The following is a 144,179-nucleotide window of genomic DNA, read 5'->3' as shown; positions in this document are numbered from 1 at the left end:
AAGTGCACATCGTAATTCAAGGCCCAGCACCGGTCTGAGGGAGGTTGAAGGGTCACGCTAATAGTCGCCGGGTCGCACTTGAGGCGACTGTGGGCTCTCTGAATGAAGACGTAGAGTCGAATCACAGCAGCCAGCTTTGAGCACCTCGGCCTTTCTTTAACAGAAGCAGGAACAGCCAATCTGCTCTGTCAGCACTAGGGATGGGTATCGTTTAGGTTTTATCCGATACCAGTACCAAACCGGTACTTTTGAAACGGTGCCGGTGCTTAAACGGTGCCCTAACTGGTGCTTAAAGAATGGAGAACACAAAATTGGTCCAAAAACCTCTCATGTTTAACTGTTTTTTTGTAAAAAGATAACAATGTTAGCCTTTTCTGCAGCTATGGGGCATATATGGTATCACTCTTGGCTGGAAGCAGTGCTTAAACAATGGAAAAAACACAAACTTTGTCCAAAAACCTCTCATGTTTAACTGTTTTCCACTTTTTCTTTGGTCATTTTAGCCTTTTTGGCCAGGGTGAAGGGAGTATCTGCCATCAAACAAGAAGACAGCTGCATGTAGCTATGATGATGTTTGCTAGTTCACCTTACCTGCATTAATGTAATAACGTGGTTAGCCTACTCAACGTAAATTACACACGAACAACATTAAGCTACTCACGCAGAGAAGAACGGCTGCTGCTGCATCATCATCCTCATCATTTCTGCTACACTGGCAGGGCTAGGGGCCAGGACTCTCCTCTTCGGGTTCTTGGGGATGTTGCTAACTCCGGTCCGATAACAGGCACCACACCCGCAGTAGACGTGCTCGGTGTGAGGTCTCGCAGCAAGCTATCAAATACGGCGCATTTTCCGCTATGTGTCGCCAGGTGTTTCATCAGATTCGAGGTGTTACCTCCTTTGACAGTATCACAGTATCAGCTTAAAGCACTTGTTGCTGCTGAGTTTGCATCTTTTGCTGTGAAGTACAGCCAGACTTTGACCGCTTCGCCTTGGGCGTTTTTAATCTGTAGCTCTGCTCTAAAAGAACCTACGTACCTGGGCCCGCCTACTATCCTCCGAAACGTAAAATGATTGGCTAGAATCTAAAGTGTATCACAGCTCAGGAAAAAAAAGCACCGAAATAAAGCACTGATACCCAGTACCCATCCCTAGTCAGCAACATCCACCGCTACCAGAGGAATGTATTAAGATAATCTCCATCACGCTTTAAACAATGTGCCTGTTCCACTGGGATTCATCCAAGCACGCTACCGAAATAATTCATTATGAAGCAGTCTGAAAATAAGCCTTAAATGCATGTATATTGAGGTGTGTGCGTTACAGAGAAGTCTTTCTGCAAGTGCTCATACCTGTAGGTTAGTGGACTTTGCATCACATCAGACACTTAACAGGTGTGTAGTAAACACGCATCAGTGCTGGCTCAGGCTTTATACCCTGCCTCATTAAGGATAAGGGAGAGGCTGTATGGGTAAGGCTAAAATTGGACCCAAGGTTGCCATAAAGGGAATCCTAAAGAGCTGGTTTCTCCACAGGATACAGAGCTGTGATCCACATTAACTACAAACACAAAGGCCACGTCTAAAGAAGCCAGACCACTAAACACTCTTTGGAAAACCTAATGGACAGAAGATCAGCCGGGGTCAGTATCAGAAAAAGAAAAAGCACGAAGGAGACTTGGAATGACTCTCAGCATTAGTACATAACATCCATATAAGCATAGCGGAGATGAATGAGTGTGCACAGCTTCCATTGTGTCAGTAGTGTTTACTGGTAATGTGAAAAAAGGCACGAGGAGGTGGATAAAGTCTGACGTTTATGAAGTTTATATTTTCTGCTCAGATTTAGCCGAGCCAGCAACCAGCGGCCTGACATTGTTGCAAAGGAAGATGAGAGTTTTGAATTAATACGACTTTTCCAGCTGCACTAATCGCTCCAAACGATTCTGCAAAGTATTATATTTCAGACTTCAGTGCATGGCATAAGCCTGGTATCTTTGTGTTTTTTTTTTTTTCATCATTGTTTTTATTGCAGATTTTCCTTTAACACGACAGTGTCTCGACAGTAGACACAGAACAACAAAACAGTACAAACACAAAACGTACACAACAGCTCTTAAATAAGGCATAATACAAGATACAAAATACAAAATATAACATACAAGAGGTGGTGAGTCAGTCTTACAGCGCCCGGGTGGTGATCACGTGTGTAGTAGTCCTTTGAATAAGATAGCGGAAAGGTCCGGTCCAATATAGTCCAAAAAGGGGTGCCACATCCCATAGAACTGACCCACACTGTGGTGTATAACGTGTGTGAGGTATTCCAGAGGAATCAGTTCAAAAACTATTTTGCGCCAGCCACAGACAGTGGGAGTCCTATCGTTGATCCATTGTAAGAGGATATTTTTCCTGGCTGCAAATGTTAGAGTGTTATACAATCTTTTGTTGGCCGCCGCTTTTAGGCGGTCACTTGGAAGACCTAGAATCAGGGACAAAGGGTCCATCTCTATATCAACGTGGAAGATTTTCCCCAGTTCACCTGTAATGTCAGCCCAGTATTCTTGAAGCTTATAACAGGACCAAAAACAGTGAGTTAAAGTCCCTACATCAGTTTTGCACTTAAGACACACAGGGGAAAGAGAGCGGCTGAAGAGGTGTCTGCGGTGAGGGGATACGTGTAATCTGTGTAAAATCTTAAATTGGATTGCTCTTGTCCGAGTACAAATTGAAATCCTTTTTGCGAGAGACCAAACGGTATCCCACTTATCTTCATCTATGGTTACCGACAGTTCCCTCTCCCACACACCTCTAATCCCCTGCGCATCAGTGGTAGTCAAAGCATTAAGCACATGGTAAAATGAACTCAGAGACACCGTCAGCTGTTGCCCAAACAAAACCCTCTCAACATCAGATACTTCAGGGTGCTCAGCAAGGGTTGTATTGTGAGTGATATAGTGTCGTATTTGCAAAAAACGAAAGAAATCCTGTCTAGGCAAGCCGTAACTGTTGGTAAGCTGTTCAAACGACATGAGTTCACCACCCGAGAAAAGGTCACCAAGAGACTTAATATTCTTATCAGACCATCGTTGAAAGCCGGGGTCCAAAGAACCCGGAGGGAAAGCAGGGTTATTCATTATAGGGGTAAAGGTTGATGTTATTCTCGATCTTCCCTCAAGACGGCGGACAATTCGCCACGCTTTTAGGGTGTTGATTGTTACAGGATTTGTACAAAGGGCCTTAATTCCGTTAAAATCATTACAAAATAATAGATCGCTCAGTTTGCATTGTGACAGAGCTGTCTCAATATCCGACCAGATTAAGGTTTTACCCCTAACCCAGTCGCTCACAAATCTTAAATGGGCAGAAAGCTGATACAATCTAATATTAGGTAGATCCAAGCCGCCCCTGGAGCTTGGCAGATGCAACACTGCCATCTTGAGTCTGGGTCTGCGCTTGTTCCAGATGAAAGAGGTGAGCCAACCATTTATGTCCTTCAGTACTCTCTTAGAGAACAAGACGGGGATCATTTGGATAGGATACAATAGCCTGGGCAGCACATTCATTTTGATCAGGGCAATGCGTCCTAGCCAGGAGACAGGAAGTGACGCCCACCGCTCTAGGTCCATCTTTGTGTTTTAAGTGCAATGCTATCTCTTTATTCATCGGTGCAATGAAAAGCAAAATGCTGATTTTAGTTAGATTTCATTTTATACCATTTGACGAGTTTCCTGGTTCTTCCTGCATCACTTCTCTGTCCCTTCCCGTTATCTAGCATCAGTGTTTTATCATATTAATTTGGTTATTCAGGGGGGACAAAAAGCAGACGTGCAGCGCCATCAGTGTCATGATTTTTCACATCTTGTTAAAAATCATTTTAGTTCCTCTATGTAAAAGGTAACTGAGGGAAATAAATGTATCACAAAGTGGCTTCAACAAGGTGCACAGAAAGAAAGTGAAGCCTGGTTGATCATTCAGTTCAAATATTAACACCCAGGAAGCAGCTCGGCAGGAGAAACCCCCCCTCTCTGCCTCTCCTGCAGCTCTTGATGTGATAATTCAGTTTGTTTTTTGTCCTGGTCACTTATTGGTCGTCCCATTTTGTGATTTTCTCTGTAATATTTGGCATTCTGTCTTTGTGTGGAGAGTACATGTAGACTCACAGAGCTGACACGCTGCTGGTCGTCAGCAGGTAACTTCACTAAATAAGCCGCTCGTCCTGCTGAGTTTTCTGATCTCTCCAAATAAACTGAGCTGCAATCAGTTTGTCTCACTCTGAACCGTTAGCAGTCACCTGCTCCACAGGTGAAGGTTATAGCAACTTACATCTGACTAAAGTCTAAAGTCACTACTTAGAATTATCCCAACTTAAATAAGAGTGATGCAGTGTTGACGCGGACTATGCGGAGTCTGAATAGTGGATCCAAATGCAGATGAAACAAAGCGTGCAAACAGACTTAATATTAACTGAAAGCAGGTAGTAAACAGCACAAAAACAAAAGAAAAGGCAAAACTAACAATAACCTGAACTGGGTGAGCTAAATATAAAAAGAACAAGAACCTAGAGACCCAAAGACCTGACAAGAATCCATAAACCTGGAAACAAAGCAGGCGATCGAGCGAGGAACGAGTGTAAACACACAGACTCAACACCCACAGGAGGTGATGAAGGGAAACAGCTGATTAGAATAAACATAATGACGCTACAGGGGAGTGAAACTAAACACAACGAACATGGGACACCAGACCTCTTCAAAATAAAACAGGAAACATAACGAGATACAGACATGACAACACGTGAAGGGCAAAGGAGACTTAAACACAGGGGGTGCAGACACAAGGGGGGTCTAAGAAACAATGACCTATAATGCTGGGCTCACACTGTGCGGTTTTTGACCCATTTTGAGCCGATTTTTGAGTCGTGCGACCGTTTTGGCGATCGGCCCGATTTTGGCCTTCATCGTGCGTCGTGCATCGTGTAGTATACGTGGGGTAACAAGACGCGATTAACACCTCACGACGAACTCCCGATCATCAATCGCTTGGTCGTGAGGATTTCAAACCTGTTTGAAATCCTCGCGACCGTCATGAGGGTGTCACCGCAGTTTGTCACACTGCGCACACGCAAACACAAATGTCAGCGAAAAAGACGGCGCAGCACGGCAGTGCAGCGTGTGATCTGGACACAAGCGATGGAGGTACAACTTGTAGAACTTTGGAAAGCTCATCCGAGCCGTTTCGATGTGGCCTCACAAAATTATCACGACCACAACAACCGTGAAAATAGTTGGATCTACACTGCTGCTCAATCACAGCTGCCTGATAAATGTTTTTCATTAGCATCGTGACCTATGAACTTCTAACCCCTGCGAGTCAATCGTGCAGTTTAAGCAGGAGCTGAATAACGTGACTGAAAAAAAATCGCACAGTGTGAGCCCAGCATAACAGTAACATAATAGAAATGAACTTAGAAAACCTAATGAATTTAAACATAAACCATAAACATCAAAATACAGTGGGGCAAAAAAAGTATTTAGTCAGCCACCGATTGTGCAAGTTCCCCCACCTAAAATGATGACAGAGGTCAGTAATTTGCACCAGAGGTACACTTCAACTGTGAGAGACAGAATGTGAAAAAAAAATCCATGAATCCACATGGTAGGATTTGTAAAGAATTTATTCGTAAATCAGGGTGGAAAATAAGTATTTGGTCACCTCAAACAAGGAAAATCTCTGGCTCTCACAGACCTGTAACGTCTTCTGTAAGAAGCTTTTCTGTCCCCCACTCGTTACCTGTATGAATGGCACCTGTTTGAACTCATCATCTGTATAAAAGACACCTGTCCACAGCCTCAAACAGTCAGACTCCAAACTCCGCCATGGCCAAGACCAAAGAGCTTTCGAAGGACACCAGGAAAAGTATTGTAGACCTGCACCAGACTGGGAAGAGTGAATCTACAATAGGCAAGCAGCTTGGTGTGAAAAAATCAACTGTGGGAGCAATCATCAGAAAATGGAAGACATACAAGACCACTGATAATCTCCCTCGATCTGGGGCTCCACGCAAGATCTCATCCCGTGGGGTCAAAATGATCATGAGAACGGTGAGCAAAGATCCCAGAACCACACGGGGGGACCTGGTGAATGACCTGCAGAGAGCTGGGACCAAAGTAACAAAGGTCACCATCAGTAACACACTACAACGGCAGGGAATCAAATCCCGCAGTGCCAGACGTGTTCCGCTGCTGAAGCCAGTGCATGTCCAGGCCCGTCTGAAGTTTGCCAGAGAGCACATGGATGATACAGCAGAGGATTGGGAGAATGTCATGTGGTCAGATGAAACCAAAGTAGAACTTTTTGCTATAAACTCAACTCGTCGTGTTTGGAGGAAGAAGAATACTGAGTTGCATCCCAAGAACACCATACCTACTGTGAAGCATGGGGGTGGAAACATCATGCTATGGGGCTGTTTTTCTGCCAAGGGGACAGGACGACTGATCCGTGTTAAGGACAGAATGAATGGGGCCATGTATCGTGAGATTTTGAGCCAAAACCTCCTTCCATCAGTGAGAACTTTGAAGATGAAACGAGGCTGGGTCTTCCAACATGACAATGATCCAAAACACACCGCCCGGGCAACAAAGGAGTGGCTCCGTAAGAAGCATTTGAAAGTCCTGGAGTGGCCTAGCCAGTCTCCAGACCTCAACCCCATAGAAAATCTGTGGCGGGAGTTGAAAGTCCGTGTTGCTCGGCGACAGCCCCAAAACATCACTGCTCTCGAGAAGATCTGCATGGAGGAATGGGCCAAAATACCAGCTACTGTGTGTGCAAACCTGGTAAAGACCTATAGTAAACGTTTGACCTCTGTTATTGCCAACAAAGGTTATGTTACAAAGTATTGAGTTGTATTTTTGTTATTGACCAAATACTTATTTTCCACCCTGATTTATGAATAAATTCTTTACAAATCCTACCATGTGGATTCATGGATTTTTTTTCCACATTCTGTCTCTCACAGTTGAAGTGTACCTCTGGTGCAAATTACTGACCTCTGTCATCATTTTAGGTGGGGGAACTTGCACAATCGGTGGCTGACTAAATACTTTTTTGCCCCACTGTATATAAAAACTCAAAACGCTGAGTCGGAGCCGCGGACCTGTTTTATATACGCGAGGAATAGTTTCTATACGAGATCGCTGCAAAAAGTGCAGCCTTACCTAATGTCCACCTACTGTTACTCATTTATATTAAGATTTAAACATCCAGTTGGTGTTGGTGTGGAGAGTAACCTTCAGTAATAGTAATAAATCACAGCAATAGGACATTCATGTAGTTGTAAACAGCATGATAATATATTAAGTAATCCAAAGTATTCAGAATAGTTACTCTCATTGAGTAACATAATGGAATACGTTACAAAATACATTTTAGGGCATGTAATCTGTAGTGGAATACAGTAACCTTCCCAACACTGCACATACGTTGTGATTTGCAAACATTAAACACATAACACAATATAGATTTAGCATCAGTGAGCAAAAATATTGGAATGGCTGCCTTCCCACTGTCACCAAGTGATGGTCACAGGGGGTCGTCTGATAGTTGGGGCTTTCTCTGTATTACCTTCTGGTCTTTACCTTACAATATGAAGTTCTATATAAATAAAATTTAATTGAATTCTTTAGTTTTCAGTATTCAGTCAGTTCATAACTCTTTTTTAATGAAGTTTTTCGTTCAGCTGCCTGGTGGGACACCAAGCTGGGTGTAAGAGTCTTCATCCAACATTAAAATTAAAAATGTTAAAATCATTTTTTTGTGCTCTGATGCTGAATCTCTGCAAAATAAAAAAAACGTGAAGTCCTTACTTCAGCTGGGGTTTATCTCTGTCCTGCACACGTCTCCAACTCAGCCGTCCTACACGTAACCAGAAGAAGAGAGGAGAGTGATAACACAACCGTTAGTAAAATGATGCCAAAGGCTGCTGCTGTAGCATGAACACGCAACGTGGTCTAGACAAAGTCTGTTGCAGTGCAGCTGTAGAGATCGGTCTTATTAATCTATCTTAGAGTTGTGCTGAATGATCCGTGTACAGGAATGAACAGAGACAAGCAGGCAGAACGTGATTTATTACACGTTATTGAAAATGCTTTACTGTCACATTTCGAGGTATGGAGAACTGACTTTTGGAGAATTTCATAAATAAAAATCATGCAGGAATCTGTTAAACAGGCAATCATATAATAAACGAACGAGGACTTACAGAAGAAAGTTATACGAATAATTCATAATGTTAAATATAGAGAACATACAAACAAATTATTTATAGAATCAAAATTATTAAAATTAGGAGATTTAGTGAAATTACGGACATTATTAATTATGTTTAAGGCTAAAAATAATATTTTGCCTTTTAAGTTACAAAGAGTATTTTTGATGTGTTCAAGGGGAGAAGAGAATAGAAGGAAATTTTATTTTAAACATCAGTTAGCCAGGACTACACAAAGATTAATGAGCACAACGGTTAGGGGTATAAGACTGTGGAATTCACTTCATTATAATTTAAAGAATTGTATAAATCTACAATGTTTTAAAAAGTGTTATATGTTTAAAACGATAACTCAGTATGAAGAATGCGAATGAATGTGATGTTGGTTTGGGATTCGACCGGAGAGAAATGTCAATATTAGTTTGTTCCTGATTTTTGGTGCCCATCGGTGATATAAGTTCGATGGTAGATAGGGGGCAGGGTTTAATAAGAATATTTTCTTCTTCCTGCTCCTTTTCACACATGGTTGTTGTGTTTTGTTGATAGAAGATGTGGTTGTTTTGTTTGATTTGTAGTACCAAGTGTGAAATAAATAAAAATGAAATGAAATGAAATGAAAGGACTGAATCTTTAAATGTTTGTTGTTGATTCTAATCTGTCACACAAATGATTTCTCTGCTCCACCTGCTACACAGTCCTGCAAATAATCAAGAAAGCAGAAGAGCCCTGCCTGAAAGGCTTCGTGTTCTCCTGCTCAAGGATGGCATGAATTTTTCCGTAATCGTGAATATGCAGTTGGGTACATGGCCAACCATCTCCCACCTGAGGAAGCACAAGATCCAAGCCTGCGATCTGAAAGGTCAGTAAGACGTCGAGCCTGACAGGAGGACTCCACACACTGCATCAGCTCCACTTAGCTACTTAAGAGAGGTGGACTTAAACAAATGAGCGTTATTGTTTACCGAACCCTTTATTTTTTCCCAAACTCAGACCGTCGTTGACATGCCCAGTCGCCCAATTTTTAAAAAAAAGCATGAAAGCGTTTGTTTGCCTCTCTTTGCACAAATCCACGAGAAGCTATAGAACCCAAAGCTAACAATAACTATATTTCATATAATATTAGTCGTTCTTTATTCTTTGTTTCCGCTTCCTTTTGCATCTGTTCCAGACTAGCAAACATCTTTGGCCACCCAAAAACAAAAAGCACCTGAAATTATATTTTCCAGTGTTACAGTGCTGCTCTCCATGCTGACCACTGTTTCCAGCTACTTTCTGTCTTTACCTGCAGTCATGCAGCGTTCACCACATTAAAGGGAATCTCTGAGGCGCTCCACAAAATTAATTAGCACATAAGAAATTAGAACTGAGTTTATTACTATCATCATATTCACACTGATAATAACTTTTTACTGTAAGGAAGTGGTTTCTCTTTCCTTTGATCGTTATATTGCTGGATGTTTATTTGGCAACAGGGAATTCTTTTAGAAGTGCAAAGCCCATCATCAAACTATTGATTCTCACCTAGGATTGTTTTCTATGTGTAGAAGCAGGTTTCTGCCTAATTAGGGCAGACTAATTACCTCCAAACTTATTTAAGTGTTGCTGCTGAACGTATCGTCTTCTGCACAGGCTTCATTAAAAGCTGTTTGTGTATGAAGAGACATGACAGCAGACTGTACTCCACATGAAATCTGTCAACAGTTTAACTTTCTAAAACTTTTGTCACGTTTGAGTTCAGAAAAGGTGAAACATTTTCTTTTTTCTGGTATATAAATCATCTGAGCTACATCTCAGCTGTTACTCTGCAGTTGTGCTCAGACGTTCATGTATATCCACTTAAATCAGGCAGCAATAATCAAGAGAACCTCCCACCAGCACTATTTGTATAATAGCAAATAATATAATAAGATATAAAATTATACTGTTCTTCTTATTATAATAAAGTAATAAGAGGGCATCACTATGTGTTAACAGACCTCTCTGCATTGAATCATACTTGTTATTAATCTCTGGCTCTCTTCCACAGCATATCTTTATCCTGTCTTCCTTCTCTCACCCCAACCAATCACAGCAGATGGCCCCGCCCCTCCCTGAGCCTGGTCCTGCTGGAGGTTTCTTCCTGTTAAAAGGGAGTTTTTCCTTCCCACTGTCGCCAAAGTGCTTGCTACTTTCCAAGATGGCGGCGCGTGAACAACGCGAGGCTCAGTGTCTCTCCAGAATCTGCTATTTAGCGATTTTTTATCTACTTTTAACCGGATTATTCGTCCAGAATTGCTGTGCGTTGCTGACCTACAGCAGACAAGAGCTTTTGGACATCTGGACTCACAACTCCAACAGTTTTATCGCCGATCTCCGACTCATCCCAGAGATCTCCAGAACACCGGAGGCTGCCCACTCTCCCCGGCCGGGCGGAAGTGCACGCAGACGGCGCCGAGATCGTAAACAAAGGCGAGGTAGGCGCGGAGGGCTACGGGCTAAGCTAAAGCTAACACCACACCGGCTGCCTTTACCCAGTATTTTCCTCGCCAATGTCCGTTCTCTGGCAAACAAAATGGATGAGATACGGCTCTCCATCTCTAACAACAGACGGATTATGGACTCAAATGTCATGTTTTTCACCGAAACATGGTTGAACAACAGCTGCCCGGACAATGCTATCGAGTTAGCAGGACGCCACACACACCGAGCCGACAGGCTAGCAGATGACTCCGGCAAGACCAGAGGTGGAGGTTTGTGCATTTATATTAACAATGCTTGGTGCATGAACTCCACTACTACTGAGAGTCACTGCTCACCTAATGCGGAGTTTCTAATGGTCAAATGCAGACCTTATTATCTCCCCAGAGAACTCACTTCAATCATACTCACTGCCGTGTATATCCCCCCCGACGCTAATGCTAGGTTAGCCATGAAAGAACTTTCTGCAGCCATTAACAAACACCAGAATAAACACCCCGAGGCTGCTTTTATTGTTGCTGGCGACTTCAACCACACCAACTTAAAGACAGTCCTCCCCAGATTCCACCAACATGTCTCCTGCCACACCAGAGGAGACAAGACTTTAGACCATGTGTATTCCAACCTGGCTGGAGCCTACAAAGCCACACCCCTCCCCCACATTGGACAATCGGACCATCTCTCCCTGTTCCTCACACCTAGGTATTCACCACTCATCCAACGTGTGAAACCTGCTGTGAGGACAATTAAAGTGTGGCCAGAGGGGACAGACGCAGTGCTCCAGGACAGATTTAAAAACACAGACTGGAATATGTTCACCCACACAGACCTGGACCAGTACGCCTCATCTGTACTGGATTACATCTCCGAAACCACAGACAGTGTCACCACCCAGAAACGGATCACCATGTACCCCAACCAGAAGCCTTGGATGAACCGGGATGTTCGTCTCCTCCTGAAGGCCCGCAACACCGCCTTTAGGTCAGGAGATGCACACGCCTACAGCACAGCCAGGGCTAATCTAAAGAAGGGCATCAAAAAAGCAAAACACCATTACAAAAAGAAGGTAGAAGAACACTTCTCCAACTCCAACCCCTGACGCATGTGGCAAGGACTCCAGACCATTACAGACTACAGGACCACCAAACCCTCCCCCGCATCCTCTGATGTCTCCTTCCTCAACGAGCTCAACAACTTTTATGCTCGTTTTGAGCGAGGGAACCCCACAACCACAACCAAAGCAGACATGACGCCAGACCACCAACCTCTGACTCTCTCCCCCACCGATGTAGGAGCGGTGCTGAGCAGGATCAATGTCCACAAGGCTGCAGGTCCTGATGGCATCCCCGGGCGTGTTCTCAGAGCGTGTTCTGGGGAGCTTGCAGGAGTGCTCACAGACATATTCAATCTGTCCTTGGCCCATGCTGTGGTACCGGCCTGCTTCAAATCCACCTCCATCGTCCCGATACCCAAAAACTCCAACCCATCTTGCCTCAATGACTACCGCCCAGTAGCACTCACCCCCATCATCACTAAGTGCTTAGAGCAGCTGGTCCTAGCACACTTCAAATCCTGTCTCCCCCCCACCCTGGACCCCCACCAATTCGCATACCGCCAGAACAGGAGCACAGAGGATGCAGTCTCCATCGCACTGCACTCTGTCCTCTCACACCTGGACAACAACAACACCTACGCCAGAATGCTGTTTATAGACTTCAGTTCAGCATTCAACACAATCCACCCCTCACAACTCATCAGGAAACTGACAGACCTGGGCATCAGCTCCCTCATCTGCAAATGGTTACTGGACTTCCTGACCAACCGCCCCCAACATGTCCGGCTGGATAACCACTGCTCATCTACCATCACAATGAACACCGGTGTACCACAAGGCTGTGTGATGAGCCCTTTCCTCTACTCCCTCTTCACCCACGACTGCAGACCTGCTGATGGTTCCAACACCATCATTAAGTTTGCAGATGACACCACGGTGATTGGCCTCATCAGTGACAACGATGAGGCCGCCTACAGGGAGGAGGTGGATCGTCTGGCTGTGGTGCGACACAAACAACCTGCTGCTTAACACCGAGAAGACCAAGGAGCTCATCGTGGACTACAGGAGGAATGCTGACCCGCATCCACCCATCCACATTAAGGGGACGGCTGTGGAGCGTGTGAGCAGCTTCAAGTTCCTGGGAGTCCACATCTCCGAGGATCTCACCTGGACGACCAACTGCTCCAAGCTGGTCAAGAAGGCTCACCAGCGCCTCTTCTTCTTGAGGACCCTGAGGAAGAACCACCTGTCCTCAGACATCCTGGTGAACTTCTATCGTTGCACCATCGAGAGCATCCTGACCAACTGTATAACAGTCTGGTACGGGAACTGCTCTGCCTCGGACCGGAAGGCGTTGCAGAGGGTCGTGAAAACTGCCCAGCGCATCGCCGGAGCACCACTTCCTGCCATAAAAGACATCTACAGGAAGCGGTGTCTGAAAAGGGCTGGGAAAATCATCAAAGACCCCAGTAACCCATCACATGGACTCTTCACCCTCCTGCCCTCTGGGAGGCGCCACAGGAGCCTCCGGACTAAGACCACCAGGTACCGGAACAGCTTCTTCCCCACAGCTGTCAGACTCCTGAACTCTGCCTCCTGACATCTGACCCACGTTAAACTCATGGACTGAACATACACACACCCACAATGGACAACTGTACCCTCAAACACAATAATAACATGGACTGAACCACCACTCACAACCACTAGCACTTTATATAGCCTCTGTAGAAACTATCTACACCCTCACTTATCTTAACTGCACTACTGTATAGCTCTGTGTAAATAATCATTCTGTACATTCAATAATCTTTAATCCTACAACTGTTTACAACTTGCATAGTTCCCATTTCTGTATAGCTGTATATCTCAGATTCTGTAAAGTTATTTATTTCATATTCTGTATAGTTTTTCATATTTATATCCTGTTCATAGCCTGTACATAGCTTGTACTCACTACAGCCTGTACATACTTAGTTATAGAATATTCACAACATACTTCATACCGTGTACATTATAACATACCATAATAGACCCATTTCTGTAGTATACTTACATATCTATACTATTGCTAATATATATTGTAATATATCTATATCACTAAAGCACTTCTGGATGGATGCAAACTGCATTTCGTTGCCCTGTACCTGTGCATGTGCAATGACAATAAAGTTGAATTCTATTCTATTCTAATAGGGGGTCATATGATTGTTGGGTTTTCTCTGTATGTGTTATTGTAGGGTCTACCTTACAATATAAAGCGTCTTGAGGTGACTGTTGTTGTGATTTGATGCTGTATAAATAACATTGAATTGAGTTCAATTGAATTTTGGTAAACCACCAATCATCTGCCTGGTTCTTAGCTAGGATGCCGTCACTGTTCATCGCCTGCCGACGACAGACGAATGTTTGGCAATAGACGGTGAACTTATGAACACAGGCTGCAAGTTTTGGGTTTTTTGTGTTTATATTTTTTTTTTGAGAATGAGACTTTTTTTCTGCTAAAGTGCTTTCTGTCTAACATTCACACACGTTCATACGTTCATACAGCGTTGAACACTTCTGTGAACCAATGAAATGTCTTTTTGGGGGGTTTTCAGGTGAGATCAAAAGTTATATTTAACATCACTGCAAAGATAGTTGCAGATGTTTTAAAGAATGCAGTCATTAATAATTATTTAAGAAGCAGATTCATCTTTCCAGATATTCAGCAGTAGATCATGCAATTTGGGCTGTACTGACATAAATTTTGGGATGCCTGATGAAATACCTGTTTCTCCCTGTTTTCCAAGAAGTACAAATTTTTAGTATTTTATTTATTCCCAGCCTTCAGCGCTCACAGCTGCGCAGCTTTGTTGACTCTGTGAATAACCGTGTAGGGCTTTCTTAGCATGGCTGCAGTTTTTTCTGTGTTTACCTTCTCACTTATTTATTATCTCATTTTAGCAGCGGTAATTATTCAGCAACACTGTTAATTTATTAAAGGTTTACCAGGTAAGTGCTTAATAATTAGGGGAGTGAACAATAAAGCTTTGTCTGTTATCATTCCATGAATAACAATTTGGCAAATATAATGAATATCTTGCAGGGAAGATGGGTCCTTCATGCACACGCTGGGTATTTGTCATTGGCAAAAAGTATTTAAAAAATAAACTTGATATTGTTCAAAGAAGAAGAAGAGCAACCTTGAGGGGAGAGTCAGTCTTGTTAAGCCCCAAGGCTTGTGTGTTTTCTACTTTATTTTCAGTTTGTAATATTTTTACTGACATTTTCAGTCTCCTGTTTTTTGGTGCCTCTGAAAGACACGCTGTTCATGATGTACAGCCAGAGATGGAAAAGCCAGGCGCATTAACAACCCCAATACCCCTGAAGGTTTGAACCTGAAGATTTTATTTTTATTTATTTGTCAAATCAACACAGACTTCATCTGTTGCCATGTTCACAAACATTTCTTCTTATAGTGCTTGTTTTTATTTTGTAGGAGGAAACGGTTTTGGGAAGAATCACTCATTCATTTATTTACATTCCCAGTATGTGGAACATCTGTAGTAACTATTACGGGAGTAAAGCTTTAAAACACAGCACGTAGCCACTTCCTGTGTGAGCCAAAGAGACAGACGCAGCACAGGACATAAACACAGCAATTCCAGGTTACACTGGATAAGGATAAGACAGATCAGTTATGCAGATAATATGAAATACACAGTGAATACTAGTATTTGTCAACACTCTGTAGTTGGTGAAACAGCCGGACAACAAGGAAAAGTAGACCCACAGGCTCTATTTTGCTCCGTCTAATGATGATGAGATGGAAGAGTGCTTCAAAGCGCCCACATGCAAATTGATGGATGAGCTCCAAACCCCAGAGAGATGATCCAGTCTTCCACAATAATTCCCCAGTCAAACAATTAATTGATTGTTTTGTTTTGTTTTTTTGCTTGTTTTTAATTAATGGTTGTCACCAAGTGTGTTTTTTTCTAACCATGCAACACAACAAGAACAACAAAATGTAGCTCTGTCAAAATCACATCTATAAAACCGCTGTGATGAGATAAACTGTCCTAATGGCAGATGGTGTTTTTCTTTACTCATGTGGTTCTATCATAGAAATACATTTTTTATTTATTTTTTATTATTCCAGTTTCTGATTAGTGAAGCTGTTTGGTTAGAATAAAAAAGCAACTAAAGGTTTGACTTAAAACACACACAGATCAGAAATGTTGAACTTTTGACATGACACATGGAGTTATAAGAATATGGCCTTTAGATGGGTAAGATGCCTGTGTAAACATCATTTAACCCCGCCCCTCAAGCTCAGAGTGTGACACACGGCACAGTAGGATTTGACAGGGGCTCATAAAGGATCCTGCATTTCCAGGCAGGAGAATGACTAATCCTACACAGAGCACAAAGCAGTAATTATGATGGCAGATTGTACTTTTCGACCAGTCACAATTTTACTGTTCAAACAATAGTAACATTCAAAATGCAAAAAGAAGCATGACAACTTTGACACATCATCCATTATGCAGTTGACTCAGCCCATTGTCACAGAGGAAGCTCACTGTATGCATTACCTGGTGCAGTGTGCATGAACACAATCATATTGATGGCTGCAAACGCTGGCTGTGAATAGAGATCGTGCACTCTCTTCTGTATCCAGAGACTCTACCCTCAACCCATTATTTTTTCCTGCTTTTTCCAAAAAAATATCTTTGTTTGGGTTTTTGTGTTTGTTTCATTTTTTCTGAGTGTCATCTGCTGGCAGCTCTTAACTGGCTGAAATCCTTTTACATAAAATAATGGACAGGAGAGGACAGTAATATACTAAATCAAAATGAGCAGCTTTATTTGTGACACAAGCGCTCACCTGTGTGATGCAAAATGATTTCTGTAAAGCTACTTTAATTAAGTCTGGAAGGAACTGGAAGGATGGATAATCCTGTGTTACTGTAATTCAAGTTCATCCAAGGATTAAAACAACAACATGATCACATACATTAGAAACAAAAACAACAAAACAAAACTCTGGTGAAAATTACTCTTTACTGTACCCTATTATCCAGTCTTTAAGCGATGACATATGAGCCCTGCTTCTGAGTCCAAACTACTCTGTGTTTTTAACATGTTTTGTATTTTGTTCTATTTGATCTTAACAAGCCCCTAAAAACAGTCAGTGATCACTGTCGGCCTCTCTCGGTTTTTACCACCACTGTTCATTTTAAAGCTCAGTGTTTAAACCCTTACAATGTAGCTACAGCCCATGCAGCAGTATATGAATGACTAACCTCGTATTGTGGATGGATTATCTCAGTTGTTCTCCTGACTGAAGTTTGGTCCTTTTACAGCATCCTGCCATGCGATTGTATTTGTCCCTAACCATCGGGAACCCTCATGTTAACTTTTATAGAGTGGAAAAACGTTAGCGTTCATCCTCCAGCTTCACTGTGTTTATGCTATGCTAACATAGCTGTGTCGCTAGTGATCACGTAGCACATCATTATATACCAGCTAGCCTAGGGTGACCATATTTTGATTTCCAAAAAAGAGGACATTTGGCCCAGTCATGAAGAACTTTAATGATACTGTTTGCTTAACCCTTTAAAACCGGTCAGAGTGGGCACGCTCTGTTTTGCGCAACTACTTTTAAATCCTTGTAGAACTGCAACCACGTAAGCTAGCGCAATAATATTTTTTGCATATGAAACTGGAGGAGTTGTACTTACATCTTATGCCATCAGCTTGTCCTCGGTCACGGTTTCCTTCCACATAAAGCTTTGCAAAAACGGCATAAAAAGCGCTTGCAGCAACAAAAACATAATATTCCAGAAACAGCTTTGCCAATCCGATCAGCTGTTCATAAGACTTCCTACGTTGGAATAGACGTCAGCGTGAGCTATCGCATGTCCGCCATTACCTGCCCGAAACCGGAAGTGACGTCATTTTCGCAGAAATGTAGTTTTTTGCCATCAGGGCCTCATGAGCCTATACTGGTGTTTTTAAAAGTTATGTTTGACTTTATGACTTCCTGTGTCGTTTCTGGGATGCTGAGGACTCATATTGCACTGCTGGAAATAGTTTATTTTGATGCACATGCTGCTTTTTTATAATATTTATTTTCGTTTTTCCTGCAGTGTATAAAAATTGGTGTATTTCAAAAATAAAACTATGAAGACACTCAAAATAAATTTCCTGTGGTAGGAAACTATTTTGTGAAACTTTTTTGTATTTACAGTTTTGAGGGATAAGCCTCTTAAATTTCTCTAACTAGAAATATATGTTAAAAAAACAAAAACTATTTTCAATTTTTTTGTAGTTTATTGCACTTTCTTGCAATTTATATAATTTCTAGGCACTTAATGCAGACATATTATTAAAATCTGGGCTATAATGGTTGTATTGATGTATAGCAACTTGAAATGCTCCCAAAAATGGCACTACAGCATGTAAAAATATAATATAAGCTCTGGTGGACTTGGTTCTATGGTAGGTCTTAAAGGGTTAAAGAAGATTTTAACATATTTAATTCTTCTCTGTGCGGTTAATGAATGGTGAAACAAAAATATCATATAGGCTTTTACAAGTCAACAAGGGCAAAAAAAATAACTTAAAAACCTCTGGAATTAAATAATGGCACAGAAATAAGGCCTCATCTGTATAAGAAAAATTACCAGCACGGGGATGGTACGAGGGAAATTTCTTTTGCAGTTCGTCTGAAAAGCTGCAGTTGCGCTTTAGCATCTTTAAACATCACCAGGCGTGCTGCTGTGCGCTGTCTGTCCCGTCTATGAGTGCAGAACAACCACTCACAAAGCCACAGCTCGGGGATGACGTCACACATATGGGTCCTGTTTAGGAAAACCCGGACATTTTTATCGATCTCGAAAATCCCCCCCGGACAGAATGTGAAAAGTGTACATGTCCGGGGAAAAGAGGACGGTTGGTCACCCTAAGCTAACCCAACTTCAGTTACCCTACAAACATCACTGCTGTTTAGGTTTCTGTTTTTGTTTATGTTGGAAGTGACAGCAGAGCTGTACGTTTGAATTTTTCAATCTCTCAGTCAGAACATGCTATATCATGTTTAGGTGGAAACTAGCAAGCTAACTTCCTGCTAACTTCTAACTCTGTTAAACATAATAAATCCTGTTTTCATGGATGTTAAACTTAATTGTTACACCTGGTAAAGCAGCAACGCTGATCATTTTATTAAAGGCGAAAGAATTTAGACAGTTTGTAACTCTCAGTGATGCTTCAGTGTTCGTTTGACTTTGGGACCTGAAGCGGAGTTTGGACCTGGAAACGGCTAATGACGTCAGACTTAAAGACCAGATACCATAAATGACTGTGTTCTTATGTCTTGATGCTTGCTCAGTCATCCAGGTAAGTAAACCCCAGAATCAGCCTTTCGAGCTGTGTTCTTCATTCATTTTCAGACAGGAAGTTGTTAAAAAAAACTGTCATTCTTTACATACCACATACATATTATATGCAGTTCTCTTTCATAGCATTCGTTTCGTGTCTCACTATGGGAACGCGTCCTGCGTGACCTCATCAGAAGCTCAAATACCATTACGCCAGCCCTTACAGGCTGGCTAAGTGACGCCCATGTCAGGAGGGGCTAGTGCCTCCCTATATAATAGGCTGACAGAGCGTCAGATGTCATTCAAAAACCTCTTCTCGCTTCTCACAGAAGCCTGTAGCCTGTAGTTTTATATGTAAATATTAATCAGTCTTTTTAAAAGAAGATCCTTTTGACAATAAGGTCAGTGTTGTAATGAGGTTCCAAACCATTATAGCTTCAACAAAGCTTTGCTAAGAATTTGAAAACCATCTGAACTGTGTGGAGCAGGGAAATTATTTTACTGCTATTGTTAAAGAATTATCATCATCACCATTGCATTAATAATATAATCTGTAGTTTATATTGCATTCAGAGGTTGAACAGTGTGTGTCTTTCAGAAAGACTAAGTTGCAGGCTGACAGGAAGTTGCAGAGAGTTTGCAGAAGTGAAAGCAGAAAGTTATTTTGAGCAGCAGGCTAAGACGATCATTGCTTTAACAATGTAACAGATAGCTTTAAGATGGCCTTAAGATGTTTATGCATACAAGTTATCAGATTAATCTTGTATTCCAGGTGCAGTTATAACTATTTTATACACAATGCATATCTGTGCTTATTTGAGTTGATGTTCAGGTTCATTAATGGTCTAAAGCTTCACTAGTGAGAGTGTCTAGATGATCCATGCTGAGGGAAAACTAGAACATAGAAGGGATTGCAATACATGCTTACAAAACACTTATATTAGGTTATTTTATATTAAGGTTTCATTAGAGGTTTTTGATTAGAACATTTATTTAGTAGAAGACATACACATAGTCTCAGTGAGCCTCTGGTCTGGTAAAAAGGTCAGAAGTGCGAGAGGTGACATAGAGGCTGAGTGAGGTCAACACACACACTTTTAGTTAGATTTATTTAGAGGAGAGGTTAGTCATGTCTGGTGCTAACTGCGAAAGTGTCTCGGTAAAAGAGGAACCGTTTCTTGTTGTCTCGGCATGAAAGAGGAACAAGACAAGAACTGAAAGGTAGACAGGAAGGGCCAGCCATGAAAATAGAAGATGATGTTCTGTGTTAAAAGTCGTTGTGGTTTTGATTTGACGTGTGTATATATCCTGTCTGTGACGCATGAAGGGGCGTCAGTAAATCAAACCCTGATGCTATAAAAATCTGTGTATGCTTTAATTAAGTTGAAGATCAATTGCTGTCTGCGTACAGAGTGTTCTTCCCACGCGTGTATTAAAATCATCGTTTGACTTCACCCGGCCGGATCAGTGTGGTTATTCTTTGATCACCTCTTGTATCCTTCCTCAATTTTTGAACCTTAACAACTGCCTGTGCGTTCTCTTTCTCTAAGCCACCCTAGACTGAATTAATTGCCGTATTTAGTCTTGCTTCCGTTTTGCGTCATTTCACTTACATTCCTCACTCTGGCAACTGCATTGTCTTTATGAAGCCTAAAGGAATTCTACATGTAAAGTCAGACGGTTGTCTTGTTTTAACCAGGAATTAAAGTGTGTTCTTGTCTCCACTGAGGAGTACTTTATACGTCTGTAAGTGAGCAGTTCTTTGCTTCACCACAGTCTGAAAAAGCATCCAGGTATGACAGTGTCTCACTCTAATGTGCATGACCTCTGAAGCACAGTCCTTCCCTTTTCTTTTTGTCTTTTGCATAATAAAAGTGTCCACAAAAGAGTATCATTTATTTCAGTAGCTGCTCAGGTGTGTTATTATCTAACAATTTATAAAGCTGAGGAATGATTCCAAAAATAGAGTCAATTAAATGTAAAGTACTTGGAAAAGCAGCCCATGCTTTCACCTTCTCTTGATTGGACAGCTACAATTGATTTCACTGAATTAGTCAAGAAGAACTATATTCATGTTATCCAAAGCCCGCTGCTCTGAGCACACGAGGGCATTGCTATTCTTCACAGCACTAGTCTTAGAATTAACTGCAATTTCGTAACTTTTCAGTCTGTTCATGCCTGATTTCCCTGCTGATCGCTTTGTTTTTGACACATATATGATGACTGATGACAAATGCAAGAGTAGTCAACATTATTTACATCAATGTTTTATATATTTCCCGATATAATACAAATTAAGCAGACTGATACCACAATGAGTCCACTTTCTTTTCTTCTTTTGTCCCTAGCTGGCGGTCAGCAGGGGAGGTCGTTCAAAAAGCCAGTACGTCGCTGTGGCTGCCGTAGGGTTTCCATCTTGGTCAACGATACACTTCCAGGCTTTGCGACCTCTGGCCTTAACCTTTGCTTGCTCGAGGGTTAGACATCGTTGTTTCAGATGGTCTTCAATTTGCTTGATCCAAGTCTTGGGTGCGTCACGCTGCAGTAGAAGGCGATATGGCAGGCGATGGTTGCTCATGCGGCAGACTTGGCCAAACCACTGCAGTCGTCGCTTCTGGATCAGCTCTTCCATCGAGGGCTGCTGGTGTCATTGACTACGTATGCTGAGACAGGGGACACTCGGAGAATCTGACGCAAACAGCACATTTGGAAGAGCTGGAGCTTGTTGAGGTCGTGCTCGAGGATGACCCGGGTCTCTGATCTATAGAGAAGAATGGGCAACAGCAGTGTGCAGTACAGGCAGATTTTGGTGATGAGGGTGACGTTTGTCTTCTTCCAGACGCACAATCAGAGGGAGGTGAAAGCCGCAGCCGCTTGACCGATTCTTGAGTGTATTTCTGCTGTTGATGCCACTTTCTTTTCTTGCACCAGAGGTATTTGAATTCCTGCACTTGTTTGATTTGCACACCTTCGAGATGCACGGTCGGTGGTGCTCATCAGTACTGAGGACTTTGGTCTTCTTGGCACTGATCTTGAGTCCACAGATTCAGGATCACTTGAAGAAAAAGCAACAGAGATACAGTCGTTTAGAGCATCATGTAATTATTCCTCATGTTATTTTTGTCACTTTGTCATTTAAATGTCCTGGCAGTCAGTCGCTTCTCTGCTGCATGTGTAAGATGTGAAAGTGCCTCTGCTAACTTCAGCAGCACACGCAAAGAGTAATAAGAAATAGAAATGACATGAGAGATTCATGTAGCAGTGGCACAAAAAAAGTGAGATGAATTCAGGTCTTTATTGTCTAACAAAGACAGATATGGTTTAAAATATATTATTATTAAGAATTATCTTTCCAGTGAAGAGCTGATATTGTAATACTACAGCACCAAACTGAAGTGAACCTGCTTTCCACCGATGATCATTAACACACTGGGATCTTCTTTTGTTTCCACATCCATGTGTAGACGTATCGTCCTGCAGTCAGCATCACATATCAGACACTGTAAATGTGACGAAATATGTAAATATGAAGGTAGAACTAAGATAATTTCTAATAAGCTTTTACTTTCTCACCACTGCCGTTACTTTCTGCTTCCCATGTTGACACAGTGAGTCATAAATGCATTCAAATTTAAATTGGCCAGTAGCAGTTGTGCGCTACATTGCATTCCTGATGACCATTTAAAACTGTGAGGAATTGTGTGATGTTTATTCTAATCACATTCTTTTAAAAGACAACAGGATGTCTCAGTGTGCCCGTGGCTGTAAAATTAAGGTAGTGAGCAAGCACAGTAAGACTGCAGCATACATTGTGAGTGTTATTCTGATGAATAAGCTAAAACTGGGAGTAGTTCTGTGAGGGCAGTGCTATCTCCCCCCGGGCTGGTTGGCCCCACATTTGGTGCACCGCGCTCCCTCCTGCTCGGGAAAGTGACACATCGTGGCAGTATTGAGTTCACACCGCAGATTCCCTGAGCTACAAGCAAAGAACACATCAGACTAAACCTTTTTCAAGAAGGTCATTGTCTTTGTCGTTTCCGTTTTAATGACAAAGGTCTGTCTTCTTCTTTGTCTCTGGGTATCGCTCTTTAGAGCCTCCATCTCACCCCGTTCCTCTCTTCATGAAGCTTCTGCACGTCCTCCTTCACTACAGCCACGAATCTTCCCCCTGCCGAGCAGCTTCATATTCAACATCCTTTTTGCAATATTTTCTCCACCCGTCCTCCGCACATGTCCAAACCAGCTCAGCCTCACCTCTCTAACTTTGTCTCCAAGCTGCTCGACCTGAGCCGTCTCTCTGATGTGCTCATTTCTAATCTTGTCCATTCTGGTCCATCCTCCACGCAGACACAGTTCATTACCTTCTGACCTTCTCTATACTCTTCCATCAACAATCTGAAAATCTTTAGAGCTCTTTCTCAGCATGAAGCCACACCGCTGCTCACCGATCATCATCTCTCTTCTTAACGTAGCTTCAATAACTCTTTCTTGTATCGTCGGGGTGAGGCTCATCAGCTTTATCCCTCTGTATTTACTGCAGCTCTGCACATCAGCCCTATTCTTGAAAATCAGTACGAGTACACTTCTCCTCAGGCATCCTGACTGTCCAAGAGTGTGTTAAGCAGTCTGGCCTAAAAGTCCACTCCTCTCTCTCCTACAAATCTCCATAACTTATGTGGACCTGCTGCCTTTCCACTCGTCATCCTTCTCCTAGCTGCCCTCATTTCCTCTTCACTATATTCCTCTAATTGTTCTCCTCTCTCATTTTCTTAATAACAAAGACTTGTTTTAATATATATTTCAGACTTTGAGTGTTTCTTCTAGTCACCTTCACTCATCATGTGTTTATCCACCTCTCTGCATTAGTTATTATTAATCTCTGGCTCTCTCGAGTCTTCATCCTCTCTTCCTGTTTAATCCCAATAAGTCGCAGCAGATGGCCCCGCCCCTCCCTGAGCCTGGTTGTGAGGTTTCTTCCAGGGAGGTTTCTTCCTGTTAAAAGGGAGTTTTTCCTTCCACTGTCACCAAAGTGCTGCTCATAGGGGGTCATATGACTGTTGGGTTTGTCTCTGTATGTGTTATTGTAGGGTCTACCTTACAATATAAATCACCTTGAGGTGACTGTTGTTGTGATTTGGAACTGTATAAATAAATTGAATTGACTTTCAAGCAATTCAATTCAAGCTTCTCTATACAAGTAAAACTAGAACGAACCGTATACCTGTCGTGGTTTTTAGTTTTGTGGCTTCACGGTTTGTGTTCGGGCTTTATAGTCTGCTGTTAGTGGTTGGATCTTGTTTCCTTCAGTCTTGTCTCTGTGTTTGTCTTTTGTCTCTATGTCAAGTTTGCGTGTGTGAGTCTGTCAGCAGTTACTTCCTGTTTTACTTTTATGGTCTTTTCTCTTTTGTGCTTTGTGTCTAATTTCACTTCCCTTGTCTCGTTTTTCCTGATTTGTTCCTGCTGTTTTCCCGCCTGTTTCCTGTCCCCTTGTTACCTGGTGTGTGTTTACCTGAGCCTCCTCTTGTCCGTGTTGTGTCTTCCCTCAGTGCTTTGTGCTCCCTTGTCCTGTGTGTTTCTCTAGATAGATAGCTTTCCTGGCTCCAGCCCTACTTGTATTTTGAAAGGAGTTTATTAGAACATATCAACATGGAAATAGTGTACAACAGTCAAAAACTGTTTATTTTTTAATTCTGAAAAGCTTGAAAGTCACTGATGGCTATGACTTCCTTTATCTCCAACCCAGCCTGAACTCTCTCAGGAAACTTTCTTTTACTTTCTTCATGAATCGTTCTGCGAGCTTCTTGAAGGACATTCAAAACTCTTTGTTGGATCTTTCTTCCTTTTGTTCTGTTCTTCATCAAGATGATTTAACACTGCTTCAGTAATGTTGAGGTCCAGGCTCAATCCATGACTGATAGTCTTTCATTGTGTGTTTCTGCCCAGGTGTGCTTTCACTGCACTGGCAGTGTGTTTAGATCACTGTCATGCTGAAAAATTAAGCCATTGCCAATCAGAAGTTTTCTGGATGGATCAAAACCTGACAGCACTTTTCTACATTCATAATTTCATCACTTTTGACAAGATTCCCAGCACCGCTGGCTGAAATATAGCCCCAAACCACGACAGAGCCCCCATTGTGTTTCACAGATGGCTGTAGACACCCATTGTTTTACCTTTCTCCTGACCTCCTCCACACTTACTGACTTGTTAGTGCAGAAATATGATTTTCTGCCTGTCAAACTGCATTGTCCTCGGCATTTCTCGCAGATTCAAGTAAAAAATGTATCACACATATTACACATATTATGTGTTTTGCAGCAGGCTGACAGTAAAAAAAGCCTAAAAATACAAGACAAAATTGGTTCTCTTTGCTAAGTTTTCTGTAAACACAACACTGACTCAGGTGCCTTTTTATCAGACTTGATTTACAGGTCAGTGTTAAGTAGCTCAACAAGCAAACAAAAGAAATCTTCAGAAAATGGCCATGTACAAGGACTAGCGTGAAAATGAGAGGAAAAAATAACAGCCAGCATCCAAAGAAAAACTTTAAAGACCTTCAAAATGTTGAAGAATTATCTCTTATGACCATTTAAAAAACTTTAACTCCTTGGAAGCAAAATATAAAGAAATCATGGTTGGCTGTAGACTTTTGCACAATGTGTTTGTATATTTTATAACAACTTTTGAAATGAATGAATGCCTGAAATATAATGGCTCTCAACTTTAGCTCTCACATGCACCCAAGCCTGCACAGCCTGCTATAAAAATAGCACATCACCAACGGCTTGCTCCAAACAGCATTTTGCCACCTTTCAAATCCCAATGCACAACCACAGCAGTTATGCATATAAGTGAAAAGAAAATAGAGCATTAAAAACCTGTTTTGGCTTAAGACTTTTTATTCTGTTTCAGCAAGTTGCTAGTTTGAAAGAACAGAAGATGAACAACAGAGGTTTTAAAGTTTCACAAACTGCCATAAGGTTTGAAATGAGATGCATACGCTTCACACAGACACATCCCACACACCATAAAGATCCCTCTCCATGTTGCCTTGTAGGTAGAGACTTTTAAACAAGTATCCATCCATCCATGCATTTTCTTCCGCTTATCCGGGGCCGGGTCGCGGGGGCAGCAGCCCAAGCAGAGAAGAAGAGGCGCCCAGGGGGGGCATCCTTGTCAGATGCCCACACCACCCCAACTGGCTCCTTTCAATGTGGAGGAGCAGCGGCTCTCCTCTGAGCCCCTCCCAAATGGCCGAACTCCTCACCCTAAGGAAGAGGCCAGCCACCCTTCGGAGGAAGCCCATTTCCGAAGCCCATTTTAAACATCTAGTAGTAGAAAAAACAAATATCTTTACGTTGATATTGGGTCAGGTTTAAAAACTTTCGATTTCGGCAAACACTGGCTTTGAAGAATCCTAGTAAGAGTTCAGGATCTGAGCTCTCACAGGAGTGAGACTTGAGCGATGCAGACCTCACATCAGCACTGAGGCATGCAATGTGGCAGTTGACAAATGGTTTACATGCACTGAGTGGTAGCCCCCCTCTGGCCACATAGTGCTGAGGACACCAGAGAGTCTGCACTGGTGTCCTCAGAGCGCAGATTAAAATCTTTTGAATAGAAGGTTTACATCATTAAGTCCCCCACTGACCGACTCCTCTACCAAAACTTGCTCACATCCTTTCATAGCCCGAGATCCTTTTATCAGAGAACAGTAGTCATATTAGAGCGCAGCTCGAGAGTGAGCTGCATGCTAAATTAGAGAGCACAGTGACTCAGTGTTCCAGGTAGCTCCTTCTGTGTTGTGCTCATCCTTTTCATTTGCATTCACAGTGGAGCACATTCTTTGCCAAGCAGCTCACACCACGAGGCCAAGGTCAGGTATTGTCTTCCTCATACACAACAGACTTCCCAGGTCTATCCCCTCACGCCTGACTGCCACCGCAGCTAAATGCCTTTGAACGCAGCTGGTGCATCGGCCGTGACCGATCAACAAGTCTCGGCCGGGGCACAAAGACATTATCAGCGCGAGCGAACTCATTATGCACATGTGGGAACGTATGAATTTCGATAAATTGTCCACAGTCTGATTAAAGCACAATCAATCTGCAATTCCAACAAATACCTGCAAAGTGGAAAAGAAGTAGCCTGCATAAACAACAATAGAACCAGCCTGTTTAGCGTCCTGGCAGCAGGAGATAAGCACTTTGAAAAAACAAATAAAGCCATCATTTGGAAGTGTATTGCAATTCATCTTCCTCATTTTTTGGTCTTTTGTTCGAGTGCCTGATCAAATAGCATGATTCCTGACAAATAAATGAAACAAACGTCTTTTTCTAATGTCGAGCCTCATCACTGTAACCAAGTAATACTTCTAAAAGTTTCTAAAATTGTCAGAGAAACTTCCGATTGACCTTTGCACAAAGCTTTACAAGGCACATATTGTCAGGTAAGCTTCCCGTGGCATATAAATCGCACATTTAGAATGAATTAACGTCCTGAGCTGTTTTTAATGTCACATTTGCTTCGCTGTGACCTTGCATGAAACATTTCCTTCTCATCTCACTTCGATGATAGACTGCTGCATTTTGGTTTATGAGGATTTCATGCCCATCTCTTCCCTCATATGTTATAGCAGGTAGCAATCTGACAACTCAATGATTTTATCCCCATTTTTCAGTCCGCGATCGATTCGGCTTTCAGTTAATACTTGCAAACATCTTTTCCCGTCCTCCATAAAACTGTGATTGTTTTACCTTCCATTTTTCAGACCTTGAAAAATAACTGACCGATATGTACAGTCCTCAGGCTCATGATGTAGGAGACTGCACGGATGTGTCACTGTATAAATATGCTGCAGTGGTACTTTGCATATTTTAAGGGTTTTTTTTGGTTCTTGCATATGGCACATACTTTAGATGAAGAGAGAAAGTGATACAGACAAATTACAAAGTAAAACTGGAACATAGGCACTGTCGGAGAATGGGATGCATATATTTCTGGATGCAAAATGCCTCTTAGTTCCTTCGTACGCCATCTGGAATTGTTTTGGACAATGTGGCAAATCTCATTTTCTCAGCAGTAGGTGAAAATGAGAGGTTTTTTTGTACTTGTGTTGTGAGGAGCTCGTTTAAATGAATACTGCACAGCAACCAGAGCACTTCTGCATTCATGATCATTTACTGTTTTGGCAAACGGGTGCTGCTTCTTGATTATGTACATTTTTGTCATCCTAATTACATATACAAGTACAATCTGCACTTTTCTTGTTTGCACTGCCTATTATCAAAAATAGCAAATGGGTACGTGTATACTGGAAACTGAATACCAGAAGGCCGGTCATTCAATTCCAGCTTTTGTTCAACATTATATGAAAAGGCAGTATAAATGAATGACATATGCAACGTTGTGTAAGGAGGTTAGACGTGGCTTGTGAATATACCGGCCCTCTACACAACGCTGCACTAGGCACACACACTGGACAGTTACACACAGACAAGCAAGCAATTAATTCATTAAAAGCTCTCACAAATGCTTTGTGATCAGAGACCTTATCAGATAGTTTTTCAATCAATCATCGTGTCAGGGTTTGACCCACTGTTTTCAGTTTGTTCATGTTTGCTGTTTTATTATGTTAGCCTCGGTGTGTGTGCATTTTGTCCTTTTCCAATTCCTGTGTGTGCATAATTAGGTTAAGTTCACCTGTGTACTCACCGGGCTCCTATCATCATCATTACTCAATACTTGAAATGTGCAATTCACTTGTATTTTTATTTTTTATTCCTATTTATTCTATTTATATTGTCTCTGTATTTATTTATATATATATATATATATATATATACACATATATATATGTATGTATGTATGTATGTATGTATGTATGTATGTATGTATGTATATATATATATACACACACACACACACACACACATATATATATATATATATATATATATGTATGTGTGTGTGTGTGTGTGTGTGTGTGTGTGTGTGTGTGTGTGTGTGTGTGTGTGTGTGTGTGTGTGTGTGTGTATATATTTTTAGGAATATCATATTTTTATGAATATCATATTTTTATTACTTAATTACTTCCTACTTCCGGAGCTCATGAATAATTTAATTACTTCCGGAGCTCCGGAAGTAATTACTTCCGGAGCTCATGAATAATTAATGACCTGTCAGTTTGACGAGAGGGGTATAATATCACTCTCTCCTGGTATTTGAGCCCACACTTAACGCGCACGTTTTGAGTGCTTCCTTTACATGTGTGTGTTCCTTCTTTTTTCCTTCAGGCTTAGAGGGAACATGTTCTGCCCGGTGGTGTAGGCAGAACATGTTCCCACTTAACGCCCACTCACATCCTGGGCCATCTGACCTCAGGAATTCGCATGATAAGGTGGGGCCAGGTTTCACAATGAACACACCCGAAACTCTGGCTGATTGGGACCCACACCCAGTTTCACACCTTGGCTCAGGCGATTAGAGGATCATCAGGGGTCCTTTTGTCCCTCTGTGGGGGGGAAACTCCCACTAGGTTTACATCTGGGACTCTCCACCATTTGACTTTAGAACTGAAGAAGCTTCTCGGATGAGAGGTGAAACGTCTTCAAGCAACTTAAAGAAGTCCAGACGCTTTTCTTTGCAAGCTCCTTTGACTATGCATATTTATACATAAACATACATGTCTGATATACATACATGAAAAACTGAAAGGTTTGTGGTTTCTACAGAGAAGAGCAGGTGAGTCACATCGTCATTTTGCATTAGCAAAATTTTAATTTTTAAGTGGGCCAAGTTGTTACTCAGTATTAACATGCCGTTCAATATATAATGAATAAACCTGTAATAAAGAATTAAAGAACAACTGTCATTTATTAATGAACAAACTCCAAACACCAAGCTTTCGCCCACTATCAAGTCTGGAAACTTCGCTGTACTGAATTTCAGTTGTTTTCTGTTGATGATTTTTGTTTTGCGTTTGCATTTTCTAATTTTTCTCCCAAACTATCACACAGTTGAATTTGTTCACGCTTGGCGTTTGTTTAGAACTCGTTGACAGCTTAAACGTTTTCACGTGAAGTGACGTGACCTCCCCCCGGCTCCATACACGCTGTTCTCAGTCATTTTCCAAACATTATAAGCATATTTATTTTGTAATAATTATGTTTTCATTTCTAAATTGGGTTGTCATGAACAACATTGTCAAATTAAGAAAAAACCAACCTACAAATATCACGAGTGAAATTTTCCGATACCTGTGGTCTTTGTGTCAAAGTGTCCTTGATCAGGATACTGAAGCAGAAAAACTGCATCGCTGCTGTGTGATGGAGAAAGTGCAGCATGTATAAGATAATAGTCCTGTGTGGATGGGTGAATGCTGCTTGTGGTCTAAAGTGCTTTGAGTGGTTGAAAAGACCAGAAAAGTGCTATATAAAAATGCAGTCCATTTAATACAACAATATAAACACTGACAGGCAATTCCATCTAAATCGTATCTTTTTGTATATCAACCTGGAGCTGTTTTTATTGTCGGGCTGTAGTTTTGATTGAGGAAAATGTCAGTCCTGTACAGGTGTAGACAGATAATATTCCTGCCTGCAGTCTAAATCTTCTTCAAGTTATCCTAATGAAACACTAATCTGACACTAGTCTGGACTATAACCTGGAGTAAATCAGTCAGTGCATCATGGACTGCTGTTACTAGGCAAAGTTGGGTCTCCTGATTGGGATGATTTTAGAGGCCTGGTGGACAGAAGACAACAAACTAAGGTTTTAATATCCTGTAGGTTACAAGTTGAAGCTGCCAGAGAAATATCTGCAAACTACTGTCATTAAATACACATCACTCAAAGTATACTGTATCATTCCAGGAGTTTTACAAAGCACTTCATAATGTGTTTCTAGGCCCATTAGCTCACCAATAGCTGCAGTCTTGCCCAAGGACACATGGAGAGGCCAGAGATCAAACCACCGATTAGTTGACACACTTGTCCACTATCTGATTGGTTCCTGGCTTGTCCCACGGCCGACAGATGTTGAATGATAACCAGCACAGAGAGTAATCTACAAGCTTTGCTGTGTCAGATATCTTTGGAGTCCTTCGCATGGCCATTACAATTTGGTTCATTTTTAAATTGTTTCTCTAAAATCCAGCAATTTGAGAGCCAACCAGCATCCTGCATGTGATAGCCCGACCCTGTGCAGCAAGGCTTTGTCAAATAATCAACCTTTCCTCTGTGAACGACCGTAATAATTTGAGTTATTGTTGCTGAAATGCTCAATTTCATCTTTGCCGTCCACAACTGGAGGCAAGCCTATCCAATTTTGCCAGTTTCACAATGAAAATGTCAAAAGTTCAGCTAATGATTTGGATTGTTACCAGCCCGAGCAGAGGTCGAGTACTTTTCTCACCCTTGCATCTAATAAGTATTTATACTGTAGGAATACTGTATACTGTATAAGATTAATCAGATGTACCTGTAGCTTTGACCTTATTAAAAAACTGCAAAACAACAAACAGATAAATAAAACTGCCACCTTTACACAAGTTTGATTTCTATGGTTAATATAAATGTGACAAAGACGTGTTTTCATGATTAAAAGATAAAGAGACGAAGCATGTTTGACTGGTTTAAGATAATCTGGTCAATACTGTAAACTACAGTAAGTATCAGTAATTATGAATCACTGCCTGGAAAAATGTGATTTTAAAAGAGTTACATTTGCTCGGTTGCCATGACCACCATTGTGCATACGGAGAATCAGTGGTCATGTTTTCTTTGTCTTATTCAGATTGTTTGCACTGCACTCCTGCTGACTTACCTTTATACCTTTGTGCAACCGATGTGGTACTTTATGCAGTCTGTGGACAGCTGGTGTTTTCATTATAGCCACTGTGTGAAATTCTTCAACCTCCGGTTAAATTTACACATAACAGAGTTGGAATCCTACATGCCTGCACAGTTTGAAGTAACTCTAGTTTCATAATGGCACGGCTTGCAGTATTTTTCACTGCATGTATAATGCATTCACAATTACATTTGTACCTGAGTAATCTGCTTGCCCTATTATTCAGTTATCTGCAGATTCTTTGTAGTTGCACCAACAGGAGGAATGATGTTAGTCACTGTAACCATTAGACGGCAGAGCTACTGTAGAGAGACGCAAACAAATCTCATCATATGCTTGGCAGCTCTAACTAGTGGATTGTGTCCAAGTTAACAACTTAATTACACAGCAGAGCTCCTTACAACTTCAGACCACATTATGTGGCATTACGTTAAATGGTTTAAATGCTTGAACGTGAAAAGATTTGCACTTATAGGCCAGCGAGCGGATCCATCAGAAAGTAATTTTTTCCCTCGAGTCCCAAAGCTGAAAGCATAACGGTGACACAGGAAGTCGTACACAGCAGAGAAGAGTAATCAATGGTTATTATCGGTTATTTCTTTAACAGTGTCACGTCAAAGATATTGCTTGGTGGTTCTTTTTCCAGTGTGACCCTGTTTTGAATCAAAGCATCTTCGTTTGAGATTATCAACAAGAGCTTCAACGGTACCTGCAAATAATTAATTTTACCGCCACGGGCACCGGACAGTGTAATGTGTGGCCGGCTTTAATTAAGAACTAATTCCCATCGTTCTCAAGGGCTTTCACATTCTTCCCTTTAAGAGCACAAGAAAAAAAATGGCTGCACAATGAAAGGTCAGCACGTCTGGCGGTTTTAAATTTTGTTCATGTGTAGCTCAGAGCCTTTATTAAAATGAGCGTCATGCAGCCTTCTGTGGGGCTCACTGCAATCAGCGCTTTGAAATTCAGCAGAATTCTCAATCATTTATTTCTTCGCATCCTCCGAAAAAGGCAAAAAACCACTAATTATCAGACAGGATGAGGTGCCTGAACAGGATAGAATAGACATTTATTGTCATTGTCCATGTGCAACAAAACTGTAGGTGCTCCACACCAACTGTGCTGGAATAAAACATAAATAGTAGACAGCAGAATAAATAACAGGACGAATACATTGAAACCAGAGGAAGGCAGACAACAAGCTCACCCGTACGATTAAACACAGAGAGTGCAGCGACGCGTTCAGTCGTCAGGCTGAGAAACAGTGCGCCTGCTTTTTAATAACTGCTGAATTATGTGTTTGGGGGAAATGGCCTCAGCATTGCTACAATTTATTTTAAGTAAACCTAAAAAAAAAATCAAACGATTCACTCTAACAATCATCAATCTGAAATCACATTGCATTTAATGGTTCTTGCTACAAACATCACCGCGTATTCAAACATCGCATCAAACTGGAGAAGATTTAACTTGAGCATGAAGTCAAAGTTTCCCAGCAGAACTGAGCCACCTTAAGATGCTGTCAGCAGTGCAGGTGTCAGCATACACCACTTTCATCTCCATTTACTGCCACCAAATGAAACCGAACAATAGATAACAGCCATCCCGGCAGATCAAACGCCAAGCTGAGCTCTTGGAAGTTTCCTGTATATTTCCCTCAAGTATCTCACCTTTGCTGTGCTGTCTCACACTGCAGCCAGAAGGGAAAGTCGTTACTAATTAACATGTGAGAGCAAGCTGCTGCCAAAGTGGCTCCGAGACACTGATTGACTCGTGGCTTCGGGCTCCTGGCATGAACAATTCAAATTGCATTCCAACATGTCTTCAGGCAGAGGCAACAACGCCACACAAAGGCTCATCTGCTAATTATACTTCTTAAGCTATCTGTGTGCGTGTTATTGGCCACAATAGCTGAATGAATGAGAGAGGCTGGGGTGCTGATTCCACTGGAAATGTGGCAAATCCTCCACCTGCAGACGTGTTTGCAGGGCTAATCTTCAGGTGATTCTGGAAAACATGCATAATCTCCACACAATCTCTTGCTATAGTAAGGACACTTTGGTAACAAGCAGGTGGCACACGGCTTTAGGACGATGCTTAGAGACAGTACATATTGAATTTCTTAGCCAAGTATAAAATAACAAAAGTCCATTTTCTAATGCATTTTCTAAGGCCCGTCGTCATTACTTTATAAGGTATGTGTTAGTGTCTCAGTACCTTCTGCAACATAAAGCTAAACCATATTACTGAGAAAATGATCTCATCTGTTATATTTAAGTAATTAGTGATCAATACTGTACATAAATTCAGCATTATTGTGGAGTAACCCGGCAACAGTGGACGTTACAGCAGGCAGAAATCAATAAAATGGAAATCAATTCATGCCTATATTAAACTGGACACTTTCTACGTGCAACAGCAAAAAAAGCTAAAACTGATGAAGTGACCATCTCTGCAAGCACCACACTGTGCACTGTTCACTGTCAGTATTTATACCAATATGCATTCAGTATTTTTGTGCAGGCTTATTTAGGCTACATATGCTCCAACTATGCAGATGTGTTATATGTCATTTGATTTGCATACATAATGGATTTTGCTCTGTGACACAGTTTGTCACGATCTCCAGGTTAGAAATGTAGATCCTAGAAACTGTAACGCACTGCAGCATATTAATGAGAGAGCTTTAAATGTTGATTCAAGTATGTGTAACTTCAATCATTTGCCTCTAGTCATATATAATTGAAAACATTGTTCATTTAGCTTGACTTGTTTTTCCATCACCTAATTCTATGTTTTGACCCGTCTGTAACTGACTCGCTTGGCTAACAAATTCAGCAAGGGGCATGTAAAAGAAAAAGAAAAGCTGAGGCATCCAATACTATGATTTAACTCAGTGATGTACTGTCAAGTATTGATTTTTTTCTTTTTTTCTGCAAGGAAAGTTTTGCGATTTTATGTCAGGACCTCTTCAGATGCAGCAGGACTAATTGCATGTGTTCTGGCAAAGATTCTTTTCTCCTTCTTCTTTTTCATCTTCTCGTTTTCAACACATCTTATTCAATCTGATGTAAATCCAACAGAGCCAGCAGGGATGGTGAAGGTCATTGGGAGCAGCTGCGCCCATGTTAATGAGCCACAGTCATCGCTAATGGAGCTACAGTAATAAATATTGACACTATTGAATCATTGCGATGAATCCCGAGTCTCACGGCAGCCCTGCACTTGGTCAAGTTCATTTTTCCTCATCTGTTACTTTTCATCTTCTGTGCTTTCACAGTCCATTACAGCATGTCTGCGTCGAGCACACCGTGTCCTCGCTATTGTTCCTCATCCTTCACACACTGTAATCAATCAACCTTAATAGCATTAATAGCTGCTTACCATCAGAAGCAGGATATCGGTAAAATATAGAAGATATCTCAAAAAGCATCGTTCGAATTCAAAAGGCAACATTTGTTACACTGCTGGCCCTGGAAGTTTGGTCTGTGTACATGTCCAACGTTTCCTGCTCCAGTTGCATGACACATGTAGACACTGCTGTTATTGTGCTACTTAGCAGCAACAACGAGAAACTCCTGAATCTGTGCAGCCGTACGTGTTTCCATTGTTACCGGAGAACAGCTGCAGAGTTAAAGCACTTTGAGATCAGATGATTCGTTTTGATACGCCCAACAAAATGTTGTACTGTGATACTAAGAACACATGCTGTTTTCAACCTGTTGTCTTTATGCTTAACCTCGGAGCATGCATAAGAGCTGTAAACATAGTAATAATTAATACCATGTTGGCAATTAATTGACAAATGCTGTATTTCACGACTAGTCTCTGTGTGGCTGACCCATATACTCTGGTAACATTTATAGCTCATAACATCAGTGAGGGGATTTCTTTGATTAAGACGGGGTAATGGACAAGACAGAAATGCATTGTAAAGCACTATCGTGCTGGCTCCTAATTGCCTGATGACTTTAATTAAACTTCAGGCTTTTATTCGTGACTAATCACACAGCATCACCGTTCCCAGCCCTCCTTTAAATGGTACTTGCGTGACTTTTTGCAGATGTCAGCGTTCCATTAATAGCGAGTTGCTTCAAAACGTGGCTTTTAGCAGGACTGGTGCACTGTACACAGACGAGTAGTCAAGTGAGACAGTTTGTCATTTCTACCATTGCAATTTGTCACCAAGCTGTTACCATGAAGTATAAATCAATAAGCTCTTAAACAGCCACCAGATTACATATCATCTCTCATATCAATTATCAATTTATTGCACATTACCGTCACTCCATTATATCTCCCATAATATGTGCAGAAGCAGTAAAAGCCCTCTGTGCTGCTCAACCTATGTTTTAGCACATCTACTAGTAAGACTATGAATGCACGCTCCATATTTTACTTTTATGATTCAAATAAATAGTTCTCCCTGCAGTAGGAGAGAAGGCACTCTGAGAAGAAGCTTTTATTTCAAGGGGTTCAGAAGTTAATGCCTTACTTATATATTTTCTAACCTTTAAAATGATGCCAGCTTTGTCACAATTCTGCACAGAAATGCCTCTGCTCCGCCCGTAACCTTTAGAAAATTGCAGACTATGGGCTGAAATAATAAAATTACTCATCAAGAACAGAGCGAATGTTATAATAAGTTAGTACTAAAATACACAAGGTTCAGCAGGCCGAAGGATTATATAGTGTAACAGCATGTGGACATTGTGCTGTATGGTCATTTGTACTATCATTTCTAGTTTCTGTGGTGTTGGTGCACATGCTGTACCCTTAGCAAACAAGAAGTGGGAGAAAATAAACCGCACTTTTGTCATCTTGTACAGTTTCATAATAATGAAAATGAATTTACCGGACAAATATAATAACTGTAGTACATTATAATCTGTCTGCACCCGACACCTCCATCACATGGTCTGAGCATCTAAACAGGATCTGTAAAATGTGGTTTTAAAGAAGGAGAAACAATGAAGTTTGCAGGTCAGTGCGTTTTGTTAGGAGGGAGGTAAATATGCTTTTTATCTGTAATTTTATAAGTAATTGGAGTTCATAAAGCTCGACTGTGCATTTCTGTAAATCTGAGTAAAATAGCATCATTGTGCAGAGGTGAGCTCCGACACCAGTTACCATATTTAATTGCTCAAATCTATGTGATGTGCTCATTTGCTGTGCATTCAGCTGCAGAGAGGGTATTCTGGCTCTCGCAGCTCAGATAAAGAGGTGAAGGAAAATTCGTAGGACTCGCTCTTTCAGCTGGGAGTTCGGTGAAGATCTGCATGGCGATAGGAGAAGTGCAGGTTTATGCAAGACAGCTATGACATTTAAAGATCAATATCCACCAGCTGATTGGTTCATTGAACTCGGGAGGTTAACCGAGCGTCTGGAGTGTTGACAGCGTGGGAAAGCAGAAATGTCAGAGATGCCACATTTTTGAACTAAAAACTCGAAAGAGCAGAAAGTCAAATACAGAAGCTTATTTATTGAATTTTTACAAAAGCAACATGATAAGTCAAATTATTCTGATTTTCACAGAAACAGCAGAAGCTGTCTGTGACGCAGACGTCTCTGGCAGATGTGAGAACATAAATGTCTGACTTCACTTCAGCCTGACATTAAATGGTCTGTACCCTTTCTACCATGGTAACCGAGACATCTGATATCACGAGCACGGGGCATCGTGATGCCTTATCTCTTCAGTAAGAGGTGGACTCTTGCTGGAGAGAGGAACGAATTGGATGATTTATTTTAGGGCACGACTGACTGCTTTGTCTCTGTGGCAGAGCTTCAGGTCTAACAAAAGCGTGCACCTCTGCAGAAGCCATGGCTGATATCTTACTTAAAGTGCATGAATCGTTTGTGCCGCAGCAACCCAGTACAGTGTTATACTACTGCTGTGTTCAAAGGAAAAAGGGGAACGCAGGGAAATCAGGCTTTAAAATGCAAACTTGAACAACAACACTGAAGAGCATCTGTGGTTGTCTCACTGCTGCCTAACCCTTGATTTCATGATCAACTGACTCAGACTGTTTCCAATCAAAACTGACTTAATTTTACAAAATGCATTTTAATTTGCAGAATCCAAAATGCAGTATTTTCAAAAATACTGACACGGTGTGAGAAAAACCAAGACAAAAAAAGAAAATATAAAAATATAAAATATAATGCAAGCTCAAATCCAAAGCAGAGCAACGACCTCCTGTATTCCCTTCAAACTGGGTCGTTCCTTCAACTCTTCTGTGGACGTTTCTTTAACCTCCTAGGACCTGCCGTCCACATACGTGGACGTCACATTTTGGGTTATTTAGACCAAAATACTCAATTCTGCTCTACAAGGGCCTGATATCCACTTACGAGGACGTTATACTGCTACTGTTCTATCAACATTTTAAATGAATATCCTCATGTGGCTGTTTTTAAATATTCATTGGGCCCCAATACGACCAAAAATAAAAACGAAATTAAAAGTGCTGCCGTGGAAGAGTTCGGATTTTAGGAGGTTAATCTGGCATCAGGTGAGATGTGTTTCACAGGTATAAAAACCTCCTGTATTCTCTTCCTGTGCTAATGTCTCACTGATGCAGAAGGGTTTGGTTCACATCAGAAGCTTCTAGAGTGCTCTTTGGGGGCTGCAACCGAGAAATATTATTAATGAACTACAGGAGAAGTTAGAGAGTCGTGTTCAAATTGATGCAAAGAGAAAACCTTTCAACCTGCCTCAGCAGAAGGCTCTGTGATTTCATCGAGCCGGTGGGCCCCTGGAGGCTCATAGCGGCAGAAGAATGTGGAAGGAGGGGAAAAAAGGCATTTTCCAAACCTGAGTGATTATTCTCAGCGACTCAGTCATTACTCGGAAGGCTAAAGAAGAACGATGCATATTTATTATTTATGAAACGGCACACCTTTCAGCGTCTAGGAGCGACATATCACATGCAGAATATATACCCTGCAGCACTGGGCACACATTCAGTGAGTGAAGTCATCTGTCCTGTTGAATCTGACACAAGGTTCAGGTTATTGATTTTCAGAGGCTAGGCTTGGTGGGAGGTATCTACAGGTGCCATCAGAGAAGCTCCCACTGCTCAACATTTATAGCTTCACTAACTTACTGAAACTTTTTTTGGACAGTTTGAAAAATCAATGAGGAGACTTCAGTTATTACCGAACGGCTTCGAAGCCACAAACCTAACGAGCTGTTTGCTAAATTCTAATTGGTGCTTCTCACTGTGCAACAAGGAGTTTAATATGAAAAAAATCCAATATTGCTGTAAATCCTCTGCAGCAGCAGGCAAAGGTTATAATACAGGGATAAAACATAATCATTCAAGTAATGAGGAGAGCTTAACAATAACACAAGCAACACAGTTTATTCACTCAGACTGAAGAAAAAACTTTATTATGTTCTGATTAACGTCTTTGCTGTTATCTGACTGCCACACATCAAATATGATATTCATTACATTTAATGTTTGGATTTTCCTCTCCTGCCTCCGGCTGCTTCAGTCCATCCAAATCAGAACTATAAATAAGTGTGAGATCATGACTCTGCTGTCACGGTCCATAAGCTTGATGCCTGGTCTATTTTCCTGTCGAACTCAGGGGGGACTTTGCAGGTGGGAACGTCAGAGTGCCTTTAAGCTGTGTGCGCGTACGCAGTAGACACAGTGTATCAGCCCTTCTTTATATTTTCCTTTCCCCGACCCTCGAGTCACAAACCTGTTAATAATACAATATCACCTGTTGCATTTTTTAAAAGCCCTCTTTAAAAAAAAAAAAAAAACGTACTTTGATATTAAAATCAGTAGGGAATAATTTCCCGCTCCCCACGGTAAACAGCTACAACATAAATCAGTTAAGCTTTCTTTTTACGGGAACGCCACAGGATTCGCTGGACAAATTAGAGCACCATTAAAATGATGAAAATAGAACCTGACAAGCGAAGGGCTACCTCAAAATGTTTAATGAGCCTGCACACTGTCAATAATGGGTGTTGTTGACATTGTGTGTAACACACACACACACACACACACACACACACACGTCTCAAGACTGTTGCTGGTAATTATTTGACAAGGCAGCCATTCTCATCTGTTGTTGTATAAACAGTGAGCTTTAGCATAATAAGTCCACAAGCCTGCTATCAATGAAGGCAGAGGGATTACAGTGGACTTAGTTTAAGCTTTGATTTCCATATACGGGACTTGAATGTACAGAAGCTCCCGTCTGCGGCGCTCTTTCTTTACCACATGTGAAAGAGGGATGAGCTCCCAGAGGACATTAGGATTTAGGTAAAGCAGTGCTTTCAGTTTGTTAACTTTAACAGTGATTCTGCAGCTAAAATGCTTATTAAAAGATTATTATTATTAGTAGCAGCAACGTCTTAAGTCTTGCAGAACTCCTTTTGTCGAGGTATTTAAAGATGTCGTGCAGATATAACTTAGGAGCTGCAGTCATCAGTGATAGTTTAAGATACATTTAGCTTTTTCATGGCATTCATGCTTTTTGCAGCCACTCTAGAAGTTGATGTTGACGATGGTCAGCGTTTGTTATGTCTGCCTGCTGCTACAAACAATGACATGTTCGGCTGCACGGCGCGCTGTGGCGTCTTGGCTCGAGTGCCTGAATGTGTTCTGAAAGCACTGACAGAGTGATAGTTGGAAAACATGAATAGGACTTTAGAAGGCAGAGCATTTATCTGCATGGTGCCGGGAGATGCCCTGCCACTTACACTATTGGTAGTCACGCACTAAGAGGTTTAAAAATATAATTGAACTGAACCATTAGGCTGTCGGCTGAAGTGGACGAAATAAAACAAACATCTGAAAAGGCTTTTTGCTTCACTCGTGCTTGTTAGTTTCAGCATGTGACCCCTGCTGCGTCCACTGTCACGCTGTCAGAGCCATTTAATAAACAGAAGGTGTTGGCAAACGTCCACAAGCTGTCTCAGTGTATATTAAATAAATACGTATTTTCCGCACTATAAGGCGCATTATAGTAATTTGGACAGAACCAGGTTAGGAAAGAAATGTTCTCTACTGGTAAAATACTTCATTTAGTACTTTTTAGACTAAACTGGAGGTCGATCAATAACCACTGAAACAGACGAGGAAATCATCAGGTATCCAAATTGGTCACTTAAATTGAAGATTCTCGTTCTCTTAGCTCAAGTGCTAGATCAGGTTGAGGATGCACTCAAAGCCAGCCCCCTTTCTTTGCATCACAGCATCACTCCAGACTGTCTTTCAGCTTCATGAATTCATTGTTTCATCACAGAGAAAGAAAGTTTCACCTCTCCTCTCTAATGGAAAAGTACAAAGAAATCTGAATCATACAAAGGGTAGTATAGATATATATATTTATTTAAACTGGCTGCCAAATCTCATGTATGCATTGCTGCTGGTCCACGTACACACTTTGGAAAGAGAATATATTGAAAGCAATGGGAGTTTCACCTCTGTAGTCGTAGAAGCTCGCTGATGAGGCCAAACACTACATGTTTTATGTTTTCATCATCTTTCATTCGATATTTCCTTTTCTATTCATACCACCCAGGTACTAGGCTCTAGGGAAAAACGCTGCTTTTCTTTGGAGCCACTGTCGACATTACCAGATATTGTGTATTGTATGTTTTTATAGCAGCCACAAAATTTGCTTGCTCTACTTTCCCAGGAAACAGTCTCAGTGTTGGAAAACAGAATTCGCTTTGGAGTTCATTATACGGTCAATGAGAGTAGATGTTTGAAGAGGCATTTCCGTCCAGCATATGAAAAAGCATAGAAACTAAGATGCACTGCCTCTGTTTTGTTTTAAAGCAAAATAAGCACTTAAATTTTAGCATCCAAACAAGACAGAAATATTATTAAGCAGAGGAGTTTTCAAAGTGTGGCTGCACACTTTGGGTATAATTCATTCAAAGTGTAGATTTAACATTTTTCCAAGATAAACAGTCCACTGTTGTGCCGATTCTGAAAATAAATGTCTTTGCTGTACTACGTTTGATTGTGTGTGTGCGCATGCGTTACACACAGTTCAGCAATTTTATGCAGTGGCTGCTTTAATACACACAATCTGCATGACTTGGACCCACTCGCTCCTATCAGCAAGAGAAGATAAAGCTGAAGTTGTTGGTGCTCGCTGAGGCGCCAACTCTGCCACTTACTCTGATTCTCAGTACATTCACCCAGCTCACAACCTGCACCAATTATTCTAACTCAACACGCTTCATTCTGTGGATGAGCAGAAGTGGGAAATATTTAGATTTCTGTGTTTTGTCTTTGTGGTGAAATATACAGGGTGGGCCATTTATATGGATACAGCGTAATAACATGGGGATGGTTGCTGATACTAAAGTCCTGTTTGTGGCACATTAGTATATGTGAGGGGGCAAACTCCTCAAGATGGGCGGTGACCATGGTGGCCAATTAAAGTCGGCCATCTTGGATAGAACTTTTGTTTTTTCCAATAGGAAGAGGGTCATGTGACACATCAAACTTATTGGTAATGTCACAAGAAAAATAATGGTGTGCTTGGTTTCAATTTTTAGTTGCTTTTTCCTCTCCTACGTCTCCCTGCCTTATGGCTGTGACTCTTTTGCATCACTGTGGAGGATTTTTGGACACTTTTCTTTGCAAAATTGGTTTAATTCAGCCACACTGGTTTTGGTTTTCAGTCCAAACACCCTTTTTAAGGTCGTGCCAAGGCAGTTTATCTGATTTGAGTCCAGACTTCAACTAGGTCACTCCAAAGCCTTTGAGGTCTTCGAGGTGGCCCTGCTGGTCTGTTTTCAACCATTGTCAAGCAGCAACGCAGCCCCAGACTGTTACACTACCACCACCATGCATGACTGTTGGAGAGGAATTTTCACTTACATCAGATATGCTCCAGTGCAGTCTCCCAAGATCCTGAATGGTGATTGGTTGACAAGTGGGAAACGATTAAACAGAATGCAGCATGAAAGCAGAGACAGTGGCTGCAGTGACACTTGCTTGGTTTTCTGAAGTGCTGTTAGTTTCACACCAAATGTAATGACTGTAATGTTTCAGACAGAGCTGGTGGACTCATGATGATCAGTTTTAAAAGTATTTTACAGGAACTGCAACAGTACGGGATGACTCTGAGGAGGCTCTGGGAAACCTGTCCGATCATGGAAGGAGATACTGTAGAACAGCGGTCCCCAACCCCCGGGCCTCGGACCGGTCCGTGAGTCGTTTGGTACCGGGCCGCGAGAGTTGAGGCTCAGGTGTGAAATGTATGGTTTTCAGGGTTTTCAGCGTTATTTTGTTATCGTTTTTATCGTTTACTCGTTTTCCTGGGTCTTTTCACGTGTGTTATGAATAAATCTTCTTTTTTTCGGTACCGGTACTAGTTTTATTTTGTTGTATTTATCCGCGACACCTTAAAGGCCGGTCCGTGAAAATATTGTCGGGCATAAACCGGACCGTGGCAGAAAAAAAGGTTGGGGACCGCTGGCTGTAGAAGACAGGAGACGGGGATTATTCCAAACACAGACACTCCGTGAGGAAAGTCCAGCTGGTGAGTGTGAATGTGAATATCGTTGCTCACTTGGAGCGCAGAGAGTTGCTTTCTGAGTGAGAGGTTTGTTTTTCCACAGGAGAGGAGATCGGAGGGCGAGCAGGCTGGTGAGTAAGCGAGGTGAGTGTACCAGGGAGAGCCTCCAGGCGAGGTGGACCAGCTTGACAGAGACAGGAGAGTGATTTGAGTGGGTATTCCACACCTCGGTCACAGGAGTTCACACACACTGTGGAGACAGACCGTCTGGCAGAGACTGGCAGCTGGAGCTGGTCCTTAAATTCAGGTTGGTCATGAGGCTGATGAAAACAAGGCGTGGGAAGTCTGTGCTCCACAAGAGCCTCTGCTCAGCTCCTCCTGGACTCAGGGACTGTTACAGACTCCAAAACAAACTGAGCAGAAGTGGGTTTGTTTCAAAGAAAGAAGAAATATACAATATAAATCATACCAAATTTTATTGTAAAAGTGAGATGTAAATGGGACTAGATATAAAGATATAAAGATTTCCACAGTCAAATTTCCATCTATTCCATTTTCCAAAGAAGAAAGAATTTGTGTGTTTAAACCATGAACATTTGCAGGTCCAGCCTGCGACCCTGGTGACCTCTGGGATTTCAAGCTTGAATTAGAGGCTTGAATAGGTCCGCTCAGCCTTTCAGTCTGTCTCCAGCCAACACTGTCAATTTAGGCCACGTCCACACTGTTGCATTTTCGACTAATGCGTCATCGTTTTCTCTCCGGTTTGGCCTCCCGTCCACGCTGAGACGGCGTTTTCAAAACGCTCTCGAAAACGCACACATTTGGAAATGGTGCGTTTGTGTCGCAGTGTGGACAGCAAAAACAGAGACTTTCTAAAACGATGACACATGTTAGTCATGTGATGCAGTCATGTGACTAATTAAACAAAGACAGCGGAGGGCGTTACACAGCAGCTGTTTTGTTTGACAGCCCTATTAAAGATGAATATCAGCCTGCACGCGCTCCTGAGAGCTTTTCTTCAAATTCTTTAATTCTCACTCGCTTTTGCAACTTTGTACTTTTGTGTTACTCGCAGCAACAACTCCACCTCATTGTGAGTCCATTTAAAAAACTCGCTGCTTTTCCTCCACATTTTGCTGCAACGTTTCAAAGAGCCGGAAAGTAAATAAGCGGCAGACGGAAATGAGGCAGGTCGAATCTTCTTGCGCTTCACGCATGCGCAGGACTGGAACGTAATGTTTTCAGCAGTTTCAAAGTGGACGCACAACTGTGTGAAAAAGACCGAAAACACTAGTGTGGACGCGGCGCGCTTTCGGAAGGAAACGCCGTTTTCAAATCTGTCCGGGCCGGTGTGGACGTAGCCTTAGCATGCGACTTTTTTCATTTTTCTTATGAAAATACAGTATTTCAAATTTCCTTTTGTTTTCTAAGCACACAATAATGTTAATGATGTAGCGTGACTACATTTACCGTTAGCCCTATGATGCCCTGTCCTGTCCGGGGTGTAACCCCTCCCCCTGTTTCCTCCTTTTGAGTGACGATTCCAAACTGTCCATTTATCCCAAACTGAGTCATTCATTGAAAACATCGGCTAATAAATTGGTGTGTTTCAGTGATACTTTGAGCTACAATAAATGTACAAAGTGTCCACTTAAAGTGGCTCTCAGGTGTTATGGTGGACAGAGAGTCAGCTCAAGCTGAGATGCTCTTGCGAGCTCTGAGGTAACGTTATGACAGAGCAGTGAGGAGAGACACTCTTTAGAAAACACTTTACAATTCTAGGGGTGTCTGTGGGTGCTATCTATGCAACAACTGTCTTTTCTTGGATTCAGTGCAGCAACAGATGATGTGTGAACAGAGGCTGATCATTCCTCTGCAGCATCATCATGCTAAGTTTACCATTAACACAATACACGTCGTGCAACAGTGCACACATTGTTAAAGCTTAGGCTGTGTTTATATTAGAGATGGCACGATACCACTTTTTTATGTCCGATACCGATACCGATATCATAAATTTGGATATCTGCCGATACCGATATGAATCCGATATAGTGTTTTTTAATCAACACAACTGTTTTTTAAATATCTTGCTGCATTTTGTATAAGTTCATACTCAAGTTTAAAACAACAACTACACTAAAGCTATTCTGTTATACCTGTATGCAAAAAAAATATTTCATAGTTCAGCAATACTGATCAATCTAATAAACTTAAACCTGCACCATCCTCCCTATTCTGGTATTTTAAAGAGTACTTAGCAGAAATATTAAGCAACCTAACTAATAGGGTTCCAACTCCCAGCAACAACAAAAATAAATAAATAAAAAAATAGGGAACCACCCCCCACGCTCCACCTCATGATGCTTAATCAACATAATCAACCTTAATTTGATGCAGTGCGAAAAAAAATGCACAGAAATCAATTATTTTTCAAGAAATATTAAATAGATTCAACATCTTTCTTCAACAAAATTGCAGACTGCACAGATGGTACCTTCCCAAAGGAAAAAGTACTATAGCTTACTAGGGTATATATATTAGACTTAATAGTCACTATATACAGTAATGGACTTCTATTCATTTTACATCAAATTAAAACTTTGGGTGTCAGATAATTATTTATTAAAAGCTCGACATTTTAAATGAGAATAAGAAAGAAAAGTATGTCTTTGTGCCCACTTTTCCCTGTTCATGCCCTATCGGCCCCCCTGGCTAAACTTTGCTAGATCCGCCCCTGCACAGTTACCAGCGTCAGCTACGTAGAAAAAGATCCTCGAGTAGAAAGTAATAATAAATAAATTCTAACAACAGCTGATCAAGCTTAAACGTGCTGCTGTTGTTCAGCCGCTGGTTTCCTCTTTCTGGTGCAAAGTGGGCCAAAAACAAACAAGAGACACGGACTCGCGACAGAAAAGCCGATCAGCTGATCGTTAAGCAGTTTCATGATTGAAGTAGCAGCAAGAAGAGGCAGTCGCTCCATATATCGTTTGTTAAGCTTAACGCAGGAATGCTTTACAAACATTCAGAGATGGACTTACACACTTGCTTTACTTCTCTCGGGGATAACTTTGTCGGAGATGAAATGCCGGGTTGCTAGCGAAGCTCCACATGCTATCCAGACCACCGACAGGTCCCGCATGCCACAGCCGCTCTATCACGTGATGCATACTGCTCCGACGTGCTAACGTTCTGAGGTGAGTTACGGCGTGTTGCAAGTTTTGTGAGGTGCTTTCGTGATATTTAATGGATCGGATTACATTTTTTATTTTTCTCCGATATCCGATCCAGTAATTTAGGTCAGTATCGGACCGATACCGATACGTAATATCGGATCGGTCCATCTCTAGTTTATATCACATTCATAACCTCGTACTCTCTGTATAACTGCAGAAACCACAGCAGTAACCAACAAGGTGTCACGGCTGCGGGGCCGACGTGTGAGGAGTTTGAGACAGGATCCTGAAGCAGGCTCTGGCTTGGAAGTGAGCGAGCGTTTATTTACACAGGTGGTACAAACAGAAACACGGCGAGCAAAGCAAAACCTGAAGGTGACCTAAACTGGGGATGACTAACCAAACGAACCTGAAGGGAAGACTCCGGGAGAGAACGCAGGGAAGAAACACAGACGGACAAGCAACTAACACGAGTGAACACGCACTATAAATACACAGAAGGGAACGAGGAAACTACACACAGGAGGGAGGCAGGGGAAACGCAACCTGAACACACTGGCATAACCACAGACTTTCACAATAAAGCAGGAAACTCCAAACACACGCGAAGACACAGACTCGGAGACGCGGGCTTTACACAGAGACCTGACTACACTAGTCGGGATGATACAGAACAGAGGGAGCACAGAATTAACTCTGGGAGGTCAAATAACAAAACCTAAAAATCAGAACTCAGGATGTACCACGAAACTAGGGAGCTAGAAACACTAGGACAGAAAACCCAAACAGTCACAAACCATTATGAAATCAAAGGTAAAAGCACAAAAACCAAAACCACTGGGTCACTGCCCCAGGACCGTAACACAGGGGTTTTTAGGGTAAGTTAATGTTGTGGTGGTAATATATGACTCCATGGCCTGTTTTGTCTAACACACAGTCAGATCTCACTTTCAGTTTAAATGAGGTTGAAATAAGTCATAGCTGGACCCTCGACTACTGACATGACTCGTCTTTCCCATGTTGAACCTGTTAGAGGTGCACATCTCTGTGAGAGAGTGCGATAGCCAACGAGAGCCCTCGTTCCATATTGTAATATAGTTTCACTAAAATATGTCGGGAATCCTTCTACTCTAAACAGTTTGCAAAAATCAAGGAGATGACTTAGAATCCAGATTTTAAAATTCTGAACTTGAACTTAATACATGTCTTGTTTTTGAGTCATAATAATAATGTAATTGTTCACATCAGGAAGGCTGACGTATCTGTGGTGCGCTAGGCTGAAGAGCAGCTTTCAGTGAGGAAGCCTTGAAAAATTAAAAACACTCTTTTCACCTCATCAGGTTTCTTTTGTCTAACCGAATAATGTTTCTAAGTACTGCTCTGATATTTGAGGGCTTATTTGAACATACACTGTGCCAGCACAGCACAGCCCTACACTAGCAGGGGTTAAGGAGCAATCAGAGCGCGAATCCTGCACACATCAACTTTGACTCGGATGACGCTGGGATGAGAACAAAGCTAAAATGCATCACAATGTCAAGACCTGCAATTTGAAGCTGTCTTTTCTTCAGCGGCTCTGTGGAATTGGAAGCAGCAATAAAAGATAACTGACATTGTTCTCATTTCACTGCTGTATTCCCCCTGATTAATTATCATCAAAGCATGTCTAATCAGACATAACAAACATGCTTAATTGGAACAGTTCTGACCTGTTTGCCCAGTGGTGTGCAGAGTATACTGTGGGAAACGGCCTGTGCAAACGTGCTACAGTACCATTATTTTTAATTGAGTTGTGGCGCAAACGCCTCACACGAGCTTGCAGACATCAAACAGCAGCACAGCATATGCAAACACGATCTCTATAGACAGACTCTACACATGAATATGGATCATTTGTAAGCAAGGGGTAATATTTCTATACCCTCTGCTTTCTGATCTCTGTTTGTAGTCCCAAGTGCTATTGACCAATCACATACGAGCAGATTAAATGTAGCCAAACAGTCAGTAAAACAGACCAACAAAGAGTAAAAGAGCCGAAAAGCTGAAACGCGTCTGTCAGCTATTGCCTGACAATTATGTCACTTTTCGTCAGACTTTTTTTAAAGTGCATCTGAATTTGTAATCAGTGACTGGCAGATGGAAATCCTGGCCTGCTGGCTGACAAACTGGACGTGTCACTGAGAGGCTAATTTATGGACTGACTGAGTGACTGAATTACCAGACTGGTGCAGTCATGACACTATTGTGAAATCAAAACTGGGACATGTTCATATTTGTATTCAGAAAATAAAACTATTGGCCTCAAATAGTGTGCACGGTGCTAATTTGATAAAATACAATATTGTAGACACACGCGCGCGCGCGCGCACACACACACACACACACACACACACACACACACACACACACACACACACACACACACACACACACACACACACACACACACACACCTTTATTGTGGTGGACCTTTGTTGTGTGGGGAATTTTGTCCCTGGTAGATTCTCCCAAGGCAAACTGGTAGCCCACACTGGGGGAGAGACTCATTTGAGACCGCCTATCGGCCGAGCCTTAACCCATGAGGTTCAACCAGGTTCAGGTTGAACAACGACGTGGGTCTTTCCTCCTGTGGGGACAGCCCCTGCATAAGGAAACATAACGGCCTGGTGCTTAATGTATTGGACAGCACTTGAAGGTGGAGACCTTGGTGCCCAATTTCTGGCTTTGGACATGGAGTGCCACCTCTTTAATGGGAAAGGAGCCCAAACCTGTGCAGGAGGCTAAGACGATACAGTTGAGCTAACCTTGCCACACATATTTATATCCTGTATGTTAGAGGTTATGTGAATCAGGATACAGGTGCTGAGTAATGTTAGGACTTGGTGGACCTTTGGTCTGCATTCCAACCATCGAATTCAGGCTCAAGCTGTGGGTAGTGGACAAGTTATAAGCTCAGTAAGCTTGGTTATGTGCTAGAACCTTACTCACCAAACCCAAACGTCTTGGACATGTACCAAAGCCAAATGTCCACTCCAGTCACTTAAATTAGCAAAGGGAAGTTAAGGCCAACCAGACAGTGATTTGCTATTCCTCGTCCTGTTGACACAGCCGTCACACCACTGACTTTAAGTCTGGCTAGGACTCAAAGGTATGTCAGAACGAAGTTACTCACCTCTGAAGTCAACCTCAAGTGTCCATTAGAGCAGGGGTGGGCAACTCCAGGCCCCGAGGGCCGGTGTCCTGCAGGTTTTAGATCTCACCTTGGGTCAACACACCTGAATCACATGATTAGTTCGTTACCAGGCCTCTGGAGAACTGCAGGAGCTAATTTAGCCATTTAAATCAGCTGTGATGGATCAAGGACACATCTAAAACCTGCAGGGACACCGGCCCTCGAGGCCTGGAGTTGCCCACCCCTGCATTAGAGGAAAGTTGCCGTTTGTCTAAGGCAGGGGTCCCCAATCCCAGTCCACGAGGGCCGGTGTCCCTGCAGGTTTCAGATGTGTCCTTGATCCATCACAGCTGATTTAAATGGATAAATTACCTTCTCAACATGTCTTGAAGTTCTCCAGAGGCCTGAACTAATCATGTGATTCAGGTGTGTTGACCCAAGGTGAGATCTAAAACCTGCAGGGACACTGGCGCTCGTGGACTGGGATTGCCCACCCCTGGTCTATCCCCTCATTTATCTCATCAGCGACACACAAAATGTTCCGTGCAGCATAACACTGAGGAAAGTGGTAATGCCTTGTTTTTAGCAGAGGGATAAAAAAGATATATTTAGTGTTCAGGATGTTTGTGACTTGGTTCATAAATCCATTTTGTGCAGCACTCTGCCTCCAAGCAGTTTTGCTGCTGTGGCTTGGACATGTGTTTTGGTCCAATGCCTTTATTTAAACAGGGTTACTACTGAAATTACTATATGAGTATTATCAGAGTATGTTTTATTTAATTATTATGAATGAATACAAACAAAATTATGGCACCAAATCTGTTTTTGACACTGAGTAGAAATGGAGGCTGAGAATTTGTGCAGAATAATCTTTTTTTATAGAAGCGAGATGTTCTTCCAGTTTCATTATAATCGCCTTTCTCTCTGCTGCTCAGCTTCCTGTTGTTTCTGATTGTCACCACAGCTTGAAAGAGCAAGGCAGACAACCGATTCACTTCCTTCCATCTTCCAATCCTCAGTGATTTCTCCAAAACACTGAAATACTGCTAAACAGTTCATCATCACTGTGTTTCATTTGGATGCGCCTGCTATTTATGCTGTTTATGGTCTGGAGGTAATAAAAGCTCTGCTCGGTTCAAAATAAACTAAATCCACCTACCAGCACCCAGAGATGGTCAGTAATCTGATTACTTTTTTCAGGTAACGAGTAAAGTAAGGGATTACTATTGCAAAAACGGTAATTAGATTACCGTTACTTTCCCGTAGGAACGCTGCGTTACTGAAACCGTGATTTTTTTTTTTTGCAAGAATGTCTCACGACAGTGACGTAAGCGAGTGCGCCGTTCGTGACAACAGCTGTGTGCAGATCAACAATGGATCATATATCGAGTGCAGAGAGAGTATGAGCGTGCAGCGTTTAAAGCGTGGAAGTACTGACCTTACTTTGAGTTTGATTCCATAAAAAGTGACAAAAACATTAGTGTCCGCTGTGCGTGGGAAGAAAACTTCTTTTTACAGCGAAAAAAAACCCTAAACTTCCAACAAGCACCGAGTAGCTACGACGTAATGGGAAATTCACAGAGAAACTGGATTCTTCCACTGACCGCGGCACACCTGCACCAGGGTAAACATCCGCCTACCCCACTCCTGCTTTACAGGTGAAAATAGAGCAACAGGACCGCTGAGTCTTTGACTTTATTTATTTTCTGCTGTGTTTTACTTGCATCTATTTGAAAGACTGAGTGTAAACACAAAAAATATTTTATTTTATGTGCTGGAATGTGCAGAAAATAGGTTTAAATGTTAAACTAATTTCTTCCAGTCAGAGAATGTTGCAGATAATTAAATTTTTGCTTGATGCATAAAGTTAAAAGATTAAAACTAATAAAACAAGTTTTAAAAAGAGACTTTTCCATTTGATTACATTTTGTATGATGGATTATGCAGAAAAAGTAGAATTGGGCTGAAAGATCTATCGCTTTATCACCTCTTCAGGTTGTAAATCGTGTTTTTAAAAAGTAACTAAGTAACTAAGTAATTAATTACTTTTGAAAATAAGTAAACAGTAAAGTAACGGGATTACTTTTTTGGGGAGGTAATTGGTAATTAGTTACTGATTACTTTTTTCAAGTAACTTGACCAACACTGCCAGCACTACATGCTTTTAAAATATTGTTAAAAAATAGACTAATTAAAAAAACAGAAATAAAAAGTACTTCCTGCCTTACTGGTTTCTTAGTTGTTCTTTTTGTCACTCTTACACGTTTCAGATGATCAAATAAATTTTAGTATTTGAGAAAGTTAACCTGAGTAATAAATATAAAATGAGTCAGTACTGACTATTTACCTGCTTCCTGTCTCTGTCCAATTTTAATATTTGGCAAAGATAACCGGGGGAATTTAAAATGAAGTCTATAAATGAAGATTTCATTTATTAAGGGGAAAAACAAGCTTACCTGACCCTGTGTGGAAAAGTAATTGCCCCTTCTTGTTAAATTGCTCACTAACTGTGATTAACTGGACTTTTTAGAATAAATGACGCTGAGCTGAATAAAGAAATGACTTAAATAGAAGCTGTCTGACAAAATGAAGCAGGCTGAAAGATGTCAGAAAGCAGCACATCCAGCCACAGTGCTGAACTGTTGCCAAACACAGACTCGTCCACTTCTCTGGAGTCCGCTGGCAGCGTGCTGTACGCCACTGCATCCAAAGCTTTGCATTGTCCTGGTGAGGAAAGGCTTAGATGATAAAGATGTTCTTCAGCTAATCTGAAGGCCACGTGAAGGTTGGAGGTCTGTAGCGACCGCCTCTGCTCTATGAGCCTGACCCTGCTCTGATTTTACCGGCCACCACGTCACGGCTCGGGTGCTGTCATTGCCCATCGCTTCCACGTTGGTAGAAAACCTCTAACAGCTAAATGTGCAATATTTAGTAGTGAGGAAATTTCAGGACTGGACTTGCACAGGTTTCATCCTATCACGGTACCACGCCGACACTCCTCGTGTCGTTCTTTCGTTTGTAGAAGCAGTCTGCAGCAGGTGCTTGATTTTCACACCTGAATTCAGTGACTTGGAGAGGTGACTGAATACTTTTTGGCTGCTATCTGGGAACGTTAGCCAGCTAATGATAGGATCTATAGTTTGTAGTAATCGACGTCTTAGCTGGGAAGCACAGAAAAAGGACAGGCACCCTAAAAGTATCAAAACACCAAGTTTATGTTAGGATACGTTAGCTAACCGAATGTATCCTTGATGACTGATCTTACATCAAGACAGAAGCAATGTAGCATCATTTACTAAACTTAGCTTTTCTTCTGCATCCACAGGAAAAACTGTAACGTGAGAGCTGAGCTATTTTATTTGGAATCACTTAAAACAATGAGGATCGCAGCAGTGCAGAAGCAGCCTGAAACCAGAACACTGTTCACTCCTGTCCCAAGCTTAAAGATATATTTACATATTCATATGCAGATACCTGTTTTAGGATCATGTTTAATATTTTGGACAGTCTGTGTTTAGGTCAGCTTTGGTCTTCTTTGATTTCCTGCATTGACGACACCATTTGGAGGCAGAATTCGTTACAGTTAGCACCGTGTTTAGCCATTTTAAGAAAACTAGAGCTGGAAAAAGATTTTCTGTTGCTTTAGTCATCACAGATAATCAGCTACCTCTCTCTGTCGTACGTTATCCAATGTTAGGGTGCGATTTAATCATTTAGTTGAAGCATTTCTTTGTTTCGAGCGCTCTGCCTTTCATAACTCTGTACAATCTTTTTCTTTTCACAAGTCACTTAAATCACTTAATCAAGTCACTTAAATCATTGACTTTGTTACTTTTGCATTTTTTCTGTTTCAAATTGTTTAAGGACATAAACTATAGTGAAAGTATAAAGTAAGGAAAATATGCAAAATGTGCCTCGAAACATAAACTTACTTCACACTTCAAGGACAAAAGACACAGACCCTTAAAAATGCTCTTGATTAAAATCTGTTTTTGTATCTCATCAGTTAGAAAATGTCAGCATTCTTTATGTTTGTGTGAGTTTATCGATTTATATTTTCTATGTAACTTTTTACGAGTGATTTAACATTAAGTGGATTCCTCCTCCCGGCTCTGCCGTTCCTCACAGTTTTGTAGTTTTTTATGCCTTTCTGCAGACAGTCTGAGTCCCTTGAGCTACTGGTGCATAAACGGGCAAAAGAAAGCAAAAAGCTGCATGCAGACCGAACACATGCACTCTCTCTGCTTTCTGGAGTCACAGTCATTACGCGACACTCCAGGGAGACTCGTTAAAAACATTCTGGAGACGCAAACTTTCATTCCATTTGCAAGTTATCTGTGTGGTTTGTCAGAGCCAAAGTGTTGTGATGTAGCTTTGGTGTTCCCACGGGAATTCTGTCAAAGCACCGGCCCCTTCCCTCTTAAGGGAACCTCAGCTCAGTCACTCCAACGTTGTCAGCTGACGACCCTGAAATCATTTGCTTTTTCACCAGCAGGTATCACAAAGGGCCACAGTAGGCCACAGCCAGGCTCCACCATCAGCCAGCAGGCCACAGCCAGGCTCCACCATCAGCCAGCAGGCCTAGCCAGGCGCCATCATCAGAAATTCCGCTTCCGGGTCCCTCGTGGTGGCCACCTCATGCTCTCGCTTCAGTATGCCACCCAAGAAAGGCCCAACACCAGAGGAGGTTGAGGACATTAAAACCTCCCTCGGAGCGCTGTGCGGAGACGTGGCCGCAGTCAGGGCGCAGCAGGAGCTGCTTCTGGGGCTTCTGGAGGAAGTAAAACAGCTACGCCTCCAAAATGCCGAGAAGGACAGACGGATCATGGATCTCGAGCGGCGGGTGGATGAGCTGGAGCAGTACACCCGTACGAACGACGTGGTCATCAGCGGTATTAAAATCAAGCCGCGCTCGTACGCGCGCGCGGTGGCCGGGAACGTCGGGGAGCCCAGCGACGAGGAGACCCGCTCGGTAGAGCAACAGGTGGCGTCCTTCCTCCAAAGCAAGGGGATAGAGATGGACCTGGAGCACATAGAAGCATGTCACTCACTGCCCAGGAGGAGTGACAGACCGCCGGCCGTCGTTATGAGATTTGTCAATCGGAAGAACAAGGTCGCACTGCTGAAACAAGGACGCAAACTGAAAGGCACGGACGTTTTCATTAATGAGCATCTGACACGAAAAAACGCAGACATCGCGAGGAAGGCAAGGCAACTGAAGAAGAACGGTAAAATACAACATACATGGGTAACAAACTGTAAGATTTTCATTAAGCTAAACGGGACACCAGAAGAGGCAAAAGTACTGATAGTGAGGAACATGGAGGATCTGGACAAGTATAACTGACACCAATGTATCAATTACACCAGGAAATGACATGGACACGTTGAAATTAGTTCTTCAACAGAAAGTAATTGATCTAGATTGTGAATATAAGGAGCATAATATAATAGATCCAGAAATAGATTCTGAAAGTAACTTTCTCTCTTCTTTTGTTAAAAATTGTAATTATTTCACTCAGGAACAATATGAAAAAGAAATTAACCTAGACGGGAAGCTCTCATTAATTCACTTTAACAGCAGAAGTATGTACTCTAATTTTGATTTCATTAAGGACTATTTGCAACAATTTTCTCGCCCCTTTAGTGTTATAGCCATCACTGAAACTTGGTTCAATGTCGATAAAGGAATAGATTTTTGTTTGAATGGATATGATTTAAAATACATGAATAGATTAAATAAGGCGGGCGGCGGGGTTGCTATATATGTTCATAACTCTATAAAATATAATGTTGTAACAACTATGTCTATGGCTATTGATGGAATTTTGGAATGTTTGACTATTGAGATTATGAATGAAAAAAAGAGAAATGTTATAATAAGTTGTATATATCGGACACCCAGTTCAAGTATTGACACTTTTAATGAATGGATAGAAAAAACGTTTGCTTCGGTGAACCAAAAATTACTATTTATCTGTGGTGATTTTAACATTGATTTGCTAAATCCAACAAGGTTAAAAGCCATTGATGACTTTACTGACACAATGTACAGCTTATCACTATATCCAACAATAACAAAGCCAAGCAGAATAACTTCACATAGCACCACTATTATTGACAACATTTTTACTAATGTCATGGATTTCCAAATTAATAGTGGTCTGCTTGTCTGTGATATAACTGACCACTTACCAGTTTTTACTTTGTGTGACTGTGATTTAAAAAAAATAGATACCAAGATCATGATAGCAAAGCGAACAATAAATGAAGAAGCAATTCATGCCTTCAATTTCGATTTAGCACAACAAGATTGGAGTTCGGTGTATGAAGAGTCAGATGTGGACAAGGCTTATGATAATTTTCTAGATATTTTTACTATGTGGTACAATAAACATTGTCCTGTAAACGAACACATGACAAAGAAAAAAAAGATAAAAAGTCCTTGGCTCACAAAAGGAATTATTAATGCTTGCAAAAAGAAAAACAATCTGTATAAACAGTTCATCAAAGTAAAAACAAAAGAAGTGGAACAAAGATATAAAGCATATAGAAATAAATTGACTGATATTATAAGAACGAGCAAACAACTTTATTATAGAAGAAGATTATATGAAAATAAAAACAATATAAAAGGAACTTGGGATGTGTTAAACAACTTAATTAAACAAGGATCTTCTGGAACATCATATCCTGAATATTTTACTGATGCAAATGGTGAAAATCACAACATGAGTAATATTGTCGATGGGTTCAATAAATTCTTCATAAATGTTGGCCCTGAACTAGCAGCGGACATCCCGTGTCATAAAAATGAAAATATCAGTAATATAAAATCAAATCCCTTTTCACTGTTCCTCTCAGCTACAAATGAGCAAGAAGTAATAAATATCACATTAAAATGTAAAAGTAAGTCTTCAATGGATTATCATGACATAAATATGTCTGTAGTTAAACAGGTTATTCTGAATATTGCTAGTCCCTTAACATATATCTGTAATTTATCATTTCAGTCCGGTTGTTTTCCAAAAAAAATGAAAATTGCGAAAGTAATACCACTATATAAAAGTAATGACAAACACAGTTTTACCAATTATAGGCCTATTTCTCTACTGCCTCAATTCTCAAAAATTCTAGAAAAACTTTTTAATTCAAGATTAGAAAAATTCCTTGAAAAACATCAAATAATAAATGTTGGTCAGTATGGTTTCAGAACGCAAAGAACCACTTCAATGGCGATAATTGAGGCAGTAGAAGAAATTACTGATACACTGGATAAAAATAAATATGCAGTTGGTATTTTTGTTGATCTCAAAAAGGCCTTCGACACAATCAATCACTCAATTTTACTGGATAAATTGGAAAGATATGGTATTCGAGGGAAAGCTGGTAACTGGTTAAAAAGTTACCTAACAGGTCGGGAACAATATGTTAGCATAGGGCATTACCATTCAGAGAAACTTGGTATTACATGTGGTGTTCCCCAAGGGTCAGTGTTGGGACCAAAACTTTTCAATGTATACATAAATGATATTTTTGATGTTTCTCAAGTACTTAAACTCATACTGTTCGCAGATGACACCAACATATTTTTCAGTAGCGATGATTATACTGATCTTGTAATGACTGTAAACAGGGAGCTAAAATTAATAAAAAAAATGGATGGACATAAATAAATTATCATTAAATATAAATAAAACTAAAGCAATGTTTTTTGGTAATTTAAAATATAATATAGAATTACCAATTATCATTGAAGGTGTATCAATTGATAATGTGAGTGAAAACAAATTTTTGGGAGTTATAATTGATAACAAAATTTCATGGAAACCCCACGTCAGACACATAAAAACCAAAATTTCCAGAAGCCTCGCAGTTTTGAACAAAGTGAAACAATTCCTTGATAAAGATGCACTTCGTACTCTGTACTGTACCCTGGTTCTTCCATATCTTACATATTGTGTGGAAGTGTGGGGAAATACATATAAAAATACAACTAATCCATGAGTCACAGTACAGAAACGAGCACTGCGTATTATTCACAAGGCTGGTTATCTAGATCATACTCACAAACTCTTTCTTCAGGCAAAGTTACTTAAATTCCAGGATCTGGTTAATTACAATACATCCATAATTTTGTATAAAGCTTTTACTAAACTTTTACCGGCAAATTTACAAACTAGATTTGAAATTCGAGAAAAGGTTTATAATGTGAGAGGCTTTGGAGAATTCAAATTACCCAGAACTCGAACAACCCGTAAAGGTTTTTGTGTGTCTGTATGTGGTGTGAAAATCTGGAACAGTCTGAGTTTACAATTGAAACAATGCAAAAATATTCATAGATTTAAATTTCTCTACAAACAGTTGGTCTGGTCACAGTATACTCAATGATGGGTTTTAGTGTGCTCTGTAATGTCTGTCCTCTTACCACTGCTGGTATGGATTCCAAAATAAAAAATAAAAAATAAAGTGTGCGTATGTATGTACATATATGTACTTGTGTGTGTAGATATATATGTATGTATATGTATGTGTGTCTGTTACTTGTAGTTATTACTGCCTGTTACCTGTGGTAATGCAATTTATAATTTATATATTCTGTATTCAGTTATGAAGGCTCTAATTGTTGGTTGCGAGCTGCCGCTTAGATGCTTGTATGTGCCCGGAGCTGTTGATGGGTCTGTATGCAATGATGGGCGTAGCTGCGGGAAGTTTATTGTTTTTTTTTGTTGATGAGTGAGTATAGGGGTGGGATTTAATAAGTTTTCTTCGTCCCACTCCTTTTTCAGGCAAGTTTTGTTTTTTGTTTTGTGTATTTTATGTTCAATATAGGTATTTGTTGTGCCTGAAAATGAATAAATAAATGAAATGAAAATGAATGAAATGAATGAAATGAAGTTTGTGCAAAGCTCCAACTAAAATCAGTTACTGCAGCTGCAGAAGTGTCCTGATTAACCGTGACAATGGTTATATGTTGGACTATTTGGTGCAAACGCCTGTGTGAGCCACATCAGCTCTACAAGATGCCACAAGCTTTATTCTGTGGATACAGAGCCACAGACCAGCACTTACCCAGTAAATGGCAATCCTCGAGTCGATCATTCTTTATCAAACCAGGCCATCCCTCCCTTTGCTTCTAGTCGTTTGTACACAGCTATCAGACCGGGGCCAGCGAAGAGGGAAAAGGACAAGCCAGGAGAAAGTAATGATGTTTGTGATGAGCCTCAGAGTTGACTTAAGTCTAGCTGCTAAATCCCCGGACTCTCACAGCCAGGCCATTACGCACACTCCATGTTTCCCTCACAAGCTGTGTGAGGGGCTTTTGGGGAATGAAGATGCTCTCATTTGAGGCTGTGGTGAACACTACATCACTCAACCCTGCGTGCACCACGGGCACGTTTCACCGTTGCCATTATGACTCCTTTCTCTCGGCGATGTAGCTCCGTCCAGATCGCACGCTGCGTTTAGCCGTCTCATTTTTGATTTTATAGAAGGACCACCTAAGCCTTTTTTTTTTTTACTGCGTACCCTTTATACTAAATGCTTCTTGGTTGATTGTGAGCTGTCTGAGTGTTCATTGTTTGTGCACAAAAGACCTCCCACTCAGAGATCATGACTGAGGATTGAATGTTGCCATAGAGTCTGAGGTGCATTTTATACCGTGGAGTGAAGAGGTGACCATATAATATGGTAATATAATAAATCTGTGAAAAAAGGAAATGGCAAAGCATAAAAAGGTACTGAAAGAAGGTGAGCACAAAAAATATCCAAAGGCAGATTAATGATTAAAGGATGCAGATTTATCTGGTATGAGAAGAATCAAATATGCAAAGTGAAGAAAAAATCTCTGACTGTGATTCTATGAAATTCTAAGCTGTAGCTGTATCACTGCTTTTTCCCTTTTGCCAGCAGGAAACGGACACATTTCATTGCTCTGATATGACTTTGGTTGTTAATACAGAAAAGTGAAATGCGAACGGAAAACGAGAGCTACAGTCAGGCGTTAATAAAAAGTCTTTATAGTTTATGATGGCACACCTCCCCGCTTCCTTTACCCACAGCGCATCAGCTGTGAATGAGTTATGTTCATCCTCTGTGACATAAAGAACTATCTAATCTAATAACTTTAATCTCAGCCAAACCGATTTACTCACGAACAAACAAAACACTGAAAAAAGCCCAACAATAACATTTTTAGGTTGTCTAAGTGACTTATATATTACGTTTAACCCGAGTAGCGAAAGTCCGCGGTGATCTGAAAATGATGTGCCGGGAGTTGTGCCGTTCTCGGCCGCATCAGTGACCCTCGAGCTCCCGGCTAGCTATCGAGCTGGTGGGTAGCAGATGTCTCCGAAAACGTGGAAGCACTTTTGCAAATATGCGATATCTTGATAAACCGAGCAGATATTTGATGTTTGCACAACTACTTTCTCGCCTGAAAATATGTTAAAAGTTTCTTTTGTGACCCAGAAAGATTAATAAGAGTAATTTTAAAACTTAGTAGCGGCCCACATTGTTGGAAACTGGAGTCTGGCTCGGCCGCGCTATGCATTCTGGGATATGGTGGGCCATGAAGGACACACCCGACCCATCCTTCAAATTCGGGGAAAAGGAGGACGCGTTTGTCGGCTGCATTCGGAGGAGTCTACGAATTTGGACAGCCTTCGGCGCGTCGCTGTGACGTAATCGGTCTACAAATGCGGCCTCAGGAGGATGCAGCCCAAACAAAAAAAAAAAAGAAAAAGGATGCAGCCCATGAATTTGGACACGACCATTGACTGTGCAGCGTTCTCAGTTAAACAGCAACGGTGGCCTGAAAGGTTCAAACCGACGTCGCTGTCTTCTGTAATTAGCTGCCTCTACAATGGGATCGTTATACATGATGAATAACCTTGAGAATAAAAGTGTCAGGCCCAGACATTAAAAAGGCAGCTATGTGTGCCTCAGTGAGACAAAGCACCGTTACATGCGGGTAACGGGACCAACAGCGCCACGATGACAAAAGCACGCCTGTAACCCAAAAACTCTTCAGCTGTCTTGGTTTCCCGACACAGACGCTCGCTCGTCTATGAATAAGAGCAGGCAGGATGGCCGCGTGCTTTAAAAGAGCAGAAAGCTGATGGGAGGACAAACAGTCAACATGTTGATCCTGGTTTCCATATTTCACCTGGTGACTTCCATAAAACGCAAAAAGCAACCAAACACAGGGTCATGTGACACAGCGCGGCCTCTTCAGGAGAGCGAGATGTAGTTTGTGACGAAAACTGAGTAATTATCTCAAGTCTGTCTCTTCTCATTCAAAATAACGGTTACTCTGTCTCCCCGTCTCTGTTGATTCAGATGAGTTCTGCACCGCGGTCCGAGTCATGTTTACCGACCAAAGCCAGTGTGAAATCCGGAATAACTGCTCTCCAGAACTCCCCTGGCCTTCCCTGGCACATTGTTGCTCTGTTCACTTCAAGCAGGAAGTCCAACTGAGGCCGGTCTATTTTTCTCTCACTTATTTTTTTATGTGGCAGCAGAATCTTTTCTGTGTGTAACTGCTTCATGTACAAAGTCATGGAGGGAACGCAAACACGCCCAGCCTCGCTGTCACTGAGAGCCAGGATTTAAGCCCGTCTCAGCCAGTACGTTTAGCACCAGTCTTTGCACCCTGACATGCTGTGAGACACACCTGTGAAAAAAGAGCACGTGAGTACCTACTGTATATCCAGCAGCATATGTAATTGCTGAAAATGGCAGAGAAGCAAAACAAACAGATGTGTCAGGGTGTGCACAGCTCATTATGCTGCAGCATCCCTCAGTGTGCAGCAGTGCACATACTCAACGACACGCGGGGAGGAGCCCAGTGTGTGAGGCGTGAATAAATAAGATGATTACTATATATATATATATATATATATATATATATATATATATATATATATATATATATATATATAACACCCAGCACGCCCCTGCGGGCGGTTTATCCTTCAAGCTCGGGTCCTCTACCAGAGGCCTGGGAGCTTGAGGGTCCTGCGCAGTATCTTAGCTGTTCCCAGGACTGCGCTCTTCTGGACAGAGATCTCCGATGTTATTCCCGGGATCTGCTGGAGCCACTCGCCTAGCTTGGGAGTCACCGCACCTAGTGCTCCGATTACCACGGGGACCACCGTTACCTTCACCCTCCACATCCTCTCGAGCTCTTCTCTGAGCCCTTGGTATTTCTCCAGCTTCTCGTGTTCCTTCTTCCTGATATTGCTGTCATTCGGAACCGCTACATCGATCACTACGGCCGTCTTCTTCTGTTTGTCTACCACCACTATGTCCGGTTGGTTAGCCACCACCATTTTGTCCGTCTGTATCTGGAAGTCCCACAGGATCTTAGCTCGGTCATTCTCCACCACCCTTGGGGGCATCTCCCATTTTGACCTCGGGACTTCTAGGTTATACTCGGCACAGATGTTCCTGTACACTATGCCGGCCACTTGGTTATGGCGTTCCATGTATGCCTTGCCTGCTAGCATCTTGCACCCTGCTGTTATGTGCTGGATTGTCTCTGGGGCATCTTTACACAGCCTGCACCTGGGGTCTTGCCTGGTGTGATAGACCCCAGCCTCTATGGATCTTGTACTCAGAGCTTGTTCTTGTGCTGCCATGATTAGTGCCTCTGTGCTGTCTTTCAGTCCAGCTTTGTCCAGCCACTGGTAGGATTTCTGGATATCAGCCACCTCCTCTATCTGCCGGTGGTACATACCGTGCAGGGGCCTGTCCTTCCATGATGGTTCCTCGTCTCCCTCCTCTTTCTTGGGTTTCTGCTGCCTGAGGTATTCACTGAGCACTCGGTCAGTTGGGGCCATCTTCCCAATGTATTCTTGGATGTTCCTTGTCTCATCCTGGACTGTGGTGCTGACACTCACCAGTCCCCGGCCCCCTTCCTTCCGCGTAGCGTACAGCCTCAGGGTGCTGGACTTGGGGTGAAACCCTCCATGCATGGTCAGGAGCTTTCTTGTCTTTATGTCAGTGGCTTCTATCTCCTCCTTTGGCCAGCCTATTACCCCAGCAGGGTACCTGATCACGGGCAGGGTGTACGTGTTGATGGCCCGGATCTTGTTCTTACCATTCAGCTGACTCCTCAGGACTTGCCTGACCCTCTGCAGGTACTTGGTGGTTGCAGCTTTTCTAGCGGCCTCTTCATGGTTCCCATTTGCCTGCGGGATCCCCAGGTACTTGTAACTGTCCTCTATGTCTGCAATGTTGCCTTCTGGTAGTTCAATCCCCTCAGTTCTGACTACCTTCCCTCTCTTTGTTACCATCCGACTACACTTCTCCAGTCCGAACAACATTCCAATGTCATTGCTGTATAGCCTGGTAGTGTGGATCAGTGAATCGATGTCTCGTTCACTCTTGGCATACAGCTTGATGTCATCCATGTACAGGAGGTGGCTGACAACTGCTCCGTTCCGTAGTCGGTATCCGTAGCCAGTCTTGTTAATGATCTCACTGAGGGGGTTCAGGCCTATGCAGAACAGCAGTGGGGACAGAGCATCTCCTTGGTAGATCCCGCACTTGATGGTAACTTGTGCTATGGGCTTGGAGTTGGCCTCTAGTGTTGTACGCCACATCCCCATTGAGTTCCTGATGAAGGCTCTTAGGGTCCCATTGATCTTGTACAATTCTAGGCATTCCAGTATCCAGCTGTGGGGCATTGAGTCATAGGCCTTCTTGTAATCAATCCAGGCAGTGCACAGGTTGGTCAGTCTGGTCTTGCAGTCTCGGCTGATTGTTCTGTCTACCAGTAGCTGGTGTTTTGCACCTCTGGTATTCTTGCCAATTCCTTTCTGTGTCCCGCTCATGTATTGACCCATGTGCCTGTTCATCTTAGCCGATATGATGCCTGACAGGAGCTTCCATGTAGTACTGAGGCAGGTTATTGGTCGGTAGTTGGAGGGGACCGGTCCCTTCTTGGGGTCCTTGGGGATCAGGACCGTCCGGCCTTCAGTTAGCCATTCCGGGTGTCTCTCGTTAACTAGCAGCTGGTTCATTTGTGTGTGTGTGTGTATATATATATATATATATATATATATATATATATATATATATATATATATGCAGCACTGGTAGCGAGCAGATAACAGTACTGCACAGTTAGAGGTGGAGTTGGGAGGCATCATTGTCATTTAGTGCTGCACACGTGCAGATGTGCAAATCTGAAAAGCAGTCGCGTCTCCCCCCCGCAGCACGTCACTCTCCCAAACTGTCTCATGTTCTTTACAGTGACTAAATAAAACTAAAAGGCAAACAAATCCTCCTGGGACACGCAGGCAGAGAAAATACTTTGGAGTGGAGCTGTGTCTAATACTTTCTAGTCTGGTTTCTTCAAAATGGCATTTCTATTTGAGCTTCACTCCAAAACTCTGGGAGGCTTAAACAGGGGCAATAATGTCTCTTAAGGATTTACTGCCATCTGTTGGCACAGAGGGAAACTGATTATTGGTCGATTGTACACAGGCTGCTCTGCTGTACTTACAGTATGTACTGTAATTCTCTGTACTACACGCATTTGAATAAAACAGCGAACATTACTAGTTCATCCTATGCAGCTTTTTTGTAACTCAGCTGTGAGAGCCAGAGTGCTTGTTTGTGATGTGATGACACGATCACTCTGCTTCCAACAAATCCACATGTATAGAGCTAAAATAACTAACGATCGAACACAAAGAGCTGGACACAAACGCATCCTGACCTCTCCTCGTCTTGTGCTAACATTACAATAAGCGGTCTGCTTTCTAGACTTTGTGAGATGACTCTTATAATGAATGTGGACCATTTTCATAACATCTTGAATCACCATCTCACTTTCATTCCTACATGCTTGACTGAACCATAATTACCATTTAAAGTGGGACAGGAGTGAAGAGAGATCTTTGTTTGCAGCTCGGGTCACGCATGGCAGCCAGCCGTTCTTGATTGCATGATTAGATAAGGCCAGCCGAGATCAGTGAAAACTTTAGTGCGATCTCAAACACAAGAGCTCAGTTTCTACTTTTCCATGTTTATCTGTGTACGTACACATCTTCTAATTGCTCCTTTAATTCACCTTCAACTCCACATGAACGGATACGGCAGTAATGAAAACCATTTATTTGAAAATGTGCGATAAAGGGGAAAAACCCTACAAAGCTAGCGTGGTTGTTACACATGATGTATGGAAAAATCAAAGTTCTGTTTATGATGACGCGGCTCCATTAACAATAATGGATAAAGAATCTTAAAAACTGGCAACAAATTCAAAGTTGTCACATATCTGAGACGCAAATCAACAGTTTTCACTTCAGAGGACCGAATAAGAGCGATCAAACACAAAGACTGAAACACGCCTTCACATGGTCGAATTTTAAAGGGTCTCATGTTTAAAAAAACCAAAACGCTCTGCTTTGTCACATGACAGAGGTTTCAGTCTATCAGCTAAATGTGGCACTCTGATTGGCTCCTGAAGGAGTTTGAAGATGAATACGAGCATAAAAAAAAAACAAAAAACAACCCCATTAAAGCCCTTACATTGCAGTCGAACTAGATATGAAGAGGTAGAGAATAGAGAAAGAAAAGAACTAGAGAACAGACGTCTGTTATAAATTCTTGTACTGCATCTGATTAAAAATACAAATTTCGATGGTTTTATAGGCAGAGGTCTTCAGTCTGCATCCTCCTCCTCCGACTCGGACTCTGAAGGAAAGGAAACATCCGTCACCAGACGCGTAAACTCGACGTGCATTTAGTTACTAACATTTGGAGACCATAAACACGAGGCGCGTTTTGGGGCGTCTCCCATCAGTGGCAGACAGAAACGAGGTGCTTACCTTCCTCTGCGTTCTTGAGCCATTCAACAAACTTTTTCATCTGCTCAAGGAAAACGCTTTTTCCTTTAGCTTGGTGGGCTTCATTGTACCACTTCAGAATCGCCTCCTCGCTCAAGACATCGGCTGGGAGAAAAACACACAAAGATAAAAACGAGAACATAAAACAGAAAAAGAAATCATTTCAACTCGACGCCAACAGCACAGATGCGTCCGCAGGTGCCGGGAAAACAAATGTCACCAGGCAGGTTGATGACATCAATCAAGGCAAAGTTTTGGCTATAATCTCTGGCCATCTGGCATCAGTCGCACAAGCCTGCGTCGCTTCCTGCCGCAAAGTAAACGTCTTTACTGGTGGGAACAGGAGCCTTATGGGCATAATTAACTCACCTTTGTAGAGCAGTACGACGATCTTCTGAAAGGCCTTCATGAAGTGGATGTTGTCATAGCAGTACTCCTGGATCTTCAGCAGCAGCGTGAGCTCTGAGAGGCCCTGGGAGGTGAAAGCCTTCAACAGCGGGCTGTATTGCTGAGGATGGAAACCAGGGAAAAGCTGGAGTAAGAGTTTTACCACTGTGAAAGTTTCACACACAGAGTGGGAGGGGGAGATGCTTCTGATTTCTCCCATTACTTCCACTTTGCCTTACTAAATCAATTATCTTCTCTGCAGAGTTCAAAGCCTACAGCAGCGCGGATTTTCTAACATCTCCGAGGCACGATTTAAGAGCGACACCCGTACGTTTCTTTAGATCTCTCGGATCGTGTCATAACTGCCGTGGGAGAGAAGAAGAACAGGAAGAGCAGAGCGACGCAGGTGTCACCTTTAAGTGTTTGATGGCTTGTTCCGTCACGAGCTCCTCCTTCTTGTTCCACTCCACCGAGCTCATCACGCTGGACCAAATTAGTCCGATCATCGTCTGCTCAGAGATGTTGTTCTTCTTGATTTCCTCTCGGACGTAAGCAATGATCTATAAGATCCAAGCCGAGAGACGGAACAAACGTTACTATCAACGCAGACCAACCACGGCAGACATTACCTACAAGCACCCTGGCAGGGTACAGAGGTTGGCAGGAGCAGATAATATGTTCAGGCTGAGTGGATTTCAGGAATTTGCCATTGATCCACTGCATCCGTTTCCTCACCATTCCTCAAGACAAAAGGGTGACAGGTCAAGCAGAAAGCAATCTTAAGTGCTACTACACAGCGGTGTGCTGCGAGGAGCGAGTCTGTGTAAAAGAAGATGGAAAACCACGAACACTTACGTCTTTGAGGGGCTCTCCACATGACATCAGATCCTCAAGCTCTTTCTGCAGCTCTTTGCGAGCACCTATGGACTGCTGGTTCCTGGCAAAGTCGGAAATCTCCTTGAGCCCGGCGTCTGTGAAGTACTTTGAGAAGTGCTCGCAACTCCGCTTGTTGGCCGGGAAAAGTTCCTGCAAATTTACATAATCAAACATTGAAGCAGACTGAACAAGCCTTCATCAGCAATTAGGAGGCCTTTGGTGCAGTAGCTGCTGTGACTGCCACAATAGTTTGAAACTATTCAATTTATGCAGAGCCGTAATTAAGCAGTCATATTTAGAATACGCAGACAGGCCGCTGAGCGGCATGGGGAAACGCCGCTTCGCCTAAGCCTCGTAGAGATGTTGTAGCGAAGATGTCGTTCTCACCATAAGCCTGTTGTCCATGCCAACCTTTCGAAGACTGGCAGCAACCGAGTTGATGTCCTTTTCAGAAAGCCAGGATTTGAAGAGTTTTACAGCAAAGCAAGGCGAAACACCTGAACAAATGCACAAAAATGTGAGTCAGCTGTTACTGACAGACCTGCCAGGATAAAGAAAGTCAAAGTAATCCGCCGGTAAACACAACACCGAGGCTCTTAACTGGAAAAATGCCACAAACAAGAAAACATTCAAGTGTGGACCAACGGGTAAATCAAATAAACATCTGCATCTACAAGCTAAATAAAAGTGTATGATGATGATCAAAAAGGTAAAACCATCAGCATCCGTCGGGTCCTTTCAAAGAGCGCAGCAGTGGATGCTGATGGATTAACTCATCACATCTATTAGCTGTTGTGTTTGTGGTTAATCTCTTCTTCTGGTACAACACAGACAACCGGCTGACAACGCCCACTCAAAGCAAAACTTCACAGCATCATCTGCACCTTTTACTGCATCACACATTAATAATACTAGCATGTAACAAGAGCACTTATTTGCACAGAAATTAGCATTACTCCATTACTCTGAAGCTTTTTTTAAAATTGCCTTTTCATTAGGGGGGCTGCGAATGGAAAATATTAAGCATTCCCTTCATGCACGTGTAAAATGTAGTAACGTAACGCAGGCGCATCTTTCTAGACTTTCACAGACTCGTGCAGTACTGTAAGACCTCAGGTTCTCTGTAGCCTGGCCATGCAGCTGCTATCAGCATGCACAAATATGCAAACTCTGTGTCAGAGGGACAGACGTTAGGCATCTCTGTGTGTAGCAGAGCAAGTCCACTGTGTGACCAATTACATTGACTTTGGTTACTCAGGGGTGGACAGCTTTTTTAGAATATATTTTATAATTTAACTATATTTGTAAACAAAGAGTGGAGCAGACAGTCCTGAAGCAGACGTTTGACACCAGCTGCTTTAATGGAGATTCCCCAAATGTTTTCTTTGTGCGTTCAGTTATTTTAAAGACTCGTCTTTGGAATCATAAAGGATACGACTTCCCATCGCTGACTTTCTTTCAGGGAAAAAAAGGGAGAAAATGGATTCAAATGTGACTGATGACAAGTAAATGACGAGAGAAAGAACAACTTCCACAACTCAAATGGGAGGATAACATTGCAGTGACAATGTTTAATATTGAAAGTTTAATAATTTAGTTCCACTCATTGAGTTTCGGCCCTGCTGAATGAGCAAAACGTGAGATTTCTGCAGCATTTTTTCCCCTGATTAATCCCAGCAGCTGAAAACAGACACGTCTGCAGGCATCAAAGGCTTTTCCATAGTCTCTGACTAAAATGAAAGCCTACATACTGTCAACACTCGTTTGCATGACTGCCCGTCCCTCTGCTACTTCTACATTAATACCTGCAAAGCATTCAGGCTGTCCAGATAAAGCAAACAGTGCGCTGTGTGTGTACAGGTCCTTAAAATGTCTGATAAATGGTGGCTCGGGAAGAGAAACCGTGAACATAATTCTGCACACAGACCGAGTATTAAAGCAGAGTACCTTCTTTGACCAAATTCTCATTGAAGAGGCTGCTGAGAATGGATGCAGAGATGTTCCCGTTGGCCAGCAGAATCCCTGTTAGCATGGCCAGCTTGTTGCGCTCAGACTCTGTGAAACCCTTGAGAAACAGCAGCAGCTGTAAAACAGTAAACATACAGGCTGAACCACAGCAGAGGCAAAGCTGTACTCTTTATATTTTAAACTGAAACAAACTGCTCAAGACCATGACCCGGTCAGGCAGGTCAGGCTACCTACGTGACCCGGCTATGCAGAGAAACAAACCTTTTTGATCTCCTCTTCAAATCCCTTCTCCAAGTATTTGTAGCGCCTAATGAGCTTGTTAAAGACCTAAAGGGGAAAAATTGCTTTATTATCCATAAAAACAAATGGATATTAAAACGTGAACTGAACACAGTGGTATTCACCTGTGCATATGCCTGCATGGTCTCCATGTCCTCTTGTGCTTTGAAGAGACAGAACTCTGTACAGGTCATGTCATCTGACAGCGTACCCCCGGGGGCTGAAATTAAACACATATTCATGTCTTAGGCGCATCACATGTTTCACCTCTGCTGATCACTGTATCGACATCAATTCAAAAACAGGGGGGACACTTGTGCACGCCAGTATTAACCTGAAGACCCAGAGAGCGCTCGACTGGGGGACACATTTTATTACCATGGTATAATGCAAAGTTTAAAAGAAATGCCTGCAACTCACCCAGCATTCCACCAGCCACCAGGATGTCGAACAAAGTTTCGGCATAGCGTCGGTAGTCAAGCTTTGCACCAGAGGCATCAAGGAACTTTGCGACAGCTTCCAAATCAGTGCCAGTTTGGTTCAGACCCTGCACAATGCTCTCCTGAAACTGGGAAGGGTCAAACCTCTCCTTTTCATCTGTGCAAAAAGAACAAAAAGACAAATTAGTTCAGTTCATTTTTTATTTCAAATGTATACATTCAGCATCATTTCGTGATATCATTCCATTATTTTGTTTGAAAGGGAGTAGGCAGAAGTATACACTTGTTTGGCTCTACCCCCACAAATTTTACATCTCATTCATTTAGTTTTCTTTTAGTCTTAAACAAACAAACAATGAAACAAAAGCAAAACAAAACAAAAATCATCACAATATAGTTACTTTCATATAATAAAAGACAGAATATGTAAATTAGCAGATTCACAAATACTGAAACAAATAAACCAAAACATCCCAATTACCGTCCTGGGTTGACCCCATTTTCTTCATTCTTAAATTTGTTTTTTATATTTTATTTTAAACTGGTATATGTTGTTGCTTTCTTTTATTTCTTATGTTAGACCAGGGGTGTCCAACTCAAATACACAGTGGGCCAAAATTCAAAACTGGAACAAGGTCGCGGGCTGACGTTAATATTTATTGAGAAAAAAAAAAAAAATCCCTCCAGATTTAAGAATGAATCTTTTCTTATGGACTCAAACAAGTTTTGCTGAAAAACTGAATATGGAACAAGCAAAGCTTAATACTAAACAATATATATGTTAGCTGTATAATACCAGTAGGCCAGCTCTAATAATAATTTGGTATGGCTTCGTGGGCCAGAGTTTGACACCTATGTGTTAGACTGTTCCATAATTTAACTCCCACTATGGAGATAACTTACTTTAAAAAGTAAGTTAACTTTAATCCACCAGAAATTTGGAGTCAATAAATAACAGACAGACATTTAAAAAAAAAATATTTCTCTCTCTCTAGCTGGAGGCTGTAAAAAAAAACTTTTTTCGAGTCATTTGGACTTGTTGGTGCGTTTTCAATCATTGTCCTGGTGTATAACACAAATGTGCTTGAGGGCATGAAGTAGTGGCTGAATGTAATCGTTCAGGACTTTCTGGTAGAGAGCAGAAGTCGTGGTTCCATCAGTTGAGCAGGTCCTGAAGTAGCAAAGCAGCCCCATGCCATCACACTCCCACCACCATGCCTGACTGTTGGCATGACGTTGTTTTCATGAAATGCTGTGTTAGGCCGGTTTTATGTCTCCACCCGCGTACATGATTCTGAGAGGACAGAGGGGGAGAGGGGTTTTCACCCACCCCAGATGTGCGTCTGTGCGGTCACCCAAGATCCTGGAGGACTGGATGACGTAAGCAACTAAGTGACGTAAGTGTGATGGAACAGAGCAAGGAGCAAAACCAGAGTTCACCCAAAACGGGAGGGCCATGAAAAAACTTCAAAGGCCAAAAAATAAAGCATGAAAAGCAGAGATGGTGGCTGCAGTGACCTTTTCATTGTTTTTAACGCTGTTTCACTTCAACTCTTTGTTTGTTAGAACTTCGCTCTTATCTGCAGCTGCCTGATGGATCAACAACAGCACACAGACTGGTTTTACCACGTACTTTGTAAACTACCTCAGTCTCACAAGAGAGCTCTCTGCAGGCATCTGGGCAGTCCTCAGATCAGAGCAGACAGCGAACGCACCGTCTGCTCAGCCATAAAAACAGCTTCAGTTTTACATCAGATGTAACTGAGCCAAGTGAGGCCTGCAGTTCTTTAGATGTTGCTCTGGGTTTGTCTGTGACCTCCTGGATAAATCGCTCATGTGCTCTTGGAGCCGTTTTGGTAGGCCGGTTGCTCCTGTGAAGGTTCACCACGGTTCCAGGTTTTCTTCACGTCGCTGACGGCTCTCACTGTGATTCACTTGAGTCCCAGAGCCTTACAAACGTCTCTGTAACCTTTTCCAGCCTGATAGATGTTTTGTTTTTCAGCTGTTTCTTTAGCTCATGGCATGATGTGCTGTTCTTTTATTTAAACCTGCTTCACTTACCAGACAGCTTCTATTTAAATGAGTGGTGGGCGATCGTGGCTCAAGAGTTGGGAGTTTGTCTTGTAATCGGAAGGTTGCCGGTTCGAGCCCCGGCTCGGACAGTCTCGGTCCTTGGGCAAGACACTTCACCTACCGCCTACTGGTGACGGCCAGAGGGACTGATTGCCCAGGGCAGCTGTGGCTACAACTGTAGCTGCCTCCACCAGTGTGTGAATGTGAGAGTGAATGAATAGTGGCATTGTAAAGCGCTTTGAGGGTCTCGAAATGAAAAGTTATTTAAAACTATATAAATGCAATCCATGAAATGATTTCTTGGTTCAGCAGAACTCATTTCATGGATTGAAATGATGTGTGGGTGTGGCTAGTGAAGCTGAACTTAGATTTCGTTTAAAAAAAAGAAAAAAGGGGGACTCAGATAGTTCAGATTTTTGGCATGATGAAGAGCCAAAAGTCTTTTAAATACTACATATATTTTTTTCATATTAAGTATTTGTTCCCAGTTACAAAACGTTGGCAGAGAATGTAAAAGATTAAAAACAGGCAAATTTTGGTACTGCCGGCCTGCATTATTGTAGGGTCTTTGACAATAGTTGTAAGTCAAAGACTAAGTGGTTGAGATTTGGTGCTATATAAATAAAATAGAATAGAATTGAATCAGAACTGAAAATTGGCATTGGTTATCTGCAAGATTTTTTTGTTTTAATTATGGCATCAAGGTTGGAGTCAATCCAGGATTTCACAATCTGTGCTTTTCCATTGCTGGTAGCATGAAAAGCTACAGGGAGGACAGGCGGGCGTGATCTGTATATCCTGATGAAACCACCTGTGTTTAATGTGACCAAAACAAAGTGATGCTCGGCGGTTTCTCACCTCTTTTCCGAGTTTTGAAACGCTGGCCTGTTAGCGTAGGCTTCTGCTGCCTTTGATTACTCATAAAAACACTCTGCAAGAAAAACATAAATGAGCTCAGGGTGAGGAAACAACAATGGGATCCGTCCGCACAGTTCCACCCATGCATAATCAAATCTGCATGAATCATACAAATGTTGTGTGCATGTGGGAGCGCAACGTGAAACAAGCCAGATGTTAGCCACCCCCATTATTTGTTTGGGAGGGAAGGGCAGAAGCTGGTATGAGCCTTCACCCCTGGGGATGTATACACACACATATACTCATACAGGTATAAACAACAATGCTATTTACCATAAATGTTAGCGGTAACCACAGTTATTAGCATCGTCCACGTCACCACGCGTGCTAAATGTACGAGCAGCAGTGCATGCACAGCACCATACGAGGACATTTGTCTACCTTCGTTCATTGTCATGATACGAATCTATAAAAACAGCACTTTACTCTGTACATATTATAAATATCACACCAAAAAAGGCCAGCTGTGACAGTCTATATTTATCAAAGCCGAGCGAGCCAACTCTGGATATCTGACTTCAGATAACACAATAACACTGGGGCAGTGCTAGCTTGCTGCTAACTATAATCCATTTTCCTGGAATTTCCATCCGCAGTGTCGCAGTAAACTGAACTAGTGCGAGCAGCGCTCGGCTCCACAAAGAGAAAAAATTAGTCAGAAACTCACCGAAATCCTCTTTAAGAACAAAAACAGTCCGTGACAAAGAAACTAGTATAACTGGACTCCAGTACAACCAGTTCTAGGGAAGAGGAAGCTGTAGACGTAACCGCGCGTGCGCACTAACGCAGTCTATTTGGGTCACCACACTTGACTGAAGAGCGAAATTTAAGCGGTTAAAACCAAATAAATAACATGCAGTGATACTGCAGGTCTTCTCTGGATGCAACGCAGGAGTGAGTGATATTTAAAAGAAAATCTGGTTTAAACCCCAAATACCGTAAAGTCCGAATCTGTAAATCAGTACAAGAAGAGACAAACACCCCCCAACAAAATCACAAATATGAGTTTCCTGTGCACAGAGAGCGACTTTAACTATTAAACTTGGCCCAGAGTTTCATTAAAAGCTCGTCAAATCGTCGTTGCTATGTAGTATTAAGACACAGGAGGGGGGTATTGTGCTGTCGGGTGGATGGAGTGTCTGTCTATATATAACGATGAAGGAAAACTTTAATGTTGCTTCACACTCACCTCGTAAATCTTGGTTTTATTCCCTAAAGTCGTGTGGGAACTTCTTCAAACAAGTTTGGCCAACTATAACCTAACCAGTTCGCCTTTTTACAGTTACTTATGTGAGAATAATTTAACAGATCATAATACCGCATAATGAAAGTTCACTTTTAAACAATCAAAGTCCAGTTTACTTTTTTAAAATTCTTCCAAGGCTCAATGTCTCTGCAGCAAACCGCCTCTTTCCTCCGCACAGGAGCCATGGAGCAGTTAAAACAGCTCACGTTGCCTGAATGTTTAGTTAGTAAATATGAGGAGGAAGCAGCTCGCTGTTTGCTTTCTGACTTGGATGTTTCGTTAAACTATTATGTGTGGGGACAAAAGATGAAGTGGCATTGTTTCCGACGACACCTGAAGGCACCACCTCCCCAGCGCTGGAGGTGATTAGGGGACTCACTGGACGAGCTGACTAGCCCAGAGCCGCCTCTCCAGCCACTCCCTACGCCCGGCAGTTTCTGCGCTCTCAAGTCCATCAGAGCTCCATTCAAAGTGCTGAGATTCGGATGAGAGCCTCTTCCAGCCTCATCCAACACAGGCAGACACTAGTTAACCCAAAGACAGCAGGAAGGGCTTCAGGAGCCTCTCCTGACTTGGAGAATCATCCCGGGATCTTTTTTTTTCTTGTCCGTGGAGTGGATTTAGGACAAGAGGGAGCAACTTCCACAGAGCTAAAGCGGTAAGTTGTTCTGGAAGTGTAAAGCTTTTTTCTTCTCCGTTGGCTCTGGTTTATCGCTGTTACATTTTCGGAAACTCTTCAAAAGTTAACTTTCCATTTCTTTAGATCGCCTGCTTCCCAACTCATTCATTCCTCCCCTCTCCGTACAGGAGGGGGGTTGGGGGATAAATATATACGTTTTTATTTTTTGTGTCTGTTTCTCTCTTTCTCTCTGTGTGTTTCTTACTTTTCTATGACTTGGGGAGAAAGCGCAGGAGGGATTTCGTTTAATGTCTCTTTCTTGCTGCAAACCGCGGCTCATTCAGCAGTTTTCCTGAAAACCGTTGTCGCTAATTGCCTACATCTGCGGGCAAGAACCGTCTTTGTGGCTGAGCGGAGCCAGAAACCCACTGCAGACCCTGAACCAGAGGACAGCAAGCGCCAAACGAGCGTTTTCAGGTGCTGCTGTCACCAAACGCTCAGCTCTGTGTGTGAAATGGCAGATTTAATGACCCATGCAGAGGACGATGAAACTCTGGAATCATTTAAAGTTTTTTTCCATTAAAATATCCTTGCATTGCCCCACTCTATGATCTGTGGAAATACCTGGATTAAAGGTATACAGAGACGGATCAATGCGAGATTAAATCCTGGATAAAGTGGGTGAAGGTGGGCTTAGCCCTCAGTGCGCCCCCGGTTTCAAGAGATCATAATGTTGCTGACTGGAAAACATTTCTGCTCAGCATGGATAAAAGTCGTCTCTGAGGAACATCCCAAAGTTCCTCCTGGACAAAGTGTTTGTTTTGTGCCGGAGTCTGCTGTGGGTTGGGAACCAGCCTGGAACTTGTAGAAGAAGCGAAATACCTCATAGGAAGGAAAAAACAGTTGCTTTAGGGGGAAAGCTGCTTGGGGTGCTGCTTCCCTTAGCACATCTGTAAATATAGTGTTCAGTGCCGCAGAAGCTGGAAATGAGTGTTAATGGAACAGTCAAGTCCAAACAATGAGCAACTGTTGCTTCACTGCCTTTGATGCAAAGTTGTTTTTAATTCCCGTCTTTTCTTTTTTTTCCCAACTCCTAATTCCACTGGTGAACTTGGTGTCCCAAGAGGATCAGATAAGACCTTTTAAAAGAAGAAGGAGGAAAAAAAAGTTGGTATCTTTCCCTTTGTGGGTTGCCACAAATATGTCCCACCTCTTTTGGCCAGATTCTCAGTTGGGAAACCAGATGGGAACTTTATTACCCGCACTGATCAAACAAACAGTGATGTAAGCTGAGTGTGAGAGGTAGTGTGTGGTAAGCCTTCAGATCTGCAAGAAAGACTCCTGGAAAGAAAAGTAACAACCATTTAGCTCAGCTGGAAGAGGGCTGCGTGTCGGCCATTGGAGTAGCTCTGCTCAGCGTGAGCTTGTTGGGCAGCTTGCATCAAGTTGCCACAGTTTTGTAACATGTGCCAAAAGCCTCTTCATGAACACTGTGGGGCGGGATGCTGTGGCCTAATGCAGAATGGATGGCAGTTCAAAGTCCCCCAGCCAGCGCCATGGTAATGAATGGTGTTTACACTTCCCTGCCTGTGTAACCCGGTGTAGTGTGGCGTGTGCTTGTGTTAACCATGCATCAGCTGTGATAGAGGGAGGCCTGCATGCTCCGCTGCCTTCAGCAGCCTCTCGTGCAGGGTGGGGATCTGAACGCTTGAAGCATTAAAAGTTCCACATCCACGTCACGGCCTCATCAGCATGGTGACAAATTGGAAGCCCATTATTGTGATTTTTCTCCCAGTTTTGCTTTAGGTGGGGAGGTTTTTTCTTTCACACTTCATCTTGAGTTTACTGTCCTAACAAAGAACTATTCTCAGTGCCGTGCAACTCTGAGAACTTTCCACCCATTTGACTTCGCAGCTCAAACTTCACTTCCTCAGTTTCCCAGAGGAGCCAGAGTAATAATGCCATACGTTTTTATTTCTCACCGCTTCATCAAGTCCGCTGCAGCTGCTTTCCCCATTCTCTTATTATAAAGGGAGGCAGACAACACTAAAGCAGCTAACTCAGAGCAGCCTGCAGGACGGTATATGAAAGTGCTGCCGTTCTCCTGTGCGCTTTTATTTAATGCCCAGAAGCGCTTATTTCAATACTGATTGAGTGCTCGCGCTGCGGTTTAACCCTGATGACAAAGTAACAGTAGTTGATCACAATAAATGCAAAAAGTAGAAAATCTTAAATCTGCTCCATCATAAGATAACTTTTTATTGTCCTTGCACAGTCACGTTGGCACTAAGCACAACTAAACACAGTAAACATTAGAGTGGATAAAGTTAGATAAGAGATAAGATAAGACTTTATTGATCCCACAACGGGGAAATTTTTGCGTCACCTCAGCTCAGGTACAGATATCAGAAGGAAATACAAAAATACAATAAGTACAATCAATGAAAGAAAGTAAGATAATAGGATGCCAGTGCTCTGTGTTGTTTAGTTCGGTTGTAACTGCCATTTTTCTTGTGATGAAATTTGAAATGGTCTGTAAAGGCTGGTCCGCTTCACCTGGTCAGTGCACTGTGTGTGAGTCACACCGAGCTCTTGCAGCGCTGACCTTTTTGAAGGAGCAGAAACTACTGAATAAAGTCCTCTATCGGAGCTTATTATCTGCACCGTTTACTTTTATCTTAGCTTCTCTGTTGGAATAAAAATGAATAATGATTTCCAGACACTCCGACCTCTCGGAGAATGTTGCAGATACTTCTGTTTAAGCTGTGTGAGCGTATTGTCTCATTAATAAACGAGCTGAGCTTCCAAGCTTACAGATGGTTCGTTGGGAAGTTTGGAAGCTGTGCAAGCTGCACAGACTTATTTAAATAACTTTAAGTACAACAGAAAGAAAATTTCAGTGGGGCTGAGATCACAGCAAATGAACGCAAAAACCCAATTTCAGGAAGTCTCTCGTGGTATTACCAGAACTTTGGCTGCTTGTGTCATGAACATGTAAAGCCCCATTGCTCATAAGAAGAAGCTGACTCCTCCAGTTCTCAGGGTTTGTGGAGTAAACATTGTGTAATACTTTGTCATCTTGATTTCCAGATACTGCCTGCTTCTTGCCTGACTGAACGTCCTCATGTCTGCCTGCACTTTGGGCTGTATTGTAAATAAAGAACAGCATTTGTGTGTGTGCTGCAGGTTCATGTTGGACCTGGATTGTGCGTTCGGAGCTAATGGGGTCACATTTGTGTGAGATCTCCTGTTTATCATCTAGTGTAAGGTTCAGTTTCAGCGTCTGTGCTGTCACAGCGGCTCTGGGCCGTCGGCGTGCCGAGCTTTCCTCACACAGATCTGCACCTGGAGTGTTGGGGACCCAGGAATTCCAGTTCAGTTTCCAGGCAGCTGCTTGTGTTGAGCTCCTGTAACCCTCGCTGCGTTGTCCTGCCCTGCTCTCTGGCACGGCCCCATGCCACGCTGCTGCTCCATTAGGGAGGGCTTTAATCTGCATCAGCGGCAGCAGCGTGCCATGTTGTGACTTTTCTGTGACAAAGCTGGACTGATCTGCGGGAAATTTTACAGAGTATTATGCTGCATAATGGATGTTTATTATCATCTGTTCAATGCCACTATATTCCCAAACAACTGCTCCAAAGGCAGCGTCACGAGACCCGTGTCTGCGATTATATCAGAGGCCACAATGCAGAGCCTAATTGGTCGACTGTCCTGGAAATACTGACATTTTCAAAACCGTTACAGGTTTCTCAGCAGCGAGTTCACTGGCTCCGCTGTGTCTCCAGCGTTGTCACTATTTGTGTTGTGCATGCCTGTGAGTGCCTGCACGGCTGTTGACCTTTGTTTGGACTCGTTTTTCTCTCTGAAGGGCAGAAAGAACATCAGGACCTGTAAATATTAAATGTACTTCTAATGGTGATTTTTGTATTCGTGTTTCCCCCATAGCGTGATCTGACTGAGAAATCTAGGTCAATGTCAGAGGCACAAAGTAGAGCACATCTCATATTATTGCTGCGACATGCATCCATTACTATCAGATCTCAGATGATAAAATCTCTCACGTGTTTTATTTTTCTGTACAGACACTTTGCTCCTTCTTAATGCAGCACTTTAATCTGATGGACTCGTAGATGAAATTCTGATTTAGAAATTAATTCTGAGAGTTGTGTCAGAGGCGGCCCGGAGTCGTGGGTGTGCTCTATCTGCTCCGCACATCAAGCTTCATGCTGCGTTAACAAGCAGGGGTTAAGGCAGTGCCGCTGGATGGCTTTGAGTCTGCAGCACGTCACCGACAGCTGATGATGAGTCATGAAACATCGCCGCCCCGAGAAGTTTTAGTAAAAAGTGGTTATTAGGCTTCAATTAGCAAATCACTCAAAGTCCTCGTGTTACATCTGCAGTAACGTCCTCGCTGAGCTCCAACCGTGGGAGACTTTAAGTTTTGATGTTTTTGGTGTAATACGCCAAATTGAAATGATGTGTAATCACAGCCACGTGCTGCACACAGGCGCTGTGCCAGTGTGAGCGCGCTCAGTAAAGGTGACTGTGAGATACAGCCTTGCATCGCTGATCTAGATTTGAGATGAATGACAGCTAAACCATACCGGGGCATTTGATGCTTAAACATGCAAAATTCAAAAAGCACCAGAGAGAGAGAGAGAGTGACAAAGCCGGGCACTACTAATCTGGTTACTCCGAGGAAATTGGCAGAGGTTAATACGAGGTCATTCAGGTTTAGGCTGATTAAATCAGTGTGTTTATATCAACCACAATTTTAAAAAACTTCTTTTCTTTTTTGCCCTTTATCTGTGACAAACCACAAAAGTCAGTGTTTTTCGTGTTTATCAGTATAGATGATATAAGTTTTATCCCCCATTTCTCTCCCACACAGCAGTAAGGATAATCCCAGGAGTTTAATCAAAGCCGTCAGGTTTTCTCTCATTCTCCCTCTCTTGGATGTAGTACAACATTTAGCAGCAGGCAGCAATTCCCATTAATGGGATTTTTGTCACAGGCTGCCTGGAAACTACTTCTAAATGTGGGGTAGTGGGTTATCAGCCGAGGATGTCCAAGATGCAGACAGATGCCACATTTTTGGCACTTGGGCAGCTTTATCTCCCAGGTCAACACGAGGCGTCAGAATCTGCTTTTGCTCAGAACGAATAAGCTCCCTGCTTTAAACACTCGTGTTTAGTAGCAGACTTTCAGTGTGGCATGGCTTTGCACTCGCTGCCATGACCGACCGGGCAATCAGTTTGCAGTAGATGAGTATTTAACTGGTTTGGTGTAATTGGTTTGACTAATATTGATTGTTGCAGGCTAGTACAAAATCCCCGATGCTCTGGATGCTCAGTAATTACAGAGGAGCTATTAGGTGTTTTGTAAACTTTGGTTTATTTACACGTGCAGGCTTTAGGAAGTCTGCTCCTCTCTGAAATGTGGAAATGATCCAAAATGATATTTATTGATTTGCAGCAGAGCGGCTGCATTATAAAGTCCTACACATAAGCAGCATATGGGCTGAGATCACAGAACAACTGACTGCTGTTTTTCATGCCTCCAAAGAATTTTGCAACTGTTTCAAATGTAAGTAATTATATTTTTAAAGTGCGCTGCAAACCACTCGAGCAGCTGGTCGACTCGAGCCATCACTGGGGCTGCTTTGGCACGAGGCCATCAGGCCAAGAGGAAGTAACCTACTTATGAAATATATATACTTAAGTAATCACATATTTCTCCCCTTACTGGAGCCTGCTAAACCGAGATGGGGTTGATGACATCATTAGAGGCATTTCAAATGTCTTGGTTTCCTAAATAATTTTTCATCCATCATCGTTTTTTTTCTTTTCAGTCTTTAAAAGTTGTCTCCGTGCTGAGTGTGAGAGCGAGTGCTGCTGGAAACAGACTCCTGCCTGCTGCTAAGAACTGGGCAGCTTCTTTATGGGCCAATAATAGTGTGCCCTGCGGGGGAACACAAGCCAGGGAAAAAGTGAAATAGAAGTCTCCAGTTTTTTCCAGAAAGTCGTGCTGTTCTTACGCTGCAGCTAAAAGTCGGTTTGACAGCTGAAAAATCTTTTTTTCCTTTTTTGGTGAAATATCCGCCCCTTCCTTTTCCGCACCTCCAACAGTTTCCAGTCACGTATCGGATCCACGGTTGAAGATGCGTCTGTGTCCGTGAGGCACGACGATATTGTTTCTGTGTTTTGAGTGTCAGACATCGCCTCGTTTTCGGGCTGCTTCTGATTGCCACCCACGACGCTTCATTCATTCCCAATGCTGTCTAAAACATCACAGTGCATTATGCCCCTGTCATATTTTCATTTGCTTCAGAGCACGATCCGTTCTGACTATTCAGAAAGAGACGTCTGTCCTACCGGCGAACAATAGACGACTGCATGGCCTCATCTATTGGTCTTGTGTGGGCAGTCTGTCACAACAGCAGACATTAGGTTTTTGGTGCAGCAAAGCCCTGAATGCATCCCAGGCCCCTCTTTTATCTCCAGCCCTATGGCGTTGGGATTACTCTCCCAAAGGAGACTGGACTGAAAACTGCCAGCCGCAGCACAGTCTTTGTCACAGCCGGGACTCTTTTCCAGCCGAATATTATATCACAGCAAGCAAAGCAGCACAGGAGAAAAGTACAATTCTCCAGTGGAGTTCATGGGACTCGTACGAAACCCCGAAACAGGAGGAGACTCCAGCTGAGCAGACACCCACAAGTCAGGGGCAAAGTTGCTTAGTTATGTAAGTTTCTATGGGACATTCTCGCATGCCACAGGGGAGAAGGAGACCTATTAGCCAATCAAAAGGCCCCGCTCCGCCTCTGGAGGCAAACTCTTGCCTTCCACACATGTGTACCCCTGCACTGAGTTTATTTACATTGGCTAAGTTTAGGACTGTTTGTTTTCTAACGAGAGGACGCCTCTGACGAGTTTGCTGGAACGTGATGCACACAAAGACAAAAAAAGGATCTGATAGGAGACACAAGGCTGATGCATTCTGTGCTTTTTCTTCCATATAAAACATGCAGTTCTGTGCTTCATGCACACTTTGGCCCACCAGGATTCCTCCAGAGCCTTCCCCTTTTTCTAAATGAGTCTCTAATGTATGTTTCCTTCTTATATCCTTGCAGGGGGGGACGACTACAGCCAAGATGGAGGTGAAGACGTCACTTCTAGACAATATGATTGGGGTCGGCGACATGGTCCTCCTGGAGCCCCTCTCTGAGGACTCCTTCCTTGGCAACCTGAAGAAGCGCTTTGACCACAGTGAGATCTATGTAAGTCTGCTGCTTCCTACATTAACAAGGCTTAATAACACTGACTTCAGATAACGTGGAGAAAAAGACGGGCTCGGTAGCAGAGCAACAACACTGCTTCACTCTCTCGCTCTGAACGCTACAGAAGGCTTCTCCTAGGAAATGCACAGATACTTTTCATAACTCTATTGTTCCTCCCATGCTTCACTTATTTCAGTGTTGGCTATACAATCAATAAATCAAATCACGGAGGAATGTAGTCGGTGCCCTCAAATGAGGCATGAAATCCAGAGCTTAGGAGGAAGGAAGGCCCGGCAGTCTAGCTGACGACTTATCTGTAGAAGAAGGGGATTGTTGAAGTGTATCCACCGTATCAGACAATTGGTTCTGGGCTTTATGTTGTGGCAGCGATTCTTCTGCTTTGTAGGATGGCGGCCATGTTCAGTGTGAAGAATATGTCTGGTTATTCTCAATGCTCTTCTTCAGCTCTGTCAGTGGTGAAGAAGTTGGAAGTTCCCTGTTTTGTTTGTTTGTTTGTTTGTTTTCTTCATATTCGTTCCCCTGCATACAAACACCAGAGTGTTACTGTGAACACGGAGCTGTGAGGACGTCCTGGGTAAATGCACGGTACTGCCTCACGCTGATAAGCTGAGGATCTGTTGCTGTTTCTTTGTTTTCTTCCCTCTGCTATTCATCATTAACATTGTATTCCCAGGAGACGTCGCTTAGTTCGACTTTGATTAGATGTTGTGCACTTTTTGAAAGTAAATGGGATTTTACTACCTGTGTGTAACACTGAGCTGTGACACCATGAGTGCAGTTAGCTCAGGGCTGGGCAACAAGGCCTTGAGGGCCGGTGTGCTGCAACTTTTAGATCTCACCCTGGGTCAGCACACCTGAATCACACGATTAGTTCATTACCAGCCTCTGGAGAACTTCAGGACATGTTGAGGAGCTCATTTAGGCATTTAAATCAGCTGTGTTGGATCAAGGACACATCTAAAACCTGCAGGACACTGGCCCTCGAGGCCTGGAGTTGGACATCCCTGAGTTGGCTGGCTGTAAAACTAAAGAGCCATGAAGAGAAACTCAAACCTGAGATGAATGAAGAAAGGAATGACCGGCTGTCATTAAGTTACTTAATGTGAAAAGTAGTGAGTTACATCTCGAGTTTTGTATTCCTCTCACACTCCAAGGAAGAAAAAATAGAATTCAGCTAAAAGTGAAGATTGGAAACCGTTAAAGTTCAGTAGATATCGCTGCCACCCTAACCTTTAAATGCTTTGTCCGCTAATCGTCCTTCTTCTGCAAAATAATTAGATTCAAAAAGTTACTGTGATTTTTGTGATCTGAAGATGAAGCCTTTGTGGTGACATTTTGAAACCATAAACTCAGGTTTTCCCTGTGTGGTGCTCAGAGATGGGCAGTAACGCGTTACTGTAATCTGATTACTTTTTAAAGTAACGAGTAAAGTAAGGGATTACTATTGCAAAAACGGTAATTAGATTACCGTTACTTTCCCGTAGGAACGCTGCGTTACTGCGTTACTAAAACCGTGATTTTTTTTTTTTTTTTTTTTTTTGCCAGAGTGTCTCATGACAGTGACGTAAGCGAGTGCGACGTTCGTGACAACAGCTGTGTGCAGATCAACAATGGATCATATATCGAGTGCGGAGAGAGTATGAGCGTGCAGCGTTTAAAGCGTGGAAGTACTGACCTTACTTTGAGTTTGATTCCATAAAAAGTGACAAAAACATTAGTGTCCGCTGTGCGTGGGAAGAAAACTTCTTTTTACAGCGAAAAAACCCCTAAACTTCCAACAAGCACCGAGTAGCTACGACGTAATGGGAAACTCACAGAGAAACTCACGGATTCTTCCACTGACCGCGGCACACCTGCACCAGGGTAAACCTCCGCCTACCCCACTCCTGCTTTACAGGTGAAAATAGAGCAACAGCACCGCTGAGTCTTTGACTTTATTTATTTTCTGCTGTGTTTTACTTGCATCTATTTGAAAGACTGAGTGTAAACACACAAAATATTTTATTTTATGTGCTGGAATGTGCAGAAAATAGGTTTAAATGTTAAACTAATTTATTCCAGTCAGAGAATGTTGCAGATAATTTAATGTTTGCTTGATGCATAAAGTTAAAAGATTAAAACTAATAAAACAAGTTAAAAAAGAGACTTTTCCATTTGATTACATTTTGTATGATGATTATGTAGAAAAAGTAGAATTGGGCTGAAAGATCTATCACTTTATCACCTCTTCAGGTTGTAAATCGTGTTTTAAAAAGTAACTAAGTAATTAATTAATTAATTACTTTTGAAAATAAGTAATCAGTAAAGTAACGGGATTACTTTTTTGGGAAAGTAATCAGTAATTAGTTACTGATTACTTTTTTCAAGTAACTTGACCAACACTGGTGGTGCTTACCTAAATGATGTGGCTACAGTAGTTAAACCCACTTCATATATGCAATATTAGATGCAAATAAAAATAGACTCTTTATGGAAAGGTAAATCACATAGCCCTAAATCTGCTAAAGCTGCACCTCAAGAGCGATGACCAGGAGAAGCACTAAAACCTGTACTTACCCAATAAATCTGCGGTGTGCAGTCCTTGCTTGCAAGTGTATTTTCCCTCATGTGGCATCATTCCTTACAAACGGGCCCATCCCCCACACCAAACTATCATATGACAGCTCATAGCAGAAGAAACATGGCTTTGTCTTTCAGAGGGACAGCACATCATGCGTCTGTAACTGGAAAAATGTCCCTGTTATTGTGTGGCTCAGAGGAACCATGAAGACTTTCATACACAATAACTTGATTAGATGTGATGGCGTCTTTTCCTTGCGTGTGGATTTATTGATAAAGAAATTCATACAGTGTCTTGACTGTGCACACATCCTACTTTCTTCATCTCATGAACAACACCAAAGTATATAAATGTAAAAAATATGCAGGCATGCAGATTGGAGCAGGGATCGAACCACCAACCCTCCGATCGCCTCCTGAGCTACAGCCACGCCTAGAAAGTAGAAACCCCGTGATCGTTAAGACGAATCTGAAAAAGCCTGCGAGTTCCAGTTTACGTAATGGATCGATGTGGTTATAAACCTGACGTGCGAACGCCGGGCCTGCGTCGTTCTGCATTTCTGCATCGCAGCTCGGCTTTGAAAAGGATCATCAGAGACATCAAAAGATGCAGGAAGATGTGCTACCAACTGAAAATCACCACGGGCTCAGGTACGACGGTAATCAGGAGGTACAGAGCAAACTGCTGTCCCACTAATCAGAGCTGCATTTTTCATCCTTCTGAAAAGACGCTACAGATGGTGAGCTACCCACACAATCGAGCTCTGAAAATCAGCCTCGGCACAGGCGTCGTTAGAGGAAATCACGGTTTCTGTGACAGCTCATGCAGTGTGAAGGACATTGCATAACATAAAAGAATCACATCTTGCTTGATCTTTGGCACAAACATACAAGATAAAACTTTTCCAAAAGCCCACAAAAAGAAACCGGATGTGCAGCATGCCGTGTTCAGTCAGATGTGAAAGAGATGGAGGTCCAGTATGTTGGCCAGTACTCCCACTTGTAGAAATGGAGGAGGGAGTGTTATGCTAAGGGGATATAGTTGGGGACATGACGACTCCCAGTCTCCAGAAGGCTGACTGAGGATTTCAGCGTGACGACGTTAAAGAAACAAACTGTTGCCTGAAAGTAAAAAAGCATCTCCAGCAAAGTGCAGCTGCAAAAAAAAGGTTTTCAGGTTTTCCAAAATAATGAAACAAAGCTTCATGTTGAGGAGCGTGAATGTCTTTGGCTTCATTGAGGTCTTAGTATTTATAAAAAGGAAACTACGTAGGAGCAGATGCCCTGCTGTTCATCCCGGGACAAACACAGCAGACACTGTGGGGTGATGGGAACTTTTAGTCCCATCAGTTCAAAGCTCTTCGTACATCTTCTGATGTGTGAGCTGAACCACGAGGAAGCATGAAGCTCCTCTCAAGTTGTGATTTATTTAATGACTTGAAAAGGCCGAGTGGGGGAAAAAGTTTCAGGTTTTTAATGCTTCTCTTTTTTGTGTGCGCGCGTGTTCTGCTTTTGCTCAGAACACGTGACTTTTTGTTTACATTTGCAGCTCTCGTTGCCTCTGTGCACATCCTCTGCACTCGTGCCGCCTCTGGTGTGTTATTGAACGAGAGGCAGTGGGAGGCTGCGGTGCTGCCACAGGGAAGGCCGTGCTCCGCTCTCGTCAGAGTGGCTTATGCAACAGCCATTACCATAGAGAGCAGAGAAAATGTTTCAGGTTGATGCTTGAAAGGTTCTGTTTGCCGTGTAGGAGGATGATGATGGAGATGATAGCCGGTTGCGTTCGCTTTGAGACATTTCTGATGAGTGTGATTTGTTGGACTTGTTTGGATGTTACATGAATTTGTTCCATTTGATATAAAACACTGATTTTCTTTGATTTAATAAAAATGACTGAGGTTGGATGTTCTTGCATTTTCCTTTGATATCAGCTGACTGATGTTTTTGTAATATCAGAGCAGGAAGTTTGTCTCATCTGGACTTTGTCCCGGCAGCTGTTCCAGGCTTGTCTTGTATGGCAGCGTTGGGCACTAAAGCTAAATGACTCTGCTCAGCCCACAAACGTGTTTTTCTCCTTGTTTTCACACGTCTTCAGCTTTACTTCACACATCACGAGCTTTCATTAAGAATACCTGTCTGAGAAACGCTGACATTAGCAGAATTCCCGTCCCTTTGATTCAGAGACTGCCCGTCTGCACGGCGGCGTTAAGCTGTGCAGACTGAGAAAGTAACCTGTGGATTGGTGCTAATGCTTTCTGTCTCTCCTTCTCCCTTCAGACATACATTGGCAGCGTGGTGATCTCCATGAACCCTTACAGGTCCCTGCCCATCTACACACCAGAGAAAGTAGAAGAGTATCGCAACAGGAACTTCTACGAATTAAGCCCACACATGTGAGTCCAGCTCTAAGGTCCTCTTCACACCCGGCGAGCGTATAAATGTAAATTAAAGAGAGTGAGGTTAGATTTGGTTTGGAAAAAGGACTTTTTTGAGGCTTTGTTAGCCTTGATGTGGTGAGAAGAAACTGTCATCTGTCTCTTGAAGATGGGGTATTGAGAAGCTCTTTGCAGATTATCGGTTTGGACCCAGTGACTAATGCATTGGGATGGATGGAGGAGGTGGGGGTGCTGAGATCAGAGGGACCCTAACTAGTGTATGGGGAGTGTTGGCCATTCAGTGCCGTGGCATGCCATCTGTCCGCTGGCAACATTAAGTCAGCACTGCTGCGACTGTGCCAAGACAAAACAAAGCTCGGCACTCGTCAATTAGCCCGCTGTGTCTCTGGGCTGCGGCAGAAGCCCTCAGAGACTCCGACTGGAGGAGCGAGAGTGCTCTCGTCCCAGAGCAGACATACTCCCTGCAGACAAAAGCAAACTCTTTGGCTTTACTTTACAGCCGGAGCCGACACGACACAGTTTCAAGCTGCTTTCCCCCCTCCTGTTCGCTGGTCAGTGCCTGTCACGTCTCTCTCCTCTCACCGCACACAAAGAGGCTCAAGAAATCCTGCTGTCGACTTTTGTCTTTAACATTTTCATCATTGAATTCCACTTTGACTGCCGTTCAACCCCTTTATGATAAACGTTCCCCTGTATCCTTCTGTCATTATTTTGAAGGATGTTAAAGATGGAAATCATCAGAGCCGCGAGTCTCACGGTCAAACTGTGAAAGTAGCCAGAAATGTAAATGGCCAGCATGATTATCAGAGCATTACAAACAACAACACTGATTTTTGGCAGCGTGCAAGATTTTCAAAATAATCTCTTAACTGCATTTCCACTGGATCATTTAGGTCGTCGCACAGGGCTGAACAGCAGACCGTTTGCACTGCTAATATGAACTGAAAGGGTTCATTGCTGTAAAAAGACAGCCGTGCATGTTTGAGAAAAATGCATGGTTTCAACTCATCTTCCTGAAACTTTGAAAACTGGAACAATGAATAGAAGCCTGCGACTCTGTACAGGTCAAAAGGTTCATGGTAAATTAAAAAATGTGCGATATGCAGCAGGCAGAAGCCCCAGAAACAGGCTCTGCTACAAGCTTTTCTTTTCATGCTCTGCAAAAAGCATCAAAGCGTGCATCCCTGCAGAGGGAGCAAGAATAATACAACGTATGGATAATTGCTCACTAAAGATCATGGCCTCTTTAATGGGACAGACTCTTTAAGAAGAGCTCAAAGGCAGGTTATGTCAACATGCTTCATAAATTGATGTTAATCCTCGAGTCGGACCATCTGGACTCGGCTTTGCAGCACAGCATCGATCTCCTGTAATATTAAACCCTCAGTGTGGTCACATGCGTCCGCCCGGGCGACCAGCACTTGACAGAAATTTTACAAAATGTATGTAAATGTACTAAAACCTCAGGAGGTCAGTTTGAGTCATGCGATGCGTGTGGCTTCGTTCACTTCTTTCCATCTTGCAGCTGAATGTTTCCCATACTGACATTAGTTTTTTCCCCTTTTACACACAGAAAAGATGAAAAACGTGCTCGCTGCAGCTGGATAGCTGTGGTTTACAAATTCATTTGAATGTTGTTATTTGAATAGATTTGACTTGACTGGTATTCAAAGCAGAGCAGTGTTTCACAAACACAAAGGAAATCATCCTCAGTCACAGGAGTCGCCTTTTTGTTTTTAAAGAGCTGACGACACACTCGGCACGCCGCGTCCACTCAGTCTGCTCCTGGGTTGTTTTTGTATTTATTGTTTTTAAGCGTCGATCGGGACTCTGCTGTGATGTAGCCGTGCAGGCGAGGCCAGAGCGGAGCAGGAGAAATCAGCCAGTATGAGCGTGCATCATGATTTGCTTTGTTTCGTTTTTCCTTCTCGAATGCACAATATTTATGGACTCTAGAGAACCGAGTGTCCGGCTAATATTTTTAGATTAAAGATGACTCTCGGTTCTCTGCAGCGTTTCCAATTTTAAAACACAAGTTCCTGTTTTTGGTAACTCATTTAGCCTCTGCAGGAATATTAGCACACTGACTGGGCGGGTCTGACGTCCTTCAGTGTTGAGCTTTAATTAAGCTAACTACAGGGGGCTGTATAATCGTCCTCTTCTCATCTCTGATCCTCATTAGACACTTGATACGGTATAAAGTCAGAAGCTCAGAACAGGCTGCAGCAGACAAGGTCGCAGTTCTTTGGAGGCCCCAAAGATCCAGAAGCACGAAGCTGCATTAAACACAAATGGATGGCATCATGCCGTGGTCACTTCTGGCTCCTCGATGGCTGATGCTGAAGTAGTTGTTGCAGTTACACAATGATGCGTATAAATGGCAGTTCCCTCGATGCTGGTGCGTTTGGGCGATGGTGGAAGATGTGCGACTTCAGGTGATTCAGGACAATTACGGATTTTGTAAAACTCGATACTATTGGTTAGTGCTGTTGTGTTGTTGTTGCCTCACTGTGTGTATACCGGGTGTGTGTTTGCTGTAAGAGTAAGTTACATCGATGGCGTGCAGGTGGAAACGTATTTCGCACCTGCTCCTTTGGTCCCCAGACAAATTGTGATGTGTGTACATCAGCTGGAGGCAGACCTGCAGCTGGTCCCCTATCTGTAATGTTGTAAGTAGGCTAATTGACTGTTGAGCTCCCATCTTAATTATAATTATTACGAATAAACAGTGGCTGATGCCAGGCCAGAGAGCCGTGCAGTACATATTGATCAGTTTAGGAGAACCCGCGCAGCAGTTATCGAGCAGCCTGCAGTCTGATTCATGACCTGCACATTGCTCTGGAAGATTTTACAATATCCAGAGATGCTTTTGAATATGTATGCCTGTAAATTCTGCCCATGATGGCTCGTAACACCTTTTAATACTGAAGTTTAGGGGACTGTAAGTCTTTTTTGCTTTTTCCATTTTTCCTCTCTCTGTTCATAAAAATGGCTGAACGCAAGCCCGGATGGAGAGTTCGTTCGTAGTTCTGCGGAGCTGCATGGCCACACCCGTCTGCATGAATCTGTCCGCTCTTCTGTCTGCTGTCCAATTAAGTAAAATGCTCCCTGCCCAGATGAGGCACCTAATGATTAACTGGCAGGTGTTTTCCTCCTTTCAAAACACAGGCAGCCCATTAGAGATGAACTAATCAGTGGCCTTTCTTCACGCGCAGCAGCATGCAGATGGCCTGCAGTCCTGTATTGTCTGCCCCTTGCCACTTAGCCAGTCACAGATTGAGGCGTTTGCATGTGTGCATACGTTTCTGTGTATATGCACACACCTCTTTGGAAACTCTGAACAAACTCTGTCCTTGTCATGTCCGGAAGTCCACATGTGGGCGCCGAGGTCGGGCGTAATGAGGTGAAACCTCGTGGATCAGCGTAGTCGGGTTACAGTTGTGTTTAAGCTTGGAGTTAACATTAAAGTCAGTGTCCTCTCTGAAGCCACCATTACTGTGTGCTGACAGTCAAGACAAGGATCACATTTTCCTAATGTTTAATAAAGTTTTGACTGAAGCGCTGACCACAGAGCTTCGTCACCATGGTGTGCATCAGCACTTCCAGCTGTCACGTCTGTGTCTTGACGTCAGTATTAAGATCTGTCTCAGCATGAGGCGCTCAAAAGTTAATCAAAACAATAAAGGAATACAATTACACTTCAAGTAGAGTTGTTTGATTTGAGCTTTGCTCTTCATTATTATTATTTTCCCACTGGTCCAGTCTAGAGCAGGGCGATATGGCCAAAAATATTTATCACGATATATATTTGAAAATTTGCGATAACGATATAACCGACGATATAATTGATGCGAGACAAAATACAACTCCACAACATTACTAGCGCAAAAAGACAACCTTCCATTTATTTTCACTTAAACAAGAAGCTGGTTTTTATGTACATTAAAGCTTTATAAAAATGTAACAGTGCAAATGCAAATTCCTTGCTGAAAGTTTAACCAAAAGGCATTTCCAGTAGAAATGGGCTGACATATCCTGAGCATAACCATGTATAATATCCACTGAAGTTAAAAAGAGGTGCTTTGCAACATTAAACTGCAGTGTGCAGTACGCATTTTTCGTACCATAAGGATTATAAGGCACATTAAGTGAAACAAAGCAGTCAGATAAATCAAACTTTATTAAACTCATTCTTCTTGCTTCCTCCACTTCTGTACCATTGATTCATTAATGTTGAATTCTCTGCAGCTGCTCTATTCCCATGTTGTTGCAGTATATTAATGACTGACCTCGTATTGTGGATGGATTATCTCAGTTGTTCTCCTGACTGAAGTTTGGTCCGTTTACAGCATCCTGCCATGCGATTGCATTTGTCTCTAACCATGAAGAACCTTCACGTTAACTTTTATAAGTGGAAAAGTGTTAGTGTTCGTCCTCCAGCTTCACTGTTTATGTTATGCTAACATAGCTGTGTCGCTAGCGATCACGTAGCACATCATTATATACCAGCTAGCCCAACTTCAGTAACCCTACAAACGTCACTGCTGTTTAGTTTCCTGTCTTCATTTATGTTGGAAGTGATAGCAGAGCTGTACGTTTGATTTTTTTCAGAAATCTCTCAGTCAGAACATGCAATATCATGCTTAGGTAACTAGCGAAACTAGCGAGCTAACTTCCGCTAGCTTCCTGCTAACTTCTAACTCCGTTAAATGTAATAACTTTTGTTTTCATGGATGCCTGGAAGTTAAACTTTATAGTTACACCTGGTAAAGCAGCAATGCTGATCGTTTTATTAAAGATGAAAGAATTTAGACAGTTTCTCAGTGATGCTGCAGTGTTGTTTGACATTCTCCCATTCTATCGCGATATTTCATTTTCCTATCGTTGCCTAACATTATACCGGTATTACCGTGAACGGTATAATATGGCCCAGCCCTAGTCCAGTCATATTAAGCATAATGTGAAGGACCTGCAGCATCTGTTAGAAGCACTGGTGACATAAATCATTGTTATTACACTTTTAATAGAAAGACTTGTGCTCTCGAGGTCAAAGGTTGGGTATCACGTGTAAACTAACTGTACTGCCTGTCTGATAACAGTCATATATCAGATCTCTCAATGCGACCCTGTAATGTTTAATTACACTACGTATAACGCGTTAACCCTTCTCCACGAGTTTACAACTGTTTCATCCTTCTCACAGATTTCAGCTTTCACTTCCTTTTTTCACTCTGATCCAGAAATTTTCAGCTTCTGCTAGTATTTTATTTATTTTGAACAAGATATGGTTGGAAAAAATAAAGTTTACTCACTGGATGTGGACTTCAGAGTTATTTACTGCAGGATGATATCACACCTGTGCCTTCTAACACTAACCAAAAGGCAATATGTGGATTTATGCATGTTATAAATTATATGAAATAAGGACACAGTACATATTATTGGATATTTGCACAGCTCGAGCTGTTGGGTAACAAACGAGTCACATGGACTGTTCTGGTGTTATAATACTGTGTTCAAGGACGCCTTGGTAAGTTGCACCTCAGAACCTGCATGTAGGTGGATTTAAGTGGGCACTTGTTGAAATGGCACTTTGACTCAGGTGGGCAGCGTGAGTCCTCTCCAGCATGTGTGTTGGCGTAATGGTGAGACGATAGAAAACGTGTGTGTGTTCCTTTTTCCACCCACCTCATCAACCCAAGAATAAAATGCAAATGTGTTCAACTGGATAATGCAAGAATTTCTAATCAGTTGCTGCATTCATGCATGCAGGCAGTACTCTGGCTGCTTATATCATTAGAAAAATGCAGTACAGTGTACACGCACTGATTAGGAGCCTGTAGAGCTTAAGCAGCCCATCAGGTTGAAACTGAAAAAATGGCTAATAAATGCAGAATAAACGAATTATTTTTCGGACGTCATGACGGTAATAACCTCCCGTTGCCCCTGAGGAGAGCAGTCCCTTACATCCTGCTTCTTGCTCACGTTGGGCCCCTGTTGCTTGTTACTGAACGTACAAACCGTGAAATGAAAAACGTGTCTGTGTTAAGTATGATCGTGCTGGTTTTGACTCTTGATTTGTGCTGTAATTCTACATGAGCAGTTTTCATCTTTTTGATGCCATGAGACTAAAAACCCTGCTGTCAGTGTTTAATTTAGAAAGCTTTAGATTTTCCCCGTCTTCAAAGACGATACGTTTACCTGCCAATAGTTTAACACGATACAGATTAAACACTGCTGCGGCTGATAGTTATTGCTTCGGCGAGCATATATTTTTTAAATGGATTTGCTCTGTGTGTCAGCGTCCAAATCCATTGTAAACTCTGCCTATTCATAGTCAGAACAATGGGTGCAGCTTTTATCTGTGTACACAACTTGCATAACAAAATATGTGAGGCATACCGAAACGCAGGCAAATAGATAAGACTCGTATTAGCTGCGTGCAATATTGTTCCAGCGTCCAACCTTATATCTCCGACAATAATAAGATTTATTTATATTATTGTGTGCTGAAGAGCCTCAATAGAAGCGAGCACACACCGCATGCTTTAATTAATTTTTTGCAGGTGCTCAGTAAGTATTATCTGCCCCGAACAACACACAGACACACAAAGTAAACTCTCACAAACTGATGTCTTATTAACTGTCACACATAATAATCTCACTAAGACTGAGAGTAATAACAAACTGGTTTATGTGTTATTATGAGGCAGATCATTTATTTACATTTTGATATAACAACGACGTACATCATTATATAAACTCGTATTTCTAAGGCTACGTCCACACCGGCCCGGACAGATTTGAAAACGGCGTTTCCTTCCGAAAGCGCGCCGCGTCCACACTAGTGTTTTCGGTCTTTTTCACACAGTTGTGCGTCCACTTTGAAACTGCTGAAAACATTACGTTCCAGTCCTGCGCATGCGTGAAGCGCAAGAAGATTCGACCTGCCTCATTTCCGTCTGCCGCTTATTTACTTTCCGGCTCTTTGAAACGTTGCAGCAAAATGTGGAGGAAAAGCAGCGAGTTTTTTAAATGGACTCACAATGAGGTGGAGTTGTTGCTGCGAGTAACACAAAAGTACAAAGTTGCAAAAGCGAGTGAGAATTAAAGAATTTGAAGAAAAGCTCTCAGGAGCGCGTGCAGACTGATATTAATCTTTAATAGAGCTGTCTTTGTTTAATTAGTCACATGACTGCATCACATGACTAACATGTGTCATCATTTTAGAAAGTCTCCATTTTTGCTGTCCACACTGCGATGTATGTATGTATGCGCTTTTGAGAGTGTTTTGAAAACGCCGTCTCAGCGTGGACGGGAGAAAAAGTTTTCAATCGAAAACGCATTAGTGTGGACGTGGCCCAAATCTGTCTGTGAGCTGTGAGTTATTACTGCCAGTCACACTTGACAGACCCAAAGAGCCTGACCCCAGGCCCCAAAGGTCGAGCTGATGGCGTTACATGGAGAGATGTAGGGATGATTATCAGGGCCAAGCTTGATTTTTGCATGGATTGTAGACCTTGGACATTGGAATTAATTTATTGAGAACAAAGGTTGCATATTAAGCAAATGACTATGAATAGGAACATTTTATTATTGAGATTGACACCAGTGTATTATGTAAGGTTTAATGAGGCGTCATAGCAAGTAACAAAGTAGACGTGTTATTAGAGCACACAGACTCAAGAGAAGCAATTTTGTCGTGTTGTGTCCAACAAATCGAGATTTGAAATGACTTTGGGAAACCATCAACAATGCAGCTTTTGGGTGAAGAAGAGAGGGAACATCTGGCCTGCTGTCAGCTCCCGGTTCAAAAGCCTGCGTCCATGATGGCACGACATTAGCGACTTGCACATATGCTGTATGATAAACAAGTTTTGCAGCATATGCTGCCGTCCAGATAATGTTGCTTTCAAAGCAGCCTTGCTTATCTTGGTATTCTACCTTTATTACAACAGCATGGCCAGGTAGCAAGAGTCTCTGTGATAAACCGGCCGACCTGCAGTCCTAGTCTGTCGCCCACTGAAACAAAATAAATGAACACGTTTATCTCAGTACCAGCAGCCACGTACTTAAATACTGAGATTTGTTTTGCATTTAAAGGCCTCTGAGCCTGTAGTGACCAGGAGCCCTGAAGAGAGGAAGTCCTCAAACCTGACTGGACGGCGCTTTCGAAGCTATAAAAAGCTGTTTCCATCATGCTGTCTGCAGCTCGGCACATGTGGCCATCTTTTACACAATTGTTACTTTCAAGGTTCTTTTGCTTTCCTTAAAATTTTCCTTTGCATAAATTCTCATGACACCATTCAAACCTTTTATTATAGATTTGAATATGTGTGTGTGCATGAAAAATATGTATTAAAGCATATTCACAAAAGCCTGATGCCAGAGATTGATAAAATTCTTTGCTTGAATGCGTCTTTGAGGATGTTTGCTACCTTGCTCAACATGCTGTTTTCCTGCTTTCTCACTGATCGCATACACAGCTCGGACTGGTGTTTTCCTCGGCTCTGGAACACTAAATTGCTGTGTGGTAAAATAAATTAAAGCTGTAGATCCTTTCAAAGTTTGATGTATGGGTGGATGGTATCAATGAGCAATTTAGCCAAGGTCTTAGACGACCTAGTGTTGAATAAATTATAGAGCTGTGGCAGCTGTGCTTAACTATGAACTTTCAATTTAGTAAGTTATAGGTGTTCCTTATTGCACGCTGCACATTTCGAATCCTCCTTTGATTATGAGACAGTAGTCATATTCTTCTTCTTTGTTAGATGCTCGTCCTGTGAGCTGATCTTTTCCTTACCACCTGTTTTACAGAACAGCATTGTTTTACTTGGTGTGCAGATGGTGCACATCTGTTAGGATCAAGATCTTTTGTGTGCATGTGCGTATCCGCTCTCTTGCCCACCCACACCACAAGGTTAAACTCTCCAAGCATGTGCCACTGAATTTGCGCGTCCCTGTGTTTCTTGCAGCACTCACCCACTCTTCCACCTGGCCGTACAGCGTCAGGAAAGAGTTGTTTCCTTGGCTTCTTCTTTGGAGCGCGGCGGATTTCCTGTAGAGGAGCCAGGTCACGCTGAGATCACAGGCTACTGTGCTGCCCCCTCCTATGCATGGAAACGAGTAACAATAACTACCACTGCAGGGCAAGATATGAAACGATTTTTTGGAAAATGACTTCGCAAATGTGCAAAAGGCGGCACGATGACACGGCTAAGAGCCCCTGAGTAAGATGATCATTAATTGGGGACAGCCTTTTATCTTCCAGTAGCTGGGTGGGCTCCAGGCCATACATTACAGCTTCATCACCATCTATCCTGACATTAAAGTATGTTCAGTCTCTCCTCAAAGTACTCCACCCTTGAAATTCAGGTCACCAACCTCCTGTGCTACCAGAGGCTGGTGGTAAAAGAACTGAAGGCACTATTTTCTGCTGCTTACCTCATGCCAGTGTGGCTTTGTGTTCACCGCTGCCACGTGCACGTCCAAATTACAGCCTGCAGGCAGATGTCTAGGGGAGGTGCCAAGCAGCGCTTACAGCCCAAGGCCTGATCCCAGCCTAACCCCCATCTCCACGCACTGATCAGGGAGGCCTCTGGGGGGTTTTTAGTCCTCACTCTCTGTTTTCTCTCTCAAGGTCTTGATGCTTCATCACTTCACAACTCTAATTGCTGTTTAGACTCATTTCCCAGCTTTATGTTGCTCTCTTATTTGTAAATATGCACATTTTTATTTATTTTTTGTCCATTTAATAAAAATACAGAATAATTATTATCACAAACTGTAAGTTGAGACAAATTACTGGTGATTAAATGTTTTATTTCTTCAATTTTAAGATGCAAATCTTGTGAAGGTTTGGGTGTGGCTTGTTTCTGCTGACCTCTATTCATATTATAATTACGAATATGAATAGCAAGTGTGTGTGTGTGTGTGTGTGTGTGTGTCTCTCTCACTGGGACAAGTCCGTGGCAAAAGACCCCCACTCTCCTATTTTACGCCCCCTGCCCTCTCCTGGTACACTCGCCCCTTCCCCCGGGCCCACAGGCTTCCTCTGGGGGGGATAATTGTGTGATGGTTTGCTCATTGTCAGGATCAGGTCAGGCAACAGGAGTGTTTTCACAAAGCAGACATCTGCTGTGCTCTGCTGCCGTTTTCAGCAGTGACGTAATGTCCTGTGGCAGGTCTCGTCCATGCAACCCCGTTGGATTGGTTGTACAGGAGAGGGCAGGGGGGTGGGCTGTGATCAGAGCTTGTGGGGGTGGGGATTGAATTAGAGGCTTATACTTGGGGACAGAAAAAAATAATGCTGCTAGCTGGAAGTTGGTTTCAGTTCCCTGCAAAAACGTAACATTCACGGTTAATTTCACACTCAGTGTTTCTGACCTGGAGGATGCGTGGAAATAAATCCACGGGACGACGAAGTGTAACCTTCAGATATGACTATATCTATAAACCTGTTTTGGCTTCCTGTTAAATCCAGAATTCAAAATCCTGCTCCTCACATACAAGGTCTTAAATAATCAGGCCCCATCTTATCCTAATGACCTTGTAGTACCATATCACCCTATTAGAGCACTTCGCTCTCGCTCTGCAGGCCTACTTGTTGTTCCTAGAGTATTTAAAAGTAGAATGGGAGGCAGAGCCTTCAGTTTTCAGGCCCCTCTTCTGTGGAACCAGCTTCCAGTTTGGATTCAGGAGACAGACACTATCTCTACTTTCAAGATTAGGCTTCAAACTTTCCTTTTTGCTAAAGCATATAGTTAGGGCTGGACCAGGTGACCCTGAATCCTCCCTTAGTTATGCTGCAATAGGTGTAAGCTGCTGGGGGACTCCCATGATGCACTGGGTGTTTTTGTTATTAATCTCTGTCTCTCTTCCACAGCATGTCTTTATCCTGTCTTCCTTCTCTCTCCCCAACCAATCGCAGCAGATGGCCCCGCCCCTCCCTGAGCCTGGTTCTGCTGGAGGTTTCTTCCTGTTAAAAGGGAGTTTTTCCTTCCCACTGTCGCCAAAGTGCTGGGTATTTCTCTGTATGTGTTATTGTAGGGTCTACAGTAAAGCACTGTGAGGCGACTGTTGTTGTGATTTTACGCTGTATAAATGAAATTGAATTGGCAAACTGTTGTCCTGGATGCCTACAGCACATCTGGGTTATTATTTATTAGCCATATTTACAGGACTCCAGGGTAAATAAATGGACTGAATGGGAGTTTAACTGGAATCCTGTTCTTTGGTGTGGTATGGTTTCTCTGGGTTCCTTCATATTAGTTCACAATTATATTTACTACTCACACCAGCCTGTCAGTCGGAGAAATGCTGCCCTAGTATAGCCCATTACCTTATGGATTGTTTGCGGGCCTGCACTGGGGGCTGTTAAAGGAGAGGCCTGGCAGCAGGGCCGAATGAGGTCTGATTCAAATCAATGTGTGATGGTGCACAACCTTGAGCTCCATTAGCCCGCCTGAGCTTTAACTTCATATTGTGGTCTGGAATACATTCACTAGGCGGTCTATCTCTGGCACTCTCTCTGTCATGGCTTCCTACTAGCAATCAACTTCTTTACAAATCAGGGGTCAGTGTTAGTTCAGTGTGTGATTGCACGCTTTAAAGTTCGGCTCCGTGCAGCCCCGGCCTCACTAATGCATTCGCTGCTTCACCCAAAATTAGATTTAGGCAGGAGTTTCATTTTCCACGTCTTGGTGGATTTCTGAAAGCTGGAGCAGGAATTACAGAATGATGCCGGACAGCCTTTGCACAAACTCGAATGATGACACTTCCTTTAGAAATCGCTTTGAACCTAATTTAACTGGTTTTAAAGCCAGATGGTTGGAGCTCATTTTGATGTGCAGAGTACTTGAATCTGACAACAGCATTGCCTCTACAAATAAATGTAACCTCAGCAAGCGTTCAGAGTTCAGACCCAGTGCCCAATGGTAGTGCTGCGTGTCAGCATCCGTGAATGTCACATTCCTCCCTGCGTTCACGTCGGGTGCACTTTGTGCATATAAATTCTTGATTTGGGATATTACCGAGACCTGGGACTTTTCGAGTGTTCCCACCCTCCAGGCAGGAATAAGAGCAAATTAGACGCTGGGGAGAGGCTGTTTCTGAAGCATTCCTCCAAAATGACCTAGAGCTATGTTTACCCTTTACTCAATGTGAAATGTAAGACTTAAAGATGTTGATCTTTGCTTGATACTCGAAAAGCTGGGAGATTAAGACCTTGATGCTTTCAATGTTATCAGAACTAAGAGAGTCTTGTTGTATCTGTAGAGATCTTGGGGACTCTCGGGGTCACGTGAGCAGCGAGGTCGTCTGTTTGAAATGAGCTTAAGACAAAATTTGTGTTATCCCAGTTTCTTTCCAGTGACACCCCCACAATACATCAGCCTTTACTTAATCCTGCCGGAGCTCATAATGGAGGTCTTAGATGATCCGATATTGCAAATCCACTCTATCTTTTCCTGCGCACACACACACAGACACACACACACACACACACACACACACACACTGCTTTGGACCAAATTCCTGAATCAAGCCAAAGTACGGGCCGGAACAGCTGATTTGCCGTCTCGTGTCCTGTTGGAGGAGAAAGTTGGACGCAGCTCTTGCCGCGCTGTGAACGACTGTTTGCCAAATGGAAGCTGTAAAAAGTTGTTGTCGCAGGCGTCTCCTTAGCGCTCTGTCTTTGTGGGAATATCGTGTCAGAATTATAGACCATTTTGCCACAAGAGATAAAAAGCTGTCACTGCGATATGGCCCTCGTACATCCACACCCTGATCTCAGACCATCACAGGGGATTTCCTGCATTAAGAGAACAAATAATGTATTGTTGTGGAACTGAGTGGGGGCGAAACTGTAGTTTCACTTTTCCTTTGTGTTGTTGTCCCAGAATGTAAGACGTAGGTTTTTTTTTAACCTTTGTATCATTAATTATCCACCCAGGTCGGTTTCACGTAGACTGCTTTCATTATTCGGGGACCTCTCGAGGTTTTATTAAAGCAGGCAGATTCCTAAAAATGCATTTTATATGTAAAGGTTTCAATATGTGTATAAATATACAACAAATCAGAGTCGCTGTGACATCATTTTAATAATTAAGTTTTGTCAGAGCCAAATCCCGAGGACAGGCCAGCCAACTAAAGCTGCAGCTCACTGCACGTCTGTGCATGTCCAAGATGTCCCGATCCAAGCCAGTGATCCCACGTGCTGGTGATTAGTGTAGACGCCTTGCAGCCTGGCACATAAGCGTGCAGCGTGTGTGAACGACCTCTAACTGCCCTCACCCACAAAATGTCACAGAATATACGTGAACAGCAGTTAGCTGTGTGCAAATGTAACGTGGAGGCTTTCGGGTTTGTGCTTTTGCAGCTACGCTTTGGCAGACGAGGCCTACCGCTCGCTGAGGGACCAGGACAAGGACCAGTGCATTCTCATCACAGGGGAGAGCGGAGCTGGGAAAACTGGTAAATGCTCAGTTTTTTTTGTTGTGTCATAACTTCAGAGCAGGTAACGGGATCACCTCACCACACTGAACGAACACCTTCAATCAGGCTCTAACAGAGTGTCTAACACTTCATGTGCTCAGCGGTTCTATGTTTTAAATGTAGTCATAACTTGTAAAGAAGCCGATAAGGGCTGTGGGATGTAATCCTCCATAAAAGGGAGCTGATGTCAGTTTTGTTTTGAGAACATCGTGTTGGGACATGAAACTAGATAATGACTCTGCTCACATAAAGTCATGGCGGTAGACATATTACAGCAGCAAACACACGGCTGTGGTTTCCTCATATTTGTGAAATTATGTATATTCAGAGCCAGTCAGTCACATTCACACTGTTATGAACACTTAAAGGCTGGACTTTCCATCAGACTGAAGCCTTTTTCCATATTGTGTGGTTTTTATGATGGTGTATCCATGTTCTGGAGCAGTTTCACATACTGTACAGAAACACAAGAGGATGGTATTTCCTGTGCTGTGTCACAGGTAACAGCAGTATGCATCTGACTGCGTGTTGGCTCTGGGAGTGCTGCTGCAGCTCAGTGCAGCTGCAGACATTCATTCATACTTTGAGTTCAAACTCTGACCTGTTCGCACGGCCAACGTTGTCCCGAAGAACGTTCTGGCTCGGTGAGACGTGGCAGCAGCCCGAGTAAGCTGTACAAAATCCCTACATCCATTTATAAGGCTGTGCAAAACAACCTTAATGACCTCAGACTGTTATGTTTTCATTTTTCTAAAGCTGTACTTTATTTGTCGTATTTTTTGAGAGCTTTTCAGACCTCTCCATCATCCTACATCACCCCCTAAAAATCTGAATACACTGAACACCACATGTTTAAGCAACAAGTTGCATTATTAATAAAGCTAAGAAGTTCCAGCATATCAATACATTTCCTTTGTGTAACCTGCTTTCAAACTCTTGCTATGCTGATCTCTGACAGGAGCTCCGATTTCCCAGCAGAACTTTGCCTGCAGCCTTTGTCAGCACTGTGTAGGAATATATATTATCCATAACCAGGATTATTTCTCGGTGATGCATCAGTGGCGTCCACCACGGGGGGCACAGTGCAGTCAGACCGGCCGTGTTCTGTTCTGTAGGATGCACCAGGCTTTATTCCAACTCCAAACCTCTCCTGGTTGTTGGAGGGAAAAGAAAAAACGACTCCGAGGAGCCGTTTCTGCAGCCAAGTCGGAGATAAATTTGGATTTCGGTAATCTCATCAGCCCCGAAGCTCTGCAGTGAAACGAGGCCATCAAAACCAACCCTATCGATATGGGTCATTGACATTAAAGTGTGATAGGGGTTTCTTTTTTCAGGCTCTCTCTGACTGTGGCTTCTACAAAGGGGATGTGACCAAAATTATTATCAGATTCCATCTCAGTGTGCAGGAGACATAACAGTTTTTATTGTCTGCAGACGGAGTACGTTTACTTTCCTAACCTGAGAGATAACAACGTGAGGATTAAAGTCCTCAGCTTGTAACTCAGAAAAGTTTTTTCCTACGTTTAGATAAAAGTACGTGTCCCGAGCTGTTTGCCAGACTAATCAGGAATCTGTACCGACGACTGCTCTGAAGGTCTTTCCTGTCCTTGCCTGGCACGCCGCACGCATCGCCGGTTCTGGGTCACCGTCCGCTCTCTGGTCAGGAGAGACGATCCTGATGCCAGCCGTCGTCCGACGAGGCTTGTCGCTTGTTCAGACAGGACATGTAGCTTTTTGAGCCAAGCAGAGAATTATTTTTGGGGAAACGTGTCTTAGTTGCAGCACGCTGTGCTGGAGCATTTTTAAATCACTTTCAGCTCCACAGAAAGTTTTATTCCCGTGCTTTCCCCTGGCTTTCAGTGTAATCATAGTATGAATGATGATAATGTGATGCAATTCTGGTCACCGTGTAATTTAACAAAGCAAGTCTTTATAACGGGACCTCCTCCTCTGCTCTGCACCCTAACGAACGGTCCACACCCTGCTCTGATGGCTGTCGGGGGGGATGATGTAAGGGGGATTTTTATAGGGGATGGTGAAACAGGTCGACATCTCTGCACTTGTCCCTCAGTCATGTGAATCACATTATATTTATCTGTGTGTGTGTTTCAGAGGCCAGTAAGCTGGTAATGTCGTATGTGGCAGCGGTGTGTGGGAAGGGCCACGAGGTGAATAAGGTCAAGGAACAGCTGCTGCAGTCCAATCCCGTGCTGGAGGGTGAGTGAAGATGCCCAAGCTGCGTCCCAATTCAGGAGCTGGGTTGTCTGAAGTTCACGTTTGGAGGGTGGATGTGTGTTGAGGGGTTGCCAGAGCTGCTCTAATTCAAGAGATCTTCAAAGTGCAGCTGAGAAAAGCAGCTTTCTTTACTCGGCGTTTAGGAAACGAGAAGACTGTGCAGGATATTTGCAGCCCGACTGTAAATGCACTGCAAACCGCTGCATGAGAGCGTTTAATGATGGTCTTTGATATTTTGGCTTGATTTCCAAATGCACAATACACCAAAACAAAAATGCAAAGCTCCTGGCAGTTAGTCACACAACCTACAAAACATTTCTTTTAGCTAGCTTAGCTAATCTGTAAACACAGATGATTATATAACCATGGAAATGTAATCACAGGCAAGTTAACTCATCCGCAAAATAACTTTAGGGATCTTATAAATACTGTATAATACACTTTTTTATTTTCTTAGCTAAACGGGACGCTACACACACACACACACTCATTCCCACAGCTCAGTTCTGGCACACAAACAGCTGTATTTTAATTGGGGGCAGTGGACAGGAAATGCCCATGAATGATGAAGCTGTATGCCCGGGTTGCTGCAGAAAACCCCGCACATCTGCAAGAGTTTAGCTCACGTCAGTCTAATTGCCCTAACACTGAGAAGGGGGAAAGGGAACAGAGTCACGCTTAACACGACGGATCCGTCACGCTCGCGCTCTGCGACACGATACGCGTTGGTTTCGTTCTTTGTCGCCCTCGGTTTCTTTTCATTTACGTCTCTTTATCTTCCTCCAGCCCTCTCCTTCCCCGTCCTCCTCTCCCTCTGGCTGCCATTGTGCCAGACTAGCAGCCCACACATTCACAGCAACCGCCGACTTAAATGCACATTAATCAGCTGTTATCAGCAATTAAGCAGTTATGCTAATAGCGCTGTGATGCGTGACACGTTAATGGCATCTTTATGTAGAAATGTGGTGTGAAGCCAATGGAAAGGTCGTAGCAGGGAGATGTTCTGAAAGGCCTGATTGTGCACGAAACACAAAGTTGTTTGTGTCAAAAATGAATATTTAACGAACCCTTTAGTTACGTTTATTTACAAGCAGGAGCCCGCATTGAAGCACTTTTTGAACGTGGCGTGACATCAAGGTTCAGCCCGCCCTAAGCCTGCAAAGCCCTGGTGCTTTGCTTAATCCACCCAGAATTATGGGGCCTCATCAGTACAAATGGCTTTGACATCCAGGCCATGTATGATTGACAGCTAGCTGGACTCGGGCACGAGGTTAGGGATCATTATGAAGGTTTTGAATATTCTTAATGGCCTCTCTGCAATGCATCGGCGGTAACTTTACTCTGAGGTTATTTGCACAAGCTTTGCATTATTTGTAAAGCTTTCTGAATCCATTAGTTTAATTATTTGTGTCTGATTTTTCTTTTTTTCCTCTCTTCAGCTTTTGGAAATGCCAAAACTGTAAGAAATGACAACTCTTCCAGATTTGTAAGTATGCAGGACGAGCTTCTGTGGTTTGGAAAAATGATCTCGTGACACACATTCTTTTTCAGAAAGCTTTTGTTTCTTGAATACTTGGTGTGCATGTCCTGTGTGCTTATACTGTTTGTGTTTATGGCAACATTACTCCAGAACGTGTTTTCATGCATGTGAGGTAGTTTGACTATCATGCATGTGAATATGTTTTTTCAAATACAGGTGATATTTCTTGGTGTCCTCCCTGTGTTCCCATGTAATCTGAGACCCTGGATCTTCCCAGTAGACGGGTCCACACGCCCCCTCAGTCTGAGCAGGCTTTGCACATTTGATATAGTACATGTGCACATGCCTCAGGAAATGCTCTTTACATAAAGCGAGCAGGACGAGGCCTTTCACCTACACTGCGCCGCCCGTTCCTCTGCGTCTCGTATCTCTCTGAATCTGATTGTTGGAAAAGCAGGAGAAATTTAATGCCTATCTCTAACATAGGTCTGGCGTCATAAGGGTGATTAAGTAGCTGCTTTGGACACACACACACACACACACACACACACACTGCAATTTCAATGTTACAATGTAACAATGTAACTGCAGTTGTAACATTGCCTTTGTTTTCCTCAAACTGCCCAGTTCAGTATTTTGGGGACGTCTGATCTCCTGTGATTTCCATCGCTGTTCATTTCTAAATGTTTCTAACATGAATGTTTAGTTAGCTGCAGTTTCTTCAAAGAGAAAAAGTCACTTCATCTTAGCAGCTGGCAGTCCATCCCAAAAAAGTCTATTTCAGTAACACCCCAGCCCCCCAGGACTGAACTTTGTTCTCCTTCTTGTGCCTGACGCTCGATTATTGTAAAAGAAAACGATTCTCCCAGCGTGTGCCAGCTCGCAGGCGAACTGCCAACCTACCTGTCGTGTCCCAGTTTTTGTGTCACCGTGCACACGGTTTTTAAATCATCCGCCTACTTTTAGATGGCAGCACATGCCGGTGCACGGACATGCAGTTGTAGCGGTGAGCGTTATAACGGATTATGACCCTGATCTGTTTATATTTAGCTAACCTTCGCAGCAACCTCAGGCCCGCTCACCAGATATCAGCTCATCAGAGCGCCATCGGTTGATCAGAAAACTATAAGTCAAGCTGGCTCTTCATTTTGCTGAGTGCAGCAGGCTTATTGAGTTTGGCTAAAACCCATTTACCAGCAGAGCTTGGCCTGTTCAGAGGAGCTGTCTGCTATTAATACATCAGAGGAGGGAAAAAGCCCAAACACAGGACTCTCTGTCTCAACTTCCAGGTTTCAGAGAGAGTCAGAAAAAAGGCCTGAATGTCATTTTTTTAAAAAGAGGTCATGCCTCCCTGTTATCTTTAGGTGCTCGGAGTCCTTACACTTCTCCGACCGACTGAATCTATACGACGTTTTTAAAAATAGACAATGGCAATAAAATCTAACTGCTGCTCTTTGACCCTCAGGGAAAGTACATGGACATTGAGTTTGACTTCAAAGGAGATCCCCTGGGCGGAGTCATCAGTAACTGTGAGTAATAAAATGGAAAGAAAGCTTCTTTTTTTTCCCTGATTGATATTTTAAATATTTGTAAATCACATTCCTCCGAAAACGCCGTCATTCCAGCCTCGTCTTTCCCCCCTCGGCTCCTTGGCAGTGTTTTGGTTTGATCTCGCCTCTGTTCACATTGTTTTGTCTGAGCTGGTTTCCCCGGCAGAGGTCACAGAAACAAAGACGGAAGCTGACAGCCGAGGCACAAATGAACCTCTGTCTGCTCGCCTGAGTCAGTCAGACACAAAGATGGTCTGTGAGAAGCAGCTGCTGACATGTGACTTGGTCAGACCGAGCTGGCTAGCTACACGGCTGCTCTTCCAGGCCTGGATGGATTCCTGTCTGCTCATTATGTTTTAGACAAACCTCCTCTGAGCCTTCGCCGCTTCCTACGGCCGAGAATAGCTGGTTATGATTTATGAGAAGTTCTCAGTAGCGTTGGTAATGATAGTGGGGAGACATTTTTGGCATGCCTTTAGTCACAACATAACACAATATTGTTCCCGCACGGATGCTTGAATGTGTGTTTGCTTATCTGAGGCTGAGGGAACATTAAATAAACGCTGTTCAGGAGGCTTTGCAGCAGAAAGTGGAATCCTTCCTTCTCTTCAAAGTAAAGCTGAGTACTGAGTGTGGCTGGACATGGCTGTGCTCAGGTCACTTCGCTGCCCTGCCCCTGTGTCTGTCTGTGATGGAGGAACTGGTTTTCAGTGGCTTGTCTTGTCCTCTCTGTATCTTTAATCACAGCTCTGTATTGCTGCTGACAGCCACTCAGTTGTGGATGTTGTATTATTGATGTGCAAGCTCTCACGGAGCCACTAACGTGATTCGTGGCCGGTGGGTGTCACAATCCGCTGCTAACCCCGACAGCCCCGGGGCTGCAGCGACCTCTAGTTTGGTGCTTGCAGTGGAGCCACGACCACAGATCTGTGAGTCGGTGTTTAAACAGCCTTAAGTGCTGAAAATTGCCAAAAGCCGTTTTTATTTCCTTCTGATTTTTGGTCCCGGTCACTGTGGTCAGTTTGTTCCCCGGACTCTTCACTTGAGTACAACACCAACTCTTCAAGTTTCCTAAAATAAGCTGTTTTTTAAAAATAGACAAATTGAATGCTTATTCAGCCGGTGATGTTGCTGAGCAGCACAGTCGGGCTTTAATTAAATCGTACTCCTCCTGATGTGGTGAGAGGATGATGGTCCCTCTTTAATCAGGTGCACTCGGTTCCAGCCCCGGAGAAAGGGCTGACGTCTGATATCGTTCGTGGGGTTTCTTCCTGTGGTGTTTGCACACAGAGATAATTACCAATATTGGTTTGGTCACCTTGGAGACTGAAAAAACCATCGCTGGACGAGGATCCCAGTCGAGCTCTATAAATACAGACCGGGCAGCTTTAATTCCTGAGGCTCGGCTCGATATTTACTGCTGGGGGCACCTGAGAGTGGCAGCAGAAGGATTTCCTGTGCAGGCTTCTGGTTCGTCTTTGTGTGTCATTGTTTCCTTTTGTTTTTTCTTTCTTTCTTTTTTTAGATCTGCTCGAGAAGTCACGTGTGGTGAAGCAGCCGAGAGGCGAGAGGAACTTCCACGTCTTTTATCAGCTTCTGTCTGGAGCCTCAGACGACACGCTCAGTGAGTAAAACTGCTGGAAAAGCTGGTCGAATGGTGACCTGGACAGGAACGTAGAGCTGCCGGGATCAATGCCACTTTGAGAATCAGGAGAAAGACCTCAGAATGTGCACGTCTCTGGATGCTCGCAGTATGAATTAAAAAAATAGGCCTGATGTTCTGCTTACTGTTACGTTTACCGTGTGTATACTAAATGTGCCAATCCCCCCATGCAGCTGCATGAACACATGGCTAACGCATTAATAAGTCGCCCTTCCTGCCTAATAAACACCACGAGAACAAAGAGAGTGAAACCCACTCGCTCTGTTTGCGTTTCTGCTGCGAGGGGCCATTGTTTAATGGAACAATATAATGGTCATTGACCCCAGAGCGCACACATCACTGAGGCTCTAGCTGTTGTTAATACTGCTATGAATGAAATCTGACACATGCAACCAGAAGAGGATTTCTCTACTAAATGACAGGGAGGCCTTTAAAGAGGGCAATCTGATCTTCCAGCATGATGTTCACAGCAGCAGCTCAGTGTTTGAATACACCGTGTCAGAACTGAAGGAGGGCAATACCCCAGGGCTTAGACACATTTTTCTAAAATTTCTAAGGCAACACCATCAGTTGTGTTTCTTTAAACGGGAATTGAATTCAGCATCTTCTATCGGCTCACAGAGCTGTGCTGGATTTTATGGGGCAGCTGGCAGGAGTGTAGTTACGCTGCATGAGTCTAAATGACAACCACATGGTTTGTGTGTCACAGGGAAGCTAAAGCTGGACCGGGACTTTAGCAAGTACAACTACCTGAGCCTGGACTCTGCTGCGGTCAGCGGACTGGACGATGCGGCTAACTTCAGGACAGTCAGAGTGAGTAGAGCGCATACGTGTGTCCGTATGACTGGTGGAGCCCGACGCTGCGCCTCACCCTCGTGACGTTTGGCACAGACTTTCCTCTCTGCGGGATTTCTGTTAACTCGGTGTGGCGCGGCAGAGCGAGGAGGCGGTCTGATTGCCCTGTTATCTCCACGGCAGAACAAACGAACAAACGTGCTTTGGCGTCAGTATTGCTGGCTGTGTAAACACTTCACGCCAGCGGCCCTCCCACCTGTTGCAAAACCAGGTGAACTTTGATCTTGACGGTGGATTAAAGACTGGTTTGTATTGATTAAACACAGGAAAAACTCCAAAAACAGAGAAAGCCACGGGAGAAAAGAGTTTCCTCTTATTGAAGCTCTGCACAAATATGTGCTATTTTGTCTTTGTGCGTCTTCTCAGCCTTATTGATGGTAACACAGAGGATGTTGTGTCTGGGAGAAGCGCTCTGCTATCTCCTGTGCTGTGTCATTAGGCCTGTTTCAGCATGCTTTGCTCAGCTACTGTATAAGCCCCTACAGCCTGCTCTGTCACTCTCTACTGTACTCATTCCCCCTCCTCACATCCTGCTTCTCATCGACTCCCACAGAGTTTTTAACGCTGTTCCTGCTGCAGCTGCGTTTCTCCACAGGAAGCACGAGACGACATTCCCTCCACACAATGACGCCGCCACACGGAGCTTTCTTTTCTTAAATGTTTATTTGTTGATGTTTGATTAAATGTTTGCGATTCATGAATTCTCCATCATCGGTCGTCACCGTTCACCGCTCTGTGTCTGTGATCCAGGAAGAGGAAGTTTGACTGTAATATGATGGACCGGGATTCCGTTAAAGAGATTTAAATATTCAAATTCATGATTTCAGGTGTTATGATAGCTTGTGCTGATATGTTTGATAGGATTTTGCTTTATATATATATATACAGTGTGTACAAGTTTGAGTGGATTCCACAAACCAGTGAGAAGACTAGATGTGTCTTTTTAATAAACTCATTGTGAGACACTGATCACAGAGCAGTGATATACACAACATTATCAGCACCTATTGTGTTGGTCCTCCTGACTCATCGAGGTATGGACTCCGCCCCTGAAGGTGTGTTGTATCTGGACCCAGATGTAGGTCCTGTAAGTCCTGTATGCTGTGAGGTGGGGCCTCCACGTGTGGGTCCAGCACATGGCTCGACTGGATTGAGATCTGGGGAATTTGGAGGTCAAGTCAACTCCTCAAACTGGCTGTTGTGCTCAAACCATTCCTGAACCATTTCTGACTTGTGGCACATTATCCTGCTGAAGAGGCCACAGCCATCAGGGAGCACTGTTCCCACGAAAGGGTGTAGATGATGTGCAACAATGCTTAGGTAGATGGTACGTGTCAAAGTAACATCCACATGGACGCAGGACACAAGGTTTCCCAGCAGAACATTGCTCAAAGTGTTACACTGCCCCTGCTGGCTGGCCTTCTTCCCATAATGCATCCTGATGTACCAGATGTTCATCACTTACCTGGGGAACAACCACCCAGCCATCCACGTGCTTCATCAGACCAGCCCACCTTCTTCCATCGCTCTGTGGTCCAGATCTGATGGCCACATGTCCAGTGTTGGTGCTTTCAGCAGCAGACAGCATGGAGACCCTGTCAGGTCTGCAGCTCCACACACAGCAACCTGTGATGCTCTGTGTTTTCTCACCTTTCTATCAGAACCAGCATGAACGTTTTCTGCAATTTGAGCTCATCTGTTGGACTGAAGAGCTGCTGTGGGAGTAAAGGCTGACCATAAGGGAGTCTTGGCCACCCATGAGCCCATCACTGGTTCAGCTACCTTGGATCACTGACCCCTGCAGATCAGGAACACCCCACAGGAGCTGACCCAGTTCTATCAAACGCTCCCAAATCCTTACGCTTGAAAACGATTCCTGCTTCTAACATCAACTTTAAGGACAAAATGTTCCCCCTCTCTGACACCTCCCGCCTGCTAACAGAGGCCATGATGAAGATATAATCAGTGCGATTCACTTTACCTGTCAGCTGTCAGGATGTTCTGTGTGATGTTTGTAGGTGTTCCCCTCTGCACCAAGTTGCAGGAACGTCGGTGCCTTAGTGACGTTGTTTCTGTCTTTTCCCTCTTCTCGCCCTCTTCCAGAACGCCATGCAGATCGTGGGCTTCATGGAGGACGAGGTGCAGTCGGTGCTGGAGCTGGTGGCAGCTGTGCTGAAGCTTGGCAACATAGAGTTCAAGCCAGAGTCGCGCTGCAACGGCACCGACGAGAGCCGCGTCAAAGACAAAAATGGTGGGCTTGGTGCTGCTGCGCCTTCATCGGACATATTTTACACTGTTTTGTTTTTTTATTCACAGGAGTTATTGTGAATATTTTCTCCTTTCATTTAACCCTTTTGACCCACTGCTCACTGGGCCTGGTCCCCTGTTGGCAGCTTGTTGTCCTCAAACAATATTTGTGTTATGATTTGCGTGACAAGAGTTTCACCCTCACAGCTGCTGTTTTTAGGGAAATCATTCATTTGTATTTTTCCCTCAGTGAGTCTTGGACAACCGTGCTTTCCTCTTTTTTTCCCACATTTGAATCAAACACTGCATTGTTAATAATCAGCTGCAACGTGTTATTCAGATGAGTCCTCTGTTTTTGCTTTTCCCTCGACTCTGCCGGTGGGAACACCTCATTGTCGGGAATAAAACCCAAACGCTGAGGAGGTTACGAGGGTTGATTCTTCCTCCTTACAGCTTCCTTATGACGTTACCCTCTGATTCGAATCAAATGTAGAATAAGAACCATCACAAGATGAGACCTGATGTCTGCAAAAGCATTTTCTGCGTGTCTTAATCCGTTTTCTGTGGCTACTTTGCAGATTTGAAGGAGATGTGTGAGCTGCTGGGGATCGAGCAGTCGGTGCTGGAGAGGGCGTTCAGCTACCGCACAGTGGAGGCTAAAATGGAGAAAGTCTCCACGACGCTGAATGTGGCCCAGGTCAGAGGCAGACTGGCATCTCTTTCACCTGCTTATTACACACACACACACACACACACACACACACACACACACACACACCAAAGGGCCATTTCTTCCTGTTGACTTGCTTTACTGGCTGCCGACTCTGTGCCACTTCTACATGACAACGTCTGCATTATACATGTGCAGTATTCCTCCTGGAAATTCAAATGTAGGTCATATTTTCGAGGTTAGTGGGTTCATTCAGACTCTTCATATAACATTAATGCTGCAAACATGGGCCCTGTGTGCCCAGAACAGACGAGGAAAGGGTTTATTAGCCTGACTTTATAATCCTCATATTTCTGCTCATGTATGGCCGCTGCTCTGTTTCCTTTGAATCAGTGTAGCCACGATAGCTTTTTTTAAGGAACAAGTTTAGTTAAATTCTGCAGATATGTAATAAAATGAATCGTTGCCGATTCTGCTGGTTCGCTTTATTGTCGCTTCATCATTAACAGTGTCTTCATTCACAGGCCTACTATGCCCGAGATGCCCTTGCCAAAAATCTCTACAGTCGCTTGTTTAGCTGGCTGGTTACCAGAATCAATGAAAGCATACAAGTAAGCGATGTCAGGCATCTTTTTAATTTATTTATTTAGACTGACAAAACTCCACTGCTGTACTTTATTCCTAATGGTACCAATATTGTGTCCCTCCAGGCACAAACTAAAGCTCGGCACAAGGTCATGGGCGTCCTGGACATCTACGGCTTTGAGATATTTGAGGTGAGACAAATAGCAGCTCAGACCAGCCTTTTTTTATCCTGACAGGCCACAAGGACACAGTCGGACCATCCAAACATTTTTATTACAAGGAAAAGAATTTTGCCCTCAGCTGTTTGCGTGCATGTTTTGGTACCTGTGTGGAGCCTGTCGGCAGAAACGTAGAGCTGATAAAACCACACTGAGATCAGATTAGTTCAGTTTTTGTTGTTGCTCCTGGAGTTGAAATTATTTTTGTGGAAAAGTGGTTTCAATTCTCAAAGTCTGCATTTCACAGCAGGAAAATAGTCTTTGCACACTCTGCACGTCGTATTCATGCTGTTGTTACACAATCAAAGGTGATTCTGATTCTCAGCATTAACATCACATATTACAGCGAGACGTAGAACAGACGGCTCCATTTATGCTAACTGTATACAAAGTAATGCACCAAACGCCACATAGACAGCAGTGCATGTAAACATGTGACAGAGTTTGAACAGAATGACGGCTTTAAAAGTTTCTTTGTTGTGATGCACGATGCCCCCCGATCATGTCTTGCTCCTATCCCTGCTCGTTCACCCCACTCACTCTCGAGTCCTTCCTCTCCTCTCGTTGTTGTTGTGTCTGGGTCACCAGAATGGAGTAAGTAACACCTGCACCTGTTTGCTGTGGCCGCGAGCATGCTGTGATCTAAACTCCTTAATTCACCTCCCCGTTAAGGACGATTCAGGGCTCCTCGTGTGCAGCAGAGCCACGCGGCTGACAGGAGGCTGGACAAGCCAAAGTCACAGTCTGCTTAAGTCAGTTCAGTCAGTACACTTAACAGCAATGCACTCTAATGCAACAGGCCTGCAGTGAAGCCTACATGTATAACAGTTATGTGAAGAATGTGAAGCTCTCGGCCTTATTGCTTGTTGCACTAACAGGTGTTTCTATTATTAATATTAATGAGTGTAGAATTAAATGCTTTCTTAGAACGATCAGGTGTTTCAATAAGACTGAAAGCTGATTGCTGAGTCTTTATTTGGCTCCAGTTTTTAAACAGGATAACAGAAAGTGATTAGTTTAAAAATGGATCGTTATTTTGGAGAGATGAAAATGTATTTACTTTATTTATATCATGCTGATATTTGACACAGACCGTACCAACTTTAGCTCGCAGCATATTAAAAGCATCATAAAACGATCGTGTGTTAAATTTTAGTTTAAACAAAATAACATGGTCAACATGTCAGTTACTGAGCTTCAGAGGAACATTGTTCATCTTGGCTAAATGTTTATTATTCAAACGTGGAACCATTGATGAAAGTCTGTGAACATGAAGGCATTTTTATTATGTCCTTGAATGAATATTAACCACTTGTCATAAAAACATTGACTGTAGATAAAATAGTTTTGGTTTCTTTTACATGTTTCAGCCACGCATCTGCTGCCACTTTGGAGCCGACGTGTGTGTGTGTGTGTGTGTGTGTGTGTGTGTGTGTGTGTGTGTGTGTGTGTGTGTGTGTGTGTGTGTGTGTGTGTGTCTGTGTGTGGACAACCTTTTCGTTTCTCAGTAAAAGGAAATTGTTTTAAAAACTGCTCCACTTGTACGTGTGGATCCTATTTCCTGGTCACTGAGAACCTCGGTTTGTCCTCTTCTCCGAGCTGTTGGACTAAACTGTCTTTGAACCTCTAACCGTAGCAATAAATGTTAACCTAACCCAGTGTGCCAAGAAGCATGACTCACCACTAAACACCGTCATGATTGACGACAATAATAAGTGAATGCTGTGGGGATTAAAAGTGGTCGAGGCTGTTATATAGTCAACGCTCCATCAATGTTTAATGAAATCTAATCCAAGACAGTTCACAGGAACGTGTTCTGATAAGAATTTGTCATTATCTGGTATTATTACAACCTTCCTGGTATCCATTGTTCAACGTCCAGATTGATTAGGTGTGTGCTCAGTCGGAGAATGAGTTAGCAAATCCTCAGAAGGAGCGAGCTGCTGTTCAAACTTATTATCACTGGTGTCATTTCAGAGGTACGGTAAGTGTCAGTGCGTGCAGCGACATCAAGTGATGCTGGGTTACAGTCATGCTTTACTCTTCGTTTTCTAAAAGCAGCTGTGCAACTGTTGAGGATATGAATTCACTTTCAGGATGCGCAGGTGCAACCGTACTTTTTAATAAAACACAACAGGAAATTATCTTGGAAAAGTGAATTGAACAGACAAATCCAGTGGAAATGGATATGAAGGATGAGTCTCAGTTAGCCAAGAGAAGAAGAAGCTGAAGCAGATTTGACAGATAAGCTTTTAATACAATGAAAGATGAGATGATCCTTCAGACGTAGATTCCTGAAGTGTAGTACTTACAAACAGCTGGATGTTGAATATCCAGATATGTCGATGGTCCACCTGTCCTACCTTCTTCTAACCTGTTATTAAGCCACTCAGCAGACCGTTAGTGGCAGGAATTCTCTGAAATGCAGATGAACCAACACATTAACAGAAGTCTGACTGTTTTTCTCCTCCTGGTGCTACACCCACAGGACAACAGCTTTGAGCAGTTCATCATCAACTACTGCAACGAGAAACTGCAGCAGATCTTCATCGAGCTGACCCTGCGTGAGGAGCAGGAAGAGTATGTCAGAGAGGTGAGCGTGTGAATGGTGAACTCTGGGATTCAATTCAATTTTATTTATATAGCGCCAAATCACAACAAAAGTCACCTCAAGGCGCTTCATAGATACAGAGAAAAACCCAACAATCATATGACCCCCTATGAGCAAGCACTTTGGCGACAGTGGGAAGGAAAAACTCCCTTTTAACAGGAAGAAACCTCCAGCAGCACCAGGCTCAGGGAGGGGCGGGGCCATCTGCTGCGACCGGTTGGGGTGAGAGAAGGAAGACAGGATAAAGACATGCTGTGGAAGAGAGACAGAGGTTAATAACAGATATGATTCAGTGCAGAGAGGTCTGTGAACACATAGTGAGTGAGAAAGGTGACTGGAAAGGAAAACCTCAGTGCATCATGGGAATCCCCGGCAGCCTACGTCTATTGCAGCATAACTAAGGGAGGATTCAGGGTCACCTGGTCCAGCCCTAACTATATGCTTTAGCAAAAAGGAAAGTTTGAAGCCTAATCTTAAATTAGAGATAGTGTCTGTCTCCTGAATCCAAACTGGAAGCTGGTTCCACTGAAAACTGAAGGCTCTGCCTCCCATTCTACTTTTAAATACTCTAGGAACAACAAGTAGGCCTGCAGAGCGAGCTGTGCTGTGCAGGCCTACAGCTGTGCAGAATCTGCATCATTCTACGTGTTGGCGCTCTGCACACCTTTGTTGCGCTGGCGGCTTGGCGCTCGGCGCTCATCTGTTTAAGCTCTACAAGCCTCGCCCTTTGACCAGACGCATTATTACTTCACGTGTGTCTCTGTCATGAAAACCCTCTTCATTTATTCCCTTCACGTCTTCCCTCTGTGGATTCTTGGGGACGGAAATGGTCTTCCGCTCCGGCGAGAGTAAACACTCCCCGCTGCGGGCCTTTAGGCTCTGTTTGTTTTCCGAGCTCTGTGTATGAGTGCAGCGGTAGTGACCCCCACGCCACTTCCCTACTAACACCACCACCAATGATATTCCACTCCTGGCCTCTCTCCAGTATACTGCATGGGAAAATACCGCAGTGCTGGAGCAAGAAGGGAGGATTACCAATCAGGAATGCGGCCGGCCACCCGTCAGTTTAAGCTATGCCTCCTGTGCATCCGCCCCTCCCCCCTCCAAAATATCTGTCCAGTTGCTTACCCCGACCTAGGTTACCAAGCCGTTAGTAGCTATGAAGTTGATGGCTGCTAAAAAATTTTTTCAAGGCCCAGTGAACCTTTCTGAGAGGGCAAGATTGAAAGTGTTCCTCCTTTGAGTCTCCAAAGGGACTCTGGCCTCGACGTGAGGCAGACGGAGCCTGTAGGACATAACATCAAAGCACCAAGGACAATTATGTCTTCAGAACTGATGGAAACGCATCGGTTTATCCTGATTAAATCATTTTCAATAAACGCACTCGAGTTCAAGATGAAAGAAACAAGATCTGTGACCAACCCAAGTCTCTTTGTTTTTTCCTTCCCGGAGCATTTGTTCTCATTACGCCCATGTAAATATTAAGTGCTGCAACATGTGTCTCTGTAATTGCAGCACATGAATACTTGGTAAAGGCGATAGATGAGGTGCACGCTGAAAATGCACGTGCTGTGCTGAGCTCTCCCACATGCAGCGTACATCAGTCTCTAAAATGTACACAAATGTCTGTATACCTCTGCTTATGCATTTGTTACAGGGCATCGAGTGGACCAACATTGAATATTTCAACAATGCCATCATCTGTGACCTGATTGAGAACGTAAGTCCTGTGTCTGTTCTTGGCTTTTCATGTTCTCCACACTTGTTTCTCTGGAATAACTGAGAAACGCTAATTTTGGTTAAATCTGGATGATTTCTCCCGCTCTGTGACTCCAGAGGTGGTGTAAACCTCCTGTGTAACCTCATGATCGGTGTTGTTATTGAAAAGCAGTTCATCATTAAAGCTGATTTTAAGTCTGACGTTGTCTTAGCAAAATGAGATGATTATCCGAGCTGTTGTGAACAGATTGTTCAGCACTGTGAAACACATGAGCCATGACAGAATAATACGTTTCTACATTGAACCCTTCAGAAGTTTGACCCTAAACCTCCTTTTGTTTGTGCCAGAATCAAAACGGCATCTTGGCCATGCTGGACGAGGAGTGTCTGAGGCCGGGGACGGTCACTGATGAGACCTTCCTGGACAAACTGAACACCATCTGTGCGGACCACCAGCACTTTGAGAGTCGGCTGAACAAGAACTCAAAGTTCCTCAACGACCACAGCCTGCCGCACAACTGCTTCCGCATCCAGCACTACGCCGGCAAGGTACCCGAGGCAGCAACAATAACAGCTGACGGATATGTTAAAAAAGACATGTTAACAAATTAATAATATAATATTATGAATTTTTGCATAGGATAAAATCAAAGTGTAAAAAGAAGTAACCACTTTGTTCAACTTGTGTATGAAAATACCTTTTTGTGAATGGCTCACTTCCCTCTGTGTATCCAGGTGCTGTATCGTGTGGAGGGCTTTGTGGATAAGAACAATGACCTTCTGTACCGGGACCTGTCACAGGCCATGTACAAAGCCAACCACAGCCTCATCAAACAGCTGTTTCCTGAAGGCAACCCAGCCAAAGTCAACCTGAAGAGACCACTAACTGCTGGATTCCAGTTCAGAGCTTCAGTGGGCACGCTGATGAGGAACCTGCAGACCAAGAACCCAAACTACATCCGGTAAATCTGATCATATCGATTACACAGAAAGAGCAGTTTGTGCTGTTTGTGATTCTCTCAAAGTTTGCTTTGAAATGATTTTCAAATAGTCCAGAGAGTACAGCCGGCCTGCTGTTACTCTCACCGTCTAGCACGGTCTATTAATCTATAAAAAGCGCACTTAAGAGCTGCTGCTGTTACTGCAGCCGGCTCTACGCACCAGCCTAATATCTGCAACTTAATTTTTGCTTTCCAGCTGCATCAAGCCCAATGATAAGAAGGCATCCCACATCTTCACCGACTCTCTGGTCCGCCATCAGGTGCGCTACCTGGGCCTGATGGAGAACGTCCGTGTGCGACGAGCAGGCTATGCCTTCCGCCAGCCCTACGAGCCCTGCTTGGAGCGCTACAAAATGCTCTGCAAAAGGACCTGGCCGCATTGGAAGGGGCCTGCAAGGTAATTGTTGTTTATACCCTGAAGTGGTGACATTAGGGAATAGTTGATTAGGGGGGAAAAGAGGTCTTGGCCCTGGAAGCTTGCCAGAGCAAATCCCTTCAAGTTTTCAGTGGAAAATGAGAAATGCTCCCAGGTGTCTTTAGCTAAGGCACTAAACTTGACTCTGCTCCCAGTGGAGAGTGTGTGACCAGCACTAATAGACTGTGGCTAGAGCGGTCCACTCCCAGGTGTGGCTGTGTGAATGCGAAGCAGCCGTTGCTAGAAAGTACTCGGATGACACAGAAAGAGGCAAAAGGGAAAATAATTAGGGGAGCTTGACAGCAGTTTACCCAGCAGACCATATGATCTGTATATTTAAATATGTGGTCTAAAACTCTGAGCTATAAAGCAACACTTTTGGCTGAGTTTGGTATGTGTAGATCTAAGGATAAGGAAACTGGTTCCCTCCTTTTTTCCCAGCTGTTTTCATGCATTCCTGTCCCCACTGTGTGCATATGCATGGATTCACATGCAAGTTAACTAAAGACGTGAGTGATTCCAGGGTAAAAAGGTTTGGCTGGTTCGGTCATGTTATATAAAAGCAGTGTGTCAACAGAGATGTTTTAGGTGCGTGTCGTCACAGCGAGCTTTGTTTGAAGGAAATGAAACCTTATGTTTCGGAACCACAACATGCCCAGACGTTCCCTCCTTATCTGTCTCCTCGACTCGGCCAGACTTGCAGGTTTCGTCCTCTCTGCTGGTGAAGTCACTGATTCCTATCTGCCGTCTCACACATCTGGCTCCTGATGTTTCAGCATCTTTGTATCAGCTTTGTGTGGTTTTAGTTTTCTTCTTAGTCTCCTGACATATTTCTCTGGCTGTTGCTTTCATCATGGTTTCCATCATTTCTCAAACTCCATCCTCGGCGCTCTCTTCTGTTATTCCATGAATCCGAATCCTTCTGCTGTTTCTGTCAGGTGAAAAACTAAGTACACCCCATGATTCAGCATCATGTGCAATTGTTTTCTGTGTGGTTTTCATCAGTCTCACATTGTTGTGGTGTAATTTTGGCCCGCTCACCTTTGTCTGTGCAGGTCACAGTAGTCTTAAGATCCTAAACACGAGACGACTACACCTTAACTTTTTAAGACATTTAACCTCTGATCTAAGAAGCGTGTTTACTTCTGAATGAAAACGTTGAGGAACAGATGTTTGCAGGTGTTTATTCACGCGCAGCTCCCATCACGTTGACGTCTGGACTTTAAACGGCTCCCCTGTTCAGACGGCACAGGTTGAACCTTTGCAAACATGAGCTGTGCTGCCCTGTTTTTTCTTTATTTAAAAAAAGAAGAGGCTGTCGTTCCAAACAAGCCATACTTGTTCAGTCTCTTTCTAATTGTACTGTGATGAACTTCCCAGGTTAGCATGCTGAGGCCTGCAAAGCCTTTTCTCTGAGCATTGCACAACCTGACCCCGGGGTGAACTTGCTGGAACGTCCACTCCTAGGAAGATTTTGTTGACACACACCTGAAAGCTCGAACTGACACAACCTGATTTTAAAGAGTTGTTATTTTAATCAAGTGCGTTTGATTAGCAGCGCACGCCTGCGACTTATCCTCTTAATTCCTATGGAAGCAGTAAGGTTGGGACTGCACTGCAATCCTGTGAAAACTGTATATATCTGCGCTCGTGTAGTGTAGGACCCTCTTGACTTTTCTGACTTCCCACAGGGAAGGAGTGGAGGTGCTGATGGCCGACCTCCAGATTCCAACAGAAGAGATCTCTTATGGCCGCTCCAAGATCTTCATCAGAAACCCAAGAACGGTAAAATCCACTCTCTAACCTGGCGAAGCATTTATTTTTTGGACAGCTGCTCGGTATTCCTGCAGATTGGGCTGTTTTGGAGTCGAATGGTTGAAGCCGGTGTGCTCAGCTGCCTTGCTTTCTCACAGCTACATGTTTGTAAAGCAGGGTGGGCTTTGCTTGGAGCCCCCACTTCAACAATTAGCTTGTAACCACCACTCTGAGAACACATGGTTTCATTTAGCTGTCCCATATAACATGGGAAACAGGCTTCTTTCCTCTGCGCTTGCAGACTCTTCAGCTGCTCGGGCCTGCAGCGTTTGGATGGACTTTCTCCCCCACCAGCAAAAGGCCAAACAGAGCCTGGAATAACATGATCTCACACTGGGAGAATTTTTCCATAATTGCTTTTTCTATCTGATCAGCTTATCTGATTTACATATCTACAGCTTCAAAATCACTGAAACAGAGTTCGAGCATATTTATTCTGCTCCTTAATCACTGCAGTCACACCTTTAGCTTAACTGACACCATTTTTTTATCTATACAGAAAATAGAATAGTCGCGACGTAGGTATCAGTCAAGCTCTGTGGATATATGAACAAACCCAGAAACTTCCATATGTGGCGTTATATCGACAGGCCCAGTGTTCCTGAAGGTAAAGCAGTGACTTCCTCACTAGGGCTGCCACGATTAGTCGACTAGTCACAATTACGTCGACTATCAAAAACGTCGACGACTAATTTAATAGTCGACGCGTCGTTTGAAGCTTTGTAAGATCCCAAAAGACGCAGGAATAAGTAGCAGGATTTAAGAGTGTAATAATGGACTGAAACAGAAGATGGCAGCACTGCATGTTCATGATGCCAGCTGCCGTTAAACCCCGAAGAAGAAGAAACTGTGTCCCAGAATTCATAGCGCGGCCCTGCTTAGTTTCCAACAATGGCGGCAGCTAGTTAGTCTTAATATTATTCTTATTAATCTTTCTGGGTCACAAAATAAACATTTAACATATTTTCAGGCTGGAATGTAGCTGTGTAAACCTCAAATATCTGCTCAGTTTATCAGGACACCACATATTTTCAAAAGCGCTCCGACGTTTTCGGAGACGTCTGTTACCCACTAGCTCGATAGCTAGCCGGGGGCTAGGCTCACTAGAGCCGTGAGAACACCGGACTCCCGGCAAATCATTTTCAAACCCACCGCCGTCTTTCGCTAGTCAGGTTAAACATGATATATGAGTCACTTAGATAACTTAAAAATGTTGTTTGGCTTTTTTCAGTGTTTTATTTGTTCCTGAGTAAATCGGTTTGGCTGAGATTAAAGTTATAGTTTTTACACAGCTGAATAAACGTCAAGCAGACAGCTGATTATCAGAAGTGTGAGATGCTGGAGAATTTACTCCGGTGTCCTGTTATATTTTAGATAGCAAGGAGTTTATTAAACTTCACCGAAACAATCTGCAAATGTCATTAAAATTTAATAAACTATCATCTTGTCTTTATTTTTAGTTAGCACAGACCTTAAACACTTAAAGCTGTAAGCTAATGATAGTTATATAAGAGCAGATGCTGCTGGTGCAATAAGCTGTAGTTTTACGTCTAATGGATGATGATCTGATTAGTCGACTAATCGCAAAAGTAATCGCTGACTAGCCGACTATCAAAATAATCGTTTGTGGCAGCCCTATTCCTCACACCAGTGCAATAACTGATGCGGTCTCATCCTTGAGAATAAGTCGATTATCAAAAGGTCAGTTTTATTGTCTTCCTGGAGCAGTAAACTTTTTCTCCCACCTGCACTTTGTTCTTGTCATTGAGAAATTGGTGCTTCCTCAGTTTAGAACCCCCCCCCCCCCCCCCCCCCCCCAAAAAAAAAGTCCAACTCGTAACCTTTTCCCCTCAGAGTAAACTGACTTTCCCTGACATTTTACCTTCCTGCAGATAATTTGATGATGTTGATAACATCCAGCGTTCACACAGTTTCCCAGGTGCTCTTGTCTGGAGCTCTTAATTTTCTCCTCTTCCTGCAGCTCTTTTTCTTGGAGGAGAAGAGAAAGCAGTGTCTCCAGGACCTTGCCACACTCATTCAGAAGATCTACAGAGGCTGGAAGTGCCGCACGCACTTCCTGTTGATGAAGAAGAGCCAGATAGTGGTGGCAGCTTGGTACCGCCGCTACGCTGTGAGACCCTTTAATTACACCAAAATACAAAGCGGATTAAAAACCATACTCACCGATGCATAATGACACTTTTCCATCTCACAGCAACAAAAGAAGTACCGGAACATCAAGAGTGCTACCACCATGGTTCAGTCGTACACCAGAGGCTGGCAGGTGTGCATCTGTCTTTGAATTCACTCTGTTCATTGAAAAAAGTGTAGCAGCTGTCGTGTGGAAGAAAATGAAAGTGTCTGCATGTTTCCACCAGGCCCGCAAACTTCTGCGAGAGCTGAAACATCAGAAGAGATGCGAGGAGGCAGTGACCACCATCGCAGCGTTCTGGCACGGCACCCAGGTACGGATATCAAAGAGCGAGGTGTTTGCTGTACCTTGATGGCTTCTGCAGGAGAAGCCTGCTCCTGAACGCTTCAAACTCTTTGGTTTTTTTATTGTTCGCTGTGTTCTTGCCTAAAGGCTCCACAGTATTGCAAGACGGCTGTTCTTTAACAAACCTGTCCTTTAATGTTATTGCTGCTGTTTTCCTTTAATCCTGCTTCTTGTGCTGATCACACAGCTCCCACTTATCTTTTCTCCCCTGCTCCTTTTTCAACTTTCCCGTCTCGATTTTTTTTTCTCCTCCTCACATCTTTAACTTGTCTTACCGAACGCCCACCACATCCACCAGGCACGGCTGGAGCTGAGACGTCTGAAACAAGAAGTGCGGAATAAACATGCTGTGACAGTAATTTGGGCTTACTGGCAGGGAACCAAGGTATTTCCACCCAGCGATAGTGTGTTGCTGTCCCAGCTGCCATCCCTGTTCATCACGTCTTGTCCCATCCTATGCTATTCTCACCACGAAACTGCCTGATAGAGTAGCAGCCCTGCTGAATGAACCTCGGCCAGATTAACGAGCCCGACTGTTCATTTCTTCCCGTTTTCTGTTGTGTGGCTCTTAACCCTTGTATGGTGTTCGGGTCTGTGAGACCCGTTTTCAGTTTTTCTCAAAAGAAAAATTAAACAATTATTTTTTCAACCTGAAATTCATTGGCTTTGGCTTATTTTCTGTGAAGAACATAAATCCGAACTAATTTTCAGTGACCTCATACTGTACCTCCCCCCACGCATTTACATTACATACAAGGTGTTCGGGTCCACTGGACCCAGGTCTAATAAAAGTGTTGAAAGTGCAGATCCTGTGTTCCCACACTCTGTCTTCCTCCTTTCTGGTGCTGCTGATAGTGTTTTCTTCCCCTCCTGCTCCGCACAAAGTTGCAACATTGTTGAAAATTCAACTATCAACACCGTCTGCTCTTACATCTCACACATTTTACCCTCTTTCTTGAGAGATCCAAATTTTATTTTCTCATACCCTGTCCCACCTGCAAATTAGGGGCATAATACTATAAATAAGACTTTGCCAGTGTGGTTCTTTATCACAACTGATCAAGATGGCAAAAGATTATCTGCTGCGAGGGCCATCTGATTGATTTTGGAAGAGAGAGGGGCTTCTGATGATGATGTTGACAAAGAGGTTTCAGAATATTTCACATTTCTGAAAATTCAGAGTCTGACAGTGACTTTGAAGAAGAGGATGAGGTTGAGCACCATTTAGTAACAAAACGAAGACGAGCACCCCATCTGCTGCCAGCTCCAGGACCAGAACAAGCCCACCAGAAGTGAAGAAATATGGATGTCAATAACTGGTGAAATTGAATGGTCTTCTTGCCCAAGAAATGAGCCACCCTGCAGAGCTGTTACTGTGATAAGCCAGGGCCAACACGACTGACAGTTACTCATGTGCAGGACATCAAGTCTTCATTTGAGCTTTTCATCCCAGATTCCATCCAGAAAATTATTCTGGATTGCAGTAATCTAGAAGGTGTGTTTTTGGAGAGAGGTGGAAGGAGATGGACCAAATTCATCTAAGAACCCCAAAGGCCTACTTTGGGGTTCTTATCCTTGCAGGAGTTTTCAGGTCCAAAGGGGAATCCACAGAATCCCTGTGGGATGCAGAAACCGGCAAGAACCTTTCCGTGCATCAATGTCTCTGGAAAACTTCCACAAAATTTCCAGGATTATCCGATTTGATAACCGAGACGACAGACCAGCTCGACGGCAGAGAGACAAGCTAGCTGCCATCAGGACAGTGTGGAATAAGTGTGTGCACCGCCTCCCCCTGTTTTACAACCCTGGGCCCAATGTCACCATTGATGAGCAGCTGATCCCATTTAGTTGTGAAACATATTGCTTCACGTGTAAATGTGTTGTCTTTCCACTCACTCCACTTGATTACAACTGATTTATTTTTTTTTTATAACATTTTATAAAAAAAAAAACAAAGAAAAAACGAGAAGCACATTCATTCATAAATGTGATCTAACAAAGGTAAAGGGAAAAAATTAACCATGTTTACTGTTCATATGGTTTGTAATTGGGATGAAGTAAACATCTGAGTAATTTAACATAAAATAGTTTGATAGTGTTAATTTGGAAAGCCAAAACTCTAGCGGGTCCAGCAGACCCATGAACACTGGCTGAGTAACAAAAATATGAACACCACACAAGGGTTAAATGTGGGATTATCTCGACTTCCCCAACTAACACGCTTAATCCGGCGTCGTAAACGGTGCCGATCGTGGCTGCGACGTGCGGCTCAGGTGTTTTACACTTTCTGTCCAGTGTGCCACACCTCTGCTGCGATCTAAAATTACTTCCAGCATATGCTGCAAACATATGCTGGAAGTAAGAAATGTACATGTTGCCACACATCTGATTATGATTGTGGTTTTTACTCTGGTTAAAGTCAAGAAGCTTCTTATTAATCGATGTGATGATGTGCAGCAGGAAGCTCTTAAAGCTCAGCCTGATTCTGCTGGCATGCAGGAAACCATTATCCTGTCAGAATGTAACAATCTCTGTTATATCGAATATTCTTGGAGGTTGTTATTAGACTAAATTACAGCCAGGCTCAAAGCATTAAGACTTTAGTGTCTTAAATCTAAACTGTGGTTCTGGCTCTTTGTTAGTTTGCACCTTTGACGCTGAAGATAATTGAACTTTCTTGCTGGACTTTATTTTGCATCATTTCATACGATATTCTTTTAAAGCTGACCACACACAGCCTCATTGTGGGGAGAGTCTCCTCGTTCGCACGTTTTCTTGTTGTTCGTCTTTGTTTATCCGCCTTTTTGCCCCTGCTGTGTCGCCTCTGCTGTCCCCTGTTTTCGGACAATTGTGTTTTGATTGCCACTGAAATTAACTTCACCCACAACTGCCACCGCTTCTCATTAGGCCCGGAGAGAGCTGCGTCAGCTGAAGGAGGAGGCGAGGAATAAACATGCCGTATCGGTCATTTGGGCTGGCTGGCAGGGCACCAAGGTATTTGGGAAGCCTGTTGACTTGATTTGCCGTGACTCTGACTTGCCGCCCTCCATCAATCCCACTCCCACCTCGTCCATAACGTGTCCATCTGCTCGACTCTTTCCAAACACTTAAGTTGTATGTAAGACATCTTATTATGGAGTCTCTCAGAGGTGGACTGCTGGCTGCTAAAGCACAGCAGTCTCACCCATGTGACCAGAATGGTTATTTTCATCTGAACCTGCCTTTGCAGTGCTGTCATTTTTCCACTGTGAGTACTAGTCAGTGAAACGTAGGCGTCCAGTCTCCATACATCACATCAGGGACTGATGTCCTATCCTGGCATTGTTTTCAGCTTCTTCCTCCGAGGTCCATGCTTCACACCGCATGCTGCCTGCTGCCTCTGCATGACTTCCTGTGTAGCTGGTGCATGTGTAGTTTTTGCATTGCTGTGCTGTTTTTTAGAAGGATGAGTTTGGATCCTCTGACCGCCTGAGATGTGACTTTTTGTTTTCTCCTTTTGCACTCAAAGTTGTCAAAGCACCAGCTCTGTTTGCCTTCCAGAAGTTCCCCAGATAAATGCTCCCATGACCCACACTTCCATATTGGTTTCTGGAGGCTGGAGAAGCAGAGCTGTAATTTTACAGTCTCTCAGTGATCACACTGTGCTTGTGTGCAGTGTGTGTGTGCGCATTTGATGTTTCTGACCTCAGGCAAAACGGTGTCTACCTCCTCTCCCTCTCATCTTCTCCTGCTTCATTTGTTCCTACTCTCTGTCTCTTCCCTCCCACCCCCGAACAGGCTCGCAGGGAGCTCAGGAGACTGAAGGAAGAGGCCAGGCGTAAGCACGCTGTCGCTTTGATTTGGGCCTACTGGCAGGGACTCAAGGTACCTCCCAGCCCCACGGCGCAGCCATCAACAAGTCTGCCACCTACTCGACACCCCTGACTTTCCTCATCCTCCTCAGGGATCTTCTCTGTCATTATCCAGGCGCTGTCCTCGTGACACTTCTTGCATTTTGTAATTTTTTTTAAATGCAATGTATATAAGACAAGTAGTTAAGAAAAATCCATTTTAAATGGATGATTGAGGATTGGACCTTTCTTTCCTCCTTTGAGGCTTTTAATGTTGCAGATGTCACGCAGCGGCGTCTGACTCGTATCTTCTTTTCTCTGCATCTGTCACACTAACCCATGAACGAGCACTTTTTTTCTATCCAGCAGAGTTTCTCTCTTTCTCTCTAGGTGTGTGTCCTTGTCCCTGTTGCTGGTTGTTGAAGTAAACTTGTCCATACACCATTTATTGCAGTCCTAATATTGTTTTTTTTATTTTTCATCACCTCGTGCATCACAGTGCACCCATTTCCACCTCAGTTTGTAGACTTATGGTCAGACTGCTTGTTGTAACCATCACATCCTTTCAAGTAAAGTAAATGTCAACGTCCAGCAGACTGCAGTTGTTTGTCACTAACCAAACGTCAGATGTTTTTTTTCAGTGTGCTGTTTGTGTTGCACTGTCATCCTGCTGTCGGTGTGCCTCCTTCTCTTTCCAAATACACACACAGATAAGATTTAAGAACCAACTGAGTTCATTGATTTCATCTGATCTTTTGGTGCCGTTATAGGTCCGCAGAGAGTACAGGAAGTTCTTCAGGGCAAATGCCGGCAAAAAGATCTACGACTTTACCATCCAGCGAATTGTAAGTTGGACTTTTCGTTTTTAATGTTCAAGTTTAACATGATATTAAGAAACCAAAGATGATTTTCTTGTCTGTGTGTCCAGATACAGAAATACTTCCTGGGCTTGAAGAGCAGCATGCCTTCCATGTCCCCCATAGACAGAAAGTGGCCGGCCAGGCCGTACGGCTTCCTGGATGGAGTCCACACCGAGCTCCGGAAAATCTTCCATCACTGGAGGGTCGGTCACAAAAACCGACCACATTCAGCCACATTAAAGAACCATGTTTATAATAACTGCATATACATCAGAATGTAACTGAATGAATTTGTCTCTTGTTTAGTGCAAGAAATACAGGGACCAGTTCACCGAGGAGAAGAAGGCAGTGTATGAGGAGAAGCTGGAAGCAAGTGAGATCTTCAAGGATAAAAAGGCTCTCTACCCAAACAGGTAGCTGAACATCACTGCCATCAAGTGCCCTTTATTTTATTTTATAGCAAGATAAAAGCAACGTGTAGTCACATGATCAAGGTAAAGCGGAGTCTTGTTTTCCTGTATTGTGTGTCAGTGTGAGTCAGCCTTTCAAAGGAGATTACCTGGAGATCAGCAAGAACCCCAAATATCAGAAACTCAACAGTGCTGTGGACGAGAAGGTCCTGCTGGCCGACGTGGTCAACAAGATTAACAGGGCGAATGGCAAGGTCAGAAAACACACACGCGCGCACACACCACAGTATTTACAGTCCATTTAGTTTGTATGCAAACTGGAAAACCTAAAACAGGAAGTGTGATTACACAGCGACCTTGTGTGTTTAGAGATTTTCTGCAATTTTCCACAGTGAAGCAGAGCCGCCGTTTGTTGTTTTGATGTATATTTCAACACTTTACACGGTGAGCTGATGTTTTTTGACATCATAACAACTGACAGCGTTTTTCTTCCAGCAGACATCAGACATTTCTGCACAGGTCTGCTATGTTGTAGCTCAGAGCTTGGAGCTCACAAGCATTTAAAAATGCATTGAAAGAAAACATGTAGAGGGGGAATGATAGAGGGCTAAAATGTTAGCTTGCACGTTTGCAGGGAACGCCACGGATCTTCCTGCTGACCAAGAAGAACTTTGTCCTGGCTGACCAGAAAACGGGCCAGGTGAAGGCCAGCATTCCTCTGCCAGACGTCACTAGCGTGTCGGTCAGCACGCAGAAAGACGGCTTCTTTGCTCTCAAACTCAAAGAGGTGAGAAGAGACACGATTGTGTAGTTGAGTAGAATTATGAAGCCGCTGTGCTCTGGCTCGTTGAAGCCAAAGTCATTCAGGGAGGGAGCTTCTCATTTAGCTCGGCGGGAAGCGAATAAAAATGTCTCCAAGTGACGGACGATTACTGTAAGGCCAGACGAGACACCAAAGTTTATTAAAAGATCTTAATATGTGACTTTCTTCTACTGCAGGGTTCGGCTTCAGCTGTCAAAGGAGATTTCTTGCTCAGCAGTGAGCACCTTATTGAAATCATCACCAAGCTCCATCGCATCGGGGCGACCGCCGCAGACCGGGAGAAACTTAAAGTTGACATCTCGGATGAGTAAGAGCAGTCGCACTGAGAAAGGTGATATTTCTTCGGCGCCGTCGATGTTTTGTGACGTTGCCCATGTTTTCTGTGTGGCAGGTTCCTGGTGCAGTTTAAGCAGGACAAAGTATGCGTGAAGTTCATCCAGAGCAGCCCGAAGAACGGCAACAGCATATCCTGCAAGCGCAAGAACAACCGCCTGCTGGAGGTGTCGGTACCCACATCGCCATAGTGAAGTCTCCACTGCTGTCGTTGAGCGCTCAGTCTGGCGGCGACTAAACATCAAACCATCACCCTCCCCCAAAACTCTGGACTCAAAAGCCGTCACACCAGTTTCCCCTCTGAGCCCAAAAATGTGCAGTTATTTGGCTTTTTGTTCTTATCAAAGTTTCTAAGGCACAGGTACAGATGTAACCACATTGTTTGTTTGGCATAGAAAGCCCTAATCTGGGTTGCATGCCACAGAAAATTATTAAAATGTTTCACTGGTGTTTTGTGAACCTGACGCGAAGAGTTGACGCTGGTGCAAATCTTGTTAGTGCACAACAGACTTCTGTATACCAATGGTGACGTTGACAATGATTGTTCTGCCTGTATGGTAAATTAGAGACGTTTGTGACGAGCTCCACAGATCTCGACTCGTCTGCGTTTGAGCAGCTTTAGCTTTAAAAAGATGGCTTTTGGGGTCAGCCTGTCGGATTTTGTTCTCTGATGAACGTGAATACTGCACTTGCTTTCACCTCCGCATAACAAAAAGAGGATGACCTGAAAATGTATTTGATTGTATGTTGTATTATTTTCTATATTTTCTTTCTCAGAAAAAAGGTGGACAGCTGCAAAGTCAAATGTAATGTGCTTGATTTATTGTAAAACCCCATTCGTATCCATTCTATGTGCCATTGAACAGGTCCTGCGACTTATCACGTGTCGGCGTACAAACACAAACGTTGTTCCCGTTCATGTCGAGCTATTCAAAGGGTCAAAAACCTTTCCGAACGGGCAGTGTTGACCTGCAGTGCCACTGTATGTTTTGATGAGGCTGCACATGTGATAACTTGCCATTTCTCAACACACTGCAGTGTGCATTGATTCTCAGGCTTTGTTCTGTAGAGACTTCCTGCACTCATATCACAGATTTCCATATATAAATTAAAAGAAGCCCCCTGAGCATCATGTGGGACTGACCAAAACAGAAAGATGCCCGACCAAAGGACAAAGGATTCATTCCCCTCATCCAAAGCTTTCTGTGACGCAAACCCTTGAACTGAATATTTTTCGTGCAATAAGTAAAACGTTTTGTCTCAATTATTCCCTCTCTGGTAAAACAGCAGTGAGGACCCATAGCAGTTGCCCTTCCTGTGCCATAAGCTGTACATAAGCTTTGAAGGCCGTGGCCCCGACTCGGACAAAGGGCAGTTTAGTATCTTTATTTTAATTGCTGTATTTGTAAAATTGCTGTTTCTGCCACTGAAGTTTGAGTCGGTGTTGTGCTCCGCCCACTCGCTCCTAATATGTTTTTTTGTTGTTTTTTTTAGGAAAGGCCAAATATTAAGTGACTACAGATCCTTGATGAATCAAAGAATGGGCAAATTTGGGTTTTTTACAACTTTATAGAAGTCTTATTTAAAAAAAAATCTGGTATTCAGTCATTTATACACGGGGAACATTTGCGTGTCAAGAAGCGAGAGCTCTATATTTTCAGGCACGTTGACTATTTGTCTGATTTTTCTGGTGGGGCGTTTTGTACTTTCGGTGAATGTGCGAGGGAATGACATAAATTAGCTCTTGATGGCTTTTGCAATCCAGGGTATCGTGGTCTGTACATGAAAATTGATTTTGTGTTTTCTTTAATGTAACGCACGACACAGGCACCTGAGAAATCAGCCGTTGACCCTCACGTGGGAACAGATGGGCTGAATTCCAGTTTTGATGTATTTTCCTGGCTACGCTGCTTTCAGTGCAGTTTTAGGGTTCTTCCTCCCCACTCTCTCTCTCTCTGAATCGCTGTTTTGTATTTGAACAGTTGCTAGAAATGCAAAATGATGTCTGCATTATTGTGTGCCTAATGTTAACCTGTGCTAAGAGACAGATCATGGAAATGCTTCAGTAGAACTCAATGTATCATTTACAAGTAATCTTTTTTTAAATTAAATAAAAGTCAGTAATTAATAAATGTTATTCTGGGACACTCTTTGCATTATTTCTGTATCCAGTTATTTTCAAAGATACTTGCCTTTATTATCGAAACCAGTATATGGTTAATACTTCAAATCAAAAAAGGCTTTTTTATATATAACGTACCACGTGCAGGCAGCTTTCAGTCATCCGTACATCACACTATTAAGTCTCACATTCCTTTAAAGGGCCTTGGTTGCTGTTTATCATCAGTATCAACTGGGCTTTATCTTGGTATACGAGTGTTTAGGGGGGTTAGTAGCACTGAGGCTGGATGGCCAAGCCTTGTAGTCAAGCAGCTGGCCAGATGTTTTCCATCACATCTGGGGAGAGCTGTCCTAGGGTTAAATTCCGCGGCTTTGGGAGAACTGCCGGCAACAGGTCTCTAGAGAGCAGCCCTCAGATTGAACACAGTGGTAAAAATAGCATACCATTTTGGGCTGCCTAGTACCCGGTTCCCACCACTCTGCAGGCTGGGAAACGAAGGCGGAGTCCCAGCCTCCCACTGAATATTCAACCCTGAGTGAGATCTCGGAGGAATTGGCCAGTGCACGATCCCATCTCCTGCAGAACCTGAAGCTGTTGAACACTGAGCAGGTCTGACCGGTTTCTCCGGTGGATTCTGGACGTTCGCTGATTTTGTCAGAAACGGTGCACAGGTGGGGAAATGTGGGACCCTCCTTCGTTATTTTTATATAAAGGCAAAATTGTTCACTGGTGGGAACCATATTGGGGCAATCGGTGTGTACAAGCAAATTATGCCAGTTGAGAGATGATAGTCTCTAGCGACATCCTGTGGTTCTAAGGTGACATAACCATGAAAGCTGTGACGTGCAGGCAGAAAATGAATGGTGAGTTATAGATTTTCACTGATTCATGAATCCATAATAACATAAATTCGAATGTCTGATTTTATTTGTAAGTTTTTATGAAAAAATGCTGATGTCCTCACAGACTTCTCTGTAATCAACAGAGTAACGCTTCGGTTTTGCTCACTGAAAGGAGAGAAATACTTAAATAACTTTACTTTATCCACCTTTAATGACGCAAACTGTGCAGGACTCATTAGCAAACCTGATGTCTGATCGCGGTGGCAGGGATCCAGTGGCAGCTCTAATGCTGCTGGCAGTAAATAACACAATTAAGTCTACTGTATAAACCTGTGCAGACACAAAAACTGACGTCCTGTTTTTTGTTTCTTGGCAATATGCTAAAGGTCCATGAGTCATTAGACTCGCATCATTTGATTAAGGGTAGACGTACACCACATTCCCAGCACTGATTGGATTAACAGTTGGAAAAGGTTTTATTATGTTGCTTACATTCATCAAATACAAATCTCAGTTTTCATCCAGTTAACCCTTCATTGTCATATGCTGTGCATTGACTGGGAAGCAGGTAAATAAGATGCTGACATTGGGATCTACATGGCACATCATGCTTAAAAAGAGCTGCAGTGGCAGCTGCAATGCTGCTGGCATTAAATAAAAAATGCAACTGTAATGTGTTATAAACCTGACTCACTCCTGCACAGGTTCTTGCTGCATCATCATTCTGCTTTTTGTGTGCAACACTACATGCTTGCTAAGTGTGCTAAGAGTGTAACCACCTCATGATCAGATGTGTTTAAAGGTACATACTCGTCTCACACACACATCTTGTCCTGTGGGAGAAGTCCTTCTTGTCTGGTACTGGTCTGAGATGTGTTGCTCTCTCATACAGAATAACCACTCATTGCACTGCATGAGGAGAAAGCGTCTAAAACATGGTCTGAGTCCTGATGCTAAGATAGAGCTCACCTGGCAGCAGTCGAGATAAACGGGAGCCTTGAACAATGTTGACGGCGCTGATGATGCCTTGTCCTCTTTTCTGTTGCATTTGTGGCACAGATTTCTTTCACGTGTAGAGAGCTGACTCTTAAATATATCAGCTTGGTTTGTTCACAGCTTCTTCTCAGTCTGGCACTGACAGCTGAAACATCTCTGCCTCCAACTGGAGCTGTGCAGCTGTTTGGTAAAGACACTAGGGGGCAGTCAAAGCCACCGACTGAAGCCAAAGCTAACCTCTCTTGTAGATCTCTCACTGGTTTCTACCGATTTAACATTTACAAGTTGAAAGCAAAGAAAGTTTTTGAATCTTCGAGACTTTTTGAAGTGACCATGTCATTTAAGGTGGACCTCATACATGAGGTAACTCGCAACACGACATAATGACCATAATTAATAAATAGAGAATTGATAATGAACCTTCAGTTAATAGTTACACAGCAGTAAAATCATAACTAATAATGCTTACTGATTAGTAAATGATTCATAGATGATGTGTGTAATGCTTGTTTTAAAGAACAAATAATTATCCTTTGATTGTTTTTGCTTTTATTTTCTATGTTTGATTAGGCTGAGGCACCAAACGTATTCAAAAAGGTTTAGCTTAAAATATAAGCTCTTATGACTGAGACTTGTCTCACTGTTTATTTATTTTATTATTATTATTATTATTACATGAATTAACGACACAAACACAGATTATTAGCTACAGGCAGATAAAACATGCAGGTCATAGTTTAATGAGCGCCATCAATTTTTCTTTGTGAAGGGTTTCCTGCATGGCCGGTTCTCCTTCCATACATGGAAAATGTAAAATTAAATGTATATTGTTATTTTATTATTCAACCCGTTTACTAAGGTCCCACTATAAAGGTAGTATTTCAAAGGTGGAAATAACCTCATCATGCAGCCATTTATCCATGCAGCCATCTCTTGTAGTTTCTTGAATATAAATATAAAATGTAAACACTGGAATTAGTTAAATGTCATGGGAAGTCAAAGACAGCGTAAGTAAAATAATTATATAAGGACTCGTAATATGTGATGTGATTTGTGACTGTACTTTATACTTACCTTTATTTAACATCCTACTTTATCCATCATTTAAACGCTTATAGTCATATTTCACATATAATATCGTCATAAAGCCAATTATGTATTCAGTTATTTTAGGATGTTTTAAAAGGTTCTACTGTGAGACATCACCAAACAATAACAACTACAAATTAAAATATGTCATTTTGCATTCCTTGAACAAGATTTTCATACTGGGATGCTTAACCAGCTTCCCCATGAGAAACACTGGACTACTCCTTCAGATCTACAAACAGTGACTGCAGATTTAGCCAAAGAACGACCAAGCAGACTCAAATCAACCAGGCAGCCATTTTTATGCTCCTGGAACAATTACCAGGTCTTAAATTTACTGCTGCAAAGTGCCAATAAGATCAAAGTTGATCCAAAGAATTTCTAAGTTCAATGTGCAACACCCCTCCTCCATTCCTCCTTCTTCCAACCTTTTTGTTGATCCATTAATTTAATGTAGCATATCATCGGAGATGAAATCGTCATAAATAATCCTCGTTCTGTATCGCAGGACCACGAGCTGTCGTCATATTGTGACCTTCTGGCTGTAACTCAATTAGGATAGCATCAAAGACATAATATCAAACACGATTAGATTAGCACCTTGTATGATTACAATTTTCAGAAATGTCATCATTGAAATGTTTGTTTTTCCCATTAAACGATTGTTATGATTTTGTTTGGTTGTGGGGTTTTTGTTTTTTCAAGGCAGTGGGCGTAAATTAGCCTGTGTGTGAAGTTGGTTCACCATATTGACACTATTGAGTTGTCAACGCGTCAAGGCTGATTTCATTATTGAGTTTAGGATGTAGATGTCAACATATTGGTCGCCAGCTTGGTGATTTATTTTGGCATAAATCGATACTGTGATTTAAATAAAAGCAGCCCTGAAGACCAGAAACAGACAGGGGAAAGTCATTTCTCTTTACCTTAAGTCCGATAGCTAGTTTTGGAGTTCATTTACTGATGTTCTTCTTTTTCTTTTTATAACCATCAATATAACGTCCATATAACCATCAATATAAAGAATAATTCAATGTATGATGAACTTACTTTGCAGGGGCTGATGGTGGCATGAACAGGAAGTAGAGACCCAGTAACAAGAAAATGAGGTTGTGCTAAAGGCAGACGAGGACGGACACCCACCGACAGGGACAGACACAAAGTATCACATTACTGCCTCTGGCAGCGTGTCAGGCAGTCTGAAGGGAGGGACTGGGGATGGACCAGATCTGATTAATGAGTGCTACTGGGTGGTGGAGACTCTGTCCCCACTCACCCTTGAGTCACCAGCACACTCAATGGCTTCATCAATTTGTAGCCATTATAGACAAGAATGGATCCGGGGGTGGAAACTAGCTTCTGCTCCACCATCTGTGGGTATCTGCGCGAGTAGTAATCATTTCTTTCAGATTATAAAATGACACATTTATGTGCTGAATGCAGCCACTAAGTTAAAGTGTCTGTTTGATAAAAGTTTGACTTTATTCAAATATTCATGGCTTTTAACTAAAACTGTGTTGTATCTGCACCATGCTAAAATGCTAATGATAACTAGGCTAACCTGCCAATGTTTGTGAATTTTTTCCTCTGGGAACTACAGCCTATCAGTCATAATTGACTTAAACAATGGTGATACATGGGAAGTTAACATAAAATAATGTATTTATATTGTAGAGATACTTCATTTCATTGGAAAAGTAATGATTCTCACAGTCTGCTAGTGGCCCAAAATCAAAGGTAGAATTCTCCGGACACTATCCAGTTGTTAAATGATGATGTGATAAACCCTGCTTCCTGCTCCAAACTACAAGGCTGTTGTGTTTTTAACATGTTTTGTATCTTGTTCTATTTAATCTGAACAAGCCCCTAAAAACAGTCAGTGATCACTGTCGGCCTGTCTGGGTTTTTATTACCACTGTTCATTTTAAAGCTCAGTTTTTAAACCCTTACGATGTAGCTACAGCCCATGCAGCAGTATATTAATGACTAACCTCGTATTGTGGATGGATTATCTCAGTTGTTCTCCTGACTGAAGTTTACAGCATCCTGCCATGCGATTGCATTTGTGCCTAACCATCGGGAACCCTCTCATTAACTTTTATCGAGTGGAAAAAAGTTAGCGTTCATCCTCCAGCTTCACTGTTTATGCTATGCTAACATAGCTGTGTCGCTAGCGATCACGTAGCACATCATTATATACCAGCTAGCCCAACTTCAATAACCCTACAAACGCCACTGCTGTTTAGTTTTCTGTCTTCATTTATGTTGGAAGTGATAGCAGAGCTGTACGTTTGAATTTTTCAGAAATCTCTCAGTCAGAACATGCTATATCATGTTTAGGTATCATGCTATATCAAGCTAGCGAGCTAACTTCCTGCTAACTTCTAACTCAGTTAAACTTCATAAAGTCTGTTTTCATGGATGTTAAACTTTATTGTTTACCTGGTAAAGCAGCAATGCTGATCATTATTACAGATGAAAGAATTTAGACCGTTTGTGACTCTCAATGATGCCACAGTGTTCGTTTGACTTTGGGACCTGAAGCGGCGTTTGGACCCTGAAATGACTGATGATGTCAGACTTACAGACCAGATGGATATGCAGTGAATGTGAATGTACCACAAATCCAGCTGCAATCCAGCTAATAATAGTTTCAAAATGTAAGTGCTAGACTGACCAACCAATCTTAATATCCTTATAACTTCTCCATTAGCTTAGCATGAGAAAGGGCTTGAGCTCACTTTCTGCCACACAGAGTCGCTTGCATTTAGGGTTGCCAACCGTCCCTTAAAATACGGAATCATCCCGTATTTCGAAACAAAAGTACACGTCCCGTATTGAGCTAATAAGCGACGCACTTTGTCCCGTAATACAGTGAGAATCAAAAGTAGTCTATAACTTTTAATGGAATTAACACTTTGTTTGAAAACATAATTCCCAGCCCCTCTCCTGCTTTGTGACCAATGAGCTGACAGCACACTTATGACAATTCGAGTATGACAATTCAGATTACCGCTCATCTCATTGGTCGAGGAAAGGTCGCTTACGGAGAAAATACCGGAAGACAACAGATGACCACAACAAGAAGCATGGCCAACAGGGAAACAAACCCCGACACTGCGGTGCAAGTCTCGGACAACAGTACACCTAAAGCTGGGCAGACACTGTGCGATTTTTTCAGTCACGTTATTCAGCTCCTGCTCAAACTGCACGATTGACTCACAGGGGTTAGAAGTTGGTAGGTCACGATGCAGGTCTCACACTATACGGCCCGATGCTCTGATGCGACCTGAGTGCTCACACTGTGCCTCCATAAAATGAAGGTTATAACAGAAAATCTGTCGCTCTCTCTCTCTGTCTTTCACTCACACAGACACACCACCACCATCAACTTTGCTAAATTGCTAATGAAAAACATTGATCAGGCAGCTGTGATTGAGCAGCGATGTAGATCCAACTGTTTTCACGGTTGTTGTGGTCGTGATAATTTTGTGATGCCACATCGAAAAGGCTCGGATGAGCTTTCCGAAGTTCTACAAGTTGTGCCTCCATCGCTTGTGTCCAGATCACACGCTGCACAGCCGTGCTGCTCCATCTTTTTCACCAACGTTTACGTGTTTGCGCGTGAGCAGTGTGAGCGGCTGTGTCACCACAGCCGCTTCTCGTTACCCCACGTATACTAAACGATGCACGATGAAGGCCAAAATCGGGCCGATCACCAAATCGGTCGCACGACTCAAAAATCGTCTCAAAATGGGCCAAAAATTGCACAGTGTAAGCCCAGCATTAGAGCAGCAATGTTTGTTCCCTTCAGAGAAAGAAAAAAAGGCTGCAAAAGTACTGGGAGGAATGGGAAAAGGAAAACACCTGGCTGGGAAAATGCATGGTAACACCTATAAAGCGCACTGCACTGTGTGCCGGCGCACTTTTTCCATAGGCATGCTTCTAATGGTGAGCACATGAAGAACATGAGGGGCGTGAAAGCTCGGGGAACCCTTAACCAATTTCTTGTCCACCAGGCCACGGCAGAAGCAGATATGGTATGTAAACACTGGTTGTTTTTTTTTAAACCCTCTGGTTAAGGTTAATATGGCCTGTATTGGCCTGTATTTATATAGCGCTTTACTAGTCCCTAAGGACCCCAAAGCGCTTTACATATCCAGTCATCCACCCATTCACGCACACATTCACACACCGGTGTGGACATGTGCAGTGAATATCAGCGCTATGTGGCCAGAAGTGTGATAATATAAATTTATTTTGTGTAATAAACAACTGCAAGGATAGATGATTGCAACAAATAGATCACTAATACATAAAAGTAATACATATTTTAATAATGATGATGAGTTATGATGCGTAATCATGGGAACAAGCGGGTTTACAAACAGGAGCAGCTGATTAGCATTAGAAAAGCTGAAATAATACCTCAACTGAAGCCAGTTGTACTAAATGCACTATATGTGCACTGTTACAAGAATATTTTTCGTTCTATTGTTTTCTATTAATTTATATAATTTTAAGTTAAGCAGGACAGAGTTCTTTTAAAGAAAGATTTACTTATATTCTCAAAAGTTAAGCATGACAGGCTTCTGTTTAAGAAAGAGACCTGTTTTACTGTGTTAATGTTGTCATTTTGAGCTAAAAATAAATGGCTAAATGATCATTTGTTTCCTATATGGTCATATCACAAAGAATATGCATCTGCTTAAATCAAATTCAAGTCAAATGGTTAAAAAATAATTTCACACACAAAAAAAAAAAACTACAAAATTCACCACACTGGGAAGGGTGAACTGGGTTGCCCGGCCCTGGCCACGAGGTGTCCCTTATTTATTTTTCAGGGAGTTGGCAACCCTACTTGCATTGCATTACAAGTTCATGCAAGTGATAACACATCCTGTTCCCTGTGCAAGCAAAAGTTGGCGTGTTTGTGTGTGCATCTGTGTCTTTTAATGATCTTCACATAGATTGCGTGTGAACACAAGCAGCTGCGACAATGATATAGATAAGCAAATAGCTTCACACACATCGTTAGGTGCTCATTTACAGACATTAGGCAGGACGACAGGTAGCTCAGAAACTAGCAGGCATGTATGTGAGTGTATCTGCCTCAGTGAATATAAATTATTTGTAACATGCAAAGGCTGTGAATTTATACATTTTAGTGCAGTAGAGCACAGTTTTGGCAGCTATCCATCTTCCCAGCAGCTTACTGCGTCCGGTTACTACATCAGGTTGATTCTGTGACATTTTCCTTAAATTTCAAAAAGGCCCCAGGCTGCTTCAAGGACTACGATGAAATATTTGCTCTTCATAGTATAAACTGTCTCGTGGAGGGTGAAAAGGCAGTTAAAACTGAGTTTCCTGATTGGTGCTTAGAAGCTGTTTAGAGCAAAATTGGAAGGATAATGACTCTTAATCAAGACATTATGGCCCCCAATGGTACTGATGATTTTAACGCTTGCTTTTTAAATTGCATATTACTGTAACTAACGCATTTGTTCAGACTGCCGTTAGATGAACAAAAATTGGCAAAAAGTGTGGAAAAAGAAGACAAAGTGAGGAGCAGAAGGTTGGGGGGAACAATAATGACAGAAGACATAACACGTAAGCAAAAGGATCAGTGAGGAAAATGAGACCTCTTCCTCAGCGTGGCACGACATGCATCAAGCAGTGGCAGCCCCTCCTCTAAGCCCGTCAGTCCTAAATGACCAGTTAAACCAAAGGTTTTTCTCTTTTTAACGCTTGGAAACCTTCTGAAACACAACTTCATCCTTTAACCCGTCCCAGGCTGGAGATTCCTGCACGACAACCAGGCGTCATCTGCTATTGAACCAGAACTGGCTGCCATTTTTAATCGCACCTTTCAGTAAAGAGGTTGTATATTAAATTAATGTTTTTTGAGCAGATTCAGTCACATCATTGTTCATTGTCTCATTGCTATAAACTGAGTGTTTAGCTAAAGTACACGATAAAACTAAAATAACATCAATAAAATAAAGTGATGGGGACACAGATCTCATTATTTTCCTAAATACTCCCGAGTGTCTTTAGAGCCAGACGTTTGGCATTATGTATGTGGAGCTGTTACTGAATGAGTTTGGAAAAATATGCCGAGAGCATCATGGAATAATCATGAGCAAAGAAGACAATGATGAAGAGTTGCTTATAAAAATACTGTTTAATGCTGTTTAAACCCAGAGCACTCATGTATCTGGCATGTAGTGACAGAAATTAATTTGGAGGCATGTTGCTGACATGTATCAGTCTGGAAAGGCTAAGAATCCTTTTCTAAGGTTTTGGGACTTCAAGGTCAAGGTTCAAGGTTCTTTATAATTTGTCACATGCATAGTTATACAAGTATAACACACAGTGAAATGTAGCCTGACACGCTCCTCGACATGTGCAAAAATTGGGGGGGGGGGGTGTAGAGGAAGAACATTATATATATATATATATATATATATATATATATATATATATATATATATATATATATATATATATATATATATATATATATACACTGGGTGAATGTGCAGTAGTAGCAGCAAGCAGGTGAATTCTGTACATTAATATGAATAGATATCTGACTATTTTACAGGATAGACAATATAAACATATTTAAAATTAAAGGAATTGAAATGTACATTGTGCCTTGGTTTAGTGTCTGGAAGAGTCTGGAAGTGGACTGCAGTGAACCACGGTGAGAGCCGTTATCCACACATGGAGGAAACTTTAAACGAAGGTGACACTTCCCTGTGTGGCCAGACAATCCCAATTACTCCAAAAGTGCATCAGTGACTCATCCAGAAGAGCCCAAAACAACATCTAAAGAACTGCATGATTGAAAATACTCGGTAGAGTGATGGTCTGCGATTGCTGTGGAGTGGCTTAAATCAGATTGGCAGGATCTTAAATTAGTTAAGAGTAGTAGTAACAGTTTTTAGGTCTATGGGACAGTTACTTTTTCCACGCAGGGTCAGGTAGGTTTGGACAACTGTTTTTTCCCTCATTAATAAATGAAATAATCATTTTACACTGAAATTCATATTTCCCTATGGAGTTTATATTTAGACATTTAAAGCCCATGGTTTAAATTAAGAGGAGGATGTGTGCAGAATATTTGCAAAATAAAAGCGATAGAAAAACATGAAGGCTGCTCCGTGTCTTCAGTATGAAACAGGCTGAGATTCCAGCGTTTCTTCATTTATTCAGATTGTTTTCAGCCCATATATCATCATGTAGGTCACTTCAGGATGCGCTTTGATAAGAATGCAACACCCCCACAGCAGCCAGCGATGCAATATTCTAAATCTGCAACCTAAACTCATTCCCAGAGTTACAAGCTTCTCCCTCTGGCCTTTTTTATTTAATCTGCCTCACTCAACAATAAAGGCATGTTTCATCTCAGCGTGTCAGGTACTAAAGCAACCAGAGGAGAAGGGGAACAAAATAAAACTGATGTGACAGTGTCACACAAGGTTACTACAAAGAATTATGTGTTTCCTTCTTAACCTACCACTCACCCTAACACACACACACGCATGCCACTGATTAAATGCCACAAACATGGATTGGTGGGAGTGTCTGTGGATCACAAGGCTAATTGAACTGTCTCAGCTGTGGAAAGAACGATTATTAGTTATAGAAAAATGCAGGTAAGAGCGGACAAGAAGAGCAGATGTCTGTTCATGTCATATTCAAGCAAACATATAAAAGAGGAGATTGCTATTTTGATTCGATAAAAGTTTACTTTTATGTCTGTGTTGATCTGTCACTATGTTTATGGCTAAAATATCTCAGGAACTGGAAGTTCATGTTCCCTAAAGCATGATTTATAATGATTCTGGTGTTCCCTTAATGCTTTATGTGAACAAATATTGACAGCACTGGTGCAAAAATAGCAGTTTTGTATAAGAGTGGTTAGCACAGGCTTCACATTGTCGTGCTGAGGAACATGTGTGCGATGAGCGCTTTGAGATCCTCGCTCTGAGGAGCAGACTGGGTGTCCCACAGAGCAACAGATGTTTAACTACTCTCTCCAGCCACTCCTTTGCGGCCCAGTCACTGCCCCTGTCTTTGTGTGCTAACCAGCTCTACGTGTGTCTGTCTCCTCCTATCATTCACAGACCTCTGTTTAGGAGTAATTAGCTATGTGCCTCCTCTCTTCCTCCACTTCTACCCTGAAGCCTCATTGTCATTGTACTGTCATCTCACCCTTAACTGTGCTAAGTAATAATCATCCAATCTCAGCTCTCCGCCTCGCCTCCTTTCCCTCTCCTCCTCCTCCATCCCTCCCTCTTGTCCTCCTCATTATCTCCCGGTCTGAGTTTTGAAGGCTGTCATTAATCAACTCATTTTGAACAATGTTGAACCTTGCAACCCCGAACACCCACCGCTGCTCAACTAGGAAGTGTTCCATTCCCCTGCGGTCCATTAGGCCAATCGGAGCAAAACGAGGGTACGACAAAAGATACAATAGAATCCAAAAGCAGATTTTGGACTAGATTCCACAATAGGACGCAGACAGCTGGGGAACAACAGGCTTTATTATATTCTATCTGTTGGGAATTTGGGGGAATTTTCTTCTCAACCCAAAGTCTCCTGGGATACACAGTCATGTCTTACTTTACTAAAATGCGTGGCGTGTTAATCCCTGTCTGACGCCCGTATCTTTCCTTGGTTGCGTGGTGTTGATGATGGGAACATGCTGCTGAACTCTCAGGCGCTACCTTGCAGCAATCATTAGTGTCAACTATTGGAAAATACCCACAGAAGCCTGCACAGAGTCTGTCCTTTGCAAAGTCATGAGAGTCACGAGATGATGTGCATAATTTCCACCCACATTGTAGCCAAATGTGGGTGGAAATTATTATTTTTTTAAATTGCACAAATTCTATTAGAGGTTCACTGCTGCACTAGACCCCGTTTAACAAACAGGTTCTTGGCATAAAATAAGTGAAATAAAATCGGCTCTGCCTCTGCACTTCAAGAATGGGGTAACCTTTTTGCCATTTAACTATAGAGGTCTGACAGAATCGCCCACCTTCTTTACATTTGTGTATGAAAAGAGGCGACATAAACGCTTCTTTTACAGCTGAGGGTAGAGGGGAGCGATGGGCTGGCTTGTTTTTCTATTCTGTGGCTTGCTCTTATCCATTATAACTCTGTGATCTGCATTGTTGCTCTTGTCAGACCAGTGTGTGTGTGTGCATGATAGAAAGACAACAAGAAAGGGAGGTTAAATAAAATGCATTAAATTGTAAATCATTTAATTTAAATCAAGGATTTTAACATGAATGGAAGAGCAGCCATCCTTCTGAAAGAATAAACATCTGCTCTGCTTCTTTCCTTCAGTTTCTTTTGTGTTAAATTGGACCAAGAAGGACAACTTTTTTGCCAGGAGAGAACACATTCCTCCTTAAATGTAATGAAGACAACCCAAAAGCCTACATCACAGCCTTTCACCTTAAAAACTCTTCTCCCCCCTGAACCGACGTCCTGTGTTAACTCTTAAATTTCAGTCATGTCTTCTAACAACACGTATCTGAAAACTGAACAACGACAAAAAGTTTGCAGCCCACTTAAAACCCTCACTCCTGATTTCCGCTGTTATAGCTGAAGATGAGTGAATGTGGTTGATGAATAATGTCTCCGTTTAACAAAAACAGATGTAGAACGATATCTTATAACAGGCCATCTCTGCTGTGCAATGAACAGAAACCATCTATGCACAGATGTTATATGAAAACAAAGACTTTTTTAAGGATGATTAAAATGGCAGTCTAATGACCATAAATCACAATTCTAATATATTACCAAACACGCTGTTTCTATTTGGTGTTAAATTTTAAATATCAATGTCATCAGCCTACAGAACCTTATCTCAAAGGTTATGATATTTATGCTTGGCCATCAAGAAATGTTAGACAGACTGTATTTAATGGTGAGCTATATCCTCGCTCTGCCTTATCTAATGCCCGGAGAAGAGATCACAGGGTGGTAATTATTTTACAGTCGGTTTTTACAGCCTTGGATCTGTCCAACATCACAGTGATGTATCTGACCATCAAAGACACCGAGAACGAGTCGCCCATGCTATAACATAAAGCATTTACTTTATAACAAATACCCAAGAATTTGCAATCAAATTGCTTGCTCTTGTTAAAACAGGATACATAATAAATGTTATAGAATATATGATGAACATGTACGCTGCTTTGTGGACTCTTCCTGTTCATGCACAGTTTTGTGCAGCACGCTGATGGGTGCATTAGCCATGGATAAGACACCTTGCTGTGCCCATGCTTTAATATTTGATCAGTGATGTAAGTTATAATAATTACACAACATTAACTCCTACTATACGCACAGCTCTTCCAGTCAAAGGAGGCGGCTGATAATTTACTCAAATATATATATGTATATGTAACGTTCCAGCACACACATGCAACTTTTACTTTAAACACGTAGGCTGTTTCTCTTAAATGCTGTGTGCTCAGTTCAGCAGGTGTTGGTGTATTTGTCTTGGACATGAGAACAGTTTGTTTTCCCAGGTCAATGACTGTCTCTTATCAATCCTGTAAAGTCCAGCAGGAAATCACACCTGGTGACTTACATGCCGTCCTCTTTTGTGCACATTAATATATAAAATATACTACTGCATGCAATAGACGAAGAAGAAAACTGTCTTCCCTTTCCAAATCTTGGTTGCATGCACCGTGTGTATAATTGAAGAATAAATGCCAACTACTACGTGTTTTTTGTCACCTGTGTCTACTTTGCCGGTGTGGTTCTAATCTACAGGAGGGGAAAACAAAGAAAAGTTTGCTTTCTCTCAGTTTACTGCCCTTTTATGTGCTCTGTAGTGTGGTGATGACGATAATCATGGAAGCGGCTGCTGATAAGAACAGTTGGGTTTCTGTCAACCTTAGCAGGCTATAAAGTTTAATCAAGAGTTAGCTGTAAAATGATTAATTTTTGTCATAACTCTAAGTAAGATTACAGCAATTAAGGCAATATAGTCGTCAAGAGTGTTTGCACCTCA

At 42.8% G+C, this 144,179-nt stretch overlaps 2 protein-coding genes and 1 long non-coding RNA gene across 7 annotated transcripts; 1 reads left to right on the top strand and 2 right to left on the bottom strand.

The window, feature by feature from the left end:
* Positions 1 to 65,329: 65,329 nt before the first annotated feature.
* LOC146651655 (eIF5-mimic protein 2-A-like) lies at positions 65,330 to 73,467 on the bottom strand. The gene is made up of 12 exons (XM_085384251.1): positions 73,314 to 73,467; positions 72,587 to 72,659; positions 69,636 to 69,812; positions 69,341 to 69,435; positions 69,198 to 69,263; positions 68,916 to 69,051; positions 67,356 to 67,465; positions 66,948 to 67,118; positions 66,506 to 66,652; positions 66,075 to 66,213; positions 65,688 to 65,810; positions 65,330 to 65,553 (listed from the first exon to the last, which is right to left on the bottom strand). Exons 2-12 carry the CDS (start codon positions 72,648 to 72,650, stop codon positions 65,522 to 65,524), a joined length of 1,260 nt encoding a protein of 419 aa, XP_085240377.1. The 5' UTR covers positions 72,651 to 72,659; positions 73,314 to 73,467; the 3' UTR covers positions 65,330 to 65,521.
* A 799-nt stretch (positions 73,468 to 74,266) lies between these two features.
* On the top strand, positions 74,267 to 130,214 carry myo1b (myosin IB). Of its 5 annotated transcripts, XM_085384246.1 has the most exons (32): positions 74,267 to 74,550; positions 81,644 to 81,790; positions 86,648 to 86,763; positions 100,145 to 100,239; positions 102,373 to 102,477; positions 103,935 to 103,981; positions 105,441 to 105,504; positions 107,051 to 107,149; positions 107,898 to 108,001; positions 110,147 to 110,294; positions 110,869 to 110,987; positions 111,485 to 111,571; positions 111,671 to 111,736; positions 114,252 to 114,356; positions 116,032 to 116,094; positions 116,442 to 116,642; positions 116,829 to 117,055; positions 117,291 to 117,491; positions 119,201 to 119,294; positions 121,306 to 121,455; positions 121,540 to 121,608; positions 121,703 to 121,789; positions 122,120 to 122,206; positions 124,729 to 124,815; positions 125,599 to 125,685; positions 126,422 to 126,496; positions 126,580 to 126,714; positions 126,818 to 126,924; positions 127,043 to 127,175; positions 127,556 to 127,708; positions 127,921 to 128,051; positions 128,136 to 130,214. In XM_085384246.1, the coding sequence occupies exons 2-32, from the start codon at positions 81,665 to 81,667 to the stop codon at positions 128,266 to 128,268; spliced, it is 3,501 nt and encodes a 1,166-aa protein (XP_085240372.1). In that variant the 5' UTR covers positions 74,267 to 74,550; positions 81,644 to 81,664; the 3' UTR covers positions 128,269 to 130,214. The 5 variants fall into 5 exon arrangements, with proteins under 5 accessions (XP_085240372.1, XP_085240373.1, XP_085240374.1 ...); XM_085384247.1 differs by lacking the exon at positions 122,120 to 122,206; XM_085384248.1 differs by lacking the exon at positions 124,729 to 124,815.
* On the bottom strand, positions 77,931 to 96,420 carry LOC146651654 (uncharacterized). The gene is made up of 3 exons (XR_014907889.1): positions 96,211 to 96,420; positions 95,749 to 95,876; positions 77,931 to 78,060 (listed from the first exon to the last, which is right to left on the bottom strand). It is a non-coding gene; the product is annotated as an uncharacterized LOC146651654 (long non-coding RNA).
* Positions 130,215 to 144,179: the final 13,965 nt, after the last annotated feature.

This window comes from Rhamphochromis longiceps, linkage group LG16 (assembly GCF_057381845.1).
Source record: "Rhamphochromis longiceps isolate RC_006_pf linkage group LG16, R_longiceps_female_GT1.1, whole genome shotgun sequence".
NCBI lineage: Eukaryota > Metazoa > Chordata > Actinopteri > Cichliformes > Cichlidae > Rhamphochromis > Rhamphochromis longiceps.
Note: the sequence above shows the minus strand (reverse complement) of the source record. Positions and strands in the feature narration are given on the sequence as shown.

Coding starts and splice junctions, on each gene's coding strand:
- LOC146651655 (XM_085384251.1), bottom strand. CDS start 72,650: ATGAGTAATCAAAGGCAGCAGAAGCCTACGCTAACAGGCCAGCGTTTC. Junction 67,466..68,915: donor TGAGAATTTGGTCAAAGAAG/GTACTCTGCTTT, acceptor GCATTTGTTCAG/GTGTTTCGCCTTGCTTTGCT. Junction 66,653..66,947: donor GTGGAGAGCCCCTCAAAGAC/GTAAGTGTTCGT, acceptor TGGATCTTATAG/ATCATTGCTTACGTCCGAGA.
- myo1b (XM_085384246.1), top strand. CDS start 81,665: ATGGAGGTGAAGACGTCACTTCTAGACAATATGATTGGGGTCGGCGAC. Junction 108,002..110,146: donor CTAACTTCAGGACAGTCAGA/GTGAGTAGAGCG, acceptor GCCCTCTTCCAG/AACGCCATGCAGATCGTGGG. Junction 119,295..121,305: donor TCATCAGAAACCCAAGAACG/GTAAAATCCACT, acceptor CTCTTCCTGCAG/CTCTTTTTCTTGGAGGAGAA.